This window comes from Lemur catta, chromosome 2, assembly GCF_020740605.2.
Source record: "Lemur catta isolate mLemCat1 chromosome 2, mLemCat1.pri, whole genome shotgun sequence".
Lineage (NCBI taxonomy): Eukaryota > Metazoa > Chordata > Mammalia > Primates > Lemuridae > Lemur > Lemur catta.
In genome coordinates, this window is record NC_059129.1 from 28,571,612 (window position 1) to 28,710,831 (window position 139,220).

Sequence of the window (139,220 nt, forward strand, 5' to 3'; positions counted from 1 at the left end):
GTCTATGGACTGGGCTGCTAACCCACATGTTTATAGACTGGGATAACAGTATCCCCGACCGAAAATGGAGATGTGATTTGTAAATTGTCAAGTGTCAATGAGAGGCACGTTCCGGACTCCTCCGTCCCGGGGCCCACGGAGAGGGGGTGTGCAGAGTGACCCGGCTTGCGACCTTCCCTCCCAGACGACGTTCCCCTCCGCAGACAGCCCATGAGGCGACGTGGGAACAGCACGGGGCAGAACAGCTCGTCCGAGACACCCACTCCCGCCCCCGCGCCCCTGCGCACACAGCCAGGGACCCAGACTGACAAATGACTCCGACACACAAACACCCGGGGCTGGAGGAGGCACAGCCCAGCCCGGGGTTGCTGGATCAGAGACCAGGCAGCCAGTGGGGGCCCGTGGGGAGGGAGCTCCCCCCTCCACCCAGCCTCAATCATCTGCTGCAGTTGCCTGAAACGGTGTCACAGACCCCACCCCTTGTTTGAGCACTTGCTGGATACCTGACTCTCACAGATACGATTTGTCAATCTTACTTAAATGCTAGTGAAGAAGCCTGTGTCCACAGGAGGAAACCAGGGCTTCTGGGGGTTAATTATTGTTGCTATCACCATTATTAGGTAATCCACGCAAGGTCACACACTAATCAGTATCAGTCCCCCTCACAGCCACGGGATGACCGCTGACCCCACCCCCAGGCTGGAGGCTGCAGAAGCACCTGTGTCGGGATTCCGGCCTCCCGGCCACAGCTGCCGGGCCCCGCTCAGAGCACAGCCTGTTCCTCCCCCGGGCCAACCCGAGTGACGAAGCGACGCCCAGCAAATGGCCCAGACACGCTACGTCCTATCTATTTTCGGCTGCAGACCCTTCACCCCGAGTGAAGTCTGACACCTGTGCCCGCACCACCCTCCTTCCTCTCCTGGGCTTTTCTGCCATTGGAGGGGTCCCCGGCCACCTCTGGGGAGGGACGAGCTGCAGACGGACTTCCTCATCTTCCAGCCGAGGTGTTGGCTCTGGGCCAGCGCTGCCCCGTACCCTGCAGCAGGCGGCCGCCCGCTCTGGCTCGGTGACCAGCTCGCGGGCAGGGCCTCTCGCCTGCGGTGGGTGCACCCTGGGCCTTCCCCTGCCGGCCCTGAGGACGTCCCTCCTCCTCTGCCCCTCTCCTCAAGTCCTGTCCCCAAGCCCCATCCTACCTCGAACCTTTGCATAGCAGGATCCACCCTCAGGTGTTTCCAGAGTCCCCGCTCGCCACCATGACTGAGCTGGGGACATCCTCGCCTGTGCTCTCACAGTCTCGTCCTGAGCTGTCCTGGCTGCTGGCCACGTGTGGCTACCGAGCATCTGAAATGTGACCAGCCCAAATCGAGATGCACTCTCAGCGTAAATATTTAATACACACCGGTTTTAAGAGTTAGTACAAAAAAGAATGCAAAATATCTTAATCATTTTATATGGATTATATGTTGCAATGATAATATTTTTTGATATGTTGGGTTAAATGTAGTATTAAAAGTGATTTTACTTATGTGTTATTTTTTGTGGCTAGCAGAAAGTTTGAAATCGGAGGAGGGAAAGGTTTTGGCCTCAGTGTCTGCAGCTGGGTCTCAGGGATGGAGGGTGGGGGTGGTCCCTGGCTCTGGTTTGCTCCTGATTTTCTGCCTCAGCATCTACACGACCAGCATTCGTTTCCTTCCCAAACCTCAGCTTGGTCCCTATGAGCAGTGCACGCTCCCCTGTTAGTGTGGTGCTGGCCCTGTTTCCCTTGGGGCTGGCGGAGGGACCCTCACTCATACGCAGGTATGAATGACAGTGGCACCTTCCGCGGCTGGCTGGCGCCAAGCTCTCCCCAGGCTCACCCAGCAGCCCGTCTCTCCCTTGCTGACCCGGGGTCCCAGGCAGCAGTGTGTCCTGCACTCAACAGATGACAGGACCACGCGTAGACAGGAAGGAAAACAGAAGCCATGCCCCATGGATTCTGGGTCTGTCCACACCAGCAGCCTCTGTCCCTGCTGCTGGAAGGCACATCTGTGCTTATTACCGAGCACTTGTGGATGCCAAGGGAGACAGAACTGGGTTCACCCTCAAACCACCTTCCAGGACGCCCAGGCCAGTGGGCATAAGAGAAAGTGCCCAAGTTCACCCCAGGGAACCCTCACACTAAGGACCCTCAGAGGGGTCCAGGGGACAGGGATGCTGCGGTGCGGACAGGCCTGGAATGATGGAGGCCGGGACACGCTGAGACCAGGGCACCTGGCCACCAAAGGCCCAGTGCCCAGACCTCCAGGACAAGTCTGGGGGCCGGGGGGCAGCTCCAGCAGCAAGAAGGGAGCCAGTGAGGAGGCAGGATGGCAGGAGAGCGGGTTGAGCCAGGTGGTGCCAGGCTCTGGGAGCCAAACTCAGAAGTCTGGACTGGATCTGGATGGCAGCTGAAGAGTTTCCGAGCAAAGCCATGCCGTTCTCAGAGCCATACAGGGGCTGGAAATTCTGTCCTTCCTAAATGGGTGCGCCTGGAGGAGCTGGAGGACAGAAATGGCCTGTGAGTGACTCACCTGAGTGCCCCTCGGTGCACCGAGCCAGCCAGCAAGTGGGCGGGCGAGGCTTGTCAACGATATCGGCGAAGCCAACGCTCGCCAAGCGGTCAGGCGCGGCAGGCAGCCCTCTGGGTGGTTCTGCACGCATGACCTTATTTAATCTGCACAGCTAGGCAGGGAGGTGGCACCAAGCAGTGGAGGACCGATGGGCTTCTTGAATGCACAAGGAAACGAATGAATAAATGAATGCTGGCCGAGGACCATAGTCCCCGTCCTTACATTACGTGCTGCACGCATTGGGCTAAATTGCACTGCGTGATCGGGACACTGGATTTGATTCCAAATTGAGGCCCCCTTTTGGGGCGTGCATAAGCCTTGTGGAATGCGTGTTATGGGGCCCCTGCAATGCGCGGAGGCTGCGAAGGAGGAGGGGGACACAGGCTGGGTGCAGGACGCAGGGCCCTGGCCCTGGGGAGAGAGGTGGACCCGGCATTCCCAAGCCTTACCCCTACAAGTGCCCCTCCACACCTCTCCTGGGTCCCCTACAGCAAGCTCCCTCCCGCTGGCTCCAGACTCTCTCCCCATCCTGGAATTAATAAAGACTCCGAGCAGACTGCGGTTTGCAAGTCTGAAAGCTGGTTCCCGCTCACGTCACTGCCCCGAGAGGAGTGGGGCCCAGCTCTCCCCAGAACCCCCTTCCTTCCCTTTCCGGGGAGGGGGCAGGCACATCGGCGCACCCCTGACTGCCCCTCCCCACCGCCGGCACGTCCCAGGCATCAATCCTCAGACCCTCCCCCAGAGTGCCCTACCCCCACCCACAAGGAGCTTGGAGGGCTTCAGCCCCCAGAATATCTCCATCAGCTGCCCCCAAATAAACCCACACTGTAAGGAAGAGCTGTACATTTGCAGTGCAAGCACAGTTTTGAGACAACTGTCCTAGCGTGCCCCCACCTGCCGAAAGTCTGCAGCTGCCAACACCAGAGACCTGGGGAGAAGGAGGGATGGTCCAGGGTCCCAGGGTGGCCCAGTATAGAGCCACACTTGACAGCTACCCTAAAAACAGGTGTGGTGCTTGCAGAACTAGTGGCTGCAACGGTAGTATTAACGCCAGCACTAGCACGAGATGAGCACAGAGCAATTTTGATCTGGCAGGCATGGTGTAGAAACATACGACCACATTTCATTTATCTTTGCAACAACCCTCCGAGCTAGGGATGTTTCTCACCCTTTGACCGACTAGGAAAATGAAGCTCTATGGAGAGGATACCCTCTGCCCCTGCCAGAAAGTGCTAGAGCCAGAATTTAGTCCTAGGTCCACCTAAATCCAACGCCTGCCTTTGACCTGTCCACTCCTGGCCACCCCTGCTGGAGCTCCGGACTGCCACCGTGCTCCTGGCTGGACGACAGGCTCCTCCCTCAGAGCCATGTCGGTGCAGGGAAAAGCCCACAGGACACATGGCCTCTATTTGTCCCCCAACTGGCTGTGACCTAGGACAAGCAACCAGTTTCCCTCTCCTATTCTCTGGCTCCCACAATTCTTCCAAACTAGCAAGGGGGGCATGGGCCCCCTTGTCCCACCCCAAATCCCACCCCCCAAAAACCCCAGGGTCCCGGTCCTGCTCAGGTGGCAGGCGGGACAGGGCTCGGTGTTCTCCTGCGATGCTGTCCCCGCTGCTTCAGAGCAGGCCGCCCCCTCCTGGCCACCAGAGGAATGTTAGTCCTGGCCCGTCCCAGAGGGGCCGGGAGAACCCGCAGTCTGGGGGCTCCCAGGTCCCGTGTGGGTGCTAGGGGTGCTCAGCGTTGGGATGGGTGGCGGCCTGGTGATAACGAGGAGGCCAGGCTGCCTCTCTGTCTACCTGGGGCTCCCATCCCCCTCTTACCAATCGGGGAACCTGGGGGTCCAGCCTGACCTTTGCCAGACAGAGCTGGGTGTGGGGCTGGGACCTTGGCCCGTGCAGCATTGAGCCTGTGTGACAGGGTCCTCCACATGCCCCAGATGCCTCAGGGGACAACGCCCGCATGGCCTTAACTTCCAGGCCAGAGCCCCCTGGCCTCTGCACACATGGACTCCAGACCTGCCCCGCACCCCTCCCCAGCTGCAGGCAGGAGGCTGTGACCTTGGTCCCTGCAGAAGGGAGCCCTGCAGTGTGTCAGTGTCCCCCTCCCATCCCCTGGGTGCCACACAGAGCAACACCAACCCGATCTCACCTCCCAGGCCATTCTGCCTGCAGCCCCTCAACCCCTGCAGACACTGGCCCCCCCCCGAACCCCCAGAACCGCCCAACACCTCCCCTCCCCAGCTTTGGGCAGAACCTGTCTCTAGCCAGGCCTGGGGGTGCTGGGGAGTCTGGAGGGCTGGGGTGGGGGCCGAGGCGCGGGACAGCTGGCCTGTGTCCCCACGCTGGGCCCGGGGCCCAGCCGGAGGGGCGGGGGCCTGGCCGCTCAGGCCTTGGCTGGGGCTGGGATTTTTGGCCGGGCCGCCGGGCCCTCCCTCCCGCTTCCTCTCCCGAGGGCTGTCCTGGCAGAGGCCCCCCTCGCACTTTCTGGCGGGAACAGGGCCAGCAGCGAGAGAACAGCCACAGAGGGAAAGCGGGAAAGAGTCGGGAAGAGTGAGTGTGCGTGTGTGCGCGTGTGTGTGTGCGCGCGTGTGCAGGAGGGGCCCACAGCTCGTGCGACCCGCGGGAAGGCTGTGCCTTTCGTAACTGCCCCTCCCGCACCCCCCTAGCCCGCCCTCCCCGCCCTCCCTCCCTCCTTCCCTCCAGCCGACCAGGCAGCAATTACGCTTTGGGGATAAAACGAGGCGCGGAGAGCGGGCTGGGGCATTTCTCCCCGAGATGGCGGGTCTGGCGGCGGCGGCCCCGCGGCACGGAGTCCTGCTGCTCCTGCTGTCCTTCCTCCACTCCGCTCGGCCGGGAGGTAAGGGCCCCTCGCCCCGTCCCTGTCCCCGTGCTGCGGCGGCTGGACTCACCAGAGGGAGCCCTCGCCCGGCTCCTCCAGGGTCCCAGGCAGGACCCCCTTTGGCCACGGGGTCCTCAGAACTGTCCCTCCAGGAGCCAGCCCCGAGCCAAGGAGGAACCTGTCAAATGGTCACCCCTGACTCAGGAGGGTCCCCACCCAGCGTCCAGACTTTGCTGCCCTGCAAAGGCCGAGGGGCCCCTGCTCTGCCTGGGTGCCCTGCCCATGGGGGGCCCAGAGCACACCAGGGAAGGGCCCCCCAAGATCCCACTGGCCTGGAGGCACTGGTGATTTCCACACCTGTGGACCCTGCGGGGTGTATGCGCCAGCCCTGGGGGCGGGGGACCTAGGTTTGAGAGCGGCTCAGCGGCAGTGAGCCGTGTGACCTCAGCAGGTTCCTTGACTTGTGGGATGTCAGGATCCCCCTCTGAGGAAGGTCGGGGTCACACGGATTATGGGATTGCTGGTTTGAAAAGATGCCACCATGGTCTATCCTGTCGGGAGGGCTAGGATTCCTGAGTGTGCGTGCGTGTGCGTGTGTGTGCATGAACAAGCGTGCTGTGCGCTCTTGCACAGGTGCACATGTGTGCACGTGCCCAAATATGTCACTGAGTGGCGGAGGGGTGGCAGGGAGGGTGTGGATGTCTGTCCACAGGTCCTTCCCTAGACGGGCGTGTGTGTGCACAGGGGAGCAGTACGTGAAGGTGCCTGTCAGTGTGTGCAGACGTCCCACCCGACAGACATGCACCTGGGAGATCTGGTGTCCAGGTGTGTCACTGGGTGTAGAATGTCACTGTGCGTGAATGAGTGTGTGCATGCGTGTGTGTCTGCATGTATGTGTGTGATGTGGAACACGAGCAGAGAAAGGCAAGCTGGGAAAGGTATCTGTCTCCTGCTGAGAGAGTGCAGCTGGGAGTGGCGGCTGGAGTGGCCCTTAGGTCATTGCTGGACCGTCTGGTGTGTGCCCGATCCAGGCACAGCCGGTGATTGGGTTCAAGGGTGTCCCCTACGCAGTGGCCAGCTGGGGGGCACGGAAGGCACGTCCGGGCCATGGGAAGAGACAGGAGCAGCTCGTGGGCCATTCGGTTGGGGGAGCCTGGGCGGGGTCTGGCTGCCATGGGAGTCCTCCTTGCCGTGAGAACCAGACCTCCAGTCTGGGGGGAGGGGAGGGGGCCACAGGGTGGAGCAGGGAGCTGGGGGGGCTGGGCAGGAGCAGCAGCTGCTTCCGTGAGATTGACTGGCTGGGCTGCTGCTGGGAGCAGGAGCTTCCTATGCAGGGTCCACTCCCAGACCCGGACGAGGCCAGGGGACGAGGGCACCAACCAGCGAGGCCCTGCAGGGGCAGCGGGTCAGTGCTAGAGGGCAGCAGTTCCGGCCTGCGTGCACCTCCTCCCCAGCGGGACCCCCACACCTGCCCACCCTCCTTCCAGACAGCGCTGCCACCTATAGCACGGCAGCGAATCCTCACAGGAACCTTGGGAGTCAGGAAGTAGCATCACTTTACAAATGAGGAAACAGGCTGGGCAGGCTGAGGCAGCCCCTGAGGGTTGGCACCAGCCGGCTCTCTGCCAGGGGTTGAGGGGTGGGAGTGAGGTGCCAGACAGCATTTGAGGAGGGGCAGGCGCGGGACAGAGCAAACCCTCTCCTGGCATCCCCAGTGACACCGCTGGGTGCTCAGCTGGCCTTGTTCTTTGCAAAGCTCAGCTCTGTCTCAGGTCGCTGGACTGGAGGGTCCAAATAAGGGGCGTAGGAATGGGTGAGGTCTCCTGGGTGTGTGCAGAGATCAGGAACATACTCACCGCCACCCATCTGGCTGTCCTGGGGGAGCCCAGCTTCCCCGCAAAGGGGAGGGTGTTACTGGCGTTCCCCCAGCTCCAAGGAACCCTGTCGCAGCGGGGGAAGGAGGGGCAAAGAGAGAGCTTCCGAGGAAGAACAAGCTGCCCAGCCCCCCACACTGCTTAAAAAGAGAACCTGAGACATTAAACCAGGTGTAATTCTCTCTCCATCCCCCAGAAATAGTATCAGCTTTCTTTTTCCTGATTTCAGAACTGAGGCTGGTTGGGAAAAGGGGTTTTCAACACGCCTAGGTATCAGAGTTCCCACCCAAGAATTCCTGCTTGACTTGGTCTGGGGAGGGGCCAGGACACGGGGACTTTTAAAGCTCCCCAGGTGACTGATGAACCGCCAGAGCCGAGAAGCTGGGATTTAGAGGCTGATCCGCTCTGTGCGTCTGCTTGGGCCTTGGCAGGAGGGCCGATGTGTCCCCATGTGGGAGGGGACAAAGTCACCCACCAAAGGTCAGATTGTTTTTGAAAAACCCCTGGCAGCCTTCTCCATGCAAACAACAAACAGCTTCATGCAGTCTTATCTGCTGTCCAAGCCGGCCCCCTGGACTTTGGCTTGGCAAAGCCCCCTGCCAAGGCTGGCCTGCTGCCCCCAGCTCTTTGAACCTGGAGCCCAGGCCCTGGGCAGAAGGCCCTGCATGTGACCGGGGTCAGCTGTGGGTGTTCGGCCAGGCACTTCAACTCGCTGGCTCTCTGTCTCCCTGGCTGCAAAATGGGGGGAAACATCCCTGCCCGAAGTATCTCCTAGGGCCAGTGGGAGCTTCCAGCAACGCAATATCTGCAAAAAATGCATCATATAAGAGGACCGTGGGAATGTTAATTTTTGAAACAGCATATTTTCTTATTCAGAATTTGCTAACTAGGGTTGTAATTAGTGCACATTTCTAAGGTTTAATTCACCCTCTTGCTATTCATGCCATGTTTGGTCTAGTGGGGGGCAGTTGGTATGTAAATAGATGTGCAATGATTGGGGGAGCCTGGAGGAGCCCCAGGAAACACAGGAAGGCCTCATGGCAGAAGTGACATTTCAGTTAAACCTTAAAAGAAAGGTAAACATTTGAGGGACTGTCAGTGAATGAGCAGTGAGCCTCAGTTTAGGGGGCTCTGGCAGGCAGAATTGGAGGGACAGAGGAGCAGATTCTATCTCAATAGGCAGAAGACCTCTCTGCAGGCAGAGCTGACAGCACTGGGAGGTGGTGATTTTCCTGTCACGAGAGGTATGCAAGCAGAGGCACGAGGGATGTTTGCAGAAGGCGTTCCAGCCCAGGCCGGAAGACTGTTATGATCCCTGAGAGTCTAGGATCATGATTCTAAGATGCAGGAGACGAGTTCCACCCTGGGCTTGTCGGCGGAACAAGCCAAACCCACATAAAACAAGACAAGCGTTCTCCGGGCCAAGCGCCTTGGGCCAGCTGAGCGGCAAAGTCGGGAGAGCCGCAGGCTTGGGGCAGGCAGGAGGGAGAATCTGAGCTCAGCCTTGGTGCATGGGTAGGACTTGGATGGAGGCGAGGGCATTCCTGGCAGGTCACACTGCTGGTGCCAAGGAGCGGAGGTGGGACACGGATGACCCGCGGGGCGTGGGGAGGAGGCTGCTACCTTTCCGAAGGCCCTTGATCAACGCCTGTCCTGTTTTATGCTCTCCTCTCCCACACTTGAAGAGACACAGGCAAGGAACCTTTGCAGACCCTAAGCTGTCTCCGTTCCCTTGGTGCAGAATGGGAATGGAAATCTCCAGCTCCCCGGCTGCTGTGGTCAGGCATGGAGCTTGGCAAAGGCTCTTGGGATCTGGATCGTGGGGGTGGAGAGCTGAGTCCTCCTCCGGAAGGGGCCTGGCCGCAGGTGGGGTGTGGGAGAGCAGACCCCCAGGAGAGAGGAAGTGGGGTCCAGCCGGGCCAGAGGGTTCAACAAGTCTGAGGCAGGGAGCCCCCTAGGGCAGCTGAGGATGGAGCAGGTTAGAGCCCCATTCATAGGCAACCTCCCTGCCTCCCTCCATCCAATTCACGTATCGTTTAGTGAGCACCTACTGTATACCTGGCCCTGGGCATGTACTGTGCAGCAGAGTGGGAGAAAATGGAAACTCAGGGTCACTGTCTTTTCATCTCAGAGCAATGACTGTGTGCCGGTTCGAGGACAGGACATGGCCCATTACTTGAACCCTTGGATAACTCGCAGCAACCTCGCAAGGCAGTGGCTATCAGCCTCATGTTGCAAAAAGGGAAACTGAGGCTCAGAGAAGTCGAGCGACTTGCCCAAGTTTGCACAGGTGGTAGGAAGCAGCAAAGCCAGGATTAGAAGCCAGAGGGGCCAGTCCTGAGCCCCTCACTCTGCCTGCCCATCACACCGTTCCCCACAGTCTGCTCCACAGCCAGAGAGTAGAGGAGGGAAAAGAGGGCGGCCGTGAGGAAGGAGGGAGAGGGAGAGAAGGGGGGAAGGGGAGAGGCCAAGGCCGAGGACGACATGTAAGAGACAGAGCTGAGGGCTGGAGGTCGGAGCCAGGGAAGGCATCAAAGGCCCCAGGCAGGCCATGTGTGGGCTTGGCAGCCGATGACAGGGCCAAGTGCTCCTTCCCAGCAGGCCCAGCCCTCCCGGGGCCACGGCTCTGGGCCCCAAGGCACTGACCAGATTGCTTGCACACTCTAGGCCTGGACTGCAGTCACCGGGGAGGGGGGTGGCGCCGGGGCTTTGGCACGGGGTGGCCGTGACAGCTCGGCATCCCCGACCCTGCTGGGCTGCAGCTGAGGCTGATGGAGCCCCAGGGCCAGCAAGCCCAGCTGCGCAGTGTCGCCAGGCTGTGGAGGCCAGACGTCTGGACACACTGCAGAGCTGCCTGACATTGGCCCCCAGCCCCTCCTGTGCTCCACGAGTCCCCCCTGTCCCCTTTCAGCAGGGCGGTGCAGGGGCTGTGCTGGGGCCTTGGCAAGGTGGCTTGACGAGGTTGGAGGCTTTCTGGGGTGGAGCCAGGGCCCAGTTTGGGACCCGGTCTGTTGCCATGGTGATGGCTCAGGCCCGGGTCTGGGGCCAGCATCACAGTGTTCCCCAGTGAGAGCTTCACTGGTCCGTGGGGACTGAACTCGTGATCCTGCCTGGCCAGTGAATTAGCTTTTCCTTAGGAAACTATTCACTTTGCTCATTCATGGTGTCCCCCTGCGGCCCCGGCGCCTCGTAAGACAGCCCTGTGTCAGCCAGCCAGAGCCCCACCCAAGCACGGCTGCCCAGTGGCTGAGGACGCTGACCTCACGCCGTCCTATCAGTGTGGGAATGGCTGCGTTTTCGCTGGCAGCAGCTGCGTCTCCTAACTGTTCGCTGTGGCAGCCCGGCCTGCCCTTCTGTGGCTCTGGTGCCTGCCCAGCTGCTCAGGGCCTGGGAGAGTGGGCTGCCGGTGAGAGGTGCTCAGATTCAGCCCCCCGCCCCCGGGCCCCCTCCCTGCCCACAGGCCTCTGCCTCCAAGGAGAAGCAGGTACCACCTTGCGAACATCATCCTCAGAGGAGTGGCCTGAGTTTGAATCCAGGCTGCATCTCTTTCCAGCTGTGTGGCCCCAGGGACAGCCCTTAACCTCTCTGAGCCTGACTTCACATCTGTTAAAACAGTAATAGTAAGCCCTGCCCGTCCAACTTCACAGGGCCACTTTGAGGAGCAAGAATGAGAAACACTTGATCAACAGAAATTTCTCGGTCAGCAGAAATTGCTTTGGAGACAAGCAATATCATTATCACCCCCAGCATCATCCTTGTTTCCGTGCTTTTGTTAGTTCTGGCTAATGAAAGACTCTGCCTGCTTCCTTCCAGGGGTCCCAGGGGCTGTTCCTGGCGCAGTTCCCGGAGGAGTCTTTTACCCAGGTAATGTACATGAAACTCACACACAGCCAGGTAAGGCAGATGCTGCTGTTAGCGAAAGATGCACATTTTGACACCGCAGGAGGCAAGAACACCAATGTGCCTCCCCACCCCAGGACCCAGAAATGACGCCCACTTAAAAACGCAGTTCACGTGACACTGTTTTGCAGCCACTAAGAGCATGCATTTTCTGAAAGATGAAACATTAGCTGTGAGGCTGTCGGGAGGCGGGCGCCTTCACGCATTCCTGCCATTAGAAGGTTCACAGTCTTCAAACCATTAATCCCACTCCTGGGAGCCCATTCAAAGGAAATAATTGAAAAGAAGAGAAAAAGAACAATCTGCACTAAGGTTCATAGGAGTGTTATTTGCAAAACATGTAAAACAAGAAACCCGCCGGACCGGAGGGTGTGATTGAATAAACTCTGAACTATTAGGCAGCTATAAAAAGTATGAATACGCCGTCTGTTGTGCAATGTGGGGAAGCAGTTTTGAAAGAAAAAGCAATGATTATGTGCAGATGGAGACCGAGAGCATCGCCCCATAGAAAGAAAATGGGCAAAATGGAGGGGCAATCGTATCGGAGGAGGGGGAAATGTCTTTTCTTTTAATATGGGAAAAGAGTGTAATGATTTCAAGTAGATTGAAAAATCAAAAGTAATGTTTTCCATACTTAAAAAACTCTTGCATGTTCAGAACTGGTGTGGAAGTGGGGGGAGGGGTCACCGGCGCTCTCTCGGACACAAACAGGCAAAAGCTATTGGCCCAATGAGCCAGACGAGGAAACTGAGGCTCACAGAGGTTAGGACTTGCCCAAGGTCATGTAGCTGGGCAGTGATGGATTTGGCCATGGCTGGGGCGGGAGGCTTATCCGAGGTATTGATGGTTCTCTCTCTGTCTCTCTCTCTCTCTCTCTCTCTCTCTCTCTCTCTCTCTCTCTCTCTCTCTCAATACAGGGGCTGGTCTTGGAGGCCTGGGAATAGGAGGTGAGCTCAGAAACCAAACTTGGTTCCTCCTGCAAGGGGTCTGGGTGTCACACGTCCTCAGACCCGAGAACCCAAGAAGGCCCAAGCATGAAGGGCTCCTGCGTGTCACAGATGGCACGTCCAGGGGAAGAGCCTTGTCTGAGAGCCAGCCCTTCCCCTGGGCCCTTTCCCTCGTGACCTCTGCAGCCTTGCGTATTTCTTTTCATCCTCAAAAACGTCCCGCCAAGCCAGCTGAGGCTTCATCTTCCTCTTCTGAGGCTGAGAAACTGGGGCTCAGAGAGAGGAAACCACAGATCCGGGGCAGAACCGGGCTCCTGGCAGCTCCGTATTCCAGGGGAGGACCCTCCCTGACAGCCCTGCTAGGACCTGGGACTCGGGATCCCAGACACCCTCACTCTGCCCAGGGTGACAAATAGCAGGGCAGAGGGGCTGGGGCCCCCCATTCACTACTGTCTCTTCCCTCTGCAGCTCTGGGCGCTGGAGTCAAACCACCCAAGCCAGGTAAGACCCACGGCCTCTGAGCACCGTTATGAACCGGGCAAGGCGGCCAACACACAGGAGGAGGGAGGGAGGGAGATGTGGGCAGCGACAGCCCCCCAGGAATGAGCAGGCCAGGGCTGGGCCCCAGGGCTTCCAGGGACAGCAGGCTGGAGGCAGCTCAATGTCCTCCCTTTGTGAGGAGCGTCCAGCTTCTACCCTGCAAGTGCCTCTGTGCCCAGCTGCCCGGAGACCCACTTCTGCACAGTCTCGGAAACAGCCCTGGTGTTGGACGCAAAGGGAGGGACTGCCTTGGGTCCGGTGGCCCCCAGGCCTGTAAAAAGGCACTTGGGCTCAAACGCAGATGGTCAGCCCCAGACTCCACCTGGATGGTCTGCTGACCCTTGACCCAAGACCAATCCCTGTCTACCTTGTGCCAAGACCCCAGAAAGCCCTGACATTGAAGCCGGTCTGAGCCCTTATCCCAACTCCGGTTCTGGCCCCAGACCAAGCCCTGAGCTTAACCCCATGCTGACCCCTGACCCTGGCCCCAAATGAGCCCCAATCTTGGCCTCAGGCCAAGCCCTGACCCCAAGCCCAGGCTGAGCACTGACCCTGGCCCCAGGCGAGCTAGCTCCCTTCCTGACCTCAGGCCCCTTCCAGCTGTGTCCAGACCACGGAGTTTTCCAGTAAGAAGGTGTGGCTGAATCTATCCTGGCCTCACCCGTGGATCTGAGATCTGCCACCAAGGCCCACTCTAGGCTCCAGGGAACGCACCCCCAGGAAGCAGAGGGGGCGGGTCCCTCCGGGAAATGCTGGCGGATAAGAAGCAGGTGGAGGAAACTGCGTCTCTGTCCAGATTTATGGCCCCTCGGCGTGAGACGCTCCACATGTGGCCTTGGCCCCCCACCCTGCGCCGTGTTGCCCTGGCTCTGAAGCCCGAGGCTCTAGGACACAGTTTGGATGTCCAAGAGCTCTTATGAAATCCTGATGGCTGATGATCCAAGTGCAAATGAATCTGCGAGATCCAGATTCCCCTTCGCTGAAAGCCCATCTGGGTTGTGAAACTCCAGGGCTGGGGCCAGGCCGGGCAGGAGGAGGGCAGGGCGCCCGAGCAAGGGGTTTCCTGGGGTCTGCAGGGAGCCGTGAGGCCCGGAGAACTCAGGGCTTACGGCTTCTCCCTGCCAGCCCCTGCGTCCTGTCTTCCTGCAGGGGCGAGGGGTGTTAGCAGGGTCTCTGATGCTGGAGAGAGTGCAGGGAAGGGCTGGACGAGCAAGATGTGGAGTTGGGACCGTGCTTGGCCTAGAAGACCCAAATGGTCAAGGTCATGCCTGCAAAAGCACAGGGCACACTGATTGATCCCCAGCCGCCCCGGGCAGCAGGGGATACAGGGCAGGTTGTAATTAAACACCGGAGGAAAGACTGAGACAACTGCATACAGAGTCCCAGGGTGGATGGCTGCTAAAGTGAATTAATGAAAGATCTAGGTCAGACTTCCGAAAGAACTTCCAGCTCAAGGTGAAGGAGTAGACCAAAAGGAAAGTCAGGGCATCTCCTTCTAATGGAAAGTACACTGTCTCCAGGCAGGGGGGCTGGAGTCCATGACCACCCTGAGGTCGTCTTTCAGCCTCGGGACTCAGGGCTACAAAGGCCTTGGCAGAGCCGTGGTGGTGCCCCCAGGGAAGCTCCCCTCCTCCGGGCTGTGGGGACGTCCGGGCCTGCCCAGGCGGATGGAATGGGGCACAGGCAGTGTGTGTTGTGCTTGGGAACATTTAATCCCTTGGCAATAGAGGGTGGGTGGCCTGGCAGCTGCTTCTCCACGTGGGCGCCGCAGGCGGGGGGCCGGCTGAGCTGGCCCCGGGGCTGGCCCCACCCTGCTCGGCTCTCAGCAGGGAACCGGGCAGCTGGGAGCCTGCACTCCCGCACCCTGAGCCCCGAGCACTGGCTGGAAGCCAGCGCCCCGGGAGGGGCCACAGGCAAGGACAGGAAGGGGCAGACAGCACCCACTGGGTGCTCTGGCAGGTTGCACATGCTAGGTGCTATTTGCTCACAAGCTCACTGGTCCCAGGAAGGGAGGCGGCATTATGGCCACTTTGTAGATGGGGGAACTGGCCCTCAGAGAGGTGAAGTGACCAACCTGCTCGTCCATGCAGAGAGTGGGTGGAGGTAGCGGGATCTGAGTCCAGAACTCTCTGACTCCAGCAACAAAGACGGCTGGGCTGGCCAGGTCCCCGGGCTCCCCGCTGTGGGCAGCTCTTCCCTCTCTCCTCCTTTGTGGCATTTGGGGCAGTGAGTGCAACGGGAGGAGGGCAAGCAGGGCAAAGCTGCCAGGCCGGAGGGCAGCCCTGGGACCAGCACCGCCGGTGCAGGGGCCGTGGGAAGGGGCAGGCAACGGCACCGGGGCCGCCTGCCCCCACCTGCCCCAGCCTGCCTCACTTCCTGTCCAGTCCTCCGCCCCTCTGCAGACAGGAAAGAGGTCTGAGTGTGTCCCCTGCCCTCTCAGAGCTCGGGAAACAGGCCTGGCTTGACAGAAGCCACTGCCAGAGCCAGGGGCCAGGGCCTGGGTGCTGGGAAGCGGGTCTCATCTGACCGCCGGCCACTGCCGCCGGGGGCGGAGGCCTGGCCGGGGCTCGGGGGCCCAGGTCACACCAGTAGGAGAGGAGTGGGGAGGAGCCCTCGGGAAAGGAGGCCACACCCAGTGGAAGCCACGAGACCCCTCCAAGGGCTCAGCAGACCCCTCATTTGGATCGTCCCTGGGGAGCTCTCACCCCTGGGGCTCGGGACCCTGGCAGCCAGGGCTGGTACTCACAGGAGAGATCCTCACATAATTGGAACCAAACCCGGCACGGTTGTAAACTCCAACCTGATCGCCCGTGGGTCTGGGCCAAGGCCGCGGAATGTCTCCCCAAGGGGGAGAAGGAGCGATTGGGCCCAGATGTGGGAGGGAGAGAGCCAGAGGGACCCATTTGGCTTCTCAGAACATCTGAGCACGGAGGCTCCTGGACAGAAGGACAGACAGATGGTGGGGACAGAAGGGACTCCCAGACACAGAGGAGGGGAGGGGCTGGGTCAGGGGACACCTGCGGGGAAGAGAAGAGAGACCGGCTGGGGCGATGGTGGGAGCAGGGCAGGGCCTGGCTGGGCGAGGTCCTGCCCACAGACTGCTCAGCTCCGGCCCCACAGGGAGCCTGCCGCCCGCTCGCTGGCGGGACTCCCAGGACAGGCCCAGGCCTGGCCCTCAGCTTGTCAGGGAGCCGCGGCACAGTCCCATCTGCAAAGCACGTAGGAGTGGGTCACTAAACAGTGGCAGCTGTTCCATCAGGATCAGCCCCGAGTACCAGAGGCTTAGGGACCACCTTAGGGACCTGAGTGGCCGTGTGCTGATCACAGCACTGCCAGGTTCCTGCCCCGACTCCCCAAGACCCTCCTCAGCCTGGGCCCAGGAACCCTGCCCACAGACCGGCCTCTTCTCACCTGTTTCTGTCTCCTCCCTCCTCTGCAGGTGTTGGAGGGCTCGCAGGCGCTGGCCTTGGGGCAGGTTAGTATTGACACCCAGGCAAGATGCCCCTTGGGTATCTGCCCGGTTTGAGGGCAGTCAGGGTATGGGGGTACAGGCCAGGTTCTGTCCTGGGCACTGATGGGGCCTAATGCTGACACCACCTGCCCCAAGCAGCCTCCCAGAGCACGAGGGAGTCACAGCTGGGTACCCGGGTACAGTTACAATAGTGACGAGGGCCGGGTAGAGGAAGCCCCGGGACCGAGGGGGTGCAGGAAGGTGTTCTGGACGAGGTGGGTGTGGAAGTTTGATCCCGAAAGATCCATGCAGTTTTGTCGGGCTGAGGGAGCTGTCTGAGATGTTAGCCCCCAGCACAGAATCCGGTCCTGTGAGCAGAGGTCACTGCTTGGCACTGATGTCCCGCAGAGACCAGAAGAGCCTCAAGTGCGCTTCCTGAGCGGGACAGGGCCAGGCCGGGCTGGGGCTTAGGGGTCTCCATGGGTGTGACAGCTCAGGCCCTCACCCCGTCCTCCCCCCCGCAGGTCTCGGTGCCTTCCCTGCAGGCACCTTCCCGGGGGCTCTGGCGCCCAGCGGAGCGGCCGCCGCTGCTGCAGCCTATAAGGCAGCCGCCAAGGCTGGTGAGTGGTACTCGCGGGGACATGCCGGAATCCCTCGGGCTTCCCTGCGTCCTCCGCTCGGCAAAGAGCCTTCCCCCACCCCAGGCCTGGGAGGCAGGTGGGCAGGAGCCTCTTCTCCAACCTACTGAGGCTCGGGGACATAGCTGGCTGTGAGTTGGTGGCAGAGCCAGACCTCAACACCGGGCCCTCAACGTGCAGCCCAGGGCCCTTCCTCCTCCCGCTGTTCCTTGTGTGGCCCTCACCTCTCCTGCTCCCGGCTCTGCAGGTGCTGGGCTTGGCGGTGTTGCTGGAGTTGGCGGTATTGGTGGCTTAGGCGTGTCTACAGGTATGGTGGCTGGCCCTGAGCTCCCTGGGTCGAGGCTGCAGGTCCCAGGCGGAGCCAGCTCTGACGCCAGCCCCTTCTGTGCCAGGTGCGGTGGTTCCTCAGCCCGGAGCTGGAGTAGGAGTCGGAGCTGCAGCGAAGCCTGGGAAAGTGCCCGGTCAGTGTGGAATCCCTGGGGCTGCAGGACAGAGGTCAGGGAGGGGCAGAGGTCGGGGAGGCGCAGACCCCCTCCAGCCCACCGCACTGGAGGAGGAAGGGCGGGGCCTGGCTGCAGCAGGGCCAGGCCAAAGTGTGGTGCCTGTGGCTGTGAAATGGGGGGGAAGGGCCTGGCCTACCTTCCAGGCCCTTCTCCCAGGATCTTGGAAAAGAAATAGACCCCAGAGACAGGCTCTGTGGCAGGCTGTCCAGTGACAGATGGGGAAACTGAGGCTCGGTGCAGGAGGGCCCGCCGTGAGTCATGGTGGAGCTGGGGTGGGGCCGGCGTCCTCTGCCGCCCCATTGGTGCCTGTTCTGCTGCACCAGGCCCTTTAGGAAGTGACTTCAGGTTAAACAAAAGGCTGCCTGAGTCCACACAGCAGGGAGGGGACATCTGGAAGCTGTTAGCAGAGGTGGGCTGGCCGGGCCTGTAAACAGGCTCCAGGAGACAGAGAGAAATCCATGCACAGAAGGGTGCGCAGATGACTTCCGAAACTCGTGGGAGGAGGGCTGCGGCCACCCCACGTCTGTCCCTGGCTGCCCCGCCAGGCACAGGGGCTGCTGGTTTGGGAGCCCTGGAGCTGCCTGGGCGGGAGGAGGGGCCCCCGGAGGCTGAGCTGCTGCTCATGGCTCCTTTTGCTTTCGGCCGCAGGTGTGGGGCTTCCAGGTGTATACCCAGGTGGCGTGCTCCCAGGCACAGGTGAGGGCAGGGGGAGGGGACCTACAGAAAGAGAAGCAGCCCCTGTCCGTCTCCCTGGGGCCCCTCTTCCCCCACAAGCCGAGGCCACCAGAGGCCTTGGGTCCAGACCAGCGCTGTCTCCCCCAGCGTCCAAGCTCAGGCTTATACACACAAGGTCCCTGGTGTGTCCCCGGCCCCACCCAATCCCTGATCCCAGGCCCAGACCATCGTCACAGCCTGAGATGGGCCCTGAGGACAGACCCCAGTGTGACCCCAGCTGTTTCCCAAAAGCCGTGAGTCACCAGGGTGCGGCCCAACGAGCCTGCCCTGCAGGAGACCCCTAAGAGCTGCTCCCTCGGCCTCCATTCCCTGCCAGGGCCTGACCACCCGACCCAGCATGTGACCTCCTGAATTCCCCCAAAAGCCCAGACTCAGACTGCTCTGCAGGATTTGCTGACAGGGTGGCCTTCCCTCCCCGTGCCCGCTCCCGGCCGAGGTAGCCTAGCCCCGGGCGACACAGGAGAGGTGGGAGGCACTGGCACAGGGGTCCCTGGCCCGCGGCTGAATGGCTGCTTTGTGGGCCTGGGTTGGGAGTGACACCCCACACCGGCTTGCCCCCTCTCTGCCTGCTCTGCGGGGGTGGTCAGGGCGGCTTTTGTGATTAACTCCAGCGTAGAGATGAGGCACGAGCTCACATGCACGGGAAATAGGATTAAAACTCAGAGCTTCTGACCTTGGGCCAGAAGGGAGAGAAAGTCACCACCAGTCAGGTCCTTCCTCCGCCCGCCCCGTGAGCCGTGCCTGTCACAGGAGGTCGGCTGTGGGACCCGAGGGGGGTGGTGCCCAGCTGGGCCGCAGGGCCTGCCTTCGTGCCCTCACGCCGGACCCCTCTCTGCCCACACAGGAGCTCGGTTTCCAGGTGTGGGGGTGCTCCCCGGGGTCCCCATTGGAACGGGAGTGAAGCCCAAGGCCCCAGGTACGCAGCCAGCCAAGCTGGGGGCCCATGGCGGGACTCTTCTCCCGCCCTCCGGCCTGGGACACGAGATGGGATGGGGATCCTGGGCTCCCTCCGGGCCCCCCGGGTGGGCACCCCTTGCCCCAGCCCTGGGACAGCTGGCTACGATGGGCAGCACGGTGCTCACAAACCCCAGAGAGGGTGTCAGGGCAGCTGGAGCTGGGTATCCAGGCAGGACTGGCCACTGCTTGGGCCTGCCCCCACCTCGGTGCTGCCTGGCCCCGTGCGCACGGTGCCAGGGCTGCAGTGACAGGTCTTTGTCATTGCAGGTGCAGGTGGAGCTTTTGCTGGAATCCCAGGTGAGGCAAGGCTGGTCAGACCAGCAGGGTGGCCAGCCGGGCAGGGGCTCTTGCCCTGGGACAGGCTGGTACCCCAGTGCCCCTCATGCCTGCGCTCCAGGCCTTTGGCCGCCTTCCGCACAAAACAGCACCAGTCACAGGCCTGCTGCCCCCGCCCGGGCCCCCATCTGTGTAGCAGCCCAAACAAGCCCAGAAAGCCACTCATCGTGACAGGGGCTGCAGGGGGGCCCAAACCCCAGGTGGGAGACAGTCCTGCAGCTTCCTGGAGGAAGCGGCCTGCCGCTGGAGACAGCTCCGCTGGCCACGATGGAGAGGCAGGGAGGCCCCCTAGGCAGGCAGTTTCTGGGTGCAGCGGGGAGCCCCTTCCATCTGAGCAGAAAATGGAGCGTGAGGCGGCAGGGCTGAAGTGGTTGCTCAGACCTGAACTTGCGCCCTTTATCCCTACAGGGGTTGGGCCCTTTGGGGGCCCGCAGCCTGGAGTCCCCCTGGGGTACCCCATCAAGGCACCCAAGCTGCCAGGTCAGTCAGAGGCGAGACTCACGGCGCCTCCCTGCTGAGAAGTCGGCCTGAGGGGGCACTTGCTTGGCCGAGGGCGTCTCTTGGCACGGGGTGGTCGGGAAGCTGGGTATGGAAGCCCACTTATGGTCACCAGCCAGGAGAGCATGGGCAAGTCAGTCCCGCAGGTGTCGGACTCACTTGCGTGCACACGTATGCACACGCACATGCAGGCACACGCACATGCAGGCACACGTATGCACATGCAGGCACATGTATGCACACGCACAGGGACCCACAGCCCTGACGGAAGCCATTTGTGCATGGTGAGAAACACCACTCACTGGGAGGACCCCGCGGACATCAACCCCCCGCACCCGCACCCCTCAGCCATGATCAGCTCAGACAGCGAGATGCCTCCCACGGCAGAGGGGACCTAAGAGCCGCAGACTGTAGGGCCATGGCGGGGCCTGGATTGCAGGGGGATGGGTGTCCTCTCCCTCCTCCACCCAGGGCCCTGCTCTCCTGAGAGCCACTGGGAGCAGCTCAGGGCCCTTGTCGGGGGTTCTCAGGCCACAGCACCTGTAGGGGTAGGTCTGTCCACCCAGGTAGGTGGGAGCCCAGCAAGGCAGCCCCTGAGCCCACCCTGCCCTCTCCCCAGGTGGCTACGGACTGCCCTACAGCACTGGGAAACTGCCCTATGGTGAGTAAGGCCCTCCTAGACTTGTGGGCTTCCAGCTCTTTCTGGCTTACCAGGGTCCTGGCAAGGGTGCTGTGGCCCCAGCCCTGGGCAAGGCGAGCACCTAGCTGGGGGAGGGGTGGAACGGAATCCCAGAAGGAAAGAGCGTGGAATTTGGACTCAGACAGCCTGGCTCCACTCACCCACAGCAAGGCCTTGGCTGGGCCATGTTGCTTCTCTGAGCCTCAGTGTCCTCATCTGTACAATGGGGATAATGAGCCCCACACGTTAGTATTTATTTTCACTCTGGCTGGGGATGACAGGCGGAGACTAGAGGCAGCCTGGGTGGGCCCCAAGGGCAGGGCAGGGGAGGGCAGCAGTGGTGACATGTCTGCACGGTGACCGCTGAGCCTCTCTGTTCTGCAGGCTACGGGCCCGGAGGAGTGGCTGGTGCAGGGGCCAAGGCCGGCTACCCAACAGGGACAGGTAAGAAAAGCCTCTGGCCACTTCCAGCCACGGGGGCACTGGCCACCCTGGGTCTGAACCTGGAGAAAGGTCCTGGGTTGGGGCAGCTCCACCAGCCTCTGCCTGCTGTGAAGCCCCCTACCCACACCAAGACCTCAGCTGGTTGGTTCCCTTGGGGCTGGAAACAGGTGGGCTCTGCAGATGCAGGAGCACTGTTTTCAGAGTTGCTCCCCCCTAACTTCCCCAGGGGTTGGCGCCCAGGCTGCAGCAGCAGCAGCTAAAGCAGCAAAGTATGGTGAGTACCCCTGGAGTCCCCGCCAGCCGGCCCCAGCCCCGTTACTACTGAGGGTCTGTCCCCCGGACAGACAAGCAAGGCCCCTGCCCCTCCACCTACCCAACATTCTCAACACCGTCTGTCCAACTGTCTCCCCCTCCATCCCTACCCCATCCTCCCTCTCTCCTTCCTGCCATCCACCCCTCCCTCCTTCCCTCCATCCTTTCATCCCCCCTCCATCCCTCCTTCTCTCCATCCCTCTCTCTCCCCATCCCTCCATCCTTTCATCCCTCCATCCCTCTCTCTCTCCATCCCTCCATCCCTTCATCCCTCCTTACCTCCATCTCCCCTCCATCCCCCCTCCCTCTCTCCATCCCTCCATCCCTCCATCCCTCCATCCTTTCATCCCTCCCCCCTGGAGAATGTGGACGCTGCTCTGGGAGCCGAGAGGGAGGCCTTACTTCCACCTGGGAACACAGGAAGGCTTCCCAGAGAAAGTGACATTTGAGTCAGTCTTGAAAATATAAGTGGAGTCTGCCACGTGGTTAAAACAGGAAAGAGGAGCCCGAGCAGAGGAAACGGGTACCATGGTGGTTAGGAAGATGATTTTAAGTGGTACATATATGAGCATTTAAAATTTTTAATAGTTATATATCAATTTAATATGTACCATAAAAATTTTAACTTACTCCTCAAATTGGCAATCCCTTGGACGGCATCGCTGCAGACTGGGCGTGGCCTTCCTGTGCCCCTGCCGTGGGCAGAGGGGCATCTGTCCCCTGCCCTGCTCAGGGCCGGGCTGTGGGGGCTGAGGTCCTCTCCCTCATCCACAGCCCCAGGGGGGCCCTTCCCGTATCTGCCCCCAGTCAAGGGGCGAGAATGTAGGCAGAAGCAGGGAGCTGGGCCCACCCCCTGGAGGCCCCGCGGGCCCCCCTCCAGGCACCCGAGCCTCTTCGGCCCCATGGCTGGGGGGACAGCTGGAATGAGGGACCGGGAGTGTGGGGCCGTGAGGGGCTGCCAGAGCCAGGCGGCCAGGCGCTTGGATTACGAACTTGGCCGAGGCTTCGGAACACAGGGAGAGGAAGCCTTGAACATTCCTAAGGGGGCCCCTCTGGCCCAGGGCGCGGCTGCTGTGGTTTCTCAGTATGTGGCAGTGATTAGAATGGGATTTGTCTGCAAACACACAAGTCCCTTAATGAGCGTGTTGAAATAGACACTTTGGGGGTGAGTCAAGGAACAAGGAGTGGGGCCTTCCCAAGCAGGCCCGGCCCGAGACACCCAGGCCTCATTCCCCAATGAGATTGCGCTGGTTAAAATGCCGGCATCTAAGTGGCCTTCCTGCCCTGCCTGGCCACATCACACTGTCCCTATCCCATCAGGTGCTGCAGGAGCCGGAGTCCTCCCTGGTGTCGGAGGAGCTGGCATTCCTGGTGTACCCGGTGCAATTCCTGGGATTGGAGGCATCGCAGGTAGTGTCTGTTCCAGTGGGGGGGGGTGTCCTTGAGAGGGCCACAGGGCAGGGGCCTCACCTGTGACTGTCTTTCCAGGGGCTGGGGCTCCAGCTGCAGCTGCAGCTGCAAAGGCAGCCGCTAAGGCAGCCAAGTACGGTGAGTGCCCCCGGGGTGCAGCCCAGGGCACGGGCCTGCCCTGACCTCTGCATGGGCCTTGGAGACCCCAGTCCTTTAAGGCCGGATGGAGTTGGCCTTTGGCCATCTATGGCAGCCTGCCTACCCCCCACCCCCTCCCCAAACATGCGCAGTTCACACCGCCTTGCCTCTGTTCCTTCTGCTCACTCTACCTGGGATGCCATCCGCTTTGCTCTCCACTGACACACAACTGACCTAGCAGGGGGAGGGGACCCTGTGGGGCACCAGGCTCCTCCTACTCCACCCTCCCATGGCCACCCCACAGGCGTCCCCTGCACCCACTGCCTGGGTGCCCAGTGGTGAGAATTCTGACTTTGCTTTAGAAATAGACCTCGTTCTTCCTGACCAACCCACAGATGCAAACCCTCGGAGCTCTTTAAGGAACCTCTTTCTTAGTCCCTCCACACCTCTCTGATGAGTTGGATCCATGGCAAGGAAATGGCAACCCACCTGTGACCCTGTGCTCAGGGCCGACTGTCAGTCCCGTAGCTCCCCTGGACCACTGCCCTTGGAGGCCCTCTGAGGTTCCCATGGGCCAGGACAACAACCCTTTTCCTCCCACAGGAGCTCCTGGAGGCTTAGTGCCTGGTGCGCCAGGCTTGGGAGTCCCAGGAGTTGGCGTCCCAGGAGTTGGCGTCCCAGGAGTTGGGGTCCCAGGAGTTGGGGTCCCAGGAGTTGGCATCCCAGGAGTTGGCGTCCCAGGCGTTGGGGTCCCAGGAGTTGGGGTCCCAGGAGTTGGCGTTCCAGGAGTTGGTGAGCTGGGCTCTATGTGTGTATGTGCATGTACGTAAGAGAGAAATATTGAGACTATTGCCAGGACTTTTGGATTCTCCCTAATACCTCACCCATCTGTCCATACCCTTGGCCATGCCTCATTCCTTCATCCTCCTCTCTTGGGCTATAACAGCTTCCCAAGTAGCTAGTACCAGTTTCATCTCCAACTGACCTCCTGGCTGTCAGTGTGCTCCCAGAGACAAGACCATGTCTTTTTCATCTCTTTGTTCCCAGCCCTTAGTTGAGTAAGTGTTCAGTCTGTGGTGGATAGATGGGGTGGGTAGGTGGATGGATGGATGGGTGAGTGGGTAGAAGGAGGGGTGTGTGGAAGGATGGGTGTGTGGATGGATGGGTGGATGGATGGGTGGGTGGATGGATGGGTGAGTGTGGAAGGATGGGTGTGTGGATGGATGGGTGGGTGGATGGATGGGTGGCCGTGTGGAAGGATGAGTGTGTGGATGGATGGGTGGATGGATGGGTGGGTGTGTGGAAGGACGGGCAGGTGGATGGATGGGTGGGTGGATGGGTGGGTGTGTGGAAGGATGGGCGGGTGGATGGATGGGCGGATGGAAGGATGGGCGGGTGGATGGATGGGTGGGTGGGTGGATGGGTGGGTGGGTGTGTGGAAGGATAGGTGGGTGGATGGACAACTGGGTAGGCAGGTGAGTGGCCATGTGAATGAGTAGGCAAACTGGTGGACGAGGGAGTAGGCAGGTGGGTAGATAGACACTAGGATGGGTGGATACATGGATAGATGGGTAAAAACGTGAATGGATAGATGAATGGGTAGGTAGGAAGACTGATGGACAGGCAAGTGGAGACTAGATAAGGGATTAGAAGGATGGGTAGATGGGTGGATGGATAGGTGGGCACATGGTTGGATGAGCAGATAGGTGGTGGCAGGATGGGCAGGCAAATGCAAAATGATGGTTGGATAGATGGTTAGGTGAGTGGACAGATGGGCAGATAGATGGGTGAAAAAGGTGATGGCTAGGTGAGTGCATGGGTGGATGGAGAGTCAGGTAGTTGGGTGGGTGGATTGAGGTCCAAGGATAGACAGACGACTGGAGAGACATAGAGGCAGGTCAGTGGGTGGATAGAGGGGTGGGGTGGCTGGGTAGGCAGAGGGGCAGATGGGTGGATGAGTGGGCGAATGGATGGGTGGACAACTCTATATGGGCTTGACAGACAGAAGAAGGTGGACTGACAGACAGATGAGTGGACAAAGGCATCTATACCGAGCATCTCTTCTCCATTCTCTCCTGAGCATTTGTGTCCCCCTTGGTCTCTCCAGGGGCTGTGTCACCAGCTGCGGCTGCTAAAGCTGCCGCCAAAGCAGCCAAATATGGTGAGTGCTGTGCTGATAGCTCTGCCCCACGCTGTCCCGGCTTTACCTGCCAGAACTAAAGGACTCTCATCTAGTTGCCCAGAGAAGGGAAATGACTTGTCCAAGTCACAGAGGAAGTCACTGGCGGAGCTGGGACTTGGACCTGGGAGCCCCAGGGCCATGTCTCCCCAGTGGTCTCCCACCATGAGGCCATGGGGCTGGGTGATGGGAGAGTGCCAGGATGGTATCCACATTGGAGACAGTGACCCTGACCCTCCCTGCCCTGGCTAGTGCCCTCCCAGAGTAGACCAAACCTGGCGGGGGATATGGAACCTGCCAGCAGTCTCCCCACGACCAACAAAGGGGTCCTTCTCCCAGTGCCCTGGGAAGAGAGGGGTGGGAGGAGGACTGAAGGGTGCCGGGAAAGCTTCATGCAGAAGCTGTAGGGGCTGCATGGTTTCCCGTCCTTCACGGACCAGGCTTGGGGGAAGCTGTGTCCTCTTTCCCAGCCAACCTGCACCCCCAGAGCCCTGCCAGCCCCTCACTGAGGTTCCTTCCACTGGATTTCCTTCCCTCCGCAGGAGCCAGGGCTGGAGTTGGAGTTGGAGGCATTCCCACTTTCGGGGTTGGTGCTGGGGGCATTCCCGGCCTTGGTGTCGTACCCGGAGTTGGAGCAATCCCCGGGGTCGCAGGCGTCCCTGGAGCTGCCATTTCCCGTGAGCCTTAGTAGCATCTGAGGAGACGGGTTGAGAAGGCGTGGGGGCTTCTTTTCTGTTGGTCTATGCGGGGGGGTAGGGGTGTCCACAGGGATTTAATGTGCTCAGGGAGGAGTTGGGGAGAGGACAGGGAGGTGCCTTTCTGGGCGGGAGAGCAGTGAGCATGGCTGGGACGCGGGCAAGGCTCCTGAGGGTGTCTTTCTTTCTCGTTTCCTTGAAGCTGAAGCCCAGGCCGCGGCTGCCGCCAAAGCTGCCAAGTATGGTGAGTGCCCTGCCTGCCTGTCCCCGGGCCCTGCAGGGCCTGGGCCAAGGCCGAGAGTCCCCTGCCCCTGTCTCCCAAAGCCACACTCAACTCTACTGCCCTTTTCAGTTGCCTACTGTTAGGGCTATTGGTGACCTGCTCACCCTACCCCAAACCAGACAGTCAAAGGTGCCAGGCAGCCGTCCCGCCCCTCCCCCATCCTCCCGCCCCACCCCCCACTCCCCCCGCTCCCCGAGAGATGGGCTCCGGGAGGGGTGAGGCTGGACGCTCTTCACTCCTCCAGGAGCCCTGGGAGGGCTGGTGCCAGGTGTGCCAGGAGGCGTAGTCCCAGGAGTACCAGGCGCTGAAGGAGTCCCAGGTGAGCTGTGTCCCCAGCCCAGAGACGGGCTTGGTTTGTCTCATGGAAGGGGCCCTGGAGTTGACTGAGGTCAACTGTACCGTTTTACAGATGGTAAGACTGAGCCCAGAGATGGGGGGAGAGAAAGCAACTTCCCCTAGACTAGTCTGGAGGGAACAGCCCTCATGCCTGGGGTTCTGGGTGCCGAAGGAACCTGGCAAGTCCCCTCCCTGCCTGGGGAGTTTCAGGGACGTCAGCGGCTGGGTGTCACAGCCCTGCTCTGCCGGACCCGGGGTCTCATGTACTCAGTGGGGCCTTTCCGGTTCCTCATCAGGCAGGAGAACCTGCCACCCTTGTGTTCTTTCTCCTCCACCAGTCACAGGCCAAAGGGAAGAGATTAAGTGGCCATGACATTAAGTGACAACCTTCCTTGGTTGTTTTCCCATCGGAAGGCTTCTCTTCTGCATGCCTTCCTCTTTCTGGGAGAAAATTCGCCTTCTAAGTTTCCTCAAAAAATGAGCTATTTCCTCCAGTAGGTTTGGACATAGGGGCTATTAAGATTTGTAAACAATTAGCAGCACCCTGAGCAGCGAGCAACACAGAGCTTTCAGACCTGGCGTATGTAGGACAGGACCGCCATGCCCCACCAGTCGCAGCCCAGGGCTGGAATTTCAGCCCACGGCTAGAGCTGCTTCTCAAAGTCTGCACTAAAGCTCAAGGAAGGACAGGGGTGTCCCCGGGTGCTAGTGGGTGATTGCAGAGCCAGGCCTGAGACCCAGCTGGGCTCTGCATGCTTCTTTCTGTCTCTAACGTGAGGAGACAGTGCACGGAGAGGGACTTTGGGAGAGAAACGGCTCCCTAGAGGTGGATTCTGGGAGGGCGTCCAGAGTGGGGTGTGGGGGGATTGGGGAGGGGTGTGGGGACCACTCCCTCATCCCCCCTTCACCCCTCCAGGAGCAGGGACCCCGGCGGCGGCTGCAGCCGCCAAAGCTGCCGCCAAGGCTGCCCAGTTTGGTAAGCGCCTCCCCATCCCCGTGTGCCCCACCCCCATCGCAGAGCTTGCTCCCTCCTGTCCCCTGCTCTGGGGTCTGCTGCCCAGCCCCCTCAGGCTGGCACATTCCGGGGTGGCCTTCCTCCGAGACTTTGGCCCATCCGATGGCCTTTAGGAGTGTGGGTGACATTCTGATTAGGGAAGCAGAGTGAGAAGAGGCCCTGGTGAACCCCCAGGACCCATCTCCCTATTCCCAAAGGCCCTGGGCACCCCCGTCTGGCTGGGGCCTGCCCCCCAACTCACGCTGGCTCCTCTGGGCTCTAGTCCCCCTCAAGCGGCTGCAGCACTTCTTAGTCCCCATCTCTTATGACACTGCGGGAGTCCCACCTGCTAGCTCCCAACTGTGTGTCAGCTCCTGGGCGGCCCCGGGCGGCCGTGCGCCTCGGGCTTAGGGACCTGAGGACATAAAGGTTCAGATCAGAACCTCTAAGGCCGAGTAGGCCAGAGACCGTCTTAACCGCAGTCCACTGACCCCCCCAATTCTCATACACAACCATCTTACAAAGTTGGTGTCATTATTTCCATTTCACAGATGTAGAAACTGAGGTTCCCAGAGCCTCAGTAACTTGCCCACAGTCACGCAGCTAAACTGTGCTGAGCTGAGATTTGAACCCAGGTCTGCCTGGCTTGCAAAGCTTCTCAGACTACATAACTCTGCCTCTATCACCATCAAGTCTCCAGGGGGCCCTGGTCCCTCAAAAGGTTAAGAACTCCTGACCCTGCACATACTTCTTATTAGGGGTGAGGAAGCTGAGGCCCCTCAAGGGCAGGTGACTGGTCCAGGGTCACACCTTAAGTCTGCAGGGCCGGGACAAGAGCCCAGGGCTCCAGCCGGTGCTCTGTCGGCTTCTGTTCCCTTTGGCTGGGCTTTGGCTAAGCTGTTCTCACTCTTCTAGGGGTAGCCCCCGGGGTCGGTGTGGCTCCTGGAGTGGTCCCCGGGGTCGGCGTGGCTCCTGGAGTGGTCCCCGGGGTCGGTGTGGCTCCTGGAGTGGTCCCCGGGGTCGGCGTGGCTCCTGGAGTGGTCCCTGGTGTTGGCGTGGCCCCCGGCGTTGGCATTGCCCCTGGTGTCCCAGGTGAGCTGTGAGCAGGTGGGCCTGGGGAGGTCCCGCAGCCTCCGTGGGCACCATTCCTGAACCCCCTCTCTCTCCCTCCAGGAGTAGGGGCTGCAGCCAAAACTGCTGCTAAGGTGGCCGCCAAAGCCCAGCTCCGTGAGTGCCCAGCCGCCTTCCTGTCCCCTCCCAGCCCAAGCCTGGGCTGGGCCCAGGACATGCAGCCTCTCAGACCTGTCCGTGGCCTCCTTAGGTCCCCAAGGCAGCAGGCAGATGGGTTGGAAGCACCGATCTGGCATGCGGGACACCTGGGTTCAAGTCCTGGGCCCCCCAGTAGCTGAGTGACCTCTGAGTTACCCTGCCCTCACGTGTTAAGGCTGGGTGACAACAGTGCCTTCGTAACAGAAGGCTGTTAGGAGGTTGAACTGAGCTCATCCGAGAGGGAAGAGCAAGAGATTGGTCTGGAAAGGGAAGTGGCGCCCACAGTGCGCAGCCCGAATGCAGCCCGGGGCTGGGCTCGGTCAGTGGGGCTCAGGGAAGCCATTGCAGTGCAGCACGGGGGCCGGGCTGGGGGCAGGGCTGGAGATGGGGCCAAGGCCATTGCCTGGGTCTGGGCCCCTTCACCCGGGGACTGGCTCAGCTCCCCGGGCAGGACGTCTCCTCAGGGGCATGCTCCCGGCCTGCTGCCACCACCCACTGCCCTCTCTCTACAGGGGCCGCAGCTGGGCTTGGTGCTGGCGTTCCTGGACTTGGAGTTGGCGTTCCTGGACTTGGAGTTGGCGTTGGCGTTCCCGGACTTGGAGTTGGCGTTGGCGTTCCTGGACTTGGAGTTGGCGCTGGTATTCCGGGGTTTGGGGCGGGTGCAGGTGAGGGGCCTTCTAGGAGCTAGAAGCAACTATCCCTTGGGCTCAGGGGAAGGAGGCACCTCGTCCTCCCAGCACATCCCCACATCCCCCACCCGGGGGTGCGGAGTGAATTCCCCGTCAGGTTCTCCTGAGCAGGCAGAGACAAGTGGGGTAACAGATGGGGGAGGAGGGCCGGCCAGGCAAGGGGACCCCAGGCTGCCAGGCTGCAGAACAGCCACCTCCTCAGCAGAGAGATGACAGGGCTCCAGACTGGGGAAAAGCCCATCCACCATCCAGGGAAGGGCGGGGTAGGGCAGCCCAACTCCCCTTCTGCAGTGCTCTGTGGCAAGGGGACCACTAGGAACTCCAGTTCCTCATTGTATGGTTACCAAGCCCCACTCTGTGCCCAGCCTCATGCTGGGCCTAGAAGGGACAGGAAGGGGCAGATCAGATTGGCAGTGGCACAGTCAGACACTGGAGCTCTGTGTTTGCCAGCATGTGCTCCTTCCTGGCTGGGGAGCTGTAGGTTCAGGGCTTTGAGGTGATGGCGGCCAAGGAAGTCAGGGAGGGCTCCCTGGAGGAGGCAGCAGAACCCCTGGGCACAGAGCTCAGCTGCTGACCCGGCTCTTTCCCTTCTCCCCAGTACCTGGAACCCTGGCCGCAGCTAAAGCAGCCAAATACGGTGAGTGTACCCCACAACCGCCCTGTTCCCTTGCTGCATCCCTGTCCCTGACAGCACAGGGCTGGGGCAGTTTCTAGAACACATTGATGACAGTCTACAGACCTGGCCCCTGCCCACTACATGCCTATGGTGCCTCCAACCCCAGTTACAACCAAAAACACGCCTCAGATTTCCAACCCCTGGGGGGCAATTGCACCAGGGTCAGAACCACAGTCCCGCAGGCCCCGGGGCCAGGGAGGGGCCAGGGCTGCCGTGGGGGGGCCCGCGGCCTCTGCCTCCTGCCAACACTCTGGCCCCAGCGGAGGAGCCAGTGTTCCTCATCTGGGCACCCCTGCCGCCGGCCAGCAGGACCTCGGCCGCCGCGAGCCAGCCCTGAGGACGTGGCAGACCTGCTGCCTCTGCACTTGGCGCTCGGGCAGTCCCGCCCGGCCAGACCCGGGCTGTCTGTGGCCCCCGCATTCCTGGCCTCCTGTGAGCCAAGGAGGGGGCCTCTGCCAGGGATCCACTGAGCCGCCGGCCGGCAGGTCCGCTTGGGGCCAGTTTCCACCTCGGAAAATCCTGGCTTCTCACCCCCACCCCCAGCGGCGGCCTCCTCTCCCGCTGGCTGCTGGCTGCTGAGCCCGGCTGGCCGAGTCCACAGACATCGCTGGGGAACAAAGTGGTGGCCTGCAGCAGAGCAGCGAAAGGCGTGGGCCCCCCAGCCGCTTCCTGCCCGCGGAACCCTGAGCACGTTGCTTAACCAATTCCGTGCCTCAAGTTTCCCATCTGCGAAATGGGAATGATAACACTGCTATCTTTCCTGTCGCAATACATAATAAGTGGGCTGAGACATGGGAAGCACTTAGGACTGCCAGTGTCCCACGAAGTGCCAGCTGTAAATGCTGTTGCCACCACTCTTAGCAGCTCTGCACCGTCCAGTGACTCAGAACGTGCAGAGTTCACAGGGCGTGCCCTTTTCTCTCCACCACCTGTAAGGTTAGCAGGGTATCATCACCCCCTCGAGGGACATGGGGACTCTGGTGCTCAAAGAGATGATAGCCATAACGAGCGGACAAACCAAGATTCAAACCGGATTCGAACCCAGGGCTGTCGGAACCTGAGACTGGTGTTGCACACTCTGCAGCACCTAGCACGAGTGCAGGACAAGGACAGGACCACTGTCCTGTGTCACAGACGGGAAGGCCAAGGCCTGAGGGGCGGGGAGGGGTCACCCTTGCCTGATTGGTGAGGGAAGAACCAGGACTCGCACTTAGGGGCTTCGGAAGGGACTTTCTGTCCCTCCCACTGGGTCACATGGCCTCTGTCACCCGTCTGCTCGCCTTGTGTGCCTGGGGGGGGAGGGGGAGACCCGGCCTTCAGAAACAGGGACTGATCTGTCCTCTCTCCGCAGGAGCAGGAGTCCCCGGGGCCCTTGGAGGGGCTCTTGGTGGAGTAGGTGTCCCAGGCGTTGTGCCAGGTCAGCTGAAACCCCAGCGTGGGCGGGTGGGTGGCTGACCCCACAGAGTCCCTCCCTGAACTCCTCTGTGCCCCCAGGAGCTGCACCTGCTGCTGCTGCCGCCGCTGCCAAAGCCGCTGCCAAAGCTGCCCAGTACGGTGAGCGCTTGCTGGAGCGGGTGCCTGCCACCAGGCCCCAGGGTTTGGGGGGAGCTCCTGCCCAGGCGCTGTAGGGTCAGAGTCCCTGACCTGCCCCAGAGCCCCCCAGGGCCCAGCGCACCTCCTGGCCCCTCTGCGCTCTCGAAGGCCCTGGGAGCTCAGGCTCCACCTGGGCGCTGAGAAGACACTTGTGCCCCTCCGCAGGGACAGGCGGAGGCTCTGGTCCCACTCTTCCTGCCAGCGGGTTTAACGATCGGCTCTCTCCGCAGGCCTGGGGGGAGTCGGTGGACTTGGTGCTATCCCGGGTGCTGTCCCAGGTGTTGTCCCAGGTGTTGTCCCAGGCGTTGTCCCAGGTGCTGTCCCAGGTGTTGTCCCAGGTGCTGTCCCAGGTGTCGGGGCCTTTGGTGAGAGCTGCTCTGAAGTCAGGGAGTGTGTGGGCGGGGGAGAGAGAGATTTTCTGTCCCACCTCCACCACACCTTTGCTCAAACTGTCCCCTCTGCCCTGCCCCACCCACACCCCACCCCACCTGCTTCTTGGGGTGTGTGGGCCCCACCTTCCCCTCCAGGCCTGGGCAGGGTTCAGAGAGGGGCTGGGGCAGGCAGGAGCCAGAGCTGCCCCTTGCAGCAGGGCCTGAGCCTCTCCCCGCCCTCTCGCAGCCCACTTGCCGCAGGTGGGGTGAGTTAGGAGGATGATGGCGATGCCCATTCTCCAAGAAGGAAACCAAAGCTCAGAGGGAAGTCGCTTTCCCCAAGTCTGTGCCATCGTGGCGGGCCTTGTGTTGACAGCCCTTCTCCTGGCTTGTCCCCGAGTCTCCCTGGCTACACTGGCCCTCGGGCCTCTTCCTTCCCGTGTACTCCATGGGGCCAGACACGCAGTGGGGGCTTAGTGATGACTTTTGGAACAATGATGGGTGAGGCAGGGTGGAGGAGATGGGGGGCTGCGTCGGGGGGGGGGGGGGCGGTGGTGACTGGTGAGCAGGTGCGAAGAGAGGCCTGACTGGCAGGAGGTGGCACTCCTGAGCCCTCACCTGCCCTATCTCCCCAGGTGTGTCCCCAGCTGCAGCTGCTAAAGCAGCCAAATATGGTGAGTGCCTCCCCTCCCCCTGCCTCCCCCCACCCAGGCCCGCCGCCCCCACCTGCCCCAGCGCTGCTCCCAGTAGCCCTGAAGGTCTTGTCCACGATATCCCTGACCCTAGGGCCCAGCTGCAGACGGGGTGCCTTGTGCTGACCCCATCTGCCCTCTTCTCAGGTGCTGCCGGCCTTGGAGGTGTTCTAGGAGCCGGCAGGCAGTTCCCAGTTGGAGGTAGGGCCTCACCTCTGCCCAGGTGTAGGGAGGCTTGGCTGGCTGGCAGCAGGGGCTCCTGGAGCCTGCATCCACACGAGGACATGAGACAGGGGCAAAGGGGCAGGCCGCAGGGTTGGGGATAGTGCCAGGCTGAGCTCAGAGCTGAGGCCATGGGGCGTCACACCTGGGTGCCAGGAGCGGACACCCTGGGTTGAGAAAGCCGCTTTGCCTACAGTGGGGGCATGGGGAGGAAGTGGTCCCAGACAGAGGCCTGGCGAAGCCGGCGCTCGTGCAGGCCAGAGAGGACAAGGCTAGAGCAGGGCCCACCTCCACCAAGCCCAAATCTCTCCCGCAGGAGTGGCAGCAAGACCTGGCTTCGGATTGTCTCCCATTTTCCCAGGTAGGCCAGGCTCCCTGCCCTGGGCCCTGCCCCGGAGCTCTGGCCACCTCCGTCCTCCTCCCCGGCTCATCTCCTGCTCAGAAGGGCTGAGCCAGCACCAGGGGTGGACCCCATGGCCTCAGGTCACGGGAGGCTGACACAGCAAGCACAGAGACCTTCAGCTTTTCTAAAACACACTTCACACCTCTCAGGGCCCCTGGGGGACAGAGAGCTTTCCCACCGTGTCCCAGACGAGGCAAACTGCGGATCAGGGCGTGCCAGGGAGCAGGGAGCACTCCAAGGTCACTCAGCGGGAGAGGCAGAGCCCAGGGCTCCTGCCACTCAGCCCAGAACTTGGCCCTCTCACCCCACGCCCCCGCCCTGGCCTCAGGCTGGGCCCGGGCTGTCCGGGAGGGCTCGGTGGGCTTCCAGAAGCCGGCACACTCACAGCCCTCTCCTTGCCTTGTAGGTGGCGCCGGGGGCCTGGGTGTCGCTGGTGAGTCTGCAACAAGAAGGCAGCTGATGCCTGGAGGGCCCATGTCACGCAGGGCCGGGGGCCCTGAGCTCCTTTAGGGGCTGGGTGGGCCCTGTTGAGGGAGCGGCTGGTGTGGCCATGGCCCTGGGCTGGCTCTCTGGTGCTGGAGGGCTCGAGGAAGCCTCCAGGGGAATCGCAGAGGCTGAAAGTTCAGCCCGGGGATGTGGGACAGGAGCCAAGGGTCCCAATTCCTGGGGCTCCCACCTGGTGCTCAACTAGGCATAGAGAGGGGGACGGGCACCTGGGTCCCCCCGGGGCTCAAGACCTAGCTGGAGAGGTGGACAGATCCTGCAGAAAGGAAAACAGACTGTGTAAGAGGAGAGCTGGTTGGGCAGGGTGGGTGGTGGGTCCCCAGCAGTCAGATGTGCACGGCTGACACCAGTAAGCATGGCAGGGTCTGACTGGGGGTGACGGGTGCCCGCCGAGCTGCTCAGGCCACCACAGGCAGGAGGGGCAGGCTGGGGACAGAGGGCCTTGGAAACCTGCTGAGACAGGGTCAAAGCCAGGAACAAGGTGGGGGTGCTGGGAGAGGCAGGAAAGCCCAGCGCCCCCCCCCAATCCCTCCCTCCCTCCACAGGAAAACCCTCCAAGGCCTTCGGAGGGGCCCTGGGAGCCCTGGGATACCAAGGTGAGTGGAGATTTGGCCCCTGAAAGAGGCGGGGGAGGGAGAGGCTGTGCCCACCAGCCGGGGCCCGGGGGAGGGGCACAGTCGAGGCCTGGCAGGCAGCGGGGAGGTGGGAGAGGAGGATTCCCTCCACCCATCCTTCTCCCTCCAACACGACGTTCAGAGCTGGGAGGGGGCCCAGGGCCCTCCAGGCTCCCCCCAGCCAGGCCTGGCTGTCCCCCGGGGCCCCTTCACACCTGCTGCTGTAGGGAGGAAACTGGGAAAGAGGCAAGAAGAACTTGGGGGGACAGGGAAACAGAAGATATGGGGCCACCAGAGCCATAAATCAGGGAAATCTGAGGGTGTGGGTTAGGGTGGGGGACCCCAGGTGCCCCGGGCTGGGCATGGAGGGCAGAGGCCACCCCCCTCCCCGGGGTTGAGCCACGTCCTGGTTCAGAGATGCAGACCGCCTCTGGGGAGCACACGGGACAGTGCTGTCACCCCCAAGGGGTCCCAAAGGAGCCACAGCTGCACCCTGTGGTGACTCAGGACGGTGAATTCCCTTCCACCCTCCCCCTCCCACCACGCAGATGAGGCAGCTGAGGCCAGAGGTGGGGGGGCAGAGGCAGGACCCTCTCCTGGTGTCCAGCTTGCCGTGGGGACCAGTCTTGCTTGTGGCCCCAGCGGGGTGCTGTCCGGAGAGAGGCCTGTCCCTGCACTGCACCCTCCTGGCTGCCACCAGGTGGCGGTAACGAGCTGCCCCTGGCTCAAGCAGGAGCAAGAGCTACACAGGCTCTGCCACCAGGCAAAGGTGCCTTTCCTGACGCAGGGGGTGCCAATCAGACCCTGCCCAGCACAGGGCAGGAGTCCAGGGTTGAGTCCCAGCCCAGCCACTGGCTCTGCAGATAAGACCCTCCCCCCACCCCCAGGCCTCGTTCACTTATTGCTGCCGTGTCCCCTGCACGGGTCCCCCACTCCCAGCAAGGCCACCTCCTCCGGACACTGACTCTCCCTCCACCCCGTCTGCCCTGATGGGGGCTGCTCCGAACCCTTCCCTAAAAGGCTCCCCAGGCGCAGCGAACGCAGGGTGTGGACACCTTGTCAGGCCTGGTCCTTCCCCATCCCCACGGCCTGGCCGCTTCCCCTCTCTCAGCCTCGGTTTCCACGATCTTGGGGCCTGCCCCCACCCCACCTGCCCAGTGGGAGTTGGCACAATGGGTGGGGTCAGAGTTCAGCCTGGGGTGTGGCCTGACTGCTCGTGGCTTCTTGGAGCCTCTGTCCCAGTGGGACAGCGGTCAGGGGCTTGAGCCGCACCTGGGAAGGGCCGGCCTGACCGCTGCCTGCGCCTCCCCCGGTCCAGGTGTGCCCTGCCTGGGGAAGGCCTGTGGCCGGAAGAGAAAGTGAGCTTCCCAGGACCCCTGACTCGCGACCTCATCAACTTTGGTGCTACTGCTTGGTGGAGAATGTAAACCCTTTGTCACCCCACCCCATGGTCCCCCAGTCCCCACCCCAGGAGGGAACGGGCAGGCCGGGCGGCCGTGGAAATCCACAGGACGAGGAAACAAGAGAGCGGTGGCCCAGGGCCCTGACCGGGAGGCCCCCTACTTCAGAGGTGGGGGGTGGGCCTGGCCCCCTGCCCCCTCCCCGCCCCACCCAGGCGCTCCCCCCACACACACAGCCTCCATCTCCAGGGGAACTTGGTGCTACATGCCGGTGCTCCCATCCTCCCAGGGGAGGGAGGAGGGAAGGGCAGCCCCTCGGGGACCCCCCTCCCTGGGGCTCCCTTGAAGATGGTGCAGACACTTCTGGGCAGTCCGCCTCCCCCTGCCCACCGGGACCCATCCCTGTCTGGCTGCGGTCCAGTTGGTACCCAAGCACCTTAAGCCTCAAAGCTGGATTCGGTCACATCATCCCTCCTTGGTCCACCTCGTCCCCTCTCCCCCACCAATTGCTGTTCCCCACATCTGGGGCACCTTCAGGTTGGAAGACCACCCCCCCCACTGGGAATAGCCCCCCCTTTGCTCTTGTGGAGCCTGTCCGCCCACCCACCCATCTGCCCATCCGTCCATCTGTCCGTCCACCTGTCCTTGTCCCCATTTGACTGCCCAGCACCACTAGCTGGCTGGGCACACCTGCCATCAAACCCCCCACCCCGCCACCTCCCTCTCGCTCACCCAGGCTGTGCAGGGCTGTGGACAGGGGCAGGTGTCTCTCCCCACCCGGGGTCTCCCCACACGCAGTACTGTATCCCTGTCCCTCTCTCGAGCCACTGTCCTTTAGAGTGGTTCCACCCCTGCCCCGCCCATCTCTTTGTGTCTCGCTGTGATAGATCAATAAATATTTTATTTTTTGTCCTGGACATTTGGGGAATTATTTTTGACTGCTGATGTTCTCTTTTGGGTTTATTGTTGTGGTGAATTGAAAGAAAAAATTTTTTTCTGATCCGAGGAGCTGTATCTCCAATAGAAAATTCATTTTAATCACTTTGGTATAACGGGATAAAAACACACCTTTTTTAAACAATAAGGAAATTAACTGCTTCTGAAAAGACTAATAAATGAAAACCTTTTAAGGAAACTGTGCTTTGGCCTTCTTTGTCCTAGTCCATCTGCGGTGGCCCATCTGCCACCCATGGTGTCTCTGGGAGACTGCTGCACCAAGGCACCTGCTGCTGGCTTCTGCGGCATCGATGCTTCTCCAAGTCTGACTTGTCCCTTAACAATGACATCCGCCTCACAGAGGAGGCGGGGCTGGCGGGTCTCCTCCATGGAGGTGGACTCCACCTGCCCCTGCGCTTGCCCCGTGGGCCCATGTCCTTGATCACAGGCCTCCGAACACCGAGGGTTCGCGCAGAGAGGTGGAGAAGACGAAGCTGACCCTGCTGTCCAGACCGAGCCCTCAGCCTCAGTGAACCGCTGTGTAGAGAGAGGAGGAATATCTGACCTGAGAAAATTCAGAAGATAATCAAGGATACCTGTTTGCCTCTGAAACAGTCCCTTCCAAAAAAGACCTACCCTCATACATGGCCTGTGTAAGCCACCGCTTTGCTCCTTTGTAAAGTACGAAATGACACTCTGCAGGTGGCACCAGCGGACTCAGCACCCCCCTTCCATGCACCCATTCCCAGAGCCCATCCTCCCCGCTTTGGGGCCAGAAATCCACAGGGCCTGGGAACGTTGCCCCTCTGTGGACCATGCTCTGGGTACCAGATTCCGGAATTCCCTCCCCAAACCACTGAGCCTACTTCCAGGGCTCAGCTGGCCTCTTGCCTACGTCTATTTTCCTGAGAATGACCCTGTTGCCAGCGTGCACACCTCTGAGCCAGAAGGGCGGCCCCGGACCTATTTGTCGGGAGGGTGGGTGGGGCTTACCGCGCAGACTGGCGTATCTGTGCATTTGCTCACAAGCACCGCAAGTACCGTGGCGATGCCAGCAGGAGTTGGGATGGAGAAAGCCAGTGAGTATGACGCTCAGGGGGACCTTCCCAGAGGCTGGGAAATGACAAAGGGGGATCCAATCATCCATCCACCCATCCACCCATCCACCCATTTCTTCTTTTTTTCATTGAGACAGAGTCTCACTCTGTCGCCAGGGCTAGAGTGCCGTGGCATCATCATAGCTCACTGCAACCTCAAACTCCTGGGCTCAAGTGATCCTCCTGCCTCAGCCTCCTGAGTAGCTGGGACTACAGGAGCGCACCACTGTGTCCGGCCTTAATTCATTCATTTCTTCACCCAACAAAATCATCCTTTGCTGGTTCCGCCTCAGCTCTCTGGCCTCCAAAAGCTGAATGCAAGCCAAGCATTCAGCCCTGGGCACTCCCCGCCTTGATTTCTCATAGCTCCTGGCTTTAAATACCACCCATGCATCGGCAGCTCCTAAGTTGACATCTCCAGCGTGGAACGTTGCCCTGAGTCCAGGACTTGCACATCCAAGGCCAATTCTAACATCTCCATCCGGACTTCCCACAGACATGGCCCTAGGGAGCAGGGATCCCCCACCGCCTGTCTTGCCACCTCTCCCATCTCAGCAAAGGGCAGCCCACGCTGCCAGCGGCTCAGGCCGCAAGTCTGGTGCCATCTCTGACTCTGCTTGTCTCTCTGCAGATCCTGCAGCAGGTCCTGTGGCATGACCTTCAGAACACATCCAGAGTCCAACCACCGCTTACCACCTCGGGGCTGCGCCCGGTCCCCCATTGTCTCTTGCCCGGAAGACTGGAGCAGCTCCCTGGCTGGGCTCCCCGCTCCCCTTCTGCCTTCTCTCCACCCAGCAACCAAAGCAATCCTTTCGAGACATAAGTCAGCTCAGGTCATGCATCTGCTCAAAATCCTGCAGTGGCTCTCCGTGTCCCTCAGAGCCAAAGCCAGAAGCCTTTCAGTGGCCAAGGAGCCCCTACCCGAGTGGCACCAGCAGCTCCGTCCTCACACCCTGCTACTCAGCCCTCCGGCCCTCTGCCGTCCTGCGTGGTCCCCTGGCCCTCTGGTCCCTGAGCACAGCAGGTCGCCCCACTGCTGGCCTTCCCATCTGCTGTCTCTGCTGCCTGGAACGCTCTTCCCTCGGCCACCAGTGCTCCTGCCTCCCTCACCTGCCTCAGGCCTTGACTCAAGTGCCACCTTCTCAGAGGGTCCTTCCCTGACCCCTTTCTATACCTGCTATACCTGCGGACTGTGCCTTCCTCCCCTGCCCAGCCTTCCCTCACTTGTCCCTGCCTTCTTTTTCTCCAGAGCACCTGTCAGCATGCAGCAAAGCATATTCTCCTTCTTTGTTTACTGTCTCCCTGCACCAGACTGTAAACTCCCTAAAAATGGGCACTGATTTAAGAACAAAACAGATGAAAAATGTTGCCCTCCTTAATTGTAAACTGCAGAAGAAAGCTGGTCAGGGAATGTGCGGGCTGATAATGACCCCAAAGAGAGCCAGATCCTAATCCCTGGAAGCTGCTAAGGTCCGTGTATCTGTTCCCTAGGGCTGCCGTCACAGAGCACCAGGGAGTGGAGAGCTCAAACCACATAGATTTATTTTCTCACTATTCTAGAGGCTAGCAGTCTGAGAGCAAGGTGTTGGCAGGTTTGTTCATTTTGACACCTCTCTCCTTAGCTTGTAGATAGCTGTCTTCTCCCTGTTTCTTTTTTTTTTTTTTTTTAATTTTATGGAACGCTTCACAAATTTGTGTGTCATCCTTGCACAGGGGCCATGCTAATCTTCTCTGTGTCGTTCCAATTTTAGTGTATGTGCTGCCGAAGCGAGCACCCTCCCTGTCTTCCTAGGGTCTTCCCTCTGGGCATGGCTGTGTCCTAATCTCTTCTCATAAGGACACCAGTCACATTGGATTGGGGCCCACCCTGATGACTTCATTTTGACTTAATCACCTCATTAAAGACCCTAACTCCAAATACAGTCACATTGTGAGATACTGGGGTAAGTACCTCAACATCTGGATTTGGAGGAGACATAATTCAGCCCATAGGAGTTACCTTATATGGAAAAGGGTCTTTGCAGATGTGATTAAGGTAAGGATCTTGAGACAGGCAGGCCACAAATGCCATCACAAGTATCCTTATAAGAAGCTGGAAGAGGCCGGGCGCGGTGGCTCACGCCTGTAATCCTAGCACTCTGGGAGGCCGAGGCGGGTGGATCGCTCGAGGTCAGGAGTTCGAGACCAGCCTGAGCAAGAGTGAGACCCCCGTCTCTACCAAAAATAGAAAGAAATGATTTGGACAGCTAAAAATCTATATAGAAAAAATTAGCTGGGCATGGTGGCACATGCCTGTAGTCCCAGCTACTCGGGAGGCTGAGGCAGTAGGATCGCTTAAGCCCAGGAGTTTGAGGTTGCTGTGAGCTAGGCTGACGCCACGGCACTCACTCTAGCCCGGGCAACAAAGCGAGACTCTGTCTCAAAAAATAAATAAATAAATAAATAAATAAGAAGCTGGAACAATTGTATGCCAACAAATTGGCAAACCTAGATAAAATAGATAAAATCACAGAAACATACAACCTACCAAGACTGAATCATAAAAGAAATAGAAAATCTGAACAGACTAATAATGAGTAAGGAGATTGAATCAGTAATAAAATGTCTCCCAACAAAGACAAGCCCAGGACCAGATGGCTTCACTGGAGAATTCTACCAAACATTTAAAGAATTAACACCAATTCTCCTGAAACTCTTCCAAAAAAATTGAAGAGGAGGGAACATTTCCAATCTCATTCTAAGAACCCAGCCTTACCCTAAAACCAAAACCAGACAAAGATACCAGAAAACTCCAGACCAATATCCCTTATGAACATTGATGCAAAAATCCTCAACAAAATTCAATAGCATATTAAAAGGATTATACACCATAACCGAGTGGGATTTATTTCTGAAATGTAAGGACTTTTCAACATATGAAAATCTATTAATGTAATAAAACATATTAACAGAATAAAAGACAAAAATCACATGATCATCTCAATTGGTGCAGAAAAACAATCTCTGACAAAATCCAATACCCTTTCATGATAAAAACACTCAACTAATTAGGAACAGAGGCAAACTACCTCAACCTAATGAAGGCCATATATGAAAAGCACATAGCTAATGTCATAGTCAATGGGGAAAACTGGAAGCTTTTCCTCTAAGATCAGGAATGAGACAAAGATGCCCACTCTCACCACTTCTGTTCAGCATACTACTGGAAGTCCTATTCAGAACAGTTAGGCAAAAAAACAAATAAATGACATCCAAGCTGGTCCGAGCACAGTGGTCACGCCTGTAATCCTAGCACTCTGGGAGGCCGAGGCGGGTGGATTGCTCAAGGTCAGGAGTTCGAGACCAGCCTGAGCAAGAGCGAGACCCTGTCTCTACTTAAGATAGAAAGAAATTATCTGGCCAACTAAAAATATATATAGAAAAAAATTAGCCGGGCATGGTGGCTCATGCCTGTAGTCCCAGCTACTTGGGAGGCTGAGGCAGAAGGATTGCTTGAGCCCAGGAGTTTGAGGTTGCTGTGAGCTAGGCTGATGCCACAGCACTCACTCTAGCCCAGGCAACAGAGCTAGACTATGTCTCAAAAAAATAAAAAGTAGGCCGGGCGTGGTGGCTCACGCCTGTAATCCTAGCCCTCTGGGAGGCCGAGGCGGGTGGATCGCTCGAGGTCAGGAGTTCGAGACCAGCCTGAGTGAGACCCCATCTCTACTAAAAATAGAAAGAAATTATCTGGACAACTAAAAATACATATAGAAAAAATTAGCCGGGCATGGTGGCACATGCCTGTAGTCCCAGCTCCTGGGGAGGCTGAGGCAGTAGGATCGCTTAAGCCCAGGAGTTTGAGGTTGCTGTGAGCTAGGCTGATGCCACGGCACTCACTTTAGCCCGGGCAACAAAGTGAGACTCTGTCTCAAAAAAAAATAAAATAAAATAAAAAAATAAAAATAAAAAGTAAAAGTAAAAAAAAATAAATGACATCCAAACTGGAAAGAAAGAAGTAAAATTGTCTCTGTTCACAGATGACAGGATCTTATATGTCAAAGACCCTAAAGATTCAACATACACACACACAAATTAGTTGTGCTTCTATACACATACAATGAACAATCTGAAAAATAAATTAAAAAAACAATTCCATTTACAATAGCAGCAAAAAAGAATAAAATACCAGCAATACACCTAACCGAGGAGGTGAAAGATTTGTACACTGAAAACTACAAAACAGTTCTGAAAGAAATTAAAGACGACACAAATACATGCAAAGACATCTCGTGCTCATAGATTGGAAGGCTTAATATTGCTACGATGTCCATTCTACCCAAAATGATCTATAGATTCAGCATAATTCCTGTCAAAATCCCAATGGCATTTATTCCAGAAATATAAATGTTCATCTTAAAATTAATATGAAATCTCAAAGGGACCACAAATAGCCAAAACAATTTTGAAAAAAAAGAGGCCAGGCACAGTGGCTCATGCCTGTAATCCTAGCACTCTGGGAGGCTGATGCAGGAGGATCCCTTGAGGTCAGGAGTTCGAGACCAGCCTGGGCAAGAGCGAGACCCTGTGTCTACTAAAAATAGAAAAAATTAGCCAGGTGTGGTGGCAAGCGCCTGTAGTCCCAGCTACTCGGGAGGCTGAGGCAGGAGGATTGCTTCAGCCCAGGAGTTTGAGGTTGCTGTGAGCTAGGCTAATGCCACAGCAGTCTAGCCCGACTGTATCTCAAAAAAATAAAATAAAAAATAAGAAGAAGAAGAACAAAGTAAGTTGTAGGACTCACACTTCCTGATTTCAAAACATATTACAAAGTTACAGTAATCAAAACAATGTGATACTAGCTTAAAGACAGAAATAAACCTTTGCATATATGGTTAAGTGATCTTTGACAAGGGTGCTAAGACCATTCAATGGGGAAAGGGCAGTCTCTTCAACAAATGGTGTTAGGAAAACTGGATATCCACATGCAAAAGAATAAAGTTGGACCCTTACCTTTCACCATGTACAAAAATTAACTCAGATTAAAGACCTAAAAATAAAACCCAAAACTATAAAGCCCCTAAAAGAAAACATAGGAAAGCACCATGACATTGGACTTGGCAATGATTTCTTGGCTATAATCCCAAAAGCCCAGGAAACAAAAAGAAAAATAAGCTGGGCACAGTGGCTCACACCTATAATCCTGGCACTTTGGGAGGCCAAGTAGGGAGGATCACTTAAGGCCAGGAGTTTGAGATCAGCCTGGGCAACATAGCAAGACCCTACCTCTATAAAAAATTTAAAAAATTAGCCAGGTATAGTAGCACATGCCTGTAGTCCCAGCTATTCAGCCAGCTGAGGCAGGAGGATCACTTGAGCCTGGGAGTTTGAGGTTGCAGTGAGCTATGATGATGCCACTGCACTCCAGCCTGGGCAACAGAGCAAGACTCTGTCTCACAAAAAAAAAAAGGGAAAAAAAGAAACAAATAGGACTACATCAAACTTTAAAACTTTTGTACATCAAAAAACACCACCATCAACAGAGTGAAAAAGCACCCTACAGAATGGGAGAAAATATTTGCAAATGATACATCCAATGGGGGTTAATATCCAGAATATATAAAGAACTTCCACAACTCAACACCAAAAAGTCAAATGAACTGATTAAAAACTGGGCAACTGATGTAAATAGACATTTCTCCAAAGATCACATACACATGGTTAACAGGCACAAGAAAGGATGCTCAAAATCACTAATCATCAGAGAAATGTGAATCAAAACCACCATGAGATACCACCTCACACCCATTAGGATGGCTACCATAAAAAAAAAAACAGACAGAAAATATGATAGCAAGCATTGGTAAGGGTGTAGAGAAATTGAAACCCTGGTGCACTGGTGGTGTGGATGTAAAATGGTACCACTGTTAACTAGAAACAGAACTACTGTATGATCCAGCAATCTCACTTCTTGGTATGCAGCCAAATGAATTGAAAGCAGAGTCTTGAAGAGATATTTGCACACCCATGTCCACAGCAGCAGTAGTATTCACAATAGCTGAGAGGTGGAAGCAACCCAAATGTTCACACATGGATGAATGGATAAACAATATGTGGTATACACACACACACACACACACACACACACACACACACACACACACGCACGCAATGGAATATTATTCAGCCCTAACAAGGAAGGAAGTACTGTCACATGCTACAACACAGACGAACCTTTAGGACATTATGCTAAGTGAAATAAGCCAATTGCAAAAAAAGATAAACACTGTATGATTCCACATATATGAGGTTTCTAACGTCATCAAATTCATAGAAACAGAAAGTAGAATGGTGGTTACCAGAGGCTGGGGGAAGCAGGGGATTGAGGAGTTCCTTAAAGGGTACAGAGTTTCAGTTTTACAAGCTGAAAAAGTCCCGGAGATCTGTTTCACAACAATGGGAATATACTTAAGACTACTGAAATGTATACTTAAAAGTAGTTAATATAGTAAATTGTGTGTTATGTATTTTTTACAAGAAGAAGAAGGAGTAGGAGGGGGAGGAGGAGGAGAAAGAAGGAAGAAGGAGGAAGAAGAGAAGTAGGAGAAGGGGGGGGGAGGAGGAGGAGGAGGAGAGGGAAGAGGAAGAGCAAACACCCAGCTAGACCAGGCAGGGAGGAGGGAGAGGGCAGGAGAGGAATCAGGGATGCCTGCAAGCCTGGCCTGAATTACTAGGTGTCATTTACTGAGATGAGAAACCCAGGAAAGAGCTGATCCAAGCACAAATTAACAGATCTGACCTGGATGTGTTGAGCATGCTGTGTCCTGTTTGCCAACCCAGTAAAAATGCCAAACAGACATTTGGGTCTTTGTGTCTGCAGTTCAAGGAGGGGTCAGAGGAGTCACCGAGCCACATGTCTGGCTGAGGTCACCCAGAGTGGGCAAGGAGCGGGCAGACTGGGTCTGACAGCAGGGATCTCATGATGCCAGCTCTCTTTGAGACCCTAGGGTAGGACAGCCCCGGCTCTGGCCTCTGCCCTCAGCCACAGTCTTGGGCTCATCCTGCAGCAGCGTCCCCAAGGAGCCTCTTGCTATGTCACCAGCTTGTGTTCACCCCAGCACCAGTTTGGTAAGTTTGGACCAATTCTACTCGCTGACCTGGAGTAAGTGTGCTGTTTCCATGGGGCTCTCAACCCTTCATCTAGAAAACCTTTATCATGAACCACAGCAGTAAAATATCTTTGAGCAAACATCAAAGACATACTTGCCACTCGGATGGCAATGGGCGCCTCACGCTTAATACATCCAAGGCAGGGCTCTTAATTTGCACCCAAATTAAGCTTTGTGTCTGAAAACACACATGTACACAGCCACTGATAAATGTTTTCACTTTTTTTCTTTTTATTTCTTTGTCCCACATTCAGAGATCATGAAGAATCACTTATAAATTATATATGTTTGGCTAAACAAATAATAAAATACATTCATCACATAACACAAGCAAAAACAGGGTTTAAGAGTGCTCTAAAGATGAAATAAATAATATTCAAATGGTTTCATTTATTAAAAGTCCAAAAATCCTTTTTGCTTTCAGTAAGAAAAAGACAATATCTTGCCTGGGCAACGTGACCAAATATGTCAGATGTGATGTTTCACCCGGAGCTGCGGCTGACAAGGAGCAACCAACAGGGGTGGAGGCGCCGGTTCCGTCTTCTCGCTCATCTTGTGGTATTAGCGTCACCTTCGATCTGCGCTTTCTTTGTAGGAATGTTTTTCAGCCATGGGTCATTCTGTGAGGGCTCGCTTTGTTAAAACTGGACAACCTCACTCAGCTAACCTGGTGCAGTGCCCTTCACCCTGCACTGTGGGCATCGCACCAACACTGCCCTGCCCTCCGCACCCACGTGGGTTTGGCTAACGGGGGCAGTGGGAGAACAGGAAGGGCAGGAGAGTAAGATGGGAATAGTTGTCCCAGGGCCTCTCCCCCCTTGGCCCCCCAAAGTCGGCTGCACCCCTCTCGTACAGCTCCCGTAAGGCAGGCTTCCCCTAACCCTTTCATCCCGGGCTGGTAACTGCGCCGGTCCTAGCTTCTGTCTTATTAGAAATACAAATTCTACTATTTTCTTCCCTCCCCGGGTCATTGTTTTGCACGCAGGGGTGAGTGCCCCCCACTTTGCAGGCCACTGGCCCAGAGCCCTGCCTAGAGCCGTCTGCACAAACGCGACGGCTGCAGTCTGGGCTGGCGCAGCCTCCTGTTCATTGGGTGAACTCGGTGCGCGGCTCAACTCGGCTCAGTTTCCTGCGCAGTGAGATGAAGTGGGAGTGCGGGTCTAGGGGAGACAGGGTCGCCCCCTGCCCAGGCCCAGCATTCTAGAATTGTCCACTTCTAGGCAGGGTGTTCCACCCTTCCAGTGCCGGAGCAGACAGAAGGCCCAGTTCCTCTGGTCTCTTTGGACCCTGCGCAGGGCAGCGCCAGCTCCAGGTCGCCGGAAGTGGGAAAAGCAAGCACCTGAGCCCATCGGTCGCCGCCCGGCAGAGGTTCGCTCCCCTCCCACGTCCTGCTCGTTCGCGCCCTGCGAGGGCCTGAGACGTGGGCCATCGCCTTTCGCAGCCCTGGCCTGGCGTCCCTGCAGGCCTCGGAGGCAGAGACGAGGCCCAGCCGGCGCCCCTCCCCAAGGCGACCCCCAGCGTCCTGAGGCTCCATAAAGCCCCCTCCAGTCCGGGCTCTTGGAGCCAGCTGGCTTGGGTCCGAGGGGCTCCCGCGGGGAAACAGAGGCCCCTTCTCCGGACGTCTGCACGCCCCTCGGCGGCCCCAGCAGAGCGCGCAGCCAACCAGGCTGCCCAGCCCCGCCGCGCGCCGTAGCTCGGGGAAAGATGAATGGGAGGCGGAGGGGGCGGGGGCGGGGCGGGGAGGGGGCGGGGCCGCGCAGGGCAGTTCCGCCGCCCGCCGCCCGCGCCCCGCCCCCTGCCGCAGCTCGCAAGCCCCGCCCCGGCCCGCCCCTCCGCTCGCTGCCCAGGCCGCCGCGGCGCGAGCCGGAGCCCCAGCCGGTGTCCGAGAGGCGCCCCCGGCCCGGCCCGGCCCGCGCCCTCCGCCCCCGCCTCCCCGGGCCGGCGGCGGCGGCGGGCGAGCTCGCGGGCCCGGCCGCCCCCAGCCCCAGCCCCGCCGGGCCCCGCCCCCCGCCGAGTGCATGAGGTTGACGCTACTTTGTTGCACCTGGAGGGAAGAACGTATGGGAGAGGAAGGTGCGCGGGGCGCGGGCCGGCGGGCGGGCGGACGGGCGGGCGGGGGCGCCGCCGCCGGGGCCGGGGGCACGGGGGGACCGGGCAGGGCCGCGCGGAGGCCGGGTCTGCCGCGAGGCCGCGCCCCTGCCGCCTCGGGGATGAGCTCGTCCTGCCGTAGCCCGCAGGCCCCTCCCTGACATCCTCCCACCCGCTTTCCCCCTCCCGGGCCCCGGGCGAGCTGCCCTCCTGCCGGCCGGGGGCCCCTAGTCCCTTTCATCCCCGCCTGCCCCCACCCCCCGGCTGCCGGCGCCCGGAGGAGTCCCAGGCACTGCCGGTCCAGCGCCGGCCTCCATCGCGTGCGCTGTCCGCCCAGGCCTCGCCCTGGGGCCACCCTTTATCCAGTCTCCAACCGGTCTGGGAAGAAAGTGGCTGGCGAAGCCCAAGCTCCGGGTCCCAGTCGCCACCCCGCACCTGCCCTGCTCTGTGACCTTGAGCCCGGCGCTGACTACCTGGGCCTCAGTTTCCCCGTCCGTGTGGTTGGGGGGCCCGGTAGTTGGCGCCCGGTACTGGTGGTTGGGGGCCGGATGGGCGGAGGGAGATACGCGTCGCGGGAGCCGGAGGCGGTGTTCTGCGGGACCCTGGCTCCTCTCCCTCTCCCTGCACCGCGGTGCGGTCTTGGCTGAGAGCATGACTGTCGTCCTGGCCTCCTTGGCCCCTTCCCCGCACTGGGGCCCAGGGCTTAGGGCTGCACTACAGTTAGGGCTTAAAGACCCCAAGACTTCCCCAGCCCGGGACAGGGTCTGGGGTCTCCTTCCCTGGGTTTCCTTTGCTGATCCATCACGCAGACCCACTTGGTGCCCAGGCAGGTCCTTGCTGTGCCAGCCCTGCCTGCCCCCACTACCACCAGCCGCCCCTCCCCCAGGCCCATGGAAACCTGCTGGGGGCAAGGACCCACCTCCCCATTGCCCTACCTCAGGTCCCTGGGTCTTCACAAAGGTGCAGGCCGTCGTGACCTTGGAGCCTAACTGTGTGACCTGGCAAGCTGTCCCCTCCCCGAGGCTCAGTCTCCCCATCTGCACAATGGGGAGGGGCAGGCCTGGGGCATCTTCCAGGGCCCACCAGCTGCAAGGGTGCCAGGCCCCAGGGATGACTAAGCATGTCTGGTGGCTGACTTGAGGAGGTGCCAGGCCTCCCTGGGGCAGGTGTCTGGGAGTGCCTGGCTCTGCAGCCCCTGCCCTTGTGAAGCCAGGGCACAGCCAAGGGTCAGTTAGGGCCAGCACCTCCGGGCTTCCTGCCCTTCCCCTCGCAGGGGGCTTCAGCCCAGGGTGTACCAGCCCAGCCCTGTCCAGTCCCTGCCTTTTGAAGGGCCCTCAGTACTTCTTCCTGGGCAGACAGGGAAGGAAAGGGGGCTGTGACAAGAGTGCTACCTGCTGCCTCCTTTCTAAATCCACTGCTTGCTCTCTCCCCACTTACCTTGCCAGATGCCGCGTTGAACGATGCTGTTGCTGGAGGGTGGTCATCTGATCTCCCTTCTCAGTTTACAGAAAGGGAAACTGAGGCTCAGAGAGGGTTGGTAACTTAGCCAGTATCTCAGCAAGACTCCCAGGCCAACGTCCTTTCTCCTGCTTTGGCGCAGGGACTGCTCAGTGTGTGCTGCACATGTGTGCACAGGATTTGTGCAGGTGCACCTGGGGTCAGCGGGGCCTGCACGTGCCGCACCTCCTGAGGACGGCTCCTGACTCCCTTTCCGCCCTGCAGGAAGCGAGTTGCCCGTGTGTGCGAGCTGCGGCCAGAGGATCTATGACGGCCAGTACCTCCAGGCCCTGAGTGCCGACTGGCATGCAGACTGCTTCAGGTAGGTCGGGGTGCGGGGCATCCAGGGCCCGCATTGCCCTAAGCAAGGCCTGCCAGGGAGGACAGGCTGGGCAAAGAATCTGGGAGACCTGGATAGCCCTCCTGGTGCTGTCCCTGGTTGTGACTTCCCGTGAGTCCTTGGCCTCAGTTTCCCCATCTGTAAAATAAGGGGCTTTGATTAGAAGGTCCCTAACAGCCTCCCTGTCTTGTTATTTTAGACCTCTAAGGAGAGGATGGGAGACCCCTGCATTTCAGCCAGTGCTACCAGGCCTGCTGGCACCTAGGCAGGGGGCGGAGGTTGGGGGAAGTGTTCCCCTGCTCTGGGGGAGGGGGAGGACAAACCAGCCTTGAGGAAACTGAGCCACCTCCAGTGGCCCCCAGGCTGGTTGTGATGATGCATAGCCCATTAGGACCAACCCAGCCTCCAGACACACACATCCACGTGTAGGAGGATGTGGCCAAAGACCAAGAACACATGGTACCCACCAGAGGTGGCTCGGTCACCCAGTAGGAGCATCCCGAGAAGCCAGGTGCAGGGGACAGCCTTGGAGTTGGCTGTAGGGCCTGAGCAGGGGTCTAAAGGACGTGAGATTTCCTGAGTGCAAGAGTGTGGGGAAAGAATTGCAGACACGGTCAGCCACTGGCACAACACTCCGGGAGGGAAATGCCATCGAAGCAGGAAGGTGAGAAGGTGAAACCAGGGGCAGGGCGGGAAATAAGGTCAAGGCATTGGCCGCCAGTTTATTTTAGGCTCCTGATAAGGTTTGGCTTTTTGTTTTTACTTTTTTAGGAATAATGTCTAACATTTTCTAGCATTTAGTAAATAACAACCACTTTGCATAGTTAGATATCGTGTTGTCTCTGTTTTGCCAGAGAGAAAATTGGAGCACAGAGAGGTTAATTCTCTTGATGGAAGTCACACAGCCAGTGAGTGAAATGAACGCATAGTGCCAACACTAGCTGGTGAGGCCCAAAGAGGCAGGCATCGTGCCCTGGGGTTCCAAATCAGGTGCTCAGAAGGAGGCTTTTGGGGAGAAGAGGGCTTTTGACAGGCAGAGAAAACCACTGCCCAGAGGGGTGGGACAGTGCAGTCTGGAGGGAACAGGAACAGCTCATTTGGTGGCAACAGCATTCAGTCAAGGAATGCAATGAGTTGGGCTCGCTTTGTGAAGGTCCCTCAATGCCAAGGTAAGGACCTTCCAAAGGCAGTAGGGAGTCCCAGGAAGCAGGGAAGGGACTCAGGCAAATGTGCTGCCATCCCAGTGGGTGGATGGTGGTGACCTGGCAGGGAAGGGAGTGTCACAATAGCTCAGGGGTCCGAGCCCATAAAGCCTGCCCTGGGACAGTGAGTGAGGGTAGAGAGAATTTCAGACACAGAAGGGACAGTTTGGAGCAAGTATTAGCGACACTGGCCCCAGGTGTCAGGAACCCTTAGTGTCAGTTCACTGAGCCGTCACCATACCCAGGTGAGGACGGTGTCTGCCCAGTTCGCACGTGAGAAGTGGTGGCTCAGAGAAGCCAGGAACCTTGCTGTGGGCTGCAGCAGCCAGAGCCAGGGCTCAGACCGGCCTTCCCTCTCCACGTCACTGTGACTGTCGGAGAGGCGAGGGGCTGTGGGAAGCAGGGCAGGGGCTGGCGAATGGCAGGGTGTACCCCAAAGCAGTCTGGTTCTCTAGCCTGGGCCCTGGGAAGGGTCCGTTGACTCTGATGGAGCTGGGGGCCGGGTTGGGGAGGAGACGTGCCCATCCCTGTTGAGTCGGAGGGCTCGTGGCTATCCAGGGTGGCGATGCCCTGCTCTGAGCTGGCCAGGGTGGTGTGAGTCCAGCTGGAGGTAGGGAGGCCAGAGAGAATGAATGGCCTCTTGGAGCGGGTGCCAAGATGGTGGATGGGATTTGCGACAAGGGCCTAAAGCAATCAAGGGAAGAACTTCAGGGCCCCTGTGCTTGGGGTGGGGAGGGAGGTAGAGTCTTGGGAGACGGGTCAGGGGAAGAGGAGTGCAGCCGTAGAAGCCGTAGGAGGCAAAGTGTGGCAAGATGCGTGTACCTGGCCGCGGAGCGGGGCGGGATGTGTGTACCTGGCCGCGGAGCGGGGCGGGATGTATGCACCTGGCCATGGAGTGGTCTTTCCTGCCTCACCAGGCCAGGGGTGAGGCCCCAGATGGGGGCAGGAGGGAGAAGGTGTGTCCGGGCTGTCCCTAGTGTGGTGGGACACAAGGAAATGCCCCACAAGGGGGGAGGGCCTAGGGGCAGTAAGAGCTGTGGCTTCCCCAACCGTTCTTGGACCAGTGATGAGTGGTTCTCCCAACCCCCAAGGCTGGGTGAGGCTGACTATGTCCCCACCCCTTGGCAGTTGGGAAAGCAGCTCAGAGCGGGGTCACAGATTGCCCGGGCATGTGGCTGACTGGCAGCCAGGCTGGCTCTCGGTGGGATCCCCAGGGCACTGGACTCAGTGCCATGAGGTGGGGCCACACCAGCCCCTGGGCTCCGAGGCCTTGGGCCCAGCTCAGACCTCACTTGATGGCTCCGAGACCCTGGTTCCAGGGCCCCATCCCTACTGAAAGTGCTCAGGCAGGAGGGATGTGACAAGGCCAGGAGAGGTCTGCAGCCTCCAGCTGGCTCCTCTGTCCCCGGTACGGGGAGGTGGCCTGGTGATTGCTACACTCCTGCCTTCCAGGTCCCTCTGCATGCCCTTCCTGGTGGGATCTCTTAGGGTCCCTAAGTCAGTCACTTGAAAATAATTATTGAGCACCTACTCCACACTAGCCCCCCTCACGACAACCCATGAAGTGGGGGTGCTGTTTATGAAAGGGTTTTACAGGTGAGGAAACTCAGGTGCCGAGTTCGGTCCCTTGGCAAGAGTCTCACTGTGGGTGAGGAGTAGAGTCAGGACTCAGAGCGCGAGTCACAACCGTGGCTCGGTCCTGCTCCTCCCCAACTGGCAGGGTCCCTGCCTTCTAGTGGGCGAGGCAGGCAGTGAACAAGTGCGCCGTCGGGCTGGGGAGCTAGCACCCCGAAGAGTGATGTTTAAGTGGGGAATTGAGGGGCAAACGAAGGCTTAGAGGATCTAGGGAGGAGCATGTGCAAAGGCCCTGAGGCAGAGTGTACTTGGCATGCCCAGAACAGTGAGGGGCCAGGGTGCTGGAGTGGAGTCCGCCGGGCCGGGGGAAGGTGCCCTTGGCTGTGCTTCTTTGAATCTCGTAACCTGAGCACTGTTCCCGTCCCGAGGCTCCTGCCCTTGAGGATGTCCCAGGCTAGTAGGACAGGAAGGGCCACAGGTGCTATGACAGGTGGCCTGTGGAGCTGTAGGAGCACTGAGCCAGGAGCAGGTGCTGCCTGGAGAAGAAGGTCACCCCCCGCCCCCGGCACTGTTATGTAAAGTGGGACAGTTGCTGCAGCCCGTGGGTGCCCCTGGCATTAACACTGGGGGTTGTCACCCCAGGGCCTGCTCCTTTCTCTGTGCTGACATCCCACTCCTGTGGGCCCCACCTCCCTCCCGGAAGATTTTAGCCAGACCCAGAGTGGCCCAGGCTTACCTTCCCCGCTGCTGCCTTTGCAAAGTCCCCTCCCAGAGGCCCCCTGGGGCTGCCGGAGCTGTGGTAGTGCCTCCCTTGAGGCGGGGTGGGCTGGCCCTGGGCGAGGAGGGGTCCAAGCCTGGGCCAGGATGCAGCCTCCCTTTATTCCTGGGACCTTTTAGGTGAGGAGGACAAAGTGTCCATGGGAAATCGACCTCCTTCCCCTTGGAAGCACCGGAAGAGGCAGCTGCTTTCAAGCTGTCCCTGTCCCCAGAGAGTCCTGAGCACTCAATGCCTTTGCCAAGGCAGAGGCTGAGGCACATGCAGTGTACCTGTCCCCCGGTGTGCAGGGAGGAGGCTGTCCCCAGCCTCCGTTCCTGGGGTCAGATGTTGGGCCCCTCCCTCCCCCTGCACCAAAGCCCGAGCAGATCTTCAGCTGCTTCCTGTTGCAGCCTCAGACCAAGTCCTTTCGCCCCCACGTGGCTGCATCCTCCTCCCATGTGGTGTGACCACGCTGGCCCCACCCTCTGCGGCCTCCAATCCTGAGCCCCGGGAGTAGGATGGGGAAGCGGCTGGTCCGGCCACCCCTGCGCTCCCTCAGGCCTCCAGGACCCCCCGACCTAGCTGCAAAGGATGCTGCTGACCTCAGCCCTGAGAAGAAGGCGCCTTCTCAGAGGGGCTAAGTAAGTGGAAAGGCCCCTGCCCCATCCCAGACCGCTGCTGTGAGTCCTGGTGGCACAGACCCACCTGGGTCCGGCTGTGGGGCAGAACTGAAACTCTCGGCCGCTGCCGAAGCTTCTGGCCCTTCTGGCATAGTCTGTCCCTGAGGCTGGTCGTCCAGCTGCTCTTTCTTCCCTGCTGGTGTCCAGGGATGTGGCCCCAGGCAGAGGGCACCCCGCCTCCCAGCCCCGCCAGCATCCTCTGCTGCAGAGCGCCCTTGCGTGCCCTCCCCGGTGCCTTCCTCCTCTCCTGCCCAAGCCTGGCTTGGTCCTCCCCGCTCTCAGGGAGGGGTACCCTGTAGCGGGGGCAGGGGACAGCTCTCCCTCGGGGGTTCCTCCTGGGCTGGTCCTGGGGCAGCTCTACATGGCCTCAGTACCTGGTACGCCTCTCGTGACATCCTTCGTGGGACAGGTGATCTGTGTGGGGCACCGCAAAGAGCCAGGCCTGTCCTACCCCACCTGCCTCCTCTGGCCTCTGGCGGGATGTGGGGCTGAGGGGGAGGGGCTGGGCATGGTCAGGGCCTTCTATCAGCAAAGGGCCACTGAGGCCCCGAGTGCCGGCCACAGGGCCCCTGCGTGAGCCTGGGGCAGCCGAGGATACTGAGTGCGCGGCTTGTCTGCTGGGCCAGGTGGTGTGGATGCCCCGCCTGGTCGCAGAGAGCTGGCAGGTTACTGGTGGAGACGGGTGGGCAGACAGAGGTGGGTGGTGCAGGCTTCAAGGAAGTGGTGACCGGAGGGGAGCAGACGGCACTTGCGGAGCCCTTGGGTGAGTCATCGCTGGGTCGTCCAGGCCGCGAGTGAGCAGCAGCGATGACTGTGAGTGAGGACGGGGGAGGAGCAGTTTCCACGAGGGAGAAGAGCTTTCCCTCCCCAGGTGGGGGCAGCTGCTCCCAAGCGCCCGACCCCCACCAGAGGGGCAGGCGGGGCCCTGCCTCTTGAAGCCTGGCACGGAGGGGGCGCTCCTGTGTGTGGTCCATGCAAGAGCAGGAAGCAAATCTCCCTGGCCCGAGGGTCCTGGCCTGGCCGCCCTTCTGTCCCGTTAGGTTCGAGCCCTCTGGGAGGTGCAGCCGTCCTCCCTCCCAGCCTGCGGGGATCTCCCCACCCACAGCTGCATCCATGACGTCACCTGTGCCCAGCAAAGCCTGCCCCCAACCCCTGCGGGGGAGCTCAGGCCCCCCTTCCTGGAGGCACCCCACCCCTGTGCTTCTGAACCTGGCATTTTGTCATTTTGTGTTCCCCCAACTCTGCCCTCAGCCCCTCCCCTAAGGCCCCCAGACAAAGGGGAACTGGCTGGATCCTCTTAAAGGGACAGTGTCCTGCTAGCTCCCTGGCTGCTGCCCTACCCGTCCCCCCACCCCCAGTCCCTGCTTCCAGTAGATTGGCAAGTGGTCCGTGAGTGATGCCCTGTGCAGGCCCCAGCGTGGTGGAGGGTTCCCTGGCAGCACGGGGGAAGGGCTGTCTTGCCCAGGCCCCGGCCTGTCCTGCCCACCTCTCTCCTGGATTGCGGCCCTGTCGAGCCTGGGCCCTCCTGCCCCTGTGTGATGCAGAGCACCCAAACCGTGACAGAGCTGGATGGATCCCCCAGCCCAGGGGTGGGGAACCTGCAGCCTTGGGGCCACGTGGCCTTCTGGATCCTTAAATGCAGCCTTTTGACTGAATCCAAATTTCACAGAACAAAACAGGCCTAGCCTGTTTTCTGCATGGGTCTATACTCTGGCCAGACGTGCCGTGCCTGCGCTCAGGACCCTCAGTCAGGGCTCTGGACCCTGGGGAGGCTCGTGCCCCCCAGGCTCACTGGGGACCATGTTTTTGTGTTTGCTCATCCTGACTCTGCAGGGCTGCTGGTCCCCAGTCTCCTGGGATGCTTGGGTGGGAAGAAGCCAGGCTTGTAGGTCTGGCACCTGACCTGTGCATGACACCTAGAGGCCCCTGTGTCATTTCTCGCCATCTTCCCTTCAGGGACCCCACCAGCCAGGCCTGCTGGTAGCCCCTAGTGGTGGGGCAGGGGGACCCTGGCCATGACAACCTTGCACACTGGGCATTCTGCTCCGTTCTGCTTTTCTGAGGGAAGGTGGGTTCCAATGCTCTGGTGGAGGTGAGGGGTATGCTGAGCTGTCCCCTGAACCCCCTTCTTGTCACTGGCAGCACCGGTAGGGCTGCTGGGGTCTAGGACTTGTCTTGCCTGCGACTGTGACTAGGGTGTACTGAGCTGAACTCCCACCTTGTATCAGGAACACAGTGTAGCTCTGTGGGCCCATGGCGCCCATCTGCGGACCTCGGGCAGTTCAGACCCTCGAGGCTCATCTGCCGCTTGTCTAAGGTGAGGACAGCCATGCCTTTCTCTTGGTGGCCTGTGAGGTTTAAGTAAGTTTAACCAAGAAAGGGTAAAGGTGCCGCACTCAGTGCTCCTTCACAGCACTGGCAGGCCCGAGCTGCCTCCGCAGTGCCCATCCCACCACCTGAACCCTGGGCTCCCAGCTTCCATTCCTCCCTCCACCTGGCTGACGGCCAAGAACAGGTTGCCTGCCCTTTCTGGGCCATTTTCCATGCATGACCCATGACAGGATCTCAGATGAGAAGCACCCCTCGCCCACGGGCTAGCAGGTGGACCAGATGTTCTGGGCGCAGAACTGCTGGGGGTGGTTGTGCAGGCTGTGCACTGCCCCAGAGACACCGGCTGATGGGCCGGGGCAGACTGGATCCATCCCTCGCTCCACTTGCCAAGCCAGTGCCCCAGCAAGGCTGCTTCTGCCCAGAGGACTCACCTTTCTGTAATTCTAAGGAAGGTGCCTGTAGACTAGGGCCCTCAGCCCCGCCCCTGTCCACAGGTGTTGTGAGTGCAGCGCCTCCCTTTCGCACCAGTACTACGAGAAGGATGGGCAGCTCTTCTGCAAGAAGGACTACTGGGCCCGCTACGGCGAGTCCTGCCACGGGTGCTCGGAGCACATCACCAAGGGGCTGGTCATGGTGAGTGCCCCTCCCTGGGGCACCGCACCTGGGGTTGGGGATGTGTGTGTCCTCACGGGCATCTTACTCCAGGCCTCCCTCCTGTCTTGGTCACCTTTTGCTGGTCCCTGACTCCCCCATATTGCCCACGCTGGATTGTCTATGCAAACCGCCGTCTGTGGAGCCCACTCTGTCTGGGTCAGCAGAGCCGGGTCCCCACAGTTTATTTGGGGCTGCCCTTCTTGGGGGAGGCGGAGGAGGGCAGCTACGGGGGCCGAAGGGGCCGCTGAGCCGGGTTGTGCCCCACCCCACCAGGTGGCTGGGGAGCTGAAGTACCACCCCGAGTGCTTCATCTGCCTCACGTGTGGGACCTTCATCGGCGACGGTGACACGTACACGCTGGTGGAGCACTCCAAGCTGTACTGGTGAGCGCCTTGGCCCCTCTCCAAGCCTGGGGCCCCTCCCAGATCACAGGTCCGCAAGGGCACTGGCCCCCGGACCCAGGCCCCCTGCCCTTTCCGTGTGGTGAGGGCTGGGGGCAAACGTTCATAGCGTCCTGCCCCTCCGTGGTGTGGAAGTGACAGAGAAAGAAGGCACAGGAGTCGGACTGAGTCTCAAACGTCAGCTTTCTTACCCGTATGTGACCGCGGTGCTGTTCGGACACTCACCACCAGGGCTGGTGCAGACCCCACCGACTAAGGACCCTGTCCCTAACAAGACTGCCCCCACTTCACAGGCCAGCTGCAAGTTCAGGGGTCCCTGGGCCATTTGCACCTTGGACCAACTGGCTGCAAATTCAGGGATTCCCACGAGCCTGTCAAGTTTGCTAATTTGCTAAGGGACTCACAGAACTCAGGAAAGCCTGCACTTAGGATTATAGTTTTATTGCGAAGGATCCAGCCCTGGACCAGCCAAGCAAAGAGACGTGTCCCTTCCTTCCCCTGGCACATCCGTGTGTTCACCAAGCAGGGGGCTTCATTGACTTCGCACCCAGTTTTTATTGGGGTTTCAGTATATGGTCACGACTGATTGACTCATTGGCCACATGATTAAGCTCTGTCTCTAGCCCTCCTCCTTGGAGGTCGGGCTGGCTGAGAGTCCCCACCCTGTAATCACAGGGTTGGTCTTTGTGGTGGGAGGGGGGACCTATCCAAGTAACCTCATTAACATAAACTCAGGTGGTCCAGGGGGCTCAGGAAGAGCAAAGGTGCGCCTATTCCAAGGGCTTAGGGTCTCTCTCCCAGGAACCAGGGACGAAGAACAGATAAATTCTCTCCTACACAACACTGATAGGGCTGGATTAGAGGACAGCGTGGCTTGATCCCAGATGGGCTTTTAATGACTTCCTCCTGAGCTGGATTTGTCCCCAGGCCTGTCCTGGCCATCTCACAGCCTGGCAGAGAGCAGATAAACCCAGAATGACGCAGAGGGGCAAGGGCTGGGGGGCAGGCTCGGTTCCTGCTCCCTGTCCTCCCATGGGAGGGGGAGAGGAAGGGGGGAGGAGTAAAGAGCCGGGGCCGGGGTCGGGGGGAGCACAGGTGCAGGTAACTGTCTTGACGCTCTTTTCTTCCCACCCTTCCCTACCGCTGGGCTGGCGGCTCTTGCAGCGGGCACTGCTACTACCAGACCGTGGTGACCCCTGTCATCGAGCAGATCCTGCCCGACTCCCCTGGCTCCCACCTGCCCCACACGGTCACCCTAGTATCCATCCCAGCCTCATCGCATGGCAAGCGCGGCCTCTCCGTCTCCATCGACCCCCCGCACGGCCTGCCGGGCTGCGGCACCGAGCACTCCCACACCGTCCGCGTCCAGGGGTGAGTGGCCGCCCGGACGTGGCAGGTGACAGACACAGGGGCTGAGGGCCCTGCAAAGGGGGGAGCGTTCGGGTACAGATGGAGCCCAGCTCTGACAACCTGGTAGACCAGGTGCCTGGTCCGGTCATTGCTCTGAAAGCCATTACAAATGCCAGGCAAAATATAAAAACGGTTTCTCTGGCCTGTGTATGATCCAACGCGAAAGAAGAGTAACGAGGTGAGTGACCAGGTGGCAGATGAGGGAAGGAGGGTGCCCAGGCCGGCAGCAGAACACTGAAGGCAGCTGTGCCTTGAGGGTGATACGAAATTGCTTCAGTTTTCAAGTCTTTCCAGGGCTGGGCCCGAGGAAACTAGTCTAATAAGAGATCTGCCCCCTCCCCATAAAGCTGGGACCCCAAAGGATTCTCGGGGTGAATGAGAAATAAACTGCACCACCCATAACCCCCACCCCAGAACTGTACGGCAAACTATCAGATTTGAACCTGAACGAGAGATGAAGGGTGAGGGGGAAGTCTTCTCAGAGAATTTTTAAACTCAGATTTCCAAACCGAATGCTTGTGCGTGGATGGTTCAGAAATCCTAAAGCCAAATTTGAAAAAGTTTGGTTTAGAGTAGTTCCCAACTGGCAGTGCTCCCAGCACGAAGAGAATCAGACGCAGATCCTTTCTGGAGGAAGCCAGCGCCAGGCTTCGCTGCATGTACTTAGGTGAGGGATCCGGGGAGGACACGCAGTCCAGTCCAGAATCCCCGACCGTTCAAGGAAGCGAGGCGCCGTGAGCGAGAGCCGGCAGACACAACCGCACATAGAACTAGATCGGCAAAACCTCCAGATACTGCGGTTATCAGAAACAATATAAAACATTTTTCTTCAATATGTTCTAATAAACAAGAAATGCTTTTAAAATGAGTAAGGACAAATTTGGAAAATAACCAAGTAGAACCCCTAGAAATGAAATACATAGTTATTAAAATGAAAACCTCACGCCAAAGTTTAATAGTAGAGTAGGGTTTAAAAGAGCTGAAGAGAGAAATAGACAAAATGCTGAAAACTGTGAAAGAGAGATTAAGAAACTTGGAGGACAGAGTGGGAAGATCTAATGATCATCTATTTGGAGCTCCAGGAGAGAGAAAGGACAGGAGAGAGACAGTATTTGAAGATAAAACAGCTGAGAACGTCCCAGCATTGGTGAAAGACAATGATCCACAGACGCAAGCCCGGTAAATCTCAAATGGCAAGATAAAAAGAATCCACCTGTGGACACCTCTGGTGAAACTCTGTCACACCAAAGACAAAAGACCTTAAAAGTATCCACAGAAAAAAAGATGAAGGCGGGCATGGTGGCTCACACCTGTAATCCTAGCGCTCTGGGAGGCTGAGGCAGGAGGATTGCTTGAGCCCAGGAGTTTGAGGTTGCAGTGAGCTATGATGATGCCACTGCACTCTACCCTGGGCAACAGAGCAAGACTCTATCTCCAAAAAAAAAAGACAAATTACCCTCAAAGAAAGGACAATTCAATTGACAGCTGGTTTCTCGCCAGAAATCAATGAAACATTCTCAGTGCACTACCTGGAAGTTCCCATCAACCTAGAATTCTCTACTTTATAAAAATACTCTTCAAGAATGAGGGCAACATAAACACATGTTAAGGCAGACAACTGAGATTTGATACCAGCAGATCGTCCCTGAAGAAAATTCTAGAGCATGCAGAAAACGAAGGGGTACAGGTTAGAGAGTCGGCCCAGTTATTAACATGCAGTGTCACTTTGAGCAGCTCCCTCCTCCTCTCTGGACTCTGGGGTCAGTCTGAACAATGATGGAATCGGATACCTTGGAGCCTTCTAAGATTTCTCCTGAGCATTCACTGACACCTTGAGAAGTATTAATAGTGTCCCGTGTCCCCAGCTTCCACTTGATTCAGTGGATCTTTCTTGCATACCTGTCGGGTCCCAGGCACCGTGCAGGCAATGGTGAGACATGAAGGCGGCATCGGGGAAGGAAGGTGACACTGGCCGGACTGTGTGTTTCCAGCCCCACCTCGACATCAGCCCAGCCAGCAGCTGCCATGTGTATACAGTGAGCAGACAGGCTTGCGAGAGATGAGGGAACTTCTAGAACTTCCAGGCCAAGAGCCCTTACCAGAGGGCCCGGGAAGAGCCTCCTAGAGGCCCCTGATGGTCCCCGAAAACCAGGCAGAATTTTAGAAATGAAGAGAGTCAGTGACCACGCCGCCTGTCCGTCTCACTGGGTGAGCTTCTTTCCAGCCCACATCTGCAGCAGTTCTTTCTAGCCAACATCTGGAACATCCCAGTAATTTCTGCAAAGAGCCACACCCTTCTTGGAAGCAGCCCAACTTGCCAAACATTTACTTGTTTGTTTTAAACTAGTTTTAGTGGACTGCTTTTCATTTGGTTTATAGCAGCGTTTTAGGGAAAGTTTAATTTATCCTGGCCCAGGCCCCCTGGTGCCCTAGCAGGAGCCTGAGGGAGGGGACACAGAGAGAAGGAATATATGTCTTTAAGGCCATGTCCATGGGAAGCCTGTATCCATGAAAACACATTCTCTGTTTTTTCAGCTTTTTATCTTGAAATTTTTCAACCTTACAGAAAATTTGCTAAAATAATAAGTACATCGAATATTCATACACCCTTCACCTAGGTTTACCAATTTTAACTTTTTGCCACAGTTAGGATGTACGGTGTATCTCCCTCTATATACGTGTGTGTACACAGACTTGCCTGTATTTGCACACACACATATACGTACACGTTGTTATCATAATATTTACTAATTATTTGACAGTCAGTTGCAGGCCACATTGGCTCTTCCCCCCACCAAATACTTTAGACATTCCTCTGAAAACAAGGGCGTTCTCTTACTGATGATCAATTGTACTTTGTAGCACAGTTGCCACATTTAGGACATTTAACATTGACGCCATTATCCCGTGCACCGTCCCCATTCAGATTTTGCCAGCGGTCTCAATGCCGCCTTTGTAGCAGCTCCCCCAGCCCAGGATCCAACCGGGATCGTACATTGCAGCTAATTGTCACGTCCCTTCAGTCTCTTTTAATTAGCGACACTTCCTCAGCTTTTCATCGACCTTGACATTTTTGAAACACATGGGCCAGTTGTTAAGGAAGACGTCCCCACATTTGGGTTTGACCGATGTTTCCTCGTCGTTAGATTTCGGTGCTGTGTGTTTGGCCTGGTGCTGTGCAGGCGACGCAGTGTCCCTCCAAGTGCATGTTGCCGGGAGACATATGATGTCAGCATGCCCTTTACTGGGGACGTTAACTTTGATTGCTTGGTTAGTTTTCTCCACTGTAAAGGATTTTTTTTTCCCCCTTTGTAATCAATAAGCCATTTGTGAGATTCGAGTCTGTTCATATCCTGTTCCCAGAAACCTTTCAGCAGATGGTTTTAGCATGTATTGATGAGTCTTGCCTGGAGCCGTTATTACAACGACGGTGGCAGAAATGGTGGTTTTCTAGCTTGTTCATCGGTTAGCTGCCTACCGTGAGGAAGAGCTGCTCCCCCACCTGGGAAAACAGTCTTAATAATGAGGAATTTTTATGAATCTGTTTTTCTTAAAGCTCTGAGTCCCCTTTCTGCCTTACCCCGGCCCCTTCCCATCTCAGGGAACGAGGGCAGAGACAGAGTGAACTCCCCCTGAAAGGCTTTTATGAAACCAAATGAAAACCAGGTAACTAACACCAAAGAGTTAAAGAAGCAAGTAAATTTGGCAAATGGGCCTTTTTGTGAGTTAGCTTATGGCCAGCTAATTGAGGGCATCTTGCCTGTCTCTACCCTGCAGCTGTGGCTCAGGGCAGGCTGCCAATTCAGGAGAAGTGGGAGGTTTGGTCTCATCCTGCAGGGCGAATCTGCGAGTCAGGTCAGAAGCCAGTGGATCCGGACTCTCTTAGGACCCATCATATGAGGCTTGTGTGCCCCAAGCATACCAGGCATTTGGAAGGCTAGGTCTGCCCTCCATGGTGGAGACCACGTTCTGTCGAATGGGAGCTGCTGAACATGTAGTGTAGGTGGCTGATACCTACGCGGTGCCACGTTTCTCCAGCCCACACCTGTGGCAGACATCACTAATTGATTACAGAGTCCATCTCACCAAACCAGAACTCCGTGTTCTGGATCGTTGCTACCTCCCAGTCACATGAGGTGGAATCCTGTGGCCCCTCATCCCTGGTCTGGGCCCCTTGGCTTTGGTTTTTTGTTGGGGCTCCAGGGAATAGACAGGCACTGGCCTGACCACTGCTCTACCCACAGAGTGGACCCAGGCTGCATGAGCCCCGATGTGAAGAATTCCATCCACGTGGGAGACCGGATCCTGGAAATCAATGGCACGCCCATCCGGAACGTGCCCCTGGACGAGGTACGGGTCCTGAGTGTGGGGCAGGCGTGGCGGTGGTGCCTTCGACCCTGATCTCTCCCTGCACCTGGCGGACGCCCCAGCTCACACACCTGCTCTCCCCAGATTGACCTGCTGATCCAGGAAACCAGCCGCCTGCTGCAGCTGACCCTTGAGCACGACCCCCACGACACACTAGGCCATGGGCTGGGGCCTGAGACCAGCCCTCTGTGCTCCCCGGCTCACACCCCCAGCGGGGAGGCGGGCAGCTCCGCCCGGCAGAAACCCATCCTGTAAGTCAGCCTGCCCGTGGGTGAGCCGGGCGCCTTCCCCGATGCCAGGCCCTGGGTGGCAGCCTGCAGAGCAGCATGGGGTGCTGGGGACTAAGGGAGGGAAGGTAGTGAGAGGCGGGGAAAGGAGCGAGACAGCTCCCCTGGCAGGAGAATTCCCGAGTGCTTCCGGGGCAGTGATTACGGGTGATGCGGGCTGGCCGAGGTGAATCGAATGCAGGGTGTCAGTGTGGCAGGGGTCTTTGGGCTTCGTCCCATCCATCGTGGGCCCCCCTGAAAGGGTATCATAGCAAAGTGATGTGTTTCACAAAGACCACTCTGGTCCCTGTGCGGGAGGGACTTGGGCTGGGGTCACTGGAAACCAGAGGCAGCTGGGGGGCCGTTGCAGTGGTCCTGGCAGCGGGGCCCGAGGGCCCCATATCCTGTTGAAGGTGGGGAGGAGTGGGGAGGAGGGGTGAGTTAAAAACCCAGGGGTGGCCTGGTCCTCACTCCACTTGCTGTTGGATCTTCTCAGGACTCCTGGTGATAACTTTTTGGGAGGACACCCTCTGGGGTGACAGCCGCTGCTTTAAAAAATGACACTGTCGAAGGTGTCTAGTTCCCCCTCACCTGTGTGTATCTAGAGCTCAGGCCACCCTGTGTGGCTACCCGTGTGGCGGGGTCATGTGTGTCTTAGGCAGGGCATCTGCCTCCGTCCCCCCAAGCCTGGGACCATGTGCTGGGAGACAAAGCACCTGACCCAGGGCCACCAAGCGGAGGAGGCTGAGGACAAACATGCCCGCTGAGTGCAACAGCACGACAGTGGGCTTCAAACGGGAAGACAGAGCAGAGCTCAGGGCAGGGGGAGCCGGGTGCTGGCACTGGAGCAAGGGTGGGACACAGGGCTGGGGTAGGACGAGGGGCAGACTCAGGACCTTCTCAGGAGGGCGGCACAGGGTGACGGTGCGCAGGCTGGTGTGGGTGGGGGTGCAGCAGGCAGGGGGGAGGGAGGGGCAGGGCCTGGGCTGGGTGCCCCCCCAACAGTGGCACTGGGCCCTCGTGTGCCTCCCCAGGAGGAGCCGCAGCATCGACAGGTCCCCGGGCGCTGGCTCCTTGGGCTCCCCCGCCTCCCAGCGCAAGGACCAGGGCCGCTCTGAGTCCCTCCGCGTGGTCTGCCGGCCACACCGCATCTTCCGGCCATCGGACCTCATCCACGGGGAGGTGTTGGGCAAGGGCTGCTTCGGCCAGGCCATCAAGGTACGGCATGTGCCCGGCGGTGGTGGGGCTGGGTGGTCTGGGTGAGGCCCCTCAGCCCTCCCCCATGAGTGAGTGGCTGCACGGTGGAAGGGGAACCTGGCTTCTAGACTCCCAGGCCAGTGCTCGCTCCTCCACGTTGGCCTTACTGAGCTGGTTAGAGGGAGATAGACCAAAACTCTAGGGGAAGGGCGGCCCCTTGGGTTGGGGGATGGGTGGGCAGGGCAGCCCAGACTGACCTGGAAGTCCCCCTCCCTGGAGCCCCACATGAGCCTGATGCCACCCCGCCATGGCCTCTGGGCTTCCTGCCCCCTTCACTCTCTCCCCAAGCAGGGATGAGCCCTTCCCTGGCTCTGATGTCACCTGGCTGTGACTGGGCTGTCCAGATACCAGACAGGCCCAGGGTCCCCACCCCTGTCCCTAGTCCCCTGGCCAGGCAAGGGGTCCCTGGTTGAGCCACCATTTGACCTCCAGGAGACAGGCCAGCAGAGCAGAGAGCTGGCCCTGGTCAGGGGATCCTGGACCTAAGTGCCAGCACCCCCCTTCCCTGCCAGCTAGGTGACCTTGGCCCTGTTAGGAAAGCTCTCAAGCCTCAGTTTCCTCAGCTGTACGGGAATAATGCCTCCCACCCCCGCGGTGTCTGGGAGCTTCCCGCCTGAGGCCGTCTGCGCGTCTCCCGGGCCGTCCCGGGCCTTCCCAAAGGAGGGCTTGCAGCAGGGCCTGCCTCTTCCAAGTCTTCGCGTCCCTGTGTCCCCTGTGCAGGTGACACACCGAGAGACAGGCGAGGTGATGGTGATGAAGGAGCTGATCCGGTTCGATGAGGAGACCCAGAGGACGTTCCTCAAGGAGGTCAGTGAGCGGAAGTCGCACATCCCTCCAGGCCAGACTCGCGGGCCCAGCCCCCTTGCCCTGTTGACGGGGGTGGCGCGGTGTCCAGGAGGGTGTGATGCTCGAGCCACATGCTGAAAGGAGAGGAAGTATCTGCCGGCAGGGCGAGAGGGGAACGGGCACCGAGGGAGTGAGAGCAACCCCGTCAAGGAGCTCGGCGGCCGGGGGGAGTGGGGGGGCGGAGGGGGTCCGGGGGTGGCTCCTTTGTGGGGCAGGCCATGGCCTCTGGTGGCAGCGGGAGGGAGAAGCAGGTGCGGGCTCAGCTTAGACCAGGCCGAGCCCAGGCCCAGCCTGTTTGTGTGCCGCCAGGTGAAGGTCATGCGGTGCCTGGAGCACCCCAATGTGCTCAAGTTCATCGGGGTGCTCTACAAGGACAAGAGGCTCAACTTCATCACCGAGTACATCAAGGGGGGTACCCTGCGGGGCATCATCAAGAGTATGGTGAGTCCCTAGGGGGCCCCACCAGCCACACTGTCCCAGCCACCCCTGCTGTGTGGCCCCAGGCAAGGCAGCACCCTCTCTGGGCCTCAGTCTCCTCCGCTCTCCAGTGGGGATTAGCCTCAGGGGTCTCAAAGGCCATCCAAAGCCTGATTCCCAACCGGACAGGGCAGCAGCTGACTCCATCTAAAGCCAGGAAGAAGCAGGAGAGGGGCAGCTTCTCCGAGGGGATGCACAGGCTGCTTTGGGCGAGCCAGGGCCTGCCGTACCTGCAGCGGGCCAGAGGCGCCTTCCAGTTGCCGGTCCGTGATGGGCCTCGGTTTCGCTTCTGGCAAAACTTAATCGATTTTACTATCGAACATGTTCCGTAATCAGAACTTTCAGGATTTGGATAAAATTACAAATCCATCTTTAGAAATGAAATGCTGGGAGGGCAGCTGTGCAGCACCCACACTGGGGGGCATTCTGGGCTCCAGTCCCGCTTCCGGCCCCATTTCAGTATCACTCTGAGACCACGAGATCGTGTTCCCTTCCCTGAGCCTCTGTGTCCTCACTTCCTCAGGGTGGATTACCTCTATTTCCCAAAGCGTGGGCCCTGTGGGCTGCTGATAGGTGTTACTTCACAGGACAGGTTCTGTGGTCAAGGACGATTTAGAAACCCTGGGCTTTGCTTGAGGCCAGGAGTTCAAGACCAGCCTGGGCAACATAGCAAGACCCCATTTCTACAAAAAATAAGTTTAAAAAATTATCCAGGTGTGGTGGTGTGCACCTGTAGTCCCAGCTACTTCAAGGGTGAGGCAGGGGGATCCCTTGAGTCCAGGAGTGAGAGGCTGCAGTGAGCTATGACACCGCCACTGCACTCCAGCCCAGGCAACAGAACAAGACCCTGTCTCAAAAAAAAAAGAAAAGAAAAGAAATACTAGGCTACACCAGGTTAGGCTTCCTAACTACATCTCTGAATCTTTAATAGGCTCTCATGCTCAGACCCTCTCACTTGAGGCCTCCGAGGGGAGAGGGTTAGAGAACGAGGCTGCTCCCCGAATGATTGGAGCCCAAAGCCCCATTATCCTGGGGTGACCCAGTACTGGGGCTCTGCACGTGACCTCTCTTGGCCCTGCTGTCTCTTGCCTGTCTGTGAAAGTAGGTTCAGATTTTTCAAAAAACCTGAAAAGATGGGATTTCTGAGGAAGATAAATATAGCTTTTTTTCTCAGAGGAGGCAGATTGGGAGCTATAGAGGAATATCCCCCCCTTAGTGTTTGAAATTAGTTCTGTTAGAAAATGACATTTTGAGTTGTTCACCCACACCCCTCAGAGGCAGACAGTTGTGGGTGCCAAAGAGAGCTGTGGGGTGGGGGGAGCCACTGAGCTGTGGGTGCCAAAGAGAGTTGGGGGAAGCCACCAGGCCCTCTAGGACTGTGGTCCCCAACCCCCAGGCTGCAGCCCAGTACCCGTCTGTGGCCAGTTAGGAAATGGGCCGAATATCACTGCCTGAACTCCACACCACCTCCCCTGACCCTCGGTCCGTGGAAGAATTGTCTTCGATGAAACTGGTCCCTGGTGCCAAAAAGGTTGGGGACCACTGGTCTAGGACACTTGCCCCCTCCTGCCCCTCTCACGCAAGTGTCCCTGCCTCTGGAGCCCCACTGGCTCCACCCTGCCCATTCTCTCCCCACCCCCAGGACAGCCAGTACCCGTGGAGTCAGAGGGTGAGCTTCGCCAAGGACATCGCGTCAGGGATGGTGAGTGAACTGGGTGACCCGACCCCACGTGTAAAAGTATTCTCTGCCGCTAACCTAAAATCCCATGAGGAATCGCCACGCAGAACCCACAGGAAGCTTTGAAAGCAGGAAGAGGGGCTCAGATGGAGAGTGGGGAGAGTACCCCCAACTGGCCTGGCTGGGTGGGGGGAGGGGAGCCACCACCTCCTGACCTCCGCCCCTCCCCCCAGGCCTACCTCCACTCCATGAACATCATCCACCGCGACCTCAACTCGCACAACTGTCTAGTCCGGGAGGTGAGTGGCCTGCGGCCTGCGCGGCTGGGCGAGGGGGGAGCCGGCAGGAAGAGTTTCCAGCGGAGGGAACGGCACGTGCAAAGGCCCTGAGGTGTGACGTTCAGAGCAACGAGTTGCTTGCTGTGGAGTGCGTGTCCAAGGGGGCGCTGTGGGAAGCAGTGGGCCGTGAGTGCAGAGAGGGGCGAGGCTGCATCTCACAGGCCTCCCAGGGAGTCTGCGGACACTGCCCAGCGGGCAGGGAGTCGCTGCAGGCCGAGCCAGTGTGCTGGGCAGGGCGGGGGAGAGGGCTGCCGTCAAGGCCTCAATCCCACAGCAGGGATGGATCATCCCTTGAGAATCTGAGTGTTGCGAACCCTCCTGTCCCTGACATCCATCTGTGCACAGCAAGAACTTTTGCCCACCGTCTGGGGCCTGTGAGGATCCCAGGTGGTCACCCTCGCTGGTTTCCCTAGAGCTGTGTTTCCCACAGCAGGGTCTGCAGGCCCCGTAGCAGAAGACCTTGGGGGACTCGTTAAAGTTATAGATTCCTGAGCCCAAGCTCAGGTCTTCTCAAAGGGACGGGGCGGGAGTCAGCACTTGAGCAGTCCTGGTGGACACTGGCCTCTGAGAACCGCTGCCCAGGTGGGACAGAGGGTCCAAGGACCCCAATCAACCCCCCCTGACCAGCCTGCCACCTGGTTCTACACCTAAGGTGATGGGCCCCTAGGAGGACCATGTTTACCCGCAGCCTGGTTGGGGTGGGCCTGGGACAGCCCCTCCCCCATCTGTTGTCCTTGTAGAGCTTTCTCCAGGTGACTGTCCACGTTTGTGTCACTCGCAGCGGTAACACAGGGTTCTTCCCCCAGGAGGAGCCTGTCCCTGACCCCTGGCCCTGCCTCCTGCCGTCTCTGTTACCTGTTCCTCTGTGTTCTCGCAACAGTGGCCAACCCTGGGGCTGGAGGCAGGGGCCAGGCTGCTACCAGGGCCCCGGACACTAGGTGTCTCAGCCCATGTTGTGTTGCTACAACAGAATGCCTGAGACTGTAATTTATAAAGGGAAGAAACGTCTTTCTTACAGCTCTGGAGGCTGGGAAGTCCAAGGTCAAGGGGCTGCCTCTGGTGAGGGCCTTCTTGCTGGTGGGGACTAGAGTCCCAAGGTGGTGCAGGGCGTCGCATGGCGAGGGGTGTGTGAGAGACAGCCACACTGGCTTTTATAATAGACCCAGTCTCGTGATAACCAACCCAGTCCCTCGATAACCCGTTAATCCATTAGTCCATGCAGAGCCCTTGTGACCCAGTCATCTCTTAAAGGCCACTGGTACAGCCATGCGCCACCATGTAACAGTATTTCAGTCAGTGACGGGCTGTGGATACCACAGTGGTCTGAGCAGTAGGCTACACCATCCAGCCTAGGTACGTGGTGGGCCACACCGTCCGGCCTAGGTGCGTGGTGGGCCCCACCGTCCGGCCTAGGTGCGTGGTGGGCCACACCGTCCGGCCTAGGTGCGTGGTGGGCCCCACCGTCCGGCCTAGGTGCGTGGTGGGCCCCACCGTCCGGCCTAGGTGCGTGGTGGGCCACACCGTCCGGTCTAGGTGCGTGGTGGGCTACACCATCTAGGTTTGGCAAGCACACTCTGATGTCCACACAATGACAGCATCACCTGACAGTGCTTCTCTCTGAACACGTCCCCTGAAGGGATACATGACTGTACCTTGGAAATAAAGTTTCAACATGAGTTTCAGAGAGGACAAACATTCAAACCATAGCACCAAGCCCAAGCAGGCCTGGCCCCGGGACCCACGGAGGACTTGTCCAGCTTCCTGCCTCGGCACTGATGCCCAGGGCTTTGTCCCCGTCCCTCGGCTCTCAGGACGTTGCCCCCCGCCGCCCACCCTGACAGCTGGATTTTCCTGTCTTGCTGGGGTAGACACAGCAGTCAGCACTTCACTCTGCAGAGTCCCAAACTCGGCCGTGGAGGGCCCCTGCAAACCTCAGATAGTAGGACTGGGGCTTGAAAGTCCTGGGCTTGAATCCCAGCTGTGTCACTGACCAGCTGTGTGGCCTTGGGCAACTTTCTTAACCTCTCTGGGCCTAAGTCCCCTCATCTGTAAAGTGAGGGTAAAAATTACATAGACCTCACCAGGTTGTTGGGAGAATTAAAATGAAATCTATGACACGGCACAGGTAGGACCAGGGTCTTTAATCAGAATTCCTGTTTTTCTTTCAAAAACAAGGAGCACTAGTGCCTTTGTGGGGCAGAGGGAGTACTGAGGAGGTGGGGAGCAGGTGGGGAGGGGCAGAGGGTACAGCGTGGGAGTGGGGGCATGCTGGCATTTCCAGTTGCTTCCAGAAGCTCCATTTGCCAAGAGCAGAAGAGTTTGGGGCCTGCACTGGGCGTCTGGGGTCGGTGTGGGGCCCTGGCCAGGAGCAGGCTGGGCGGGCAGTGCCAGGATGGGGTCTCAGGGCGCCCCTGCTTCACCTCCCAGAACAAGAACGTGGTGGTGGCCGACTTCGGGCTGGCGCGGCTCATGGTGGACGAGAAGACTCAGCCCGAGGACCTGCGAAGCCTCAAGAAGCCAGACCGCAAAAAGCGCTACACCGTGGTGGGCAACCCCTACTGGATGGCGCCCGAGATGATCAACGGTGAGTGGACACCTGGCCTGCCACGGCCCCTGGGTCCCCAGGCTGCACCTGACACTGTCCTAGGGAGGCCCAGGGGCCCAGCCGAGCTGCGGCCACCAAGCCCTGGCCTCTCCCGGACTGCTTGGCTCCTCGGGTTCCTCTCTGGGTCCTGCGTTTGTTTCCTGTTGCTGCGTGACATGTTCCCACACATTCAGTGGCTTAAATAGCAAATCAGCGGACAGTTCTGGAGCCCAGCGTCAGCCTCGCTGGGCTAAAGGCAAGGGGGCGGCCGGGCCGCACTCCTGGAGGCTCTGGGAGGCCCTGGCTCCTGAGGCTGCCGCGTCCCCGTGGTTAGGACGAGCAGCACCGCGGCTCCTCTGCGTCTGTCCCCACCTCCCCTTCCTCCTTCTGATAAGGACCCTGCAATGACATCGGCCCACCTGGATGACCCAGGCCGATCTCTAGCTCAAGACCCTTAACTTAGTCCCGCCTGCGAAGCCCCCGTAAGGTAGCACATGCACGCGTGCTACGGATTAGGACACGGACGTCTTTGGGGGCTGTAATTCGGCCTCCCTCAGGGCCTCTCTCCCCAGAGTATATAAAGTCCCTGCACAGGCAGGTGACACACAAACGCAGGTCCAGGGCAAGCCGACCAGGGGTCAGCGCAGCACCAGCACTGGCCGGGCTAACGCAGCCCCCGAGGCACTTCACCCGTAAGAGTCTTCATGGTCGCTGTCTTTAAGGGGTGGTGCGAGGGTTACATGAGGTTCGGAAGCTCACGGCCACCTGCTTGGCATTCAGTAAATGACAGTGGCTGTGCTGAGCGTTTTTAATATCATCAGGTAGGTAGTAGCGTCCCCATTTTACATAGGAGGAAACTGAGGCTCCGGGAGTCTGTGTCAGCTTCCTGAAGCTGCTGTAACAGATTATCAAAAACTCCGCGACTTTAAACAACAGAAATTTATTCTCTCTGTTTTGGAGGCTGGAAGTCTGAAGTCCAGCAGGGCCGCGCTCCCTCCAGGGGACCCAGGGGACAGTCCGTTCGTTCCTTGCCTTTCTTAGCCTCTGGTTGTCCTGCACTCCTGCCCTTGTGGCTGCGTCACTCCAGCCTCTGCCCCTGTCTGCACGTGGCCTCGTCCCTGTTCTGCGTGTCTGCTCTGTCTGTCTCTCTTACAAGGGCACCAGCTGTGGCATTCAGGGCCCACCCAGGTGACCCAGGATTCTCTCATGTCAAGATCCTTAACTTAAGCACATACGCAAACACGCTCTTTCCAATACAGTAACACTCACAGGTTCCAGGGCTGTGAAGTGGCTGTCCTTGGGGCCACCTCAGAGTTCATGATGTGCCCAAAATCACGCAGCTGGTCAGCGACCACACTGGGCCGGGGACTCCATGCCCCGGATCTCATCCTCCCACCCTCGGAGCTCCCGAGGGCTGTGCAGACCTGGTGGGGCTGAGGGGCAGAGCCTCAGCCCTGATGCCCTTGGGTGTGGTTTGTATCCGCCCCCTGGTCCCGACCTCCTGGCCAGGGCATCCCCCCTGCTGGACGGTCCCTGGCCCGGCACCCGTTTGGCATCATTCCTGACGCTGCGTCACCTGCTGACAGTCGGTCTCTTTGCCCAGGCCGCAGCTATGACGAGAAGGTGGACGTGTTTTCCTTTGGGATTGTCCTGTGTGAGGTAGGTCCAGGGTGGGTGGCAGCGGTGGTGGGACCCTCGGCTCCTCCACACGCCCCACACTCCCAGGCCACAGGCTGGGGGGCTGCAAGGGCCTCAGGCCAGGGTGGCCTCTGGGAACAGGGCTGCCCACAGCAAGGCTTGGCCTGGCCCCAGGGGGAAAGGGTGGTCGGGCTGGAGCCAGGCCCAGTGCAACCTGCCCCCAAACCACTGGATGGCGCTGAGATGCCCAGGCCAGGGGCCCCCTGGGGTAACTGCTGGGCCTTGTGCCGCACAGATCATCGGGCGGGTGAACGCAGACCCTGACTACCTGCCCCGCACCATGGACTTCGGCCTCAATGTGCGAGGCTTCCTGGACCGCTACTGCCCCCCAAACTGCCCCCCGAGCTTCTTCCCTATCACCGTGCGCTGCTGTGATCTGGACCCTGAGAAGAGGTGAGTGGGGTGGGGCCCGGGCCTGGGGCTGCCTTGTGGGTAAGGCCGATGCCCAGGAGAGCCGGACCCCCCATCCGCTCGCCTGTCACCCAGGCCCTCCTTCGTGAAGCTGGAACACTGGCTGGAGACCCTCCGCATGCACTTGGCTGGCCACCTGCCCCTGGGCCCGCAGCTGGAGCAGCTGGACAGGGGCTTCTGGGAGACCTACCGGCGTGGCGAGAGCGGACTACCTGCCCACCCCGAGGTCCCCGACTGAGCCCGGCCTGCCCTGCTGCCCCCGTCCCTACCTCCGGAGAGTCCACCCTCACCAGATTCCTCTGCCGGAAGTGGCCAGGCGTGGAGCCCTCGGCCGGGGCAGTGGGTGCCCAGACCCCTCCCCAGAGCCAGGCCCTGATTTGCCTTCTCCCACCCTGCGGACCGTGCCCCCTGCCCGCCCTGCGCCCCGGCCCTGGAGCTGGCCTGGCTGCGCACACTCCCTCCTGTGGCCCCGCTGTACCTCTGTCCTAGCTTCTCCCTGCATGAGCTGGAGGGCCTCGCGAGTTGTGCCCCATCCACACACCACCACCGCCGGCCGTCCTGCGCTCACTGCGCTCATCCGCAGCCCCCGAACCGTGCCCTGTAACAGCTGGGGGCACAGGAGGGCGTGTGTCCCAGGCGAGGCCAAGTTCCCAGGAGTCTACGTTCCCAGGAGCCAAATGGCGAGTCTGGGGCCCACTTCCCCCCCAACCCCCCGGGGGTGTCTAGGTGCCAGCAGGTGTTGGTAATTATCCAGTCCCCCAAAGCAGAGAGAGGTCTGATTCTGCAGGTAGAAGGGGCTGAGCAGCAGCCCTGTCTCTCACTTTGGGTCTTTTTCATTTCTTTATCAAAGCCACTTTAGTGAGAAGCAGGTACCAGGCCTCAGGGTGAAGCGAGGTCCCTTGGGGGGAAGGGAGCCTCGGTGCCCAGGCCGGGCAGGGGGCAGCTGGACAGAGCGAACGAGGCCAGTGTCCACCAGCAGCCCAGCCCCAAAGTCATCTCAGCGCCCCTTCCCAGCCTCTCCCCAAGCTCCCTGCCCTTCCTTACACCCACCCCACACCCACCCCACCCCCTGCCGCTGTCCTCTGGGTTCTTTCTGTGTAATCTATTTTTTAAGAAGAGTTTGTATTATTTTTTCATACGGCTGCAGCAGCAGCTGCTGGGGGCTTGGGGTTTTATTTTTTTGGCGGGCGGGGTGGGAGGGCCATTCTGTCACTTTGCCTCAGTTGAGCATCTAGGAAGTATTAAAACTGTGAAGCTTTCTCAGAGCACTTTGAACCTGGAAAACAATCCGAACAGGCCCATGGGACTACGACTTAGGGGGTGGGACACGCTCGCCCCCATCCAGGAACCGTGACGTCCGACTTACAAAACCCAGACCTCAGAACAATAAAATAAATGCCGTACTCCCCACCCCAGTCCTGCGTGGCGATGTGTGTCTGGGGCCCCGAGGAGATAGTGGGGACGAGAGGCATTAGAAGCCTGACGAGGAGACAGGGATGCAGGGGGCGGGGCCGGCCGGGGGTGTCGAGGGCAGGAGAGACCTGCAGCCCAGGTTTACATGGAGCAGAGGTGGTGGCCCAGCCAGGACAAGTGAAGGCTCTCCAAAGGCTAGGTGTGGCGAGACGGGGTACACTCAGGAATGTAGTACTTTCACACTTTATGTCACCTTCTAAAACTAAAGGGCCCTATCAGGAAGACAGAAACCACACTAGGTATTTCAAATGTAGGGCATTGAATGCAGGGAATTGTTTACACAGGTGTTGAAAGACAGGGAAGGCAGAAAAATGGATCCTGAAGTAACCCAGAGATGACTGAGTGCAGGAAGCGGCTCCCCCCCTGGGGCTGGGGCACTGAAGCAGAGAGGTGGTCACTGGAGTTAACTGATGTGTAACAGATCACCTCTAAACGTGGTGGCTTAAAATGACAGTGGTCTCTCATTGCTCATAATTTCTGCTTTGTCAAGAACTTGGGAGCCGCTTGGGTGGGTGGTTTGGGTGTGGGGTCTCTCCTGGGGCTGCAGTCAGATATTGCCTGGGGCTTCCGTCCTTTGAGGGTGTGATTGGGGATGACAGTCCCTTGCAAGGACCCTTCTGTGTGGCTCACTTATGAGGCCTGCAAGTTGACGCTGACTGTGGGCAGGAGGCCTCAGTTTATCTCATGGGCCTCTCCACGGGCCACTTGAGTGTGTCCCCACAGCAGCTTCCCAGAAGAGCATTTCACGAGAGCAAAGTGCCACTGCCTTATGTGACCTGGCCTTGAAAGTCACACCACGTCATTTCCATCATATTCCACTGGCCACAGCCACCCCTGATTTGGTGTGGGAGGGGGCCCCACGAGGCCGTGAATACCAAGACCAGGAAGGGTCGTTGGGGGTTCTCTGGGAGGCTGGCTAGGAACTTGGAGGCCTGGAGTGGGGTGCGCCGTGGGACCCGTGCTGGGATTTTTGACGAGTGCTGTGGGGAAGGGCTGGATTCTACGCAGTTGCTGCAGGGCCTGCTAGGAGGATGGTGCCACCCGAACAGCCTGCTGCTGCCTGGCACGAGGGCGGGAGGGGCCCTCGGCCGGCCCGCGGGCAGGAGGCAGCCATGAGGACATCTGGGAGACGCAGTTTTCAGCGCTCCGGCAGCAGTGTCACAGAACAGAAAGTGCAACGGGGCCGGGCGCGGTGGCTCACGCCTGTAATCCTAGCTCTGGGAGGCCGAGGCGAGTGGATCGCTCGAGGTCAGGAGTTCGAGACCAGCCTGAGCAAGAGTGAGACCTCGTCTCTACTAAAAATAGAAAGAAATTATCTGGCCAACTAAAAATATATATACAAAAAAATTAGCCGGGCATGGTGGCTCATGCCTGTAGTCCCAGCTACTCGGGAGGCTGAGGCAGTAGGATCGCTTAAGCCCAGGAGTTTGAGGTTGCTGTGAGCTAGGCTGATGCCACGGCACTCACTCTAGCCCGGGTAACAAAGTGAGACTCTGTCTCAAAAAAAAAAAAAAAAAAAAAAGAAAGTGCAACGGGCGTGCGGCTGAGCTGCGGTAGGTCACCATGGCCCACTGCCCTTTGGGCCCCTAGTCGGCCCCACATACCTTGGTACCATAGCGGCTTCCACTCAGCTCTCACTTCATGCTTCCAACCCCAGACGCAGTAGCCTTTGTGCACAGCATGTCATTCTGTTCCTCGGGGTGGCCTGGGGGCCAGCAAAGTTCTACAGCCGTCAGATGCATCACTCGGTGACGTTCATTGCAGCCACAATACCAGGTGAATATTCTGTAACTAAAAGACTTAAATGGTAAACCTAATCACCATCATCAATACCTTCATAGAAAATAAGGCAACTCAAGGGAGGGAAATATCTGATACACGTATAACAAGAAAATGCACACAGCCTCATTGCTACAACTGGTTCTGATGTCATCATTAATTATTTAAACACTTGTAATGATCCATAATTCACATGCAATTCGCCCACTTCAAGTGTAAACTTCAGTAGTTTCTAATGTAGTCCCAGAGTTGTGCAACCAATCCCACACTTCAATTTCACGGCATTTGTATGACCACGAAAGGAAACCTGTGCCCGTTAGCAGTCATCCTCCGGCCCCTGCCCCTGCAGCCCCAGGCAAGCGCTCGTCCGTCTCTGTGGATTTCTGTAGATTGAGAAATGTTCTGGCTACACAATACCTCGTTTTTTTGTGATGGCCTCTTCCCCTTAGCATGTATTGATATTGACCGTACTTCATTCCTTTCCATAGTGGAATCACATTCCACGGTACCGCTCAGTCACAGTTTACCCATTCATCAAGTCCTGGACCCGAGGGTCGCTTCCACTTTCTGGCTACTGTGAGTAATCCTGGTGTGAACGCCGGCATACACATTTCTGTGTGGACGTGTCTCTTCCTTTCACCTGGTTATATACTTGAGAGCAGAATTGCAGGTTTAGATACCTGAGAGTAATAACTCTGTGCGTAACATTTTAAGGAACTTCCAAACTTTTTCCACGTTGGTTGCACCATTTTGCGCTCCCACCAGCAGCACATGAGGCTTCCAATTTCTTCATGTTGCCACCAACACTTACTATTTCCTGTCATTTTTATTAGAGTAGTTCTTGTGGTATGCAGTGGTATCTCCTTGTGGGTTTGGGGTTTTTTTTATTTTATATAAAATAAGTTCAAACATCCAGGGAAACCTTACCGGTGACCCAGGGACTCAGAGGAAGGCAGGATTCGGGAGTTAGCCCAGGACGAGCTGCCGCTGCCGACTGCTTCCCGGGTTGCAAGCCTGGCCTGCTAGAGACCCGGAGGTCATGTCCACCCAGCGTGTCCTCCCTGGGTTTTGGCACCAAATGTTAGGTCCAGAGCCAAGAGAGAGAGACACGAAGTTTCATGTGTAGCAAAATGCTTATTTATTTTGAGCATCTGGGTGCAGATGGGTGGAGGCCAAAAAAGGTGTCCACCTCTCCTTGTGGTTTTGATTTGCAGTTTCCTAATGACTAGTAATATATTGGGTGAGCACCTTTTCATGTGCTGATTGGCCCTCTGAATATCTTCTTTGGAAAAATGTCTACTCAGATCCTTTGGCTGTTTTTTAATTGGGTTATCTTTTTATTTTGAATTGTAAGAGTTACTTAAATATTCTGAACACAAGTCCCTTATATGAGATATATATGGTTTGCAAATATTTTCTCCCATTCTGTGGGTTGTCTTTTCGCTCTCTTGATAGTGTACTTTCATACACATAAGTTTTTAATTTTGAAGAAGTACAATTTATCTATTTTTTCTTTTGTTCCCCATGTTTTTCATGTCATATCTAAGGAGCCTTTGCTTAGTCCAAGGCCATGAAGATTTACTCCTAAGTTTTGTTTTAAAAGTTTTATAGTTTTAGGTCTCTCAATTCTATTACCTTGATCTATATGTCTATCATTGCACCAGTACCACACTGATTTGATTACTACAGCTTTGTAGTAAGTTTTAAAATTAGGCTGGGCGTGGTGGCTCATGCCTGTAATCCTAGCACTCTGGGAGGCTGAAGTGGGAGGATCGCTTGAGCTCATGTGTTTGAGACCAGCCTCAGCAAGAGTGAGACCCCGTCTCTACTAAAAATAGAAAGAAATTTGGCCAGGCAACTAAAAATATAAAAAATTAGCCAAGTGTACTGGCACATGCCTGTAGTCCCAGCTACCTAGGAGGCTGAGGCAGGAGGATCACTTGAGCCCAGGAGTTTGAGGTTGCTGTGAGCTAGGCTGATGCCACAGCATTCTAGCCGGGGCAACAGAGTCATACTCTGTCTCAGAATAAATCAATAAATAAAATAAAATCAGAAAGTGTGAGTCCTCCAACTTTATTCCTTCTCAAGAATGTTTTGGCTATGATGGGTCCCTTGAATTTCCATATGAATTTTAGGATCAACTTTTCACATAATTTTTTTATTTACATAAATTTATGGAGTACAAGTGCAATTTGGGTTTTTTTCCTTTTTTCTTTTTTTTTTTTTTTTTTTTAGAGATAAGGTCTCGCTTTATCACCCAGGCTGGAGTACAGTGGAATGATCAATGTAACCTCAAGCTACTGGGCTCAAGCAATCCTCCTGCCTCAGCCTCCTGAGTAGCTAGGACTACAGGTGCGCAGCACACCTGGCTGATTTTTTTAATTTTTTGTAGAAACGGGGTCTCCCTTTATTGCCCTTGCTGGTCTTGACCTCCTGGCCTCAAGTGATCCTCCCAACTTGGCCTCCCAAAGTGCTGGGATTATAGGCGTGACCCACCGCACCCAGCCAAGTGCAGTTTTGTTACATGTGTAGTGATCAAGTCAGGGCTTTTAGTATTCCCATCACCTGGATAACATACATCGTACCATTAAGTAATTTCTCATCATCCACCCCTCTCCCACCCTCTTACCCTCCAGAGTCTCCATTTTCTGTCATTCCACTCTCTACGTCCATGTGTACACCTTTTTTAGCACCCACTTATGGGTGAGAACATAACAATATTTGTTTTTCTGTGTCTGACTTGTTTCACTTAAGGTAAAGACCTCCAGGTCTATCCATGTTGCTGCAAAAGACATGATTTCATTCTTTTTATGGCTGAATAGTATTCCTTTTTTTCAACAGTTCATAGCAATGTCCTAAATGGCTGAACAGTGTTCCATTGTGTGTATGTACCACATTTTCTTTAGCCATCATCCACTGATGGACACTTAGGTTGACTCCATATCTTTGTTATTGTCACATAATTTTTTAATGTCCTTGTACTACCAATCCCCACATTCCCTGTGCCCTCAGCTAGTGCCTCTGCTGGTTGGGGCCCTTTGCCTGGTGAAGCTAACGCAAAGCTTCTTTCCAGAATGGTCTGAATCCTCAGTGATCCTGGAGTTGTTAAATTGCTGTAATTTCAAATGATTCCAACCTGGGACACAGAAGTGTTAGCAAGCACGCCACAGAAGCCCCTGGCTTGCAGAATACAGTTCTCCTCGCCCCCACTGTGTAGCAGCAACCTAATTTCCCATCGGAAATCGAGACTAATCGCTCCACCCAGTAGCACAGTCCCTTATTTGACTGGTGTTACATGGAATGAGGACCCCATAATGGCGAAGAGGCAGCCTCAATTTCCAATTCAGTAGAACCACTGTGTCCCCTGGCAGAAGCATCCCTCCCCTGGCATCCAAGATATCTGAATCAGAAAAGGTCAGAGTTGCTGGGCATGGGAAGCAAAGTCTCTGCACGTGGGTTATTGGGTGTAGCAGAGACACCACTCCCACCTCGACCCCTGGACTCCCAGACCCGGGTATTCACTTTGGCTGTGAAAAGGCACCTTTGTTGATCACTGATTCACATCATATGCTGCAGCCTATAGAACACTGTCCCCAACATTTCCAGGTATCTTTTCTATCCAAGATCCCATATCTGGAAAAGCAGCTGCAGTTGGAGTCACTATCTAATTAAGTTATAATAATCTGTTTTTATTCTACAGGATGCATTGACCTTGCCAAACACATCAGTTAAATGCAGATATGATAGGAATCACCACTCATGCATATTTCAAATCTATGCAATTCTCCTTATCTCTGCAATTCTCCCAAGGATTCAGAATTAGTTTTTAATTATTATCCTAAAAAGAAGGAGAAATTCAAGGGCCTTCCACCTGGCATACCAGAATACTCCTGACCCCAGGGGTCAGGGAGCACATGTGGTGACTCTACCAGTTCCTGGAGATGTCTATTCTAGTTCTGCATTCAGGTCTGGGAAATTAACCACAGGGCAGGTCCACTCACCCACTGGCCACACCCTGTGACCAAACTTCCATTGACATATAAAATATCTTTTCTGACTATGACAGAATTAAACTAGAGATCAATAACAGAAAGAAAACCAGAAAATTTGCAAATATGCAGAAATTAAACAACACACTCTTAAACAACCAGTGATTCAAAGACCAAATCACAAGGGAAATTAGAAAATACCTTTAGGCAAATTTGAATGAGAACACAACATATCCAAACTTTGGGGAGGGAGTGAAAGCAGTGCTTGGTGGAAATTTATAGCTGTAAATTCCTACATTTAAAAAGAAGGTCTCAGCCGGGCACAATGGCTCATGCCTGTAATCCTAGCACTCTGGGAGGCCGAGGCTGGAGGATTGCTTGAGGTCAGGAGTTCGAGATCAGCCTGAGCAAGAATGAGACCCCGTCTCTACTAAAAATAGAAAGAAATTAGCTGGACAACTAAAAATACATAGAAAAAATTAGCCGGGCATGGTGGCACATGCCTGTAGTCCCAGCTACTTGGGAGACTGAGGCAGGAGGATTGCTTGAGCTCAGGAGTTTGAGGTTGCTGTGAGCTAGGCTGACGCCACGGCACTCTAGCCTGGGCAACAGAGCGAGACTCTGTCTCCAAAAAAAAATAATTTATTAAAAATTAAAAAAATAAAAAGGTCTCAAATCAATAACCTAACTGTACACCGAAAGGAACTAGAAAAAGAAAAGCAAAATAAATCTGAAGCTAGTAGAAGAAAGAAAATAATGAAGACTAGAGTGGAGACAAATGAAATAGAGAGCAGAAAAACAAGAGAGAAAACCAACAAAACCAAAAGTTGGTTCTTTTAAAATATCAACAAAACTGATAGACCCTTAGCTAATTGACTAAGAAAAGATTCAAGTGACTAAAATCAGAAATGAAAGTGAGAACATTATACTGACTTTACAGAAATAAAAAGGATTATAAGGGAGTACTATACATAATTGTTTACCAACAAATTGGATAACGTTCCTAGAAATATACCAACTACCAAAATTGACTAAAGAAGAAATAGAAAATCTAAGTAGGCCGGGGGAGGTGGCTCACGCCTGTAATCCTAGCACTCTGGGAGGCCGAGGCAGGAGGATCGCTCGAGGTCAGGAGTTCGAGACCAGCCTGAGCAAGAGACCCCGTCTCTACTAAAAAATAGAAAGAAATTATCTGGACAACTAAAAATATATGGAAAAAATTAGCCAAGCATGGTGGCACATGCATGTAGTACCAGCTACTTGGGAGGCTGAGGTAGAAGGATTGCTTAAGCCCAGGAGTTTGAGGTTGCTGTGAGCGAGGCTGATGCCATGGCACTCTAGCCTAGACAACAGAGCGAGACTCTGTCTCCAAAAAAAAAAAGAAAAGAAAATCTAAATAGACCTATGACAAGTAAGCAAGTAAGGAGATTGAATCAGTAATCAAAAACCTTCCAACAAAGAAAAGCACTGGACCAGGTGGCTTTATTGGAGAATTCTACCAAACATTTAAAGGACAATTAACCCCAATCCTTGTCAAAATTTTCCAAAAGATTGAAGAGGTAACACTTCCTAACTAATTCTATGAGACCAGCATTACTCTAATACTGAAGGCAGACAAAAACACTACAAGAAAAGAAAATACAGACCATCGTTCCTTATGAATATCGATGCAAAAATCCTCAATATAATATGAACAAACCAAATTCACTAGTATATTAAAAGGATTATACACCATGGCCAATTGGCATTTATCCCAGGAACCATTTCATATGATTCAATATATGAAGATCAATTGATTTAATACACCACATTAGTAGAATGAAAAGGGAAAACCACATGATCGTGTCAATTAATGCAAAACAAAATTTGCAAAAGTCAAGCACCCTTTTATGATTAAAAAACAACAAATGAAAAGATGGGAACTTCCCCAACATATATGAAAAGCCCACAATTAGTATCAGTTAATATTACCCAGTGGTGAATGACTGAAAGCTAGTGTGCAGTGGTGTCAACATAGCTCACAGCGACCTCAAACTCCTGGGCTCAAGGGATCCTCCTGCCTCAGCCTCCTGAGTAGCTGGGACTACAGGCGCCCACCATGATGCCCAGCTAATTTTGCTAATTTTTCTATTTTTAATAGAGACAGGGTCTCATTCTTGCTCAGGCTGGTCTCAAACTCCTGGCCTCAAGCGATCCTCCAACCTCACCCTCCTAGAGTGCTAGGATTATAGGCATGAGCCACCTTGCCTCAGCCCCATCAATCTTGATTACTGAAGCTTTGTAGTAACTTTCGAAATCAGGAAGTGCGAGTCCTCCAACTTTGTTTTGTTTTGTTTTTTAAGATTGTTTTGGCTAGTTGATATCCCTTGAATTTCTTCATGAATTTTTAGGATCAGCTTGTCAATTTCTGAAAGAAAGCCAGCTGAGGATTTTGATAGGGATTGTGTTGTACCTATGGGTCAATTGGGGAGTACTGGAATATTGACATTTTAACAATATTAAGTCTTCCAGTCCATGAACGTGTCTTTCCATTTATTTAGGTCTTTTTTCATTTCTTTTGATGGCATTTTATACTTTTTCAGTGTCTAACTCTTATACTGCTTTTGTTAAATTTATTGCTAAGTATTTTATTCTTTTAATGGAATTATTTTCTTAATTTCATTTTTAGATTGTTCACTACTAGTGAATAAAAATACAATTGACTTTTTTATTATTGATTATATACTGCAACTTGCAGAATTGTTTTATTAGCACTAATAATTTTTGTGGATTTCTTAGGATTTTCAATATTCAACATCATGTCATCTGCAAATAGAGATAGTTTACATTTTCCTTTCCAATCTGGATGTTTTTTCATTTGTTTTTCTTCCCTACCTTCCCTGCCAGAAACCTCCAGTAAATGTTGAGCAGAAGCACCAAGAGCAGACATCCTTGTCTTATTCTTGGTCTTAGGGAGAAGATGTTAGTCTTTCACCACTATGTATGATGCTAACTAACTGGAGAGGTTTTTTATAAGATGCCCTTTATCACTTTGAGGAAGTTCCCTTCTATCCCTGATTTTGAGTGTTTTTATCAGGAAAGGGTGTTAATTTTGTCAAATGCTTTCTCTATATCTCTTAAGATGATCATGACATTTTTGTAGACAGTATTTTAAATAAGAAAAAACACTAATTTTAAAGTAGTTTAGTATACTATTTCTGTGTCTAAGCATCATAAAATAAAGGCAAGAGATAATTCCTTTATAGCAAAATACTGTGTAGGCAGCCATTGTTGGTACCAGAAATACTACTTAATGGCTGACAATTAAGCCTGGAAATATGAAACAAAATTTATTTACTGTATTGTTTTTAAGGTGGCACCTGGCCTTCAGTAATCAGAAATAAGGGTTTCTCCCATAAATAAAAACCCGTGGGCTGGGCGTGGTGGCTCATGCCTGTAATCCTAGCACTCTGGGAGGCTGAGGCAAGAGGATTCCTTGAGCTCAGGAGTTCAAAATCAGCCCGAGTAAGAGTGAGATCCGGTCTCTACCAAAAAGAAAAAAAAAAATCAGCCAGACATTGTGCCCAGTGCCTGTAGTCCCAGCTACTTGGGAGGCTGAGGCAGGAGGATCACTTGAGCCCAGGAGTTGGAGGTTGCAGTGAGCTACAATAACACTACTGCACTCTACTGGCGGCAACAGAGTGAGACTTTGTCTCAACAACAACAACAAAAAAAAAACACAAAACCCTGCAGGACATTCAGTGGTTAGTGTAAGTCAATTTTTTCCCCAGGTGTGGCACCATATTATTAAAAGCATTAAGTATCTGGGATTTATGCTGAAGTTGATTTATAAGTTAAACAATGTACAAGTCTCCTTTTTTTTTTTTTTTTTTTTTTTTTTTTTTTTTTTTGGAGACAGAGTCTCACTTTGTTGCCCGGGCTAGAGTGAGTGCCGTGGCATCAGCCTAGCTCACAGCAACCTCAGACTCCTGGGCTTAAGCGATCCTACTGCCTCAGCCTCCCGAGTAGCTGGGACTACAGGCATGAGCCACCATGCCCGGCTAATTTTTTTGTATATATATTTTTAGTTGGCCAGATAATTTCTTTCTATTTTTTTTGGTAGAGACGGGGTCTCACTCTTGCTCAGGCTGGTCTCGAACTCCTGACCTCGAGCGATCCACCCGCCTCGGCCTCCCAGAGCTAGGATTACAGGCGTGAGCCACCGCGCCCGGCCAAGTCTCCTTTTAAAAGAATGTTTTGTGGCCACAGTTACTTCACGACGTAGTTACATTCAAATAATCTACCATCGCATGCTTTAGCAATTACAGAAGTGTGATTTTGACACGTGGCAATTTTATGAGGTAGGCAAATGTAAAATGCTAAATGATGGGAACTGTTCCTCTGTTTAAATTTAGAGCACTGCAAAATTTAGCTAATATTTCTTAGTTAATACAATCAGCCTACAATACAGCACTTTAAAACCTAAAGTCTTTTGGCAATAGAAATCCATAGAAGGTAATACGTTTTCCAAACTATACAACTTTGGCAAATCAATACAGTACTTTGTAATACAATAAAATTATATTTGTGTTGGAGCGATATATTACTTTAATGATCATTTCCACTGCAAAAATACCATTGAAGTATTAAATCAAATTACTAAGGCTTTTCATGAGAACTTACAGCAGAGCCAGCTGTTTTATACAAATCAATACAACTTTTAAAATTATATAATTTCCTTCTTTTAAAGTGCATTCCTTCCTTCCAAGTTGCTGAGTTAACACAGCAGAGACATCCTGTGCATGTAAAATGTGCTCTGTATCCTTCTGAGGTTGAGCCAAAACAGCTCACGGAAAAGCTTTAAAAGTGCTCACTTCCACAGCACCTATACTAAAAATTGGAACGATACAGAGACGATTGGCATGGTCCCTGCACAAGGATGACATGCAAATTCACGAAGTGTTCCATATTTTACTGATTATTATGCCCTCTTTGGGCTATATGTCATGGATGTGAATTTCCCATAGAAACTGGTGACATGTAGCTCTGGGCTACACCTGGCATGACACTCGCTTTGCATACTCAGTGCGCTGTGAAAGTTTGGAAGGTCAGACCTTTTTCTCCAAGAACAAGCCACTTTGTAAGAAACATGCTGATTCTGTGGATTTTTGAAAGTCAGCACTTCAGGAGAAGAGACGAAATTTGAAGAGCAAAAGGAGAATTGGCTGGGTGCAGCGGCTCATGCCTGTAATCCTAGCACTCTGGGAGGCCAAGGTGGGAGGATCACTTCAGCTCAGGAGTTCGAGACCAGCCTGAGCAAGAGTGAGACCCCGTCTCTACTAGAAATAGAAAAAATTATCCGGGCATGGTGGCACAAGTCTGTAGTCCCAGCTACTTGGGAGCCTCAGGCAGGAGGATTGCTGGAGCCCAGGAGTTCAAGGTTTCTGTGAGCTATGATGATACCACTGCACTCAAGTTTGGGCAACAGACTTTTGAGACCCTGTCTCAAAATAAAAATTAAAAAAAAGAAAAGAAACTCAAACACACCAAGTTAAAGTCATATTTCAAATATTGGTTAGGCGTCCAATAGTAGGGAAACTTTCAAAGGATGGATGTACACTTCAGTGGGCACTCACTCCAGCTGATCTCCCGGATACTTCCTCCTACTGAAACAGTCGATTCTTCACTTTAGGCATTTAAGTTATGATTACCTGTAACCTTGCTCTATTGATGTTTGAGGATGCTGTGCTTGCCACTGTTCTTCTAGGTTTCTAAGACAAACACTTTTCACAGAGGTTTTGTTAACTCAGTATAATGTGGTTTACTTCCCAACCTGGTTCAGGTATAGCATCACATGAGAGATAGAAGACCCTGTTATCTTAACTCAAGCATCCCAGCAGACCCCTATCTTAACTCAAGCATTCCTTTCTACTGACTCCAGGTCTTTAGAGAAAGCTTAACTCTTTCAACCAATTGTCAACTGAAGAATCCCTAAAACCCACCTATGACTTGTAAGCTCCGCTTCAAGATGTCCCAGCTTCTCGAGCTGAACCAATGTTTATGATATTACCTGTAATTCCTGTCCACATGAATGTATAAAGCCAAACTATAATCTGGGTGCATTTTCTCAAGACCTCTCGAGAACTTGTTCCCCAGGCTTTGGTTGCACACATTCGGCTCAGAATAAACCTCTTTAAATTATTTTAGAGTTTGGATTTTTCCATCAACAACATTAAAATAAAGGAAAAAGAAACAAGTGAAAATAATTTTAATAATATACCTTCTTTAACCCTGTATATCCAAAGCAATTTCATTTCAACATGTAATCAATATGAAAAAAATTAACAAGATATTTTATTTTTTCAACTAGTACAACCTCTGTGGAAAGCAATATGGAGATACCTCAAAGAGCTACAAGTAGAACTACGATTTAATCCAGCAATCCCATTACTGGGCATCTACCTAAAAGAACAAAAGACATTCTATAAAAAAGACATCAGTGCTAGAATGTTTATACCAGCAAAATTCACAACTGCAAACACGTGGAAACAACCCAAGTGCCCATCAATACATGAGTGGATTAATAAAATGTGGTATATGTATACCATGGAGTTCTACTCAGCCTCAAAAAACAATGGTGATATAGCACCTATTTTATTATCCTGGGTGGAGCTGGAGCCCATTCTACTAAGTGAAGTATCACAAGAATAGAAAAATAAGCACCACATGTACTCACCATCAAATTGGTATTAACGGACCAACACTTAAGTGCATATGTAGTAATAATATGCATCAGGTGGGGCAAAGGAAATGTATATAACCTAAACATCTGTACCCCCATAATATGCTGAAATAAACAAAAAAAATTTTAAAGATATTTTATTTTTTCATACCAAGCCTTTGAAGCCCAGTGTGTATTTTACACTTACCGTGCGTCCTCATTTGGACTAGCCACATTTCAAGTCCTCAAGAAGCCCATGTGGCCAGTGGCCACCATGTTAGACAGCAGAGGTCTAAACTCTAACCATTTGTCACATGTGCTGCAAATATTTTCTCCTGGTTAGAGGTTTGTCTTTTCGGTTTTTGGTTTGTTTGGGGTTCTTTGTTTTTGTTTTTGTTTTTTGATAGTCTTTGCCAGACAAGGTGGGTGGGTTTTGCTTTTTTCTAAATAATGTCTTTTAACATACTCAATTTTATCAATCTTTTCTTTTAGGTAGTGTTTTAAAATCTTGTTTTACATAGCGAAACCCCCATCTCTGCAAGAAAATTAAAAAAACAATTAGCCAGGCGTGGTGGCACACACCTGTAGTCCCAGCTACTCGGGAGGCTGAGGCAGGAGGATCGCTTGAGCTCAGGAGTTGGAGGCTGCTGTGGGCAGTGGTCACGCCTACCAAGCTCCAGCCTGGACAGCAGAGCAGGATTCTGTCTCCAAAAATATCTTGTTTTAAACATTTTTCCCTATCCTGAAGTAATAAAGATATTCACCTAAACTTTCTCCTAATAAAGTTTTATCTTCTATATTTGTCTTATTTAATGTTATTCAATAAAATTTTATAATTTTCTCTATTCTGGTCTTAAAATCTTTGTTAGATTTTTACAAGATAAGTCATATCTTCTCTCTTGTTCTTATGATTGCTATCTATCAGTTTAAAATTGCATTTTCTAATTAATTGCTGGCATGTAGAAATTCATTTGAACAAATTCAACTTCACCACACCACGATGGCCGAGCCTGAGGTCACTCTCTCTGGCACAGGTGAGAACAAACACCAGAGCCACGTCCTCTGCCCATCCTGAATTGTCATTTATTTATTTATTTAGAGATAGGGTCTCACTCTTGCTCAAGCTGGTCTTGAACTCCTGACCTCAAGCGATCCTCCCGCCTTACCCTCCAGGAGTGCTAGGATTATAAGCCTTAGCCACGGTGCCCCGTCCCCTTCTTGAATGTTCAGGGCCTCTGTTTCCCTCTCCTACCCCCATCATCAGAGTGAAAGGTAAAATACAACCCCCCTCTGTGGTCCACAGCTTCTCTGTCTGCTGGGAGATAAAGTCTTTGACAACCCTTTTTAGTGCTTCCCAACTGCCCACACTGGGAAAAGATCCTACAGCTTCCTTTCTCTGCCTTCCAGAAAAAGCTTAACTGGAACTTTACATGCAACGTTTTCCTTGGCATGCTCTGAGCTTTCAAACTATAGAACTTCCTGCCTTGTTTCACCTAAAAATCTCTACATGTCCACATGTTTCTGTGTCCATAAGGAAAAGTAAGCTTATATGAAATATTTTATTAAGAACAGAGGAAAAGAAATCAAATGCCTTTTAGTTCATGTGACCTTGGTAACCTTGGATAAATGAAACTACTTTTAAAATTGTTATTAAAGTTCAGATGTTTTAGCATCATAATTAATACATCAAGGAAAGTAACTATGTCTGAGATGGCCACCGCTAACAGTCATACGATAGAAAAGTTTATCTTGGCCTCTTTGGTGGCTGGCCTGTAAGAGACAAGGGTTCTATGCTTTGTCAAAATAATCTCTCTTGGGTTTTGGCTAACTAGAAAAACTAAACTTTAAGGGTTGAGATTTACACCCATATAACTTCCCACATTTCCTTTCAAGTCTTCTAAGGACTATCACTCTTGGATAAATGAAAGGCATTATTTTATACTAAAATGTGATTCTATTTAAACAAAGGTTTTAGACCTATAATGTTTAACAGGCTTTTCAAGAACAAAATTCTGGATTCATTTTTTAACTTCAAACTAGCTTGTAATAGTGGAAACACTACAAGTCCAAGAAAAACTTACTAGGATTACCAGTGGATTAAACCATACAAGAAAGCATTGTCAAATGTGAAATGATGTTTAACTTTCTTTAGGTTATATTTATATAAATATATTCTAAATATCTGCCCCAAGGCTATGTGAGATTCCTAAAGTTCTAGTAGGCCTTGATATATATTATTAATAATAATCATATATACTAAACTTGTGGGTCACAAAAATAACCAAATCTCATAAATATAAATCTCATAAAATAACATAAATCTGTAATCATGACTGTTGTGAGATCTTTCAGACCCACAGACAGTTACTGTTTTAATTTTCATTCCTCTTAAACATTAGTTTATAAACAGCTGCAGTCCAAGATTTACTTCCTTAGACAGATGCCATGGAAAGAACTAAAATATTTTTATAAAATTTTAATTAAAACATTACTAATTCTCTTGCTTCATTTTCCAAAGCCATTAAAATATTAAGTAAATAACAAAGTTATCTTCAGGATGTAAACTATCAAATTCTGCTTGTCTCAACCTTACCAATCCTCTCTAGGCCTAATGGTTATCACAAAAGGGACAGGTGTAAGAAGTTGTAAGAGCCGGTTTCAAGAAATGGAATTTAAAAAAAATGGAATTAATAAATTCAGATCGGTTCCCTTGTGGTCTTTTTCTCCGCCCCACTTGGTACCTATCTGCCAACAATAAAAACTCACTGGATGACTTCTTAAAGGCACCACAACATTTACATCAAGAGACTAGGTTTTACTCAAGAGTTTCCCAGGAAAACTAGGTCCCCTTTAAGCTTTTAAATAATTCTCGCTGCATCCGCCTCAACTGCAGCTTCTGGGAATCCCGTCCTAGAGTCATTTCTCCGGACTCAAACCTACAGACCCTCCAGAACCTGCTTCCAACAAAGGTGAACTCCCTGAAAACTCCAGCCCATCATGGACACCAGGCTCTGATAATATGCTGTGGTATATACGGCTCCTCACCTCACTTTGCCTCCTCTTTACACTTCTTGTGTCACTCTATGAATGCCACCATGGACCAGCCTACCTACCAGGCTGGTCAGTCCCTTGCTCATACCGGGAACCCTAATAACGATAACCTCACTTTCCAGCCCCACCATGGGCATCTCTGTCTGCTACTGTCCAAGAGACGCTCCACCTTCTCAGAATTGTGAGCTCTTTTCCCCATGTGTGATCTTAGGTTTCTTGCCTAACACTCTCATTTTCAAACCCTGCATTCTCCACTGTCTAGTAACATCATATGGAACCAAACTCAGGCCCTGAGTCTTTCTCTACAGTGAGACCCCCATCCTGCCTCTAATCTAGCTTTCAAAAGCGTCCATTTCCAAGCCCCTCCCTTTAATAATTCAAATGAACTGCATAAGACTATCTCAGCACCCCTTCTCAGCTGGAAGTAGCTACAAAAGAAGGACTGCCACCCATTCTCCCTACTTCTGAGGTCATTTTAAATAGAAAATTTAATTTCAACAACAGAAAGTGGAGAATGTTAGGGCGGCCTTGCTGAAATAACAGGAAAATATCCAATTCTTTAAACAGCTAAACATCAATCCTCTGAGCTCTCTCTTTGCTGTCTCTGCCAGCAGCCAACCTGCAGGGACTCCGTTTTCCCTAACATCTGAAAAGAGCCAAAGGAAATGTAAATCTTTCCATTTTTTTTCCATGAGTCCTAGTGTACCAGGATGAATCTTACTCTTTGCATTCCCCAGCTCACAGCCTTTACAATCTCTTTCTACAGCCTCAAGGTGTTCCTGACAAGATCCTGGGCAGACAGCAGGGGATGAACTCTAGGCCTTCATTACCTGCCCAAAACCATATCTCGGGGGCAAAATCACATCCCCTGTGATAGGCCTGACTCCATCTCAGAGATAACCAATTCTCCAGGAGGAAAAGTAACAAGAAAGACAGACAAACTGATGTCCCATAGCTACCTGCTAATTATTCTACAATTACTATTATTTCTTTGCCCCCATAAAAGCTGCAAGCCACTTGGCCTCGCTGCTGGCATCTCCCTTCTCTTTCTTTGGGATGCCATCCCATCTTCCTGCTCTCCTCCCCACCCCCTTCTCTCTGTCCTTCTAAAGAATAAAATAAACTTTTAACTTTGATATATCTTAACCTCTGTGTGGCAAATCTTTCTCCACCCTGGCTGTGAGCACCCACCAGCCTTTCCACCCCACACCCACACCCGTGCGTCCCTCCCACCCTCTGATACCTCCCCCCCACTCTCTACCCCCAAGAGATCAACTTCATTAGTTCCCACGTATGAGTGAGGACGTGACATTTTTTCCAGCTCCATTAAAATTTTGAAACCTTGTTTACTAAAAGACACCAAGAAAGGTGAAGATAACCCACATGGTAGAATTTATTACATAGACAACAAACAAAGGGTATGTATCCAAACTATATAAAGAACTTGTACAAAACAAAGAGAAAAAAAATAAACTAGCGAACAAGCAAATGTGCAGAATATATGAACATGAAAAATATAACAAACACCAGTTGCTTCTAGGTTGAATGCTGCCTGAGCACAGAGGAGAGAGGGTCATGTTTTACTGCACACCTGTTTCTCTGAGATTGGCACCATGTGTATGCGTTACCTTTTCAGAAACACATATAAAAAGTGTTACTGAAAATAAAAATCAAAGAAACTTATGTTTTATATTTAGTCATATGTATTAAGTCCCCTATATTTTCCTATAAGATCATGTAATTCCTACAAAAGGCAGAGACAATGTACAACTGACGTTTTCATTTCCTTCCTTCCTATCCTAACATATAGGACAGGGCATTCCTTTCAAATATATTTGTATGTTGGCCAGGCGCAGTGGCTCACGCCTGTAATCCTAGCACTCTGGAAGGCCGAGGCGGGTGGATTGCTCGAGGTCAGGAGTTCGAGATCAGCCTGAGCAAGAGACCCCGTCTCTACCAAAAAAATAGAAAGAAATGATTTGGACAGCTAAAAATCTATATAGAAAAAATTAGCTGGGCATGGTGGCGCATGCCTGTAGTCCCAGCTACTCGCGGGGGGCTGAGGCAGGAGGATCACTTAAGCCCAGGAGTTTGAGGTTGCTGTGAGCTAGGCTGATGCCACGGCACTCACTCTAGCCCGGGCAACAAAGCGAGAGACTCTGTCTCAGGAAAAAAAAAAAAAAAGAAAGAAAAGAAAAAAATATATATATATTTGTATGTTGAACAAAGCCTAGCAGGTTGATGGAGACAAGGATCATTTCTAATACTGTTTCCCACAGCCTTCCATACCCCTGTGCCAGGTGAGAACTGGTGTTCAATAAGTACTGGATAGGCTGGGCATGGTGGCTCATGCCTGCAGTCCTAGCACTCTGGGAGGCCAAGGTGGGAGGATCACTTGAGGTCAGGAGTTCCAGACCAGCCTGAGCAAGAGCAAAACACCATCTGTACTAAAAATAAAAAGAAATTAGCCAGACAAATAAAAATAGAAAAATTAGCCGAGCGTTGTGGCACATGCCTGTAGTTCCAGCTACTCAGGAGGCTGAGGCAGGAGGATCGCTTGAGCCCCAGAGTTTGAGGTTGCTGTGAGCTAGGCTGACGCCACGGCACAGTAGCCCGGGCAACAAAGCAAGATTCTGTTAAAAAAAAAAGTACTTGCTAAATTTAATGAAAGAGATATGTACTTTATCCTTTTTTCATTCCTATCTGCTAATGTTTTTAGATTTTAAATATTCCTTTTGCTTCTTATTCCTTGACTAATCTCTTTCCTAGAATACTCATTAGAGTTCATTACCACAAACTCACAACTGAATAATGATTTACATTCATTTTAGTCAACAATCGCTATGACAAATTTCAAACATTCCAATTATTATTCTTGACTCCTTTTAAAAATATAATCTCAATAGTCACCAAAAACTGGAAATCCATTGCTTCTTTCATATTCAATTTGCTTGGACAGAAACTCCTTACTTCTTTTGTCAATTTGGTCCGGAGAGAACAGATTGACTGCAGGAACAAAATAATGCTTAAGTTGTTCCGCCCTGAGGCACTGAAGGAAGTACGTCACGCAGTTATCAAAGCAGAATTCCAGATCTTCGGGGCACCACTGACTGTCTTCACTGTACTGGGTACAAAGGTGGAAGAAGGCAGTTTTCACATGGTAAGAACAGAATTTATTCAGTTCTTTTCGCTTCTCAAACTTCTTTTTCAGCTGTTCTAAAAGGTATTTCATTAGTTTTAAGCAACTTTTCCTGCAGCATTTCTGTTGGCTTTCTTCACAGCATGTTTTAGCATGTCCATGATCTCCCAAAATCTCCTTTTCAATTTGAGAGAAGGACAGACGCCACGTTTCTTCTTGAAAGCCATTTGCTTCCTTTGCATGCTTCGGCACAAGGTAAACTGGCTGTCGTCTTAGTTGCTTCCTAGTTTTTCGTCCAAGCCATTCACTGATGGGCATGCCTTCCCGGGTGCTAGCAGGCCAGCTTCTGTTTGATTTCAAAGCCAGGATTATATCCACGGATATTGTTTCAGGTTTTCCAATAACAAGTGTTACAGCAGGGCTCCCTCTTTTCTTCCTCTCCACGGTGACATCTGCATCTTCAATGTTTTTAATTTCTTCCTTAATGATGTTCCTAAACTTTGACAGGATCTTAGAAGCTGATAATATTTCCCCTTCTAAAAACTGACTCAGAGGATTTCCTTTCGGATTTCTTTTGAACTTCACAAAGTAATGCGCACCACTGTTGCGATATTCTACTAGTTCAATTCTGGGGACTTCCAGTTTAAACATGACATCAAATTCATTGGGTGCAACAATCTTCACACGCTCATAGTAGCTCCCGGTGCGCAGCGGCGCGATGCTCATGCCCTTGAACTCGGACTCGCGGTTCTGCAGTCTCAGCAGTAGGTGGTCCACGACTCGGTTCAACACCGCAGCCTTGGCCGAGACCGCCGGGGCGCTCAACTTCAACTTCTCCAGCACCGCCCGCAGCTTCCAGTCCCCAGGAGCCGCCTCCCTGCGGCCGAGACTCGCGGCCGGAACGGGCGGGCCGGAGCCGGGCACCTTCGCGGGCCTGGGCGGAGGTCTCTGCTCCCGGGGGCAGCGCGCAGCCGCCTCCCGGCGAGATCCGGCCCTGGGAAGGGGCGGCCCTGGGACGGCGGCAGGCTCCGGGCCCTTCGCCCGAGGCCCCTGCTCCTGCGCCCGAGGCCCCTGCGCCCGAGGCCCCTGCGCCCAAGCCCCCTGCTCCTGCGCCCGAGCCCCCTGCTCCTGCGCCCGAGCCCCCTGCGCCCGAGGCCCCTGCTCCTGCGCCCGAGGTCCCTGCTCCTGCGCCCGAGCCCCCTGCGCCCGAGGCCCCTGCTCCTGCGCCCGAGGCCCCTGCGCCCGAGTCCCCTGCTCCTGCGCCCGAGGCCCCTGCGCCCGAGTCCCCTGCGCCCGAGTCCCCTGCTCCTGCGCCCGAGGCCCCTGCGCCCGAGTCCCCTGCGCCCGAGCCCCCTGCTCCTGCGCCCGAGCCCCCGGCGCCCGAGGCCCCTGCTCCTGCGCCCGAGCCCCCTGCGCCCGAGGCCCCTGCTCCTGCGCCCGAGCCCCCTGCGCCCGAGGCCCCTGCTCCTGCGCCCGAGGCCCCTGCGCCCGAGGCCCCTGCTCCTGCGCCCGAGCCCCCTGCGCCCGAGGCCCCTGCTCCTGCGCCCGAGCCCCCTGCGCCCGAGGCCCCTGTTCCTGCGCCCGAGCCCCCTGCTCCTGCGCCCGAGCCCCCTGCGCCCGAGGCCCCTGCGCCCGAGGCCCCTGCTCCTGCGCCCGAGCCCCCTGCTCCTGCGCCCGAACCCCCTGCTCCTGCGCCCGAGTCCCCTGCCCCTGCGCCCGAGTCCCCTGCCCCTGCGCCCGAGGCCCCTGCGCCCGAGCCCCCTGCTCCTGCGCCCCGGCAGCGCCGGCCGCGTCCCCCGCGCGCACAGGCGCCTTCCCGGCGCGGGCCCCGGGCGCGCGCACCTGCGGGCTCTCCTTGCGGTCCGGGGCGCCCTTCTGCTGCCGGGATCCCGACTCCCCGGCACAGCCGCGCCTCCCCGCGCTGGGCTGGGCGGCCTTGGGGGCAGCTGGAGACTCACTGGGTGCCGTCCGGGCGCCCCTCGAACTCCGCGCCGAAACCTTGGGGACCGCGGCTCCCGCCTTCGAAGCTGTCCGCGTCGCCTTTCCGCGCCGAGGGTCCATGGCTGGCGCGCTCTGCTCCCCGAAAGAAGAGTAAGCTTTAGGAGAAGCCGCGGGAGGAAGAACCAGCAGTGGCGGCGGGAAACGAAACTTAAGTATCTGGCAGGAAATTAGCGTCTGCGGCCAGGGAGGGGACACCTAAGGGGAAGGCACGCCCTGTCGGGAAGAGGGTGGCCGCTGCCCGAGAACTCTTGATATTGGTCTTCTGTGCCTGACTTATTTCACTTAATGTAACCACCTCCAGTTCCATTCATGTTCCTACAAATGATGTCATTTCCTTCTTTTTTCCTGACTCAGTAATATTCCTGTGTGGGTGTGTGTGTGTGTCACATTTTCTTTATCCATTCATCTGCTGATGAACGCAGGTTGATTCCAGATCTTTGCTGCAGTAAACATGGGAGTGCATGTATCCCTTTGATGTATTGATTTCTTTTCCTTTGGATTAATACCCACTAGTGAAATTGCTGGATGGTATGGTAGTAATATTTTTAGTTTTTTGAGAAACCTCCATACTGTAGGTCATTGAACACTGCCTATGAAAAATACTAACTAAATAAAATGAAAATCTGCATACTGTTTTCCACAGTGACTGTGCTAATTTACATCCACATTTCCTCCACATCCTTGCCAACATCTGTTACTTTTTGTATTTTGAATAGCCCTTCTAACTGGGGTAAGATGATATCTCATTGTGTTTTTGATTTGCATTTTCCTGGTGATTATGATATTGAGCATTTTTTCATATACTTGCCCATTTGTATGTCCTCAAAAGAGAAATGTCTGTTCATGTCCTTTGCCCATTTTTAATGGGATTATTTGTTTTTTTTATTTTTCAGCTGTTTGAGTTCCTTGTATATTCTGGATATTAGTCACTTGGGTGATTAGTTTATAAATATTTTCTTCCCTTCAAGAGGTTGTCTCTTCACTCTGTCAATTGTTTCCTTTTCTGTGCAGAAGCTTTTTAGTTTAATATAGTCCCATTGGTCTAGTTTTGGTTTTGTTGCCTGTGCTTTTGAGATCCTAGCCATGAAATCTTTGCCTAGACCAATGTCCTGAAGAATTTTCCCTATGTTTTCTTCTAGGAGTTCTATAGTTTCAAGTCTTACATTTAAGTCTTTAATCCATCTAAAGTTGACTTTTGTATGTGGTAAGAAATTGGGGTCCAGAAACTGAGTTCATTTTTCTGTATTTGGTTATCCAGGTTTCCCAGCACTGTTTATTGAAACACAGTTTAAATTTATGTTCTCTCTGTCCCTTTTATCATTTCTAAAATTGTTAATTTGGGCCTTTCTCTTTCTTTTTTGTTGTCAATTTTTTTGCCCCAGAGCCACGCCCAGGAAGCCTTTAGCAAGTGGACTCCCCCTTTATCTTTCTTCTTGATAGTTTTGCCACGTTTCTTTTTGTGGCTCTTTATTACTTGTTTGGTGGCTCATTCATTTCTGCTCCTATATTGGCAATTTCCTGCCTTCTATTTTCTTGCATTCACTCTATTTTTCTCTAAATTTCCAAGATTATTAACTCACTATTTCTCATTTTCAATATATCTTATTTTTAAATACCTGAATTTATAGTTATACATTTTAAAAAGACTCCCACAGCCACATCCTACAATTTTTATACTTGGTGTTTGTGTAAGTTTCCTGTGGCTGCTGTAACAAATTACAAGCAACTTCATGTCTTAAAACAACAGAAAATGGCCAGGAGAGGTGGCTCACGCCTGTAATCCTGGCACTCTGGGAGGCAGAGGCAGGAGGATCGCTGGAGGTCAGGAGTTCAAGACTAGCCTGAGCAAGAGCAAGACCCCATCTCTACTAAAACTAGAAAAAGTAGTCAGGCATGGTGGCACACAGCTGGTAATCCCAGCTACTCAGGAGGCTAAGGCAGGAGAATCACTTGAGCCCAGAGGTTTGGGGTTGCTATGAGCTAGGCTGATGTCATGGCACTCTAGCCCAGGCAACAGAGTGAGACTCTGTCTTAAAAAAAAAAAAAAAAAAACTGGCCAGGTGTGGGATCTCATGCCTATAATCCCAGCACTTTGGGAAGCTGAGAACGGAAGTGGGGCGGGGATTGCTTGAGGCTAGGAGTTTCAGAACAGACCTGAGCAACACAGTGAAACCCCTATCTCTATAAAAATTTAAAAATTAGCTAGGTATGGTGGTGCGTGCCTGCTGTCCCAGCTACTTGGGAGGTTGAGGTGGGAGGATCCCTTGAACCAGGGAGTTCAAGGCTGCAGTGAGCTATGATGATGCCACTGTGCTCTTGCATGGACAACAGAGTGAGACCTGGTCTCTCAAAAAAAAAAAAAAACAGACCAGGCATGGTGGCTCACGCCTGTAATCCTAGCACTCTGGGAGGCCGAGGCAGACGGATGCTTTGAGCTCAGGAGTTCGAAACCAGCCTGAGCAAGAGCAAGACCCCGTCTTTACTAAAAAATAGAAAGAAATTATCTGGACAACCGAAAATATATATAGAAAAATTAGCTGAGCATGGTGGCACCTGCCTGTAGTCCCAGCTACTCGGGAAGCTGAGGCAAGGGGATTGCTTGAGCCCAGGAGTTTGAGGCTGCTGTGAGCTAGGCTGACGCCACGGCACTCGCCTGGGGAAAAGAGTGAGATTCCGTCTCAGTAAATAAACACATACATACATACATACTTGATCCTAGCACTTTGGGAAGCTGAGGTGGGAGGATCACTTCAAGCCAGAAGTTCGAGATCAGCATGGGCAACATAGCTAGACCCTCATCTCTAAAAAAATAAATAAATAAAATGCTTTTCAATTTGTTGTATGTCTTAACTTTCAGAGTACTGAAATGACGGTTTATGATAGTTTGACCTTTTTTTTTTTTTTTAAGAAATAGATCTCACTAATGTTATCCAGGCTGGACTTGAATCCCTGGGCTCAAGCAGTCCTCCCTACCACCCTCAGTCTTCTAAGTAGCTGAGACTACAAGTATGTGCCACCACGCTCTGCTTAGACAACTTAAATTTAGCAGTTTATTGGAACAAAAAACAACATAGGAATCGGGCAGGTTCAGAGAGCTCCACCTGACAACATGAGTGGTGAGCTTTTCTAGGCCACACATAGAAGCAGAGGAGAGAAGTCACCTGAGTGACAACAGCTAGGCATTTCTTTGCCTCATTTGGGCATGGTCTGATCAGTTGGTTATGTGTGATGGCTGAAACTCAGCTATTTCCTACAAAAGTAAACTCCTAAGTCACGTTTCAGTTTGTTTGTGGTCCTGAGTTAGGTTGTAGCAACCTAAAGTATGGAGACAACCTCAGGCTAAGGGTGCCTGCTTATTTAACTCAACACTCCTCACCATGCTCTAAGTAGAACTTTCTTCTCCCTGAAGTACATACACGCATTAGCAATTCTTTCTGGAAAAATCTTCAGAGAAAATCTTTTTTTTCCTTTTTCCCTTTTTCGGCATTTTACTATCGTGGAAATCTATATGGACCTTTTTTATTTTTATTTTTTAATTTTTTTAGAGACAGGGTCTCACTCTGTTGACTGGAGTGAAGTGGTGTGATCATAGCTCACTGCAGCCTTGAACTCCTGGGCTCAAATGATCCTCCTGCCTCAGCCTCCCAAGTAGCTGGGACTATAGGCGCACTCTACAAAGCTGGGCTAATTTTTTTATTTTTTGTGGAGACAGGGTCCCAACGCCAGGCTGGTCTCCAACACTTGGCCTCAAGCAGTGCTCCCACCTCGGCCTCCCAAGGTGCTGGCATTACAGGTGTTAAGACACCACATCTGGCCCTACATGGACCTATTTGTAATCATGCTTCAGACTCATAGTGTTTCTTAATTCTTTAGAATTATGACTCAACAATTCTGGAAAATTCTTAGTCATTATCTCTTCAAATATTATCTCTATCCCATTCTCCCTATATTCCTTCTGGAAACTCTATTAGGCATATGTTGAATACTCTTAGTCTATTGTCCACATCTCCTAACTTTTTTTATATTTTTTCATCATTTCAGTTCTCCGTGCTTCCTCAAACTCTCTTCCATTTCACTAATCCTCTCTCCCACTGTGTCAATCTGCTGATAAATCCACCCCTTGAGGGCATTTTTGTGATCTTTGTTTCAGTGACCACATTTTTCACTTTTAGAAACCACTGAGTTCTTTGTGAAAACACTGGGGGTTTTATAGTGCTTTATTGCTTTTTCAGGATTTGGATTTCTTATGTCTTGGATCATTTTTAACCTGCTGAATTTTAAGTCTTCTTTCAGGTTGCTGTGTAATATCAAGATCTAGGGGCTCTGATTGTCCCAATTGTTGTACTAATTTGAGTCTCACCTGTTAAATTATTTCTTCATCCATATCTATGGATGGCAGCTAAAAAGAAAAAAGAGTAAAAATTTTTAAAAAATAAAAAAGAAATTATTTCTTCAAGGGTGTTGACCTTTCTTTGATTGTTTGTTTGTTTGTGTTTTTGACCTTTTTTTTTTTTTTTGAGACAGAGTGTTGCTTTGTTGCCCTGGCTACCCTGGCTAGAGTGAGTGCTGTGGCATCAGCCTAGCTCACAGCAACCTCAAACTCCTGGGCTTAAGCGATCCTCCTGCCTCAGCCTCCCGAGTAGCTGGGACTACAGGCATGCGCCACCATGCCCAGCTAATTTTTTTTCCTATATATATTTTAGTTGGCCAGATAATTTCTTTCTATTTTTAGTAGAGATGGGGTCTCGCTCTTGCTCAGGCTGGTCTCGAACTCCTGACCTCTAGTGATCCACCCACCTCGGCCTCCCAGAGTGCTAGGATTACAGGCGTGAGCCACCGCTCCGGGCCTTGATCTTTCTTAAATGTAAACTCATCATTTGTTTTTGTTTTCATTTTATTTCCTGAGAATCCCTCATAGCCTGGGAGCATAGCTTCAGGGCTTTGCCCTGTCCTTCCTCTTTTTTGTTGTTTCTTGTTATTCCTAGGGAGTCTCTGTTTCTGTTGAATTTGTGGCTTGCGAGTTACTGAACCATTGCTGTGGAGTGATCTGAAATCCCACACACAGGCCCCACCCAGGAAAGGGGCTGTGAATTCTCAGGCTGAGGCAGATGAGCTTGCCTGTCGCTTCCCTGGCTAGATGAGCATATGATCTCCAGTCTACCCTTTCACTGAGAGTGTAGCTTTTCAAGGGTCAAGTTTTACAGGGATCTCAGGTACAATTTCCATTTTAGCTGAGTCCAGGATAGGGTTGCATATTTAGAAAAAAAAATTACACATACACATTCTGCGTTGTCCTGTAGTTTTTATCTGGCAACCCTAGTCCAGGGCCTCATCTCCTGTCCCAATATGGACTTTAAAACAAGCTCCTGGCCGGGTGCCATGGTTCACACCTGTAATCCTAGCACTTTGGGAGGCTGAGGTGGGAGGATTGCTTGAGGCCAGGAGTTCAAGACCAACCTGGGAAAAACAATGAAACCTCATCTCTACAAAAAAAAAAAAAAAAAAAAAAGAAATTTTAATTAGCCAGGCATAGGGGACATGCACCTACAGTCCCAGTTACTCAGGAGATGGAGGCAGGAGAATGTATGAGCCTAGGAGTTCAAGGCTGCAGTGAGCTATGATGAGACCACTGCACTCCAGCCTGGGCAACAGAGCAAGACTCTGTCTGAAAAAAAAAAAAAAAAAACCGGACAAGCTCCTGGTTACTGACCCTCATTGACAACTCAGAGCAGAAATATTATCACGTCATTGACTATCATCCGTGGCATTTGTTTCTGGACTCCTGGGATTTCCCTTTCTTTTATGGGAGTTCAGCTGTGCATCTAAAATAATTTTTTAAGATTTTATCAAACATTTCAAAGAGTTTTAACAGGAGCGTTTTCTGGTTCGCTCAGCCTGCCAAATCAGAAACATATGGAGAAGTTTTCCAGCACATGTTTCACAGCCCTTCTCTCCCTGCCAAAACTCTGACACAGCCCCCGAAGGAGAACACCAAAATCTGCGTGAAGTGGGGGCCAGAATTGGGGTGGAGGTGCAGATGGCTCCTGTTTGTTTGGAAAACAACACTCAGCCCACTTCCCTGGTGTTGATTCAATTCCTGTGTCTTAGACTTTTGTATCCCCGTTGTCTCATGGTTTCATGGACGCTGAGTGCCCGAGCGAGTGGATGATGAACGCATGAATGACTCTTGGCAGACAGACACTTCGTGGTCAGCATCAAATAGGGATGAGACCTCTTGTGTAGGTGTAATAGGAGATCAGACTAGGCAGTACCTGACACAGCCCAGCACACAGTAACTGCTCAATAAAGGTTATTTTTCCTTCACCTTATGATGGCAGAGCTCACCACTGCCCCAGGAGCTGGGCAGGCTCAGGTCACAGGCCAATCCTACGGTGTGGACAACCTGCATTCCAGCCCTGCCCTGGTCCAGATCTAGAGGTCCTTGGTGGAGGTCAGGCTGGAAGGAAGTAGGTTGGCCTAGGTTCCATTCTGTGGATTTGGACCTAGGAAGTACTTGGTGAATGGGTCAGCCAGCCTGAAGGCCAGGCCTTCGGGGGAGCCGCAGGGCTCTGTCCTAGGCCCTGTGCATCAGTTTGGGGGCGGGGCACAAAGTTGAGAAGGATCAGGAACACCCCAATGACAGTCAGAACCCCACTGGCCTCCCCTGCCCTGAAAGCCTTGGATTTCCTTCCCCATCTCTCCCCGCCAGCCCCAGCCCCAATTCTCAGCTCAGCCCTTACCCCCAGAGCCCCTCCTCCAGCAGTCCACACCCACCCCAGGGCCCCCAGCCTGGACCTCTGGGAGCTCCAGCCTACTGCTGGGGGCCCAAAGGCTTGTCCAAGGCCGTGTGCCCAAGCACGCCCTCCCTGTCCCTCAGACGCCACCCTCCTTTGTGGCTCCATCTCCAGTTGTCATCCTGACCCAACCTGTCGCCAAACCAGACACCTCTGCCTTCCCCCTTCCAATCCTGCTTAGTCACCAGGTCTCCTGGAGGGAGCCCGCCTCTGAGTAGCTCTGAAATAAGGCCTCTGTCCCCAGCCCTCCCTGCCTCCCAGCATGGCCTGAGGCCAGCTGCCAGCACCGCCCCGCCCTGTCACAATACCCAGCTCACCTCCCGCCTCCAGCCTGGGAGTGGCGGCCTCTGAGCCTGAGCCTGGTCCACGCTTCGGACGTGCTTTGTCTGCCTCCAACAGTGTTTTGCTGGCCTTTAGCCTTTAAATGAGCCAACACTATAAACTGGAAGATTTCACATATAAAGAAATCTGGCTGCTCCTGAGAAATTCTCGGGACCCACAGGCATTTCACCCCCTTCAAGGGACAATCAGAGGGGCCTCACCCCCACCAGGTGACCTTGCCCTTCAAGGCACCTTGATCATCCTCATTGCTCCGGCTAAATGTCGCAGCTGACCCTGCCTGGCCGAGACTTACCCAGGTCCCGGCAAGAGGAGCGCAGCCTCCCTGACCTGGCGTGCAGGGCCCTTCCCCTCCCGCCAGGAGCCTCCCGGGCCCTCCTGGGCACGCTGCTCCCCTGGGGTACCCCAGGTCACTGCCTCCCCTCACAGTTCCCCAAACACAGCCTGCTTTGCCCAAGCTTTCTGCATAGAAATTGGGCTTTTGTTCCTGCTTTGTTTATACAGGAATGAGTGCTGAGAGCTGTATAAACAGAAGTGAGTACATTGGGTATAAATCACTGCCTCCAGGGCTGTCTTTAAGGAGAGATTTTCCCAAACTCTTTAGTATGAGAAATTCCAAAATCTCAGAAAAGTTGAAAAAATAGGTTAAAAAAATAGTTGAGGCCAGGTGTGGTGGCTCACGCCTGTAATCCTAGCACTCTGGGAGGCCGAGGCGGGAGGATCGCTCGAGGTCAGGAGTTCAAGACCAGCCTGAGCAAGAGTGAGACCCCGTCTCTACTAAAAATAGAAAGAAATTATCTGGCCAACTAAAAATATATAGAGAAAAAATTAGCTGGGCATGGTGGCGCATGCCTGTAGTCCCAGCTACTCGGGAGGCTGAAGCAGGAGGATCGCTTAAGCCCAGGAGTTTGAGGTTGCTGTGATCTGGGCTGATGCCACGGCACTCACTCTAGCCAGGGCAACAAAGTGAGACTGTCTCAAAAAAAAATAGTTGATAATGTGGTCAAACCAAATTCAGGCTCACATATCCAACGCACAGCTACAGCCAGACACTGTGACACTGGGGCTTGGATGGAAAGAAAGGCTTATTCCATTTGGCCAAAGCAAGGAGACGGAGCCCAGGATCCCTCAGCTCCGTCTTAACAAAAGGATGAAGCAGGGAGATTTTATGCCGCTAGTGGGTGAGGGAAGGAGAGTTTCAGGGAACCGGAAGGGGGAACCTGTGTTGCTTTAGTCCCAAATATAATAACACCGTGAGTGACCAGACTTCTGGGTGTCAGCAGCTGGTGCAACTTTCTCAAGGGCATTAACTCCTGCAAAACAAACTACAATAAGAGGTACAAAAATATAGCTGGGGAGAAGGAATAAATTCTAGCATTTGATAGTATGGTACTGAAATTTTAGTTAACAATAATTTGTTGGGTATTTCAAAATAGCTAGAAGAATTGTAATGTTCCCAAAACAAGATAGATGTTTCAGGGGATGGATATTCTAATTACCCTGATTTGATCATTACACATTGTATACAGGTATCATAATATCACACATACTCCATAAATATGTATAACAATTATATATTAATAAAAAGGAAAATTTGGAATAATAACGAGCCCCTTAGGCCCACCACCTGTATTCAGTAACTGCTATGATCTGCCTACAGGATTTAGTTATAAGTGTGTATAGGCCTTATGTGTATATTCATTCATTCATTTTGCTGAACCATTTGCAATTAGTTTGGAAGCATCATAACACTTCACTTTATGAATACTTCAGCTTCATCTCCTAAAAAAAATTCTCCTCAAAACCACAATATCATTCTTAGACTCCAGAAAATTAACTAGGCCAGTCCGAGTGCAGTGGTGTTTACAACTAATTGATCACAACCAGTTATAGATTCCTTTGTTCCTTCTCCACTCCCACTGCTTCACTGGACTAGCCTTAAAAAAAATTAACAATAATTCCCAATATTATCTAATATCTAGTCCATATTCAAGTTTCCCCCATTGCCTCAAAAAAATATTTTAGGGCCGGGGGGCAGTGGCCCACACCTATAATCCTAGCACTTTGGGAAGGCCGAGGCAGGAGGATTGCTTGAGTCCAGGAATTAGAGGCTGCACTGAGTGAGTTATGCCCTTGCCACAGCATTCCAGCCTTGCCAACAGAGAGTCCTTATCTCAAAAAAAAAAAAAAAAAAAGGAAAGAAAATTCTGGTTCAAGGTATTGTTCGAAAATGAAAAAAAAAGAAAAAAGTATTTTATAGCTGTTCTATTGTTTTGATCCAATCATCAGGATCCAATCAAGGCTCAAGGGCTGTTTTCTGAACTCTCTGCATTTTCTTTTACTTTAAAACATTGCCCCCAGCAGCATTTATTTTTGTCCCTGACTTTTTCTTTCTTTTTTTTTTTTTTTTGAGACAAAGTCTTGTTCTGTCACCCGGGCTAGAGAGTGCCGTGGCATCAGCCTAGCTCACAGCAACCTCAAACTCCTGGGCTCAAGCAATCCTTCTGCCTCAGCCTCTCGAGTAGCTGGGACTACAGGCATGCACCACCATGCCCGGCTAATTTTTTCTATATATTTTTAGTTGTCCAGATAATTTCTTTCTATTTTTTAGTAGAGACGGGGGTCTCGCTCTTGCTCACTCGAACTCCTGACCTCCATCGATCCTCCTGCCTAGGCTTCCCAGAGTGCTAGGATTACAGGCGTGAGCCACCATGCCTGGCCTGTCCCTGACTTTTTAAAGGGACCAGGCTAATTGACTTCTAAAAAGTCTCACCTTGACCAGCTTGAGGAAGAGTGAGACCCCTTCTCTACAAAAAAAAAAAAGAAAAGAAAGAAAGAAAGAAAAATTAGCCAGGTGTGGTGGCACATGCCTGTAGTTCTAGCTGCTTGAGAGGCGGAGGCAGAAGGATCACTTGAGCCCAGGAGTTTGAGGTTGCAGTGAGACTCTGTCTCAAAAAAAAAAAAGTCTCACCTTCTGGATTTGTCTCCTTTACTTGAAGAGTCAGGCATCCTCTATATTTCCTGTGAGTGGGAAGGGAGGTTAAATGCAAAGGCTCATCATAGGTCACTGCAGCCTGGAACTCCTGGGCTCAAGTGATCCTCCTACCTCAGCCTCCTGAATAGCTGGGACTACAGGTGCATGGCACCAGGCCTAGCTAACTTTTTAATTTTTTTTAGAGATGGGGTCTTGCTATGTTGCCCAGGCTGGTCCCAAACTCCTGGCTTCAAGCGATCCTCCTGCCTCATCCTCCCAAAGTGCTGGGATTACAAGTATGAGCCATGGTGCCTGGCCACTGTGTATAATCTTTACAGATGAAAGGGGCGGCGTGTAAGACCATAGGGAGTGGGAAGCCTGGGAGGCCAGGAGGGCTGGAGGTCCCTACTCAGCTCCAATGCCTGGTGCTAAGCAGAAGTGCAGCCCCAGGGTCTCCAGATCTCTCCAGGTTTTGAAGAGGAACAAGAAATCAGGACATTTATAGGAAGTTCCAATTCTTTGAAGGGCTGGGGGTGGGGCAGGGTTCTTTTTTAGGATGGTTAAATTTGGTCTGTGCCCTCCCTGCCCCTAGTTTGTGACTTTTGTCAGGCCACAAGAAGTCAGGTGTCTCATGAGGAGGTATGCTGGGAAGAACAGGCTGGATCAGCCACCCCGGAAGCAACCTGGATTCTGTCCCCCGATGAATAGCTCCACCCTCTGACCTCAGGCTTCAGGGTGCTGGAGTTGTATGACCATACAGGTTCCACCACCCTGGCCATCTGAGCCAAAGGGCCGGTGGCTATGGCCCTGAGCATCCTTTCCTTCTTCCCTGGACCCCATTACCCCCCAGTGACCCAGAGCCAAGCCTCTGGTGGCCAAAGGGAACCCCAAAAAGGCTAAGACCTCCATCCTGAAGGAGACAGCTGTCCAGTGTGAGAGGCAGACAACACAAATGACTGTGTGCCTCAATACTGTGTGACTGCCAGGTCACAGCATGGGTGAAGTGAGTGGGTGTCTCATAGCTGTAACAGACAGGGACATTTCCACATATGTTGTAATAATAATAATAGCAACTTATGTGTGAAAACGTTTAAAACTGTATTACCATGTCTAGCATTGTGCTAAGAGCTTTAAATGACTGATCTCATTTAATCTTGGTAACAACCCCATGAGGTAGAAAATGACAATATTGACAATACTAGTATTCTGCTATTTATTATGTAAAATGTATTTATTTTTTTCCACTTCCACCTCTCCTAAAATTTATTTTTTAAAAGTGTTTAGGATGCATAAAAGGAAATAAAATCAGGCTAGGCATGGTGGCTCACTACTGTAATCTCAGCACTTTGGGAGGCCAAGGCTTGAGGATCACTTGAGGCCCAGAGTTCAAGACCAACCTGAGCAACAAGAACAAGACCCAGTCTCTACTGGCAAGTGCCTGTAGTCCCAGCTACTGGGAGGCTAAGGTGGGAGGATCCCTTGAGCCCAGGAGTTGGAGGCTGCAGTGAGCTATGATTGCACCCTGCACTGCAGCCTGAGCACAGACCTGGTCCCTAAAAAAAAAGCAGAATTTGTATGTGTACTTTTAAAATTTTTTTGCTAAATATGCAACCCTAACCTGGACTCAGCTAAAATGGAAATTATGCCCAAAATCCCTGTAAAACTTAACAAACAAAATTTAAAAAAAGAATAGAAAATCAGTGAAACCAACTATTTGCTGTATTTCAAACACAAACATTTTAACATAAAAATCAAGTTAAAACTTAAATTTATAACAAAATTATGAGATAAAAATAAAATAAAGCATGGTTCAGAAAATGATAACCTGAACAGTTTCAAAAAGAAAATTTAACTTAGTCATGAAAATTAAACATGAAATGTATTTCTCTTTTAAAAAGAGTCATCTTAAATGAAGCACATGAAACCAAAGATATAACAAGGAAACTACAGACCAATATCTCTTATGAATACAGATGCAAAAATCCTCATCCATCTACAAAGTCATTGAAAGAAATTAAAGATGACCTAAATAAACAGAAAGACATCCATGTCCGTAGATCTGAAGACTTAAAATTGTTAGGAGGGCAATATTTCCCAAATTAGGCAGGGCATGGTGGCTCACGCCTGTAATCCTAGCACTCTGGGAGGCCGAAGTGGGAGGACTGCTTGAGCTCAGGAGTTTGAGATCAGCCTGAGTAAGAGTGAGACCCCATCTCTACTAAAAAATAGAAAGCAATTTGGCCAGGCAACTAAAAATATAAAAAAAAAAATTAGCCGGGTGTAGTGGCGCATGACTGTAGTCCCAGCTACTCAGAAGGCTGAGGCAGGATTGCTTAAGCCCGGGAGTTTGAGGTTGCTGTGAGCTAGGCTGACGCCACGGCACTCACTCTAGCCTGGGCAACAGAGTGAGACTCTGTCTCAAAAAAAAAAAAAAAAAAAAATCCCCACTGACTTGATTGTAGAAATTGATAAGCTGATCCTAAAATTCATATGGAAATACAAGAGACTCCAAATTGCCAAAACAATCTTGAAAAACAAAAACAAAGTTGGAAGACACTTCCTGATTTCAAAATTTACCAAAGCAATGAATGGTCATCAAGACATTATGATTCCAACTATCCAATCAGCCTGGAAAAAAAAAAAAAAAGACATTGAAGACACTGTGGTCTGGGCATGGTGGCTCACACCTGTAATCCTAGCATTCTGGGAGGCTGAGATGGGAGGATTGCTTGAGGCCAGGAGTTCAAGACCACCCTGAGCAAGACCCCATCTCAAAAAAATATATATATAGAAAAATTAGTCTCAGCTACTTGGGAGGCTGGAGGATCACTTGAGCCCAGGTGTTTGAGGTTTCAGTGAGCTATGATGACCCCACTGCACTCTAGACAAGAGTGAGACTCTTGTCTCAAGAAAAATAAAAATAAAAAGACATTGTGGTACTGGCAGAAGGATAGACTTATGGATCAGTGGAATAGAACTGAGAGTCCAGAAATCAACTCTGACTTTTATAGTCAACTGATTTTTTCCCCTGCCTTCAGGAAAGACAGACATTAAACAAGCAAACGATAAAGAGATAAGAAGTTAGGTGGGACAAGTGCTGGAAAAAAGAACCAAACAGGGCAGTAAAGTGAAAATTGCGGGCTGTTGCTATTTCAAGCAGCAAGGTCATGGAAAGCCTCTTTGAGGAGAGACCTAAAGGAAAGGAAGATGGACATCATGCGGGTATGGGGGTGGTACAGGAAAAGTTGGGGTGAGAAGGTGATTAGGGGGCTCAGGGAAAAGCCAGGAAGCCAGTGTGGCTGGGCAGATGAGTGACCTGGAAGGAGGGGCTGGGAACAGACCAATCAGGGTCTTGTGGGGCACTTAAGGGCTTTGACCTCTACTCTGAGGAAGACAGGAAAGTTTGAGCAAAGAAATGATACGCCCTTATTTTAGGTGTTACAAGAAACACTCCAACAGTTATGTGGACTATAGACCAAGGATGCAAGAGTTGAAGCACCCTTCTTCAAATATTTCCATCCCTTATTTATTTGAGATCTTTTTGAATAATTTTTTGAGTTATTTCACAAAGTCTGCACATTTTTAGTGCTAGTGAGCAACAGTTTTGGTTTCGAAGAAAGCATGCCCAGTACATTTTTTTTTTTTTTCTGAGACAGAGTCTCACTCTGTTGCCCAGGCTAGAGTGCCGTGGCATCAGCTTAGCTCACAGCAACCTCAAACTCTTGGGCTCAAGCGATCCTCCTGCCTCAGCCTCCCAGGTAACTGGGACTACAGGCATGCGCCACCATGTCTGGCTAATTTTTTCTATATATATTTTTAGTAGAGACGGGGTCTCGCTCTTGCTCAGGCTGGTCTTGAACTCCTGAACTCAAACGATCCACCTGCCTCGGCCTCCCAGAGTGCTAGCATTACAGGAGTGAGCCACCGTGTCCAGCCATGCTCAGTACATTTTTTTCTTCATTTTCATCATGTGGAGACGGGGATGGAGATTCCAGGTGTCAATTTCAATTTTTTTCTCATTCTTATTCATTTGTTGGGAAAGTCTTTGGCCTAGAATACCACTCATGCTTATAACGGAAGCTTTGCAGGAGCTCAGTATTGATGCTTACTGAAATTCATGCAGGAGCAGATCTGTATATATTTGTAAAATACCACTGTGTGTTTTCACATAAATTAAATATAAATCGACCTTAATTTCACATGAAAATGATTCATAGTTCAGATTATTTTAATAGATAATAAATTAACAGTATTATACCAACAAAACACCAACATTTCAGAGCTTTAAAATAGCATGAATACAGAAATCTCATAGCACAATGACTACTATTCCTATTTTATAGACCAAGAATTGAGAGATTAAGCAATTTATTGGAACTCACACAGTAGTGGTAAATGGCTTGGGTAGGATTTGATGACAGGCAGTTTGAAATGCAATCCCAGAGGCTTCATCACTGTAATAAAGGCTTCTAGAGAAAGGGATATGAGTTGAGAACCACCCCCAGGACTCAAGAGAATTGATAAAGGCTGGGAAATCCACACTGGGGAATGGATTAGGGAACAATTAAGACCAAAACTCATGAGGATAACCTCAGGAAGGACTGGACATCTAACTTTGCCATGAAGTCAGTCACAATGTTTATGGAACTTTCTAGGGTTAACTTCAATCCTCTAGATCCCAGGTGGAGGCAGGCTGTGTGCTTGAGACCAACAGAAGAGGAATAGGCCTATGGATTGGAGGGTCTAGGAGTTTGGCTCAGATTGGCCCTGGGCGCTGGCTGGGTACACAGGCAGATGAAGTTAGGAAGGAGGGCATGACCTGTGCATGGTCCAGTGCTGAAAAAGCCCAGCCTTCCTATTACTCTTCCCTTTTTTTCTTCAATAATAAATTATCCCATCTCCGTCGTCTAAGCCCTGTGGGAGATGACAGATGTAACCCCCTCAACATGGTTCCCCTCCAGGATCTCACATTGAGGTGACTTTGGACTCGGAGGCTTGGGGATTTAAAAAAAAAAAAAAGTAAGGCTATTCAAGGATACATATTAAGGTTTCATTTAGTCAAACGCATTTAAGTGCATTTTAAGAGTAAGGGTGCTCTTAAACGTGGAGGAGGCGCCCAAGTTTAAATCCTGCAAAGTGGGGAAAAAGCATTGATGGGTTATTCTCTGAGCGGAGCTAAGAGGTCAAAGCTGCATGACCTTGGGCAAGTCATTTCCTCTCCCTGGGTGGTTTCACAGCTGTAAAATGAAAGGTCTGTTAATTATATATGCAAAAGACCCACAATGGTGCCAGAAGTTTAGTGGCAGGAATTTTACATATATCTACTCATTTAATCCTTATAGATAAGGAAATTAAGATATTAAAGAGGTTAGGGGCCAGGCACTGTGATTCATGCCTGCAATCCCAGAGACTCAGGAGGATCACTTGAGGCCAGGAGTTCAAGGCCAAAGGGAGCTACGATCATGCCACTGCACTCCAACTCCAATTTGGGTGATAAAGTGAACCCATCACTGAAAAAAAAAGTTAAGGAACTTGAAGTCACCTATCTAGTAACAGGTGAAGCTCAGGTTAACTGAGCCCAGGTTTAGTCTGGGTCTATCTGACAGCAAATTGTTTTAATAATTTAGGGAAAAAAGGACAGAAAAACGAACAAAAATGAGTTAATAGCTGTTCTGTCAGTCCCAGTAGTGGCACAAAGGAGATGCTTAAATACAAAAGTACTGGTTAAGCGTAAGATACCCGCGTATACATTGCAAGAAAGTTCTATGAGGTTTTTAAAAATCGTGCCTAGACACATCAGGGTACGTCAACATTGGTGCATCCAACGGTAGGAGTATCCGATATTACCACAATCTCAATCGCAAACCTGGAAATTAGCAGTGTAATTAATTCTCACTGCATAACCACTGTTTGCAACTGCTAGATGATGGAATTCACATCAGGATTCTTTTCCAGCGCAATGACTTATGCAAAATCGTCATGTGTGGAGTCTCCCGCTGCCTCAAAGACATCCTATACTCTTAATCTCAAACCCCCAATGCCCAGGCAGCGATTAGACCCCCGAAGACAGGATCCGCGTCCGCAACCCGCGCCTCGCGCCCCTTCTAGGCCCTGCCCCTCTGGGCATCCTTGGAGAGTGCCCACTCCGTGGGTCCCCGCCTACAGGAGGCAGCCTGTCTTTGGTGTTACCCGGCGACCACTTGGCCGGAAGAGGTGTGTCGGAGAGGGGCCAAGCGGAGCCGGCCTCTGGGGTCCCCGCCAGGTCTGGAGTCCGAAAAGCTACGCGACAACAGAAAACGCAGCGGGCCCGTGTACGGTCCCAGGCGACACCGGGGAGAGAGCCGCCCCCACGGCAGGCGAAGGCCAGCGCGCCCGGGTGGGGCAGGGGCGGGGGCCGGCGGCGGGTGAGGCCTCGGGGCCAGCACACAATGGGCCGGGGCGGCAGGCCGGGCGCGCAGCCAACGCGCAGCCGCACCACGTGGGCCACAGAGCGCGCCGGGCCACTTTCGGCCCGTCGCCCCAGGCTGCGCGCGGCGCGGCGCGGCGTAACGTGCGCGCGCGCGCGCGTGCGTGCGTGCGATTTGCGATCAGGCGGCGCGGCGGACAGCCCCGGCGGCGGGGCGGGGGGAGTTATATTGCGGGGTCCTTCCTCGCTCACCCTCGTTCCTCTCGGAGCGGAGACGGCAAATGGCGGACTTCGATACCTACGACGATCGGGCCTACAGCAGCTTCGGCGGCGGCAGAGGGTGAGGCGGGCGTGCGCGGGCCCCTGCTGGGGCTGGGGACGGCGGAGTCGGGGGTCTAGGGGCGGCGGCGTCCTGCGCTCACCCGGGGCGGCGAGAGGCAGGAGCCCGGCTGGGCCCGCGGAAGCCTGGGAGAGGCGCCTGGAGGGCCCGGGCCTGGAAATGGCGCGCTCGGGGAAGGGGCGGCGGCGGTTAGGCTCCCGGAGTCTTGCTCGCGGGAAGGATCCCTCACTCTGCCTCCCGCCTCCGGCGACGTGTAATTTTTGCTCTGCCTTGGCTACAAGGCCAGGCCGCAGCGGCGCCCAGTGCCCGGGGTCGAGCGCTTGCCGCCAACCCCGTTCCACCTACGGCAGGGCTAGCTCGGGCTCAGCTGCAGCGCCGGGGTGGGAGCCGCGGCCGGTCCAGCTCCAGTCCCGGCCTCTCCGGCGGCCTCCTGTTGTCCTCCTGCGCTGTAGGCCCCTGACCCCGCCGCCGAGAGCCTAGCAGACAGGGTAAGGTCGGAGGCAAGTCCCTTCTCTTTACGTGAGAGGCAGGGATTTGGCGGCCTGAGCCTGGGAATGGTCCGATTCGCTGCGAGCGGCTAGAGGAGGGGGAGACCAACGAAAACAAGTTCCTGGTAGCATTTTTTGTTTGCTAGTCTTTCTTGGTTCAGAATGCCTTATTGACAGGTGGTATGTGCTTGCTGGCACAGAAAATTTTAATTCTCCGTAGCTTCTCGCTCTGCCCTGTGGAAGGAACTCGCATTTAGGCACGTTCTGGTTGTGGACAAATGGAGAAGACTATATATAATGAAGCACCTTGTTTAAAAGAAAAATCTTTGAATAGAAAACTCATGGTGTTTAATTCCAGGAACCCACGCTGTATTTTTCTTTAATAGAAGTTATCTCATACAGAATTTAGAATATAGGCTGTAAACATCTTGATTTTTGTCAAGGACACACTTGGTCTTTGTGTTCTTTCGTAGCAAGGATTATTTTCCCAGGATAACAGCGCAGTAATACCTACTGAGGTGTCCAGTCTCTCCTGGGTTGCAGTTCAAAAACTATCTTTGTTTGGTGAAGAATGGTCACTTTTAATACCTTGGTTTGGGAATGGCTCAAACAGAGGCTTGTTTTGGTGGAGGAATGTACCAAATATTGTTCATGACACTATTAACATGAAAGTTGGGGTAGGAGGAGCCACCTGTTATTTCAGAGAATAGTTTATTTGCTAATAAAAAAAGAAATAGATGTTGGATGACATGTAAAGTTATAGCCTATGGGGTAGGTTTCTAGACATTAAATTTGTACTTAAGTCATCTTGAAATTTAATAACTAGGGTTTTTTTTTTTATTTAGTTTCAAAAAATGTTCAGAAGGACCCAGGAAAATTCTACTTAAACGGAGTGGTTCAATTCAAGACAGTTCCAAGGAGTTTTATTTGCATTGGGTCTACAGTGAGATGGTCTTATTTTACTGGGCCTGGAGATTTTTGAAAATTCTGCCTTTAGGCCCGGCGCAGTGGCTCACACCTGTAATCCTAGCACTCTGGGAGGCCGAGGCAGGAGGATCGCTCGAGGTCAGGAGTTCGAGACCAGCCTGAGCAAGAGCGAGACCCCGTCTCTACTAAAAATAGAAAGAAATTTTCTGGACAACTAAAAATATATGGAAAAAAAAATTAACTGGGCATGGTGGCACATGCCTGTAGTCCCAGCTACTCGGGAGGCTGAGGCAGGATTGCTTAAGTCCAGGAGTTTGAGGTTGCTGTGAGCTAGGCTGACGCCACAGCACTCTAGCCCAGGCAACAGAGCGAGACTCTGTCTCCAAAAAAAAAAAAAAAAGATTCTGCCTTTAGACAAATTTGCCAGCCCTCTGGTGGCATTAAGTGTTCAAGTTAGACTTTTACATAGTACTTGTTAAATTTTGATACTTGGGTATTCCTTAAACAATCAGAAAAATTAAAAAGTAATCAAAAGTAAAATTCTAAAATGCTATTAATTTTACATATGAAAAAGCGAATGGAAATGTTATCGATTTGCCCAGATGGACTCCAAAACTAATATGAGAGACTACTAGCTAGCACTGTGCATCTCTTAAACTTCCTAATATAAAGTCCCTTTACTGTTAAGGGACATCTTCTACATCTGACTTTCTTGGAATTTTCCATTTGACTTCAGATTCATGTAAAAGTACATAGAAAGTATTGCTGAGTTTCCTAAAGGTAGTTTTTAAAACCTGTTGGTGAATTTGTGTTGTCATTTATATGTGAATCTGGAGTGGGTGGGGAAATTTCCCAGAGAACCAGGCAGGGAGTGACATAGTCTGTGCAAAAGCTTTTTCTGAAGAAAAAAAAAAAAAAGCAAGCCTTTTCTGTTCCAGAGAGTCAGTATTTTAATTTCATCAGATCAGTAATTCTCGGTTATTGGGATCTCTGAAATTCAGCAGTATGGTAGGATAGTTGGTCAGCTACTCTTCAGTGATAGTTTCCATTGTTGTTTGAATTATGTTCACATCAACAAATGTCTCAATGCTTAAGCATTATAGAAGATTGCCACCTATGGAAAGCCTGTCTTGTACTGCTTTAGTACTTGTGTAAGGCATCTTCTCCTTAGTCTGAAACACCTTAGACAGGGTAATACGTCTAAATTCTAAATGACTTGGGTCATAGGTGAAAGAAATGGTAGGCTTAAAATGGACAGTTGTAATCTAATAACAACGTGGTTTTAATAATTAGTCTTCCCCATAAGTTTATTTTGTAGTTGTGTTTAATAACCAGTTGAGTTGTCAGGAAGCAATATTGAATGGCTCGTTTTTTTCCCCAGGCCTATAAAGTTATGTCCCTAGCATCCAAGGAGAGAACCAGCAACTGCATTGTTGTTCAACACAAATCAAAACAAAATTCCAGATTATCAAGAGTTGATTGTACCAGATCTTGAATGGACTTTGTTTTGCAGTTTGCTAAACTAGCTTTCTGATTTCCAGCTTTTTCGATTGCCATCAGCAATAAAGTGCAGAGTACTATAGATTTTGCATTTCTCACTGCAACAAAGCCTTGGGTGCTTAACCGGAAACTATCAATCCTTGAAAATTAGATTGGAACTTGGAAGTAGCAAGAATTGAGATTGCTGAAATGGTGCCTGCTAAAAACTGGTAAAACTAGAAATTTAAGTGTTGGTTTGTTTGTTTAATAGAGAGGCAGAGTCCTTCTGTTGCCCAGGCTAGATTTGAATTCCTGGGCTCAAGGGACCCTCCTGCCTCAGCCTCTCCGAAGTAGCTGGGATTTCAGGTGTACGCTCAGCTTAAATTTAAGTATTCTTTATCAGGTTCCACTTAAGGAGTTTAGAATTCTAACCTTTTGAGTCTTGTAGGATTTAAGCTTGGCATCTCTATCTAAATTCCTGAGCATTTTCCCCCATTTTTTATGGTAGTAAAATATACATAACAAAAAATTCGCTATTTTAACCATTTTTAAGTGTGTAGTTCAGTTGTATTAAGTATGTTCATAATGTAGTGCAGCCATCGTCACCCTCCATTTCTGTAACTCTTCATCTTGTAAAACTGAAACTGTCTACCCATTAAACAGTTTTCCCATTTCCTCCTCCCTTCCACGTCCCTGGCAACTGCCATTCTATTTTCTGTTTCTAAGCATATTTTAAGACTTAAGATGGGAAGGAAAGCAGTGTATAAAAACTAAAGCTATTTCCACTGATACTAGGGTCTGTAAAAGTATTAAAAAGCTTTTTGTAAAATCCCATTTACCTGTCAGATGTCAAGTTGTTTGGGTTTGCTGTCATCCTTTCTTCACTCCCCAGTGTTCCACTGCTTGATTCCAAACCATCGTCCTCCATGAATTGTTTCCAGAAATACCTGGTTTTACTAAGAGATCTTCTGGCTTTAGAATCAGGCAGACCAGAGTCTGAGTATCAGCTCAGCCCTGTGTTGGCTGTGTGATCTGGAGCAAGTTCTTTTACTTCTCTGAGCCTCCTTTTTCCCCTAATGTGAGATAGAAGAAGCTCTTCTGTTGGGCTACATATTAAATGAAATGTATCTAAAATGTGTAGCACAGTCCCAGGTACATAGAAAACGCTTGATAATTGGTATTTCTTGATTTGTAGTTTTTTTAATATCTTAAAATATTTGTCTCCTTTTTGGTTTAGAAGTAGTGGAAAAAGTTCTGTTGAGTTAAGGGAGCTTTTTATTTTCCTGACTATGTTTCTAAAGCCAAGTAAGAGAAGCTTTTCGTTGTATGGTCGTAAAACACTTTTTTGTGACTTAGAGCAGCATCAGTATTAAAAGCGAGTATTTAGTTCTTGTAAAATATTTGATTTGTTATAGATTTTATGCTTGGGATTTTTTAATGTAAATGTTTCTTTGGTTTCTATAAACAGTATATAGTTCCACTTAATTTTTTTAAAAATTAGTTTTACATTTTTTTGAGACACGGTCTCAACCCAGTGGTGTCCTCATAGCTCACTGCAGCGTCAGACTCCTGGGCTCAAGCGATCCTCCTGTCCAGGTAGCTGGGAGTACAGGCACACACCACCATGCCTGGCTAATTTTTTTGTTTGTTTTTTTGTAGAGACGGGTCTTGCTGTGGTGCTTAGACTGGTAAAATTTTGTATTTCTATTAGAAATTAATCTCAGTGTTCTGGGAAGACTTCACAATTTCAAGGAGTCTTTCCAGGAGCTTGCAACATACAAAGTAGAATGCTTGAGTGTCGGTCCAAGATCAGAAGACTCCCATCTTCCAATTTCCAGCTTCTCATAGAAACTGAAGGAGAGCGTTCCCTACGTCTTTGCTTTTGCATTATTTGTGCATCTGGTTAGACTTGCACACTCAGGCCACAAAATAAATGTGATTCTATGATTTTTTTTTTTTTTTTTTTCTTTTTTTTTGAGACAGAGTCTCGCTCTGTTGCCCGGGCTAGAGTGAGTGCCGTGGCGTCAGCCTAGCTCATAGCAAACTCAAATTCCTGGGCTCAAGCGATCCTTCTGCCTCAGCCTCCCGAGCTGGGACTACAGGCATGCACCACCATGCCCGGCTAATTTTTTCTATATAAATTTTTAGTTGTCCAGATAATTTCTTTCTATTTTTAGTAGAAACGGGGTCTCGCTCTTGCTCAGGCTGGTCTCGAACTCCTGACCTCCAGCGATCCGCCTGCCTCGGCCTCCCAGAGTGCTAGGATTACAGGCATGAGCCACCGCGCCCGGCCTGATTGCATGATTTTTGATAGAACATAATGACAGCTGTAACATCTAAGATTTCTTCTTTTGTTTAGGTTGAATGTCCTTGTTCTTTGAAATTTTCCATGTCGTGATTTCTAAAATTTTCTACCTTGATAGGGCTCCCTGAAAGTATCTGATACTCCATGGAAAGCATGGTGCCTTCGGTTAAGCATTGTACTCCAGTACAAGGTAGATGGAGACTGTAATCTCCCTTGCTCTGCACACTATTCTCCTATAATTAATATGTAGCCAGTTACTTTTTTGGAGCATTTTAAATGTATAGCTTAATAGAAGACAGCTGGTTTCTCACACCTGCTATTGTCTTCACTCTTGGGATGTGTTTTGAAGAAACATTCAACCTTGCACAGATAATAGTTGGAAAAGGGAGGAATGTTCTAATAGCCTTTTCAGGTAATTGTGGATATTCTTATTTGATACCACAACAAAACTCAACAAGTAGTAGTTTCTGTAAAGGTTACTTGCAATGTGGAACCTGAAACCTTATCAGTAGACTTTTCATGCTCTGTTACATTGAAGTCCATCACTCTGTCTTGTACTTTGAATGGATCCTTTACCTGTGCTTGATTTTGTAACATGCGTTGATGATTTGCAGAATAACTATTCACTAAGCTGTGCAGGTCTTCCAAACGTTGACACATTTTGTTATACAGCATCAAAAATCGTGTTCATTAATAAGCCTTTGAATATTGGGAGGCTGTCAAGCTTATGTTGATGGATACAAGTTTTCTAGAACAGTATTTTTTGCTTGAAAGCTTGAATTTTACCATTGGCAACAGATACTGTTGGTTATTTTACTCGAAGCAATAGGCTAACTTCATTTTCGAGAAAATGTATGGCACATACCCAAGTCTGAATAACCATAGTTTGTCAGCGGTTCTTTCAGGTAAAAAATGGTGTTTCCATGGAAAGAACAGCTAGTTCAGCTTGTAGCTTTTCCTGGAGACGATCGTCACACTTGTGTATGTGGCAGAAGTGCTTTGTGTGTACCACCCATTTCCTAACATGGCATATTAAAAAAGTGGGTCATGATTTAATAACGTAATTTTTACTGTTTTACCAAGGATGTTCTTATTGAAGCTGCCTTTCTTTCTTTTTTTCTGCAACTGCATGGTGGTGGAGCATAAGCAGTGTAGTTTGGTGCCACTTTCTTGGCTGGTGCGAAGACCAATTGCAAGATTGGTATAGGTCTCTGCTCTGATAAATCTGGAATATTGTGATCAGTCTGGAGACGATATCTTAATATGTGACGGACTAGAGCCTATAAAGAAGCAAGGATGGAAGACTCTGAAACTTAAGAGGAAAGGCTGAGCTCCTTAATGTAGACAGCCTTTGAAAGAGAAGCATTAGCAGCAGTGATAACAGCTCATGAACCTCAGAAGAAAAAAGTGTGACTCTAGAGGGTAGAATAGGAGCAAAGGGAACTACATCTTTATACTCTTTTAGAGACTTTAAAAATAGCATTGCTACTTGAGCTAAATTTTCTTTTAAGGAACTTCTGTGGGGTATAGATTGGGCTAGAGTTTTCTAGTTGTATGTTTTACCTAACACTTAAAATTAATCTGAACATTTTCTGTTTTGGTTGGGGGGGGTTGTTTTGTTTTGTTTTGTTTTCTTTTCTTTTTTGGAGACAGTCTTGCTCTGTCACCCAGGCTGGAGTACAGTAGCACAATCATAGCTCACTGCAGCTTGGAACTCCTGGGCTCAAGTGATCCTTCTGCCTCAGCCTCCCAGTAGCTAGGACTACAGGCACATGGCACCACACCCAGCTGTTTTCTGTAGAGACTTGGTCTCCCTGTGTTGCCCAGGCTAGTTTTGAACTCCTGGCCTCAAGTGATCCTCATGCTTCAGCCCTCCCAAAATCCTGGAATTGTAGGCATGAGCCACCACCCTACCTGGCCCCAGTAAATTGATATCTTCAAGTGGCTTCTAGATTTTGGTGTACAACTGGTTGGTTTGAACCAGGACCAGACAAGGTTTGCACATTGGATTTAGTTGATTTGCCTACTAAATTTCTTAATCTGTAGGATACTACTTTTTTTATTCCTTGCTGTTTGTTTTTTTAAGGGGGATGTTTTTTTCTAGGGACTTTTAATACATTTAATTCTTGTAACTGTTATATGCAAGGTAGCAATAAAATTAATTTGATATTAGCAGACTTAAGTATTAATATTAAATGTTAATGCGTATTTGTATTTTAGTACAAGTAACTTAGATTTTTATTTTTCAGATATTAAATGAGGAAGGGAATTGTTAGGTATGACTTTGGCTTTGAATTCTAGGTTTTAAATAGTCATCTATTTGTGGTATTTTGTAGTTATCTAAAGAATTGAAAACTTAATAAATTGTATAGTTGTAATTTATTGGTAGATCGTATCAAATCCAACATTGCATAAAAATGAAGTGTTCTTTAAAATGAATTGAAAGTGATAGTATGTGGAATGTCAAATCTCAAGCATTCTATTAATATTTTGTTTCATTTTATTTGGATTAATCTGGAACTTATAGATTAAGTAGCTTTATTCACCCATGTGAAATTGTTAAAGTAATAACACATTTAATTGCTTTCATTAATGTGTGAAAGTCCAAAATTTTAGTACATTATAAATGCCTTTTTCCTAGTAAGAAAAATTCCCTTTAAAAACTGTAAACCAAAAGTCATTTTGTGTTCATTGTTCATCTGAAATAAAGCTTTTCAAATGCCTGTTGCATCATATAGGTAGGTGGTGGAATCAGTTCAGTGGGTCCTGTTAAGCATTTTTTAAAAATGAAATAGAATAGCAAATAGTGTGCTTTATATACTACAAGCTGGTACTATTGGACAGTATTTTTTATTTGTTTAGTTAATATACATACATGTATATATGTATACATGTGTTAAATCGTGATGTATTAAGTATTCGTTGCTGTTGGTCAGTGCCCAAAAAAGTTTGAAAAACATTTAAGTACATAATTGGAGATGTCATCTAAATACATGTAACCCTCTCCTGTGTTGTAAAAATTTTTTTTCCAGATAGGAATACCCATATTAGTGACAGAAGGAATTTATAATACTAAAGTAGCTTCTGCGTCTATGACTTTTCATTCCTTCTGCCCCTGGAAAGTATCAGATACTATAATAGCTCTGCAGATGACAGCAGTGAGCAAGACAGAGTTCCGCCTGCATGGAACACACATTCTACCGGTTAGAACTAAGTATTTCTCTGCAAGGCTTTTTATATCTTACAAATGTGGTTGTGTTAAGATAATGTTCACTGGAGTTCAGGAGGAAAGAGCTCCTTGAAAGTAGGATCATTGAAGAGTTCACCAGGGAACTTCCCTGTCCCCATTGTTTACCAGAAACTTTCAGAGGCTCTCATGTACAACCATAGTAATGACAGTTCTCAAGATAAAGAGATTTAATTTTGAAGGCTGATTGAAGGCCTTGGAGAATGCTTATAGTGAGCAGGAGGCCATCTACTTGGAAGTAAATTGCCTTTAATCCAGGTTGCAGTGAATTTTTAAAAACCTAAGCTACAAATGTAAGATGGAGTGCTGGATGGGATCCTGGAATAGAAACAGGACATTAGGTGAAAAGGAAATCTGAATAAATGGGGAACTTTAGTTAATAATGATGTCTTAGTACTGATTCAGTGATTGTAAACAGTGCACCACATTAATGTAAGACGTTACTAGTAGGTAGTAACAAAACGGTGTTTTTGAAATAAAGGTTTGACTTTTGAGAGCTTAACCTTTTTTGATTATTGTCCTGAACCTGAAGGTTACACATTTTTACCATTACTGCTTTTTCATTTTTTTTTAAAACATGCTCACTGTATCTTGTCTTTGTCACTTACTTGCATTTTACTGTTATGAAGGCAGTGTTACTGGGATTTTATATAGGGTCTACCGTAGAACAGCATGCAAAACAATACGTGCTAATGATTAACATTTCTGGATGGCACACATGATGGACCAGAGTTGTTGATCAGCCCTAATAAACTACCTCAGTTAACATCTGAAGATAATAGAGGGAGACCTCCTAATGTTCCACATACCCAACAGAGAGGTTAATACTGTCTAGTCTTGGTATCTCAGCATTTGTCTTGATGCTTTAAGGGTGGGAGCAACTATGCTTAAATTCTGTATAGTTTCTAATGCATTTAGAAATCTTTATAAAATCCTTTCCCAGAAACAACTTAGTGTGTGTCCTTCATTTTTCAGTGTCTTTTATACTTTGGAAGTAAATCTTGAGCCCTTAGCTTTCCATTGCATCTACTTAACTTGGATCCCCATCTTATAAGGTGGGAGATTTGATAACCTCAACACTTCTTTTGTCATTGGTCTCTTTTAAAGTTACCTTCTGTCTAGTTTCGTTTGACACCTGCATATCTTTGCTAATTCATCTTAAGAGTTCAGTGTTTTCTCTGTCTGCCATCTGGACAGTGGAGTCCAAGTTCCTGCTGTTATATAATGTGCTATATATCCTGACTCCTGCTGCTCCACCCTGAAGAAACTGTTCTCATTGCTGTCTCCTGAATTTTCTGTCATCGTTTGCTTTTGATGTGATTTCTCCTTTCCAGATGCCAGGACCCACTCAGTTGAATTATCAGTTCCTTGAGGGCAGGAACTGGATGTTAGGTTTGTGCCTTCTATACTATTGTACTCTAACTTTCAGACACTCAGATATTTGATTTGAGTGAAGAAAAGTGATTTGTCTGTAAAGGAATTGGGTCACACTTGGAGTGAAAGTTAAATATCCTAACATACTGAGGGTGTAATTTACTACTTTAAAACTTTCATATATTAGACCAGGCACGGTGGCTCACGCCTGTAATCCTAGCCCTCTGGGAGGCTGAGGCGGGTGGATCGCTCGAGGTCAGAAGTTCGAGACCAGCCTGAGCGAGACCCCGTCTCTACTAAAAATAGAAAGAAATTATCTGGACAACTAAAAATACATATAGAAAAAATTAGCCGGGCATGGTGGCGCATGCCTGTAGTCCCAGCTACTCGGGAGGCTGAGGCAGTAGGATCGCTTAAGCCCAGGAGTTTGAGGTTGCTGTGAGCTAGGCTGATGCCACAGCACTCACTCTAGCCCAGGCAACAAAGTGAGACTCTGTCTCAAAAAAAAAAAAAACTTTCATATGTTGGCTGGGCACGGTGGCTCATGCCCGTAATCCTAGCACTCTGGGAGGCCGAGGCTGGAGGATCGCTCGAGGTCAGGAGTTTGAGGTTGCTGTGAGCTAGGCTGATGCCACTGCACTCTAGCCTGGGCAACAGAGTGAGACTCTGTCTCCAAAAAAAAAAATTTTCATATGCTGTTGTAATGATCAATAGACTGTCCCCAGTGGGAGTAAAAGACAGTAATGAGCAAAGAGAGCCATTGCTCAGTAGTAACTAGTGGCAGAGCCTGGGAGATTGCAGCACAGTCCTTAACTTCAGGTGTCTGTTCTAAATTGGCCTTGCTTTTCTCATCTGTTTCCTGTTTTACGTGCACAGCTGCCAGCCCACATGCTTCTGCTCCGGCAGTGTTGCCTCAGGCATGTTCGGTCTACCCGTAAACACTTGAGAATTGTTATTAAACGTGTCTACATCACTCAGTGTTTATGAAGTAGTTTTTTGTTTAAGAGACAGGTCTTGGCCGGACGGGGTGGCTCACACCTGTAATCCTAGCACTCTGGGAGGCCGAGGCGGGTGGATCGCTCGAGGTCAGGAGTTCGAGACCAGCCTGAGCAAGAGCGAGACCCCGTCTCTACTAAAAATAGAAAGAAATTATCTGGCCAACTAAAAATACATACAGAAAAAATTAGCCGGGCATGGTGGCGCATGCCTGTAGTCCCAGCTACTCAGGAGGCTGAGGCAGTAGGATCGCTTAAACCCAGGAGTTTGAGGTTGCTGTGAGCTAGGCTGACGCCACAGCACTCACTCTAGCCCAGGCAACAGAGCGAGACTCTGTCTCAAAAAAAAAAGAGAGAGAGACAGGGTCTTTTTTTTTTTTTTCAGGCTGGAGTGCAGTGGCTTGATCATAGCTCACTGCAGCCTCCAACCCCTGGGTCAAGAAATCTCCTACCTCAGTTCCCAAGTAGCTGGATCACAGGCACATACCACTGCACCCAGCTAATTAAAAAAATTTTTTTTTTAGAAATGGGGTCTCACTGTGTTACCCTCACTGTGATGCCCAGGCTAGTCTTGAACTGTTGGCCTCAACTGGTCTTCCTGCTTTGGCCTCCCAAAGTTCTGGGATTATATATAGGTATGAGCCACCATTGCCTAGCCAGTGTTTATGAAGTATTTTTATTTTTTATTTATTTATTTATTTTTTTAAAGAACAGAAATTTATTTCTTGCAGTTTTGGAGGCTGGGTAGTCCAAGGTCAAGAGATTGCATCCATTGAGGGCCTTCTTGCCGATGGGGACTCTGCAGAGTCCCGAGGTGGCACAGGGAATCATGGTGGGCAGGGAGCTAAGCATCAAAGTGTTTTTATTTATTTATTTATTTATTTATTTTTTATTTTTTTGAGACAGTCTCACTCTGTTGCCTAGGCTAGAGTGCCGTGGCGTCAGCCTAGCTCACAGCAACCTCAAACTCCTGGGCTCAAGCGATCCTCCTGCCTCAGCCTCCAGAGTAGCTGGGACTACAGGCATGTACCACCATGCCTGGCTAATTTTTTATATGTATATTTATAGTTCTCCAGCTAATTTCTTTCTATTTTTTTGAGTAGAGATGGGGTCTCGCTCTTGCTCAGGCTGGTCTCGAACTCCTGAGCTCAAACGATCCTCCTGCCTCCGCCTCCCAGAGTGCTAGGAGTACATGTGTGAGCTACCACGCCCGGCCTATTTATTTATTTTTGAGACTGTCCCCAAATGTTGCCCGGGCTAGAGTGCCGAGGTGTCAGCCTAGCTCACAGCAACCTCAGATTCCTGGACACCAAGTGATCCTCCTGCCCTCAGCCTCCTGAGTAGCTGGAACTACAGACACTGGCTACCATGCCCAGCTAATTTTTTCTATTTTTAGTAAAGATGGGGTCTCGGTCTTGATCACGCTGGTCTCAAACTCTGGCCTCCCAGAGTGCAAGGATTACAGGCGTGAGCCACCGTGCCCGGCCTATAAAGTGTTTTTATGATCAATTTTAAGCTTCTTTCTAAAATCAAAATTTGGAATATTTATGAAATAACAGACCAGAAAACTGAGGAACACAGGTAATTTGGCAGAGGTCCTACATCAGGCTAACTAATGTGTCAAGTGAATCTGTTCTCTGAGTGTGTTATTGTTAACCTATTACAAAAGTACGTAGTTTCATGTGACACAGTTTGTTCAGATGATCGATCGCCCCCCCCCCCCCCCCCAAAGCTTCAGCCTGGTGACAGAGGTATCAGGCTCAGGGTTCCTTTCTTTGCTTTTCCTTTCCTCTCCTCTCCTTTTCGTTTCTTTTTTTTTCTTTTGGTACATAATAGTTGTATATTTTTATAGGGTACAGAGTTTTTGGACATTTGGTTGTTTTGTTTGTTTGTTTGTTTGTTTTTGAGACAGAGTCTCGCTTTGTTGCCCAGGCTGGAGTGCCATGGCATCAGCCTAGCTCACTGCAACCTCAAATTCCTGGGTTTAGGTGATCCTCCTGCTTCATCTTCCCGAGTAGCTAGGACTGCAGGCATGCACCACCACGCCTGACTAATTTTTCTATTTTTAGTAGACACGGGGTCTCACATTTGGTTTTTTAAATTAATTGGTGGGTAGCAGAATTATGTCTTATGCCTGTGTACTCTTTGAGGTTTGCCTTATTTACCTTCATGGTGGACACTTCATAAATGTTAGCATTAATAAATTCTACCTAGATGGCCCAATCCCACTGCCCTATAAGTGACTTCATTGAACTGGATGGAAAGCTAAACAAAATGCTGACATCCTCTAAAGCTGACTGCATCAGGTAGGAAAGGATAACATTTAGGACTGCTGTCTGTGGTAATTATTGAAAAGGCTGGAGTACTAAGCCACTGGCAGCTTGGTGAGGCTAGGGTGACCTGAACAAGTTGACGGGCTTGGTTTATCTGTACTGCAGAGCTAACTCACCAGTTAGCCGCTAGATTCTTCCACTTGATATTTAGCTAGCTTTTCCAGTACTAGTGTAACACCGGGTTTTTCTGTATTCCCCAAAGCCAGAGCCACCTTCTTATCCGACTGCATTTTTATTAGTGCCTGCATCATCTTGTTAGCATTCCCTGGGCTCCCTGTACTCACTGAGGTCACATCTCTTTCTCTGTTCTACATCCAGCACTTTCCATAAATTTTTGTGCAGAAGTTTAATGTACCCTTTCAGCATGCCTTCTACCTCCATTTTCCTTATCACACATCTGGGAATTTATCTCTCTTCATCCTCACCCTCACTTAAATTTTAAAAAACCATTGTGGCTTTTTGCTTTACATATATGTACATCTATGCACAAACACAACCTGCGTATATACCTATATAAATGTTTTATATGTGCTACTGAGTTGTAAGCTACTTGAGTGCAAGAGGTTATTTTCTCACCAGATGTTTAATAAATGTTGAATAAATGAACTTAAAGTGTTTAGAATTCATCCTCCATTTTGACAGTTTTTCAGATGTTTATACTGTATGTTACATGTTCATTATCCAGTCCTAAAGAGTGTCTTGCTGAAAATATTTTAGGATTTATGGTTGTAGAGATAGGAATAATAGAGTAGTGTTGGCAAAGGGTATTGACATGCAGAATAAGGCACTTAGACTAAACTAGGGAGGGTGGGGTAGGTGGGAACCAGTGGGATGCAGTCCACTTGTAAACCTGTTTTTCTGATGTTCTTAGAATATAGGACTTCCTGTTTGGAAGTAGCAGAATTCTGAATTGTTAAACTTTAAAATTTTTTGCCATCTAAGAACCATCACAGTTTGGTCCTTCTGCTTTAGACAAATGTATTAAAGAATGATACTTTTCAGGTATTTGAGATGTCTGGCATTTATCTCAGGGAAGATGTGGAATTTCCTTCATGGTAGTTTTAGCAGTATATGGATAAGAAAACAGGTTGTTTTCCAAGTCTGGTATTAACATTTCCCTTGCAAAAAGAAGTATGACTTCAGGCAGATCTTTGTAGTGAAAGGACCCATTTGTTTTAAATGTCCCTTTCAAAAGAACACCCGCTATTTTAATTTTTTTTCCTCCTTAGTTTTCCAAATGTGTTCTTTAGAAAATTTTCAAATCTGCAGTAAGATTGAAAGAATGATACAGTGGACATTAGTAGATTCAAAAGGTAATATTTTGCCACATTTGTTTAATCCATATGTATATACATACCTGCACACCTATTCTTCATGCTGACCTGTTTGAAAATACACCTTGGCTGTGTTGACACTTATAACGGGGGATTGTCCTTCCTAAGAAACTTAACATTGATACAGTATCTATATATACCACATTCAGATTTCTTCATCTGGCTTTTTTAGCTGTTTGTCCCATGATCCAAACATCACATGTAGCATTAGTTGTCATGTCTCGTGAGTCCCTCTGCCTTTTCTGTCTTTCATGACTGTGACATATTGGAAGAATCCATGCCAAAATAGGAGACATGAAATGTAAGCCTGTCCCTTTAATAAAGACAGTTACCTGTCTGGTTAACGTGATGACTGACAGGTTTTTCCATTTGAGGAGGATCTCCCCCTCCCCTTGATTAATAATTGTGGAGTGATAATTTGAGGTCATGTGACTGTCTTGTTCCCCAAAAACCATTTTGCTCTAGTTTCCGTTGATAAGTCTTGTCTGGATCAGTTGCTACACTGGTGGTTGGAAGTAATGGTTTTATAATTACTGTAAGATTTGTTTTACATTTATTAGCTGAAACATTTTTCAACTAATAGAAAGTGTTCCCATTCATTTATTATTTCTTTATTTAAATAGACATTATTTTTTAGGACAGTTTTAGGTTCCCAGGAAAATTGAGCAGAAAGTACAGAGAGTTCCCAAATACTCCCTCTCCCCCTACCCACAGCCTCCCCCACTGTCAGCATCCTGCACCAGAGTGGTACGTTGTTACAGTCAGTGCACCTGCATTGACACATCTTTGTCACCCGAAGTCCGTAGATTACCTTAGGGTTCATTCTTGGTGTTGTACCTTCTATGGATTTGGACAAATGTATAATGACCTCATTTATTTTTTAATTATATTTTTAAAAAACTCAGGTTGTAGTTGGAGGCGATAATGTGATTGCTATACATAAGTACACTGTGAAGCACTGTATGTTTGTTATTATTCAATAACTCAGGGTCTGTGTTAGTGTCAACCCAATTTTACAAATAAAGCATAGAGAAGTTGAGTAACTCCTCAAGGTCATATGGCTAGTTAGTGGCAGAATTGGGCTTTAAATCAATACGTCTGCAAAGTAAACAACACTTGATAAACTGAGGAAAGGGCATTGAGGTCTAGATGGGTTAGTAGTACACACCTTACGTTTGAGGCCACAGTGGAGTATTGCATGGAGAGTGGAGAGTAGTTGCACACAGCACTTGCTGCACAACAGCCAGAGTTCTTGTTAGGACATTCTTAATTGCCCATGGTCAGGCAATAGAGAGAAACAGTTGTATTATGTATTAAACTTAAGCAGCTTCAGTAATCCCTCCTGAATGCAGTGTACCAGACAGTCCATTTCTGTATTTCTTAGTACTGTTGTATGTAAATGGAGGGCATTTGGTTAGGTTGAGGATATCAGTACTTTGCAGATACAGATTCTAAGTGACTAGGAGAAAACCAGTTGCTTAGAAGAATATATGTTTGGATTTGATTTTTCAGAAATATATTTTTACTTACATTCTGTGTTTTTTGGCATCAAAAAAACAGGTGCCTTTTTGATAAATAATATTTTACAATCTTTAAAATTTCAAGAAGCTGTTTCCTGTTCGTCAGGGTGGAGTGTTCCACCTGGGGTGCTGGTGTGGCTGACAGGCTGAGTGGAGGGCATCTTTGCTCGTTTGGCTTGTCCTGCTCTGGGGCAGGAACACGCGGGCAGACTTGAATCCTGTCTGTCTTCCCTCCTAGGTCCCGTGGCAGTGCTGGTGGCCATGGCTCCCGTAGCCAGAAGGAGCTGCCCACAGAGCCCCCCTACACAGCATATGTAGGAAATCTACCTTTTAATACGGTTCAGGGCGACATAGACGCTATCTTTAAGGATCTCAGCATAAGGAGTGTACGGCTAGTCAGAGACAAAGACACAGACAAATTTAAAGGTGAGTTTTGGGAAATTTTTGTTGTATATTACTGTAAAGGTTGGCAGGGGGTCTAAATGAAAATGTATTGGTGAACCAGAAGGCTCTAATCATGAAAGTGTTTTAAATGTTTGCCTGGTCCAAGCAGCTGAAATTAACATTAACTCTTTAACTCATAGGTCCTCAGTTCTACTTGGGGGAAAATGTTTTATGCATAATCTAGTTTGTACAAATAATGGCGTATGCCCAGGTTTGTTTGCCTTACCTTTATAACAATCCTGTCTGTGCCATTAAAGGATTTGCCCGGGAATGAAATGGACAAGACTGAGGACTTTAAAGGCACATTTCACCTTTACTGATTCGTAGATTTTCTTTGTAGTCTTCCTATAATCCAGTTATTATAAAATCAAAAAGATAATTAGCATTGTCAGTATACATTTGTAAATTCAGAGCGTGTGTTTAGAGAGGGTTGGCTCAAATTTCAGATTTAGTTGAATAGATAGGTGTCTCCTTAGGGTGCTTGAGCAGAGAGGAGTAAAAATAAAGGATCAGATAAACATTATCCTGCTTTCAAGGTTTCCTGAGGGAAAGTGCGCCCAGTATTTAAATGCATGATACCAGGTGCAAGGATATTTGGCTTACATTATTCCAAAAGTATAGCCATGAAAGGTACAGAGAGACTTATGGTGGGGAGCTATACACGAAGCAGAGAAACTTGCTGACCTGAGTGGTTTTGTATATAGGTGGTGTTAATCTTTTGGACTTTAGAACCCGAAGCCATATATAGTACATAAACAATGAAAACAAATCATTAAGCTTGTGAAAATGAGTCCTACTAATTTGCTTGCTAGCAAGCATTAGGAATTCAAACTTTGTGTAAAAATTTGTGGGTGAACTCAGCCTTTAGGTTGGATCAGTAGACCCAGGTGTTGGGGTTTGGCTCATAAAGGATCATCTTCAGTTTAGCAGCTCTAGAGTATGAGATGCATGATTAGGCTGCTGTTGCCTTTATGGAACTTGGGAGTGGCTTTCTCAATTAGGCTCAACGTTGAATGCACTTAGGGAAGAAAGCTGAGGGTGGGGGCATCCTCCAGCCAAGGCAGGACATTCTTTCCACAAATGGCAAACGGGGAACTTTGAACTCAGGCTTCAAAGCACTAGTAGTCTAGTGGGCTTCAAAGATGAAGTGTAGTTATTAAACAGAATAAGGGTACTTGGGTGGGGTGTAGGTGCCATGTGAGTATATGTAGGGGTATGGGAATATGTAACCCAGATTTAGACTCCAGGCAGCAAAGAAGGAGCAATGTCAGAATCCAGTAGCAGGGACATGGGTTGTCGGTAACACATGCTTGGACCTAGGGCGGTGGGGAACCTGCAGCCTCAAGGCCATGTGCGGCCCTCCAGATCCCCACGTGCGGCCCCTTGACCGAATCCAGACTTCATAGAAGAAATCCCTTTATTAAATAATTTATTCTGTAAAATTTGGATTCAGTTAAAAGGCCACACTCAAAGATCCAGAAGGCCACATGTGTCCCCAAGGCTGCAGATTCCCCACCCCTGCCAGTCTTGTTGCTGAGGATATATTTTTAGCTTTGTGAAGCAAATTTTATATCAACTACCTGAGCTGTAAGTTAGTAGACACCCTAAGTCTCTTTCTTCAGAACATTTTAGGTATCAAATTTGTATAAATAAAGTCATTCAGAAGTCAGAACAGCTCTGCAATGACTGAAGAAAGGTTTTGTTGTTACGGTTAACACATACAAGAAGAAAGCTGTATAAAAACACAGCTGCTCTTTCCGTGCGTGTTTGATTAGCATTTTCTGACTGATAAACTATAATTGAGAGGGAGGAATGCCAGTCATGTTCTGTTTATTGGAAGTAAAATATGTTCTTTCAGGCTGTACTATAGGGAAATAGTATAGAGAGGATCCCACCATGTCTTTAACCCAGAATTGCATGAGGAATTGGGGGTTTGCTTTCTCTTCCAGGATTCTGCTATGTAGAATTCGATGAGGTGGATTCCCTCAAGGAAGCTTTGACATATGATGGTGCGGTAAGTATCCTCAAGTTTTCTCTGTATTTAGCAGTTGGGATTCTTTGCCTTGCCAATACTGACACTGTTTTCCCCTTATCATTAGCTATTGGGTGATCGGTCACTTCGTGTGGACATTGCAGAAGGCAGAAAGCAAGATAAAGGTGGCTTTGGATTCAGAAAAGGTGGACCAGATGACAGAGGTGATTGGTTCTTCTAAAACTGAACATCATAAAAACTTGGTGTATGCCCACCGATTATGATTCTTGAACATTACTAGTAGAACTCTATCTCATAGGTCTGATAGGTTCTTGTGAGCTCTTAAAAATGTGCATACAATCTTAGAAAGAATGGATGATACTTCTGCAAGCCTGGGTTTTTTTTTTTTCTGTTGGCAGCAAAAACTCTTACAGTGATTTCATTGAACTTCCATCACATGAGTTGTACATCTTCCAAATGAATTTTTCCATGTTTGTGCAGCAAGGTAATGATACGACCTCAACTTTATCTTTTTTGTGTATCCTCAGGAATGGGTGGCTCTCGAGAATCTAGAGGTGGATGGGATTCCCGGGATGACTCCAATTCCGGTATCAGTATTTAAAGTATCACCACTTACCTTTTTTCCAGTGGCCTTGCTGCTGTTGTATGTTTCTTGTGAGTAGCCCGCCTGGCCGGACTACTTCTTTAGTTCCTTTAGCAAATAAAACTTTCCTGAAAGGTACCCAGGCATGCAAGAGCCTGTTAGAGCCCGTGGGAGGTAGGACTTGAGGGCTCCACTGTGGGCAGGTGAGACCCTTTCTCAGGCTCTAGCCCAGAGAAACTCCTTGGTGGTTTTGCATACGGCACAAAGAGAAGTACTGTTACCTCTAGAAAACGTAGTATAGAGGCCCTAGAAGCTTACAGAAAGCCTCCTAGCTGTGGCTCCTTCTTAGATGGTAAGAGGTAGTCCCGGTGGCCTGTTTTTCTCTTGAAGCGATTGGAACTCCAGTTCCTTCATGTCCGACGTGATTGTCTTCACCATCCCCTTGCTTTGCCAGCCCAGGCAGACCAATTCTGTGTCTTTACTCAGAGTTGGTCTCCTAAGCATTTCTTTATCTCTACTTTTTATTTTTTAATTCTAAAAGTATAAAGTTTTTATACAAGTGATAAAAATGTCAGTTTTAACAGAACGGTAGAAAAACAAGTCTGTTTTTTTTTCCCACAACTTGAGATGTCCTTTCCTCTATATAAGAACATCAGCATCCCCCCCATCAAAACAAAATTCACATAAAATAATTGGTAAGTATGGGAGAGACTGGTGCAGGCTGTCTTGGGAGTCTGAAATTCTTAAATTCATTTCCAGGACTACTGCTTTAGCTAAACAGATGACTATCTGTTGAATAATTTAGTTTTTAAAAGTCCTATAGCCAGTCAGAAATGAGCTTATTCATAAAAGTACAGTATGATCCAGTAAACCTGTAATTTTATGTATAAGCTAGTCTCTGATTGAAACATGCAACAAATGTCTTCTCAAAGCTAACCAGTGGCTCAGTGAGTGGTGGCCCATGACCTGCCGGTTTTGTATTCGCAGGTGCTGTGGACGCTACCTAAGTAACTAACGCCTTCTGCTCTTGGCTTAGCTTGGCCGCTGGTGCTCGGGCAGGGACACAGTGAGCATGCCACAGCCTTGCCACCGCCAGTTCTGGTGTGAACTGCAGTGTGTGGTGACATCTAAAACCTGATGTGCTCATGTGATGGAGTAATGGCTATTTGATGCAAAAAATAGATCTTTTTTACTCTTTAATAGAATGGTGCTATTTTTTTAATGATACATGCTCATTGTAAAGAAAAAAATACAAAGAAGAAAGAAAATAAAAACATCCCACCACCGGAAATAGTGTGTTAAACTAAACTTTGTAAAGAAAACTCTGAAGATTGTCATGAGTCGTTTGCTTCCTAGAAATTTGTCGACGATCTTGATTAAAGATACTTGTTAATGTCAGATGTTGCTCTTCCTTCTTAATTTTCCCATTGCTTATTTCATAAGCAGTTTTGAAATGAGGCTTTCACTTGATATTAATGTACACTCATTTTTTCCCCTGCAGTGCTATCGTGCACCCTGACAGAGCAGCAGTTGTGTTTATTTGCCTCACCAGTGTGGGTGTGTGCTGATGTGTTTCATGCTAAAACTGGTAGCAAAAATTATTTAATCTCATATCAGAGGGTGTAACTTCCCTACTCACATGGAAAGTGGGGAAAATGTCAAGTTAAATGCTCAGATACTAATTAAGCTTCTTTAACGAAACTGCCATCTCTGGTTGTTAAGACTTTTTAAAGGACCATATACTTGACTATATACATCCAAACTTACTTTCCCCAAAGCAGTTCCTATTGGTCTAAACCTATTTAGAATTGTTCATGTACTGTTCAACTCAGTCTCTGAACTGGGTTTGAAATAATTTGATCTGTTTCCAAAATCCTTACCACCCTTAAAGCACCTAAATGTGCCACCATTGGCGATAGAGTCGGTTCTCCTTATTCAAAATAGTTGGCATTCCATAAAGTCACTAGAACATTGGATTAGCCAACTGAACTTTTGCTCCTGGAGGAAATACAGGATTAGGTGCCTGCAAGCCTCTGGTCACATTTTCATCAACCAGTCAATACCTAACTTTGCTTTATGTGTGTTTCTGTTTAAAACCTCATTTAGTGTGTAGTGTTGATTCATTAACATTGACCTCAGTGGCCAGCTGTAGTACTCTATAATACACTATAACAGAAGCCCGAATGAAGCTTATCTTACTCTTGTTTTTCTGAAAAGCCCAGCACAGCTGGCTTGCACGTAGGAACACCAGCTACCACTTCAGCACTATATTTGGGGGCCATTTGAAACCATAAAGTCACCAAAAAACACAAAAGAGCAGAAAACCTGCCACTAAATAGATTGTGAAAAGCCTCTATAAGAGCTGAAAGAAGGCAGAGCGTTGCCTTTTTCTGTCTCTGCTAGAAATGAGCACATCTGGTCACTCAGGTCTTCCCTTGCTCTGTGCACGTCCACGAGTGACTGCACAAGTGCCGCAAGTATTGATTTGGGGGTTACAGATACATTTTAGTGGAGGGTTAGCTGAATGTAGAATATCCTTGAGGCTCTGAAGGCTCTTCTCAAAGATAAGTTCCTTAAAAACTTTGAGCCATGGCACCATCCTTAGAGAGTTACCTTAAACAAAGGGAGCAAACTTATTTAATGGCCTTATTCCTTAAATTCATTTTTAGCAAATCTTAACTCAGAAACTTCAGTAGGCTATACTGTTAAAGGTTAAGGAGTTTAATCCCGCCTGTGAGAGTCTTTCACTTGAATACAAAGCCTCTAAGGTTCCTAGAAGCCGTTGAGAAAGTCTTCTACACACTGATGAGAATTCCAACCATTGCAAGTAAGATGCAGTTGGCTTCTGCTAAAAGCCAATTCACAAATGGGAAAGAACCTTCCCTCCGCTCTCCCCTGGAGGTGCAGGTTGGGTGTGAGGTATTTGTCTCTCTGCCCCTCTCTAGGGAATGGTCTTCCTTGGATAACTGCTTTGTTTACCACACAGGTGCTTTGCTTTTAGAACGATCCACACCTGAAATGCAGCAGAAACAGGAAAATGGGGAGTGTCACCCAGAGGTGACTTCGTAATTTTATTTCGTCTTCATATAGCTTTTTCTTGTGATTTCGTGTTCTGTGTTTATAAATGCTTCTAAATTTCAGGTTTACCTTTTTTTAATAACTGTTTGGATTTATATTAGAAAATGGAATTAAACCTGTTTTAAGGATTTTTGTTTTGTTTTAAGCCACATTAAAATATAGTTTCATAGTATTTTTCCACTTTTTCTGCAAGCTGAGAATTTAAACAGCTCGTTTTATTTTTCTCTCCTAAGCTCCTGATTCTTTTTATTTGAAAAGTCTGTTAAAAGCATTGTAACTGCCCAGCACATTCACATTTGGAACCATTTCTTTGGATCGGAAAAACTTCAGATGCTGGATAAACTAAAGACTTTAAAATTAAACTCAGAACCATTCACAGACTACTGTATAACCAGCTTTAGACAGTTGTTTGAGAAGTCATTCAGTGTCCTCTTTCTTCTTCAGGCTTCAGGGATGACTTCTTAGGAGGCAGGGGAGGCAGTCGCCCAGGTGACCGGCGAACAGGCCCTCCCATGGGCAGTCGTTTCAGAGATGGGCCCCCCCTCCGTGGATCCAACATGGATTTCAGAGAACCAACAGAAGGTATGGCCCTCGTCTGTAAAGGGAGGCATCTTTTCATGGGGCATTGACTGCACCCAGCATAAATTCTCCTTATTTCACACACAGTTGGTGCCATAGATCTGGCCCGCTTTGTCTTAAATAAGGAAGTTTACCTTTATTAAAGCATTTGCTGATGGACTAGTAGCTCTTTAAGGCTGTTGATTTTAGAAAATGGGTTGAGTCATAGAGATCAACGTCAGTTTGGTTATTTTGCCTGAATGTGAAGTGGGATCCATTCTTTTGTAAACAACGTTTTTTTCCTCCCCCAGAGGAAAGAGCTCAGAGACCACGACTCCAGCTTAAACCTCGAACAGTTGCAACGCCCCTCAATCAAGTAGCCAATCCCAACTCTGCTATCTTCGGGGGAGCCAGGCCCAGAGAGGAAGTCGTTCACAGGGAGCAAGAATGAGCCTACCGTTGGAGGGAATGGGGTGTGGGGTTAGAGCAAGACCACAGCCTGGTTAGCCCCCTGGGCGGCAGTCCTGCAGTCGCCATTCCTGCGCCTGACATTGTCCTCCTTTCTTACAACGGAAACACAGAGCTTGTGAATGCATGTCAGCTGTTATAACAAGTGGTTTTTAGTACATCCTTGGCTTTGCTGTATCTATCTAGTGCCTGTTTGTACTTTTTTTTCCCTCCCATTTCCCCATTTTCCTTCTGTCCTTTTTCCTTCTTGCTCCTTGTTTTTCTTACAGAACAGGAGTTTCTGTGGAGGGTCGAAGGCAGCCACTGCGAGGGAGCTGTGGGGTTGAGGTTCTGCTTTGTTTTTCTCCTTTGCTTTCTGTTTACTTCAGACACACTGGCCAGACCCTGGGCATCTCCTTTGATTTTCTCAGTCCTTCTCTTCTGCCCTGCATGTTGAGTTCTGTATTGCTGTGGCTTCCAAGAGGGGGCGGGAAACAGAAGTCACTGACGCATTGCATCTTGTTTTTATTCAGCTGTGATTGACATACAGAATTTGAGGCACCTTGTTTTCAAAACAAGGATAAAGATATCTGTTGATCCTTGCAGATTCCCTTCCGTACCTATTTATAGGTAGTCCTGTCTGTTACCCCCTCCCCACACGGACTGTTGGAGCAGGGTAGGCTCACATTTCAAACAGTGAAACCTGAAAGAGAAGAAGGGTCATTAGGAATATTGGTGGGGAGTCCACGTAGAAGATGAATTGAATGCTCTAATGTGTTCGTGTGTTTTTGTTACTGCTGCTTTGAGATCATGTCCAAGCTAGTTCACTCCTTTCACCGGACGTGAGAGGTTCCTCTGGCTGGGTGTACCAGATGCCAGCTTGTTTTTTTTCCACTGGGCTGAGGCGCTTTGGGGATTGAGCGGGGGTGGTGCTTCCACTGCGCTGGGCCAGTGCACAGCGCCGACGTTGCTTTTCTCCTAATCCCTGTTGTCTGTGTATTTTGTTTGTTTTCTAGGATGGGTAACATGAGATACTGTGCTTCCACTGCCCCTTAAATTCATGGTGAAAATGGGCCTAGAATCCAGCACTTTAATTTCACTTGGTGAATTGAAAATTTTACTATGCAGAGCTGTCAAGAACCTTAAATTAACTACAGATGACAATAAATGTCTAAGGCTTGCTGCCTCATCTTTCGGACAGAATTTATTGTTCCTGTGTAGGGTGTTTAACACTTATTTGAGTATAGGAGGTTAGGCTTTTGAGCTTGAACACTCGTGTGTGAACAAAGGAAAATTATTGGCACCCAAGTCCCAGTGTGTCCCCTTGGGGGCAGTGCAGGGGCAGCCAGCAGCTGGAGCCCCAGGGGAAAGAGGCCGTCCCTGGCGACTGCAGAGCCCAGGGTGGCCTGGCTTGCGCAGCACAGTGTGCTTAGGTAATGGTTGGTCACTAGCTGTCATCCTCGGCTTCTCTTACTGTGTCTCTGTTACAAGGTCTCAGCGGTTACAGAACTCTCGCCTCTCCTTCCTTCCACCTGTCAGCTTCTCTGCTTCCGAGATAAGAACCATTTGTGTAACACCAATACTTAACTTAAGAAAGACATGCATTGTGTGGTTGTAATCAAACCTGATGCTTTCAGATGACCTACTCACATCCTCAATGTGGAAAAGAAAAAGAACAGAACACTCATCTAAACTTCTGGGCAATCCAGTTGGCTTTTAAATGTAAGAATGGAATTCCAAACACTTAACACATTCAGTATATGACAGAAAGTAAATCTATGGATATGGTATTTTGTGAATGATCTTTTAAATAAAAGAAAACCTTACGTAATATTTAATGCTTGTCTTTATTTTTGAATACTTTTTTGCTGTTTGTGTAATTAAAAATGTTAGATTTAAGAAGCACCGTCTACATGTAGGAGAGTCTACTGTAACTGAAGTCACAGGTTTAGTGGGATTATTTTAAAAGCTAGTGTTGATTAGAAATAAGATGTCAATTTTTTTCTCCTCTTTTTCCCCCTCACTTCCTAAAAATGTAATTTTCCCAACCAGACAGGAACCTTAGAAGTCTAGTAGTAGTTTTTGGTTAGGTAAAGAACATAATTTTTTTTTTCCAAGATGGAGAAAACCAAGTATTTACACAATGTGTGCCTGCTTGTGACAGCTGCTTATTTGTGAAAGAAATTCTCATGACTGCTGGGTGCTGCTTTGTGTTTTGCCATTTGCTGGTTTTTCTAAGGTGCCTCTACGCAAAGGTGAGCTCCGTGGGCGGAGTGCAGAGCTTCCACGTGTGTTTGGGAAAGGCCTGGCCCGATGCAGATCTCAGTGTGAGGTAGGGGCGTCCTCAGGTGATATATGAGCCAGGACTACAGCTGAATTTTAAGAACAAGGTGGGCAGGGCGGGTGCTGTTTGACTGCCTGGAGGGGCTGTTGCTGGGACTGTTCCCCAGCCGAGCGGGAGTACAGGAGAGGCCTGGGAGCCTCCTGGTGTTTTCTTTAAGCAGGGAGATCCCAACACTGAGAAACCCTCCTACTCTTAAGTTGAGGAGCTGGGACTTTGCCTTCAGTAGGGATTTTCTGTGGCTGGCCAGTGACTTGAAATCCAGTTCTGAGCCTTCTATCCATGGTTCCCGTGGGCTCTGTCTCTGAAGGGCCTGTGGAATGTTCCTGTGTTTGAAACAGTCAGCTGGAGTTCACAGTCGTGAGGTTTTCTAAGTACTGGTGGAGCTCGTGCGGCTGTCTCCTGGGCTCCCCAGAACGTTGCCGTAGCTGGGCCGTGGTTACTTCTCATGACAAGCACATTCCCTTGGCGGGTAGATAAGTAAAGCTTTTTGGTACCTGCCTCCCACCCTTAAGTAACTGAATTAAGGGACCGTATGTCCCCAGATGAGTCCCCAGATGGAGAGAGTCATTTTTATAAAAATTTGTGCCAGCCGTGTCTGTGCTCCAGGGAAGGGGACAGGTAGTTGGTACCTGGCTTCTCTCTACTGTTCTAAAACTGACTGCAGAGAACCAAAACTTCATGGTGTGCCACGTGAGGCCCTTTCTAAAGAATGTCCTTTCCTCGGTCCATTTTGGCAGGGGTGGGATCGTTTCTCCCGGGCCTGGTACTTGGTGACTCACTTTGACAGCATGTTTCTGTGGTTTGGGCTCCAGAGCCCAGGGAGGGACCTGTGTCCACAGCTGACTTCCAGAAACCTGGGTTTTCCATCGTGACTCAGAATCCTTGCTGCTTCGCGGAGGTCTTAGCAGGAGGCCGAGAGGAAAGAGGTTGGCAGGTGCACGCTGGGCAAGGAGGGGGCGGTGTCGGGACTGTTAGCTGGCGTCCACTCAATTCGTGATTCCCAGGGAACAGCCTGGCTTTCGGTGAGGGGGATTACTTAACAGAGGTTAAGTCTAGAACAAGAAGAGCTAATTAACCCAGAACTTGGGTTTGCCTGGCGTGTAGGTCGGTGAAACAGCCTGAAACGCCCGCCCTGAAGGAAGTCCTTGTGCAGAGGGGCAGGGGCCGGGCTCTCTGGGCTTCTGTCACCAAGTGGGGCTGTCTCCTGCCATCTCTGGTTTTTTCTTTGGTGAGAAGCTTTTCTCTTCCTTTTGTGTTTTGACCAACCTTTAACGATGTTGAGGTGTTTTGAGTCACTTTCTCACTTGCGAAACCAACCTTAGAGTCCTCTTTCTCACTTGCGAAACCAACCTTAGAGTCCTCCCTTTGCGATTGTTTGGTATGAAAGTGAACCAAAATAACGAAGACTAGGTACTTAATTATAACCTCCTGCTGGCCCCGCCCGCCATCTGGAGCCGCCCTCTAGCTCTGTAAAATGTTAAATACACAGACGAAGGCTCCATTTCACAGGGCAGGCTCTCCGTGTTCAGCCTGGGCCCTGGAGAGAACTTGTTTCCTTCCTGTACCTGCTGGTTCCCGCGCCGTGGGACGCAGTAGACGCCCGGCTTTTCCTCGGCGAGATCAGGAGGGGGGCGCCTCAGACATTGCACAAACAGCACCAGGATGCCTTGGAACTGGTAGAAGCCTTTCTCATGCCTCGGACTCCATTGAAGTTAAGAATATGCTCACCACATTTTTTTTAAAAAAATATTTTATCAAAGCATAAAATGGAAAAACAAGTTACAAATTGAAAAAAGATGATGGATATATGTAGAGTTCCTACAGATCGGTAAGAAGAAAGCAGCCCAGTAGAAATCTAAGCAGTATCTTAGCAGGTATTTCACAAAAGATGAAATACATCCAAAAAACAATGCCCAGGCCTCATGAGTGATCAAGGAGTCATTAATAAGGCTTCAAGGAAATGAAAAACTATTTTATACCCATTGAAATGTGACGAGCCAGCTGCTGAAAGGTTTGGGGGTCTCTTACACATTACAGGTGAGTGAAACGGGGACAGTCACTTTGAAAATTAACTTGGAAACTGAACGCTCCCATACTCTGCACCCCGGGGTCCCCTCCCAGCTGTGTGCCTGAGAGAAATAACGTGCACAGCGGCAAAAGCGTGAAACCAACTTGCTGTCTGTTTGATAGAGCGAGCGAGAAACCATGTTAAGGTAACGGACTGTCGTGCAGCAGGCTAAAGGAGTGATGCCGCATGCGACACCAGCCGATCCTAGAAACGCTAAGAGGTGGAAAATAAGCCCCAAGCACTTACGTACAACATGGTGCTTTCTACACATACAAAATTAAATACTTTCTAAGTACACATACATGACAAAAAGATAGCGATTACTTAGGTGGGGGGAGGCCGAAGGATGGGGGAATATTCTAGATTCGGTTGGGTAAGTGGGTTCCAGGGGTGCATTTTTCTCAAGAAAATCAATAGCCTTCATCAGGCTTTAAGGCATGTATGACCCTGGAAGATTCTCAGCCCCAGAACTAGGGTTTTTTTGTTTGTTTGTTTGTTTTTTAGAAATGGGGTCTTCCTCTGTCCCCTAGTCTGGAGTGCAGTAGTATCATCATAGCTCACTGCAACCTCCAACTCCTGGGCTCAAGCAATCCTCCTGCCTCAGCCTCCTGAGTAGCTGGGACTGCAGGTGTGCACCACCACGCTTGGCTAATTTTTCTATTTTTTGTAGAGACGGGGTCTTGATATGTTGCCCAGGCTGGTCTCAAACTCCTGACCTCAAGAGATGCTCCCACCTCAGCTTCCCAAAGTGCTGGGATTGTGGCCCCCAGAATTGTTTAGAGCTTCTTGCATTACTGTCTTGGTGTCTTGCTTCTATGACAAATGTGCACACAACCATTCACTCACTCAGCTGTGAACTGAAAAGCCCTGTTCGGTGGTGAAAAAGTTCTAGAAATAGTGGCAATGGCTGCACAGCATTGAGTGTAATTAATGCCACTCAATGCACACTTTAAAATGGTTAACATGGTAAATCT

At 51.7% G+C, this 139,220-nt stretch overlaps 4 protein-coding genes and 2 non-coding genes across 9 annotated transcripts; 5 read left to right on the forward strand and 1 right to left on the reverse strand.

Annotated features, from left to right (window-relative positions):
- Positions 1–5,285: 5,285 nt before the first annotated feature.
- Positions 5,286–32,359, forward strand: ELN (elastin). The gene is made up of 30 exons (XM_045543111.1): positions 5,286–5,447; positions 11,117–11,167; positions 12,121–12,150; positions 12,619–12,651; positions 16,130–16,165; positions 16,666–16,761; positions 17,027–17,086; positions 17,172–17,240; positions 17,931–17,978; positions 18,862–18,933; positions 19,242–19,271; positions 19,719–19,790; positions 20,428–20,469; positions 20,872–20,931; positions 21,158–21,205; positions 22,564–22,653; positions 22,732–22,791; positions 23,395–23,583; positions 24,899–24,952; positions 25,513–25,647; positions 25,868–25,909; positions 26,193–26,267; positions 27,201–27,260; positions 28,194–28,370; positions 28,452–28,505; positions 29,060–29,185; positions 29,835–29,873; positions 31,264–31,329; positions 31,407–31,466; positions 31,736–32,359. Exons 1-30 carry the CDS (start codon positions 5,366–5,368, stop codon positions 32,149–32,151), a joined length of 2,472 nt encoding a protein of 823 aa, XP_045399067.1. The 5' UTR covers positions 5,286–5,365; the 3' UTR covers positions 32,152–32,359.
- On the forward strand, positions 31,797–36,628 carry LOC123632616 (basic salivary proline-rich protein 1-like). Its single transcript, XM_045543131.1, has 6 exons — positions 31,797–31,870; positions 32,512–32,550; positions 33,107–33,151; positions 33,600–33,626; positions 34,243–34,293; positions 35,630–36,628. The coding sequence occupies exons 2-6, from the start codon at positions 32,548–32,550 to the stop codon at positions 36,368–36,370; spliced, it is 867 nt and encodes a 288-aa protein (XP_045399087.1). The 5' UTR covers positions 31,797–31,870; positions 32,512–32,547; the 3' UTR covers positions 36,371–36,628.
- Positions 36,629–39,412: 2,784 nt separating this feature from the next.
- On the reverse strand, positions 39,413–39,519 carry LOC123633643. The gene has a single exon (XR_006733671.1). It is a non-coding gene; the product is annotated as a U6 spliceosomal RNA (small nuclear RNA).
- Positions 39,520–46,720: 7,201 nt separating this feature from the next.
- On the forward strand, positions 46,721–73,159 carry LIMK1 (LIM domain kinase 1). Of its 3 annotated transcripts, none has more exons than XM_045543112.1 (16): positions 46,721–46,959; positions 48,697–48,793; positions 55,851–55,989; positions 56,284–56,393; positions 57,576–57,782; positions 62,066–62,171; positions 62,274–62,440; positions 63,490–63,673; positions 64,433–64,519; positions 64,868–64,999; positions 66,678–66,737; positions 66,947–67,012; positions 69,479–69,635; positions 71,239–71,294; positions 71,569–71,726; positions 71,820–73,159. In XM_045543112.1, the coding sequence occupies exons 1-16, from the start codon at positions 46,905–46,907 to the stop codon at positions 71,980–71,982; spliced, it is 1,944 nt and encodes a 647-aa protein (XP_045399068.1). In that variant the 5' UTR covers positions 46,721–46,904; the 3' UTR covers positions 71,983–73,159. The 3 variants fall into 3 exon arrangements, with proteins under 3 accessions (XP_045399068.1, XP_045399070.1, XP_045399069.1); XM_045543114.1 differs by lacking the exon at positions 46,721–46,959 and adding an exon at positions 48,436–48,620; XM_045543113.1 differs by lacking the exons at positions 46,721–46,959; positions 48,697–48,793 and adding an exon at positions 52,842–52,986.
- Positions 73,160–83,830: 10,671 nt separating this feature from the next.
- Positions 83,831–83,938, forward strand: LOC123633655. Its single transcript, XR_006733682.1, has one exon. It is a non-coding gene; the product is annotated as a U6 spliceosomal RNA (small nuclear RNA).
- A 26,567-nt stretch (positions 83,939–110,505) lies between these two features.
- Positions 110,506–135,667, forward strand: EIF4H (eukaryotic translation initiation factor 4H). 2 transcript variants are annotated; one of them, XM_045543139.1, is made up of 7 exons: positions 110,506–110,729; positions 126,970–127,157; positions 129,125–129,189; positions 129,275–129,371; positions 129,696–129,755; positions 133,274–133,411; positions 133,699–135,667. In XM_045543139.1, exons 1-7 carry the CDS (start codon positions 110,671–110,673, stop codon positions 133,836–133,838), a joined length of 747 nt encoding a protein of 248 aa, XP_045399095.1. In that variant the 5' UTR covers positions 110,506–110,670; the 3' UTR covers positions 133,839–135,667. The 2 variants fall into 2 exon arrangements, with proteins under 2 accessions (XP_045399095.1, XP_045399096.1); XM_045543140.1 differs by lacking the exon at positions 129,696–129,755 and having other exon boundaries at positions 110,567–110,729.
- Positions 135,668–139,220: the final 3,553 nt, after the last annotated feature.

Coding starts and splice junctions, on each gene's coding strand:
- ELN (XM_045543111.1), top strand. CDS start 5,366: ATGGCGGGTCTGGCGGCGGCGGCCCCGCGGCACGGAGTCCTGCTGCTC. Junction 17,241..17,930: donor GAAGCCTGGGAAAGTGCCCG/GTCAGTGTGGAA, acceptor TTTCGGCCGCAG/GTGTGGGGCTTCCAGGTGTA. Junction 19,791..20,427: donor CAAGGCACCCAAGCTGCCAG/GTCAGTCAGAGG, acceptor CCCTCTCCCCAG/GTGGCTACGGACTGCCCTAC.
- LIMK1 (XM_045543112.1), top strand. CDS start 46,905: ATGAGGTTGACGCTACTTTGTTGCACCTGGAGGGAAGAACGTATGGGA. Junction 46,960..48,696: donor AGAACGTATGGGAGAGGAAG/GTGCGCGGGGCG, acceptor TCCGCCCTGCAG/GAAGCGAGTTGCCCGTGTGT. Junction 71,295..71,568: donor TTGGGATTGTCCTGTGTGAG/GTAGGTCCAGGG, acceptor TGTGCCGCACAG/ATCATCGGGCGGGTGAACGC.
- EIF4H (XM_045543139.1), top strand. CDS start 110,671: ATGGCGGACTTCGATACCTACGACGATCGGGCCTACAGCAGCTTCGGC. Junction 110,730..126,969: donor AGCTTCGGCGGCGGCAGAGG/GTGAGGCGGGCG, acceptor CTTCCCTCCTAG/GTCCCGTGGCAGTGCTGGTG. Junction 133,412..133,698: donor TTTCAGAGAACCAACAGAAG/GTATGGCCCTCG, acceptor TTCCTCCCCCAG/AGGAAAGAGCTCAGAGACCA.
- LOC123632616 (XM_045543131.1), top strand. Junction 33,627..34,242: donor CGGGGGCCTGGGTGTCGCTG/GTGAGTCTGCAA, acceptor CTCCCTCCACAG/GAAAACCCTCCAAGGCCTTC. Junction 34,294..35,629: donor GGGAGCCCTGGGATACCAAG/GTGAGTGGAGAT, acceptor CCCCCGGTCCAG/GTGTGCCCTGCCTGGGGAAG.